General features: G+C 46.3%; 9 protein-coding genes across 12 annotated transcripts in view; 7 read left to right on the top strand and 2 right to left on the bottom strand.

The window, feature by feature from the left end:
- Positions 1-16,559: 16,559 nt before the first annotated feature.
- On the bottom strand, positions 16,560-28,588 carry map2k6 (mitogen-activated protein kinase kinase 6). Its single transcript, XM_053414002.1, has 12 exons — positions 28,277-28,588; positions 20,466-20,529; positions 20,232-20,280; positions 19,710-19,823; positions 19,319-19,438; positions 19,006-19,122; positions 18,823-18,874; positions 18,498-18,625; positions 18,074-18,151; positions 17,688-17,827; positions 17,248-17,293; positions 16,560-16,752 (listed from the first exon to the last, which is right to left on the bottom strand). The coding sequence occupies exons 1-12, from the start codon at positions 28,365-28,367 to the stop codon at positions 16,675-16,677; spliced, it is 1,077 nt and encodes a 358-aa protein (XP_053269977.1). The 5' UTR covers positions 28,368-28,588; the 3' UTR covers positions 16,560-16,674.
- Positions 28,589-29,961: 1,373 nt separating this feature from the next.
- btbd17a (BTB (POZ) domain containing 17a) lies at positions 29,962-35,711 on the bottom strand. Its single transcript, XM_053414312.1, has 5 exons — positions 35,609-35,711; positions 33,531-33,601; positions 33,236-33,344; positions 31,868-32,162; positions 29,962-31,036 (listed from the first exon to the last, which is right to left on the bottom strand). The coding sequence occupies exons 1-5, from the start codon at positions 35,709-35,711 to the stop codon at positions 29,962-29,964; spliced, it is 1,653 nt and encodes a 550-aa protein (XP_053270287.1).
- A 2,275-nt stretch (positions 35,712-37,986) lies between these two features.
- Positions 37,987-43,830, top strand: gpr142 (G protein-coupled receptor 142). The gene is made up of 3 exons (XM_053414117.1): positions 37,987-38,270; positions 41,855-42,009; positions 42,872-43,830. The coding sequence occupies exons 2-3, from the start codon at positions 41,871-41,873 to the stop codon at positions 43,828-43,830; spliced, it is 1,098 nt and encodes a 365-aa protein (XP_053270092.1). The 5' UTR covers positions 37,987-38,270; positions 41,855-41,870.
- A 3,505-nt stretch (positions 43,831-47,335) lies between these two features.
- gprc5c (G protein-coupled receptor, class C, group 5, member C) lies at positions 47,336-51,902 on the top strand. 2 transcript variants are annotated; one of them, XR_008333306.1, is made up of 3 exons: positions 47,336-47,606; positions 48,977-51,562; positions 51,855-51,902. XR_008333306.1 is itself a non-coding variant. In XM_053414116.1 (3 exons), exons 2-3 carry the CDS (start codon positions 49,003-49,005, stop codon positions 51,710-51,712), a joined length of 1,239 nt encoding a protein of 412 aa, XP_053270091.1. In that variant the 5' UTR covers positions 47,336-47,606; positions 48,977-49,002; the 3' UTR covers positions 51,713-51,813. The 2 variants fall into 2 exon arrangements, 1 of the variants encoding a protein (XP_053270091.1); XM_053414116.1 differs by lacking the exon at positions 51,855-51,902 and having other exon boundaries at positions 48,977-49,990; positions 51,462-51,813.
- An 8,506-nt stretch (positions 51,903-60,408) lies between these two features.
- oxld1 (oxidoreductase-like domain containing 1) lies at positions 60,409-62,866 on the top strand. 2 transcript variants are annotated; one of them, XM_053413788.1, is made up of 2 exons: positions 60,409-61,077; positions 61,858-62,866. In XM_053413788.1, the coding sequence occupies exons 1-2, from the start codon at positions 61,066-61,068 to the stop codon at positions 62,239-62,241; spliced, it is 396 nt and encodes a 131-aa protein (XP_053269763.1). In that variant the 5' UTR covers positions 60,409-61,065; the 3' UTR covers positions 62,242-62,866. The 2 variants fall into 2 exon arrangements, with proteins under 2 accessions (XP_053269763.1, XP_053269762.1); XM_053413787.1 differs by having other exon boundaries at positions 60,414-61,101.
- Positions 62,867-65,800: 2,934 nt separating this feature from the next.
- On the top strand, positions 65,801-67,083 carry pde6gb (phosphodiesterase 6G, cGMP-specific, rod, gamma, paralog b). The gene is made up of 3 exons (XM_053414009.1): positions 65,801-65,946; positions 66,024-66,064; positions 66,150-67,083. Exons 1-3 carry the CDS (start codon positions 65,801-65,803, stop codon positions 66,224-66,226), a joined length of 264 nt encoding a protein of 87 aa, XP_053269984.1. The 3' UTR covers positions 66,227-67,083.
- Positions 67,084-68,166: 1,083 nt separating this feature from the next.
- Positions 68,167-76,901, top strand: nploc4 (NPL4 homolog, ubiquitin recognition factor). The gene is made up of 17 exons (XM_053414103.1): positions 68,167-68,333; positions 68,965-69,045; positions 71,891-72,000; positions 72,289-72,519; positions 72,601-72,649; positions 72,738-72,832; positions 72,913-73,036; positions 73,237-73,416; positions 73,542-73,628; positions 74,203-74,274; positions 74,353-74,479; positions 75,288-75,448; positions 75,598-75,669; positions 75,761-75,853; positions 76,161-76,277; positions 76,481-76,583; positions 76,726-76,901. Exons 1-17 carry the CDS (start codon positions 68,319-68,321, stop codon positions 76,884-76,886), a joined length of 1,878 nt encoding a protein of 625 aa, XP_053270078.1. The 5' UTR covers positions 68,167-68,318; the 3' UTR covers positions 76,887-76,901.
- A 4,807-nt stretch (positions 76,902-81,708) lies between these two features.
- On the top strand, positions 81,709-112,627 carry rnf213b (ring finger protein 213b). 2 transcript variants are annotated; one of them, XM_053413209.1, is made up of 65 exons: positions 81,709-81,806; positions 83,181-83,320; positions 83,426-84,153; positions 84,228-84,383; positions 85,023-85,192; positions 85,281-85,564; positions 85,651-85,889; positions 86,358-86,564; positions 86,641-86,854; positions 86,944-86,999; positions 87,077-87,242; positions 87,316-87,465; positions 87,707-87,805; positions 87,903-88,031; positions 88,165-88,330; positions 88,416-88,583; positions 88,669-88,818; positions 88,910-89,541; positions 89,636-89,795; positions 89,883-90,100; positions 90,177-90,320; positions 90,406-90,558; positions 90,659-91,952; positions 92,480-92,664; positions 92,744-92,890; positions 93,123-96,902; positions 96,990-97,126; positions 97,204-97,302; positions 97,392-97,504; positions 97,613-97,726; positions 97,852-97,895; positions 97,982-98,138; positions 98,233-98,368; positions 98,982-99,170; positions 99,257-99,390; positions 99,777-99,952; positions 100,033-100,236; positions 100,321-100,508; positions 100,586-100,706; positions 101,021-101,121; positions 101,239-101,415; positions 101,645-101,790; positions 101,879-101,978; positions 102,228-102,342; positions 104,363-104,567; positions 104,661-104,851; positions 105,381-105,497; positions 105,625-105,726; positions 105,917-106,159; positions 106,586-106,667; positions 106,741-106,775; positions 106,873-106,976; positions 107,063-107,207; positions 107,381-107,546; positions 107,624-107,718; positions 107,792-108,040; positions 108,141-108,267; positions 108,406-108,489; positions 109,047-109,227; positions 109,313-109,514; positions 109,611-109,688; positions 109,862-110,059; positions 110,811-110,900; positions 111,258-111,436; positions 111,917-112,627. In XM_053413209.1, exons 2-65 carry the CDS (start codon positions 83,228-83,230, stop codon positions 112,053-112,055), a joined length of 15,351 nt encoding a protein of 5,116 aa, XP_053269184.1. In that variant the 5' UTR covers positions 81,709-81,806; positions 83,181-83,227; the 3' UTR covers positions 112,056-112,627. The 2 variants fall into 2 exon arrangements, with proteins under 2 accessions (XP_053269184.1, XP_053269183.1); XM_053413208.1 differs by having other exon boundaries at positions 109,044-109,227.
- Positions 112,628-112,857: 230 nt separating this feature from the next.
- The window catches only part of cep131 (centrosomal protein 131), a 14,908-nt gene continuing 9,591 nt past the window's right edge, over positions 112,858-118,174 (top strand). The window contains exons 1-7 of the mRNA XM_053414250.1: positions 112,858-113,039; positions 114,906-115,102; positions 115,285-115,379; positions 116,872-116,983; positions 117,223-117,350; positions 117,752-117,856; positions 118,026-118,174. The exon at positions 118,026-118,174 is cut by the window's right edge and continues 31 nt beyond it. Of these exons, the coding sequence (XP_053270225.1) occupies positions 114,917-115,102; positions 115,285-115,379; positions 116,872-116,983; positions 117,223-117,350; positions 117,752-117,856; positions 118,026-118,174 (775 nt within the window). The 5' untranslated portion in view covers positions 112,858-113,039; positions 114,906-114,916. The remainder of the gene's footprint in view (positions 113,040-114,905; positions 115,103-115,284; positions 115,380-116,871; positions 116,984-117,222; positions 117,351-117,751; positions 117,857-118,025) is intronic.

The following is a 118,174-nucleotide window of genomic DNA, read 5'->3' as shown; positions in this document are numbered from 1 at the left end:
AAGTTTTAAAGAGGAAATCCACTCGTTAATGTTTACTGCTCGACCGATTTAACAATTAAGGTAATCAAAATAAATAATTAAATAAAATCAGCCGATAACTTTTTACGATATCATTATCAGCGGTTATGTTTGGCAATGTAAAAATTTGATTTGACAAAATAAATAACAAAGCAATGATGAGCAAGAGTTATTTTATGTAAAAGTTTATGGTTGAAAATCAAATATCAAGCCAATTATATTTCTTTGACATCTTAAGATTCATTGACTTGATTTGAATCAGTTAATATTTCAGCATCAGGCTTTAGTATTAATGAGAGCTTTACCATCTTCTTATGTTTGGACTGAATTTATCACCTCTTCAGATCTAAACTTCTTTGATTTCTCCACGATGCACTTGGGGCCCATTTTCCTGACGGATTGAGATGAATTGTGTGAGCGAGGTGCTCTGGGTCGCTCTGGGTCGCTCTGGGGACACCCTTGAGAGGTGTCGCTGTGTGGCTTGTGACGCTTGCTCCCGGAGCGAGGAACAATGGGCGGAACCAGCTGCTGCGGGAGTCGGTGTGACAACAGTGAGGAGCTGTTTACAGGCAGCCGGGCGCTCGGCTCAGGCCGGACGCAGGCCTACGTCAGCTCTCCCACAGTTTATCACAGCTCGGCCCTGCAGCGCTGCAGACCTGTGGTGTGAACACCAGCTCGCAGGGAAAAGGTCAGCCTTCATCACAAGGTCTCCACCGCTGCAAGGTTTTCTTATGACGCTCTCATATCGATACTAGAGCTGCACAAATTCTGCAGATCCAGGCCTGAAACTCCAAGATGAAATCATAGAGTTTGTTTGAACTGCAGCATGAGGTCAATTTTTCATCTTTACCATACAACGATCAAGACAAAGACATTTAATAACTATTAAAAGCTAGAATTTTTCTCCTCTGATACCAAGAAAAATCATCAACTGCCACCTCTAGTCTCAGCTGTTTTCTCATGAGGTACACGGTTTAAAATGATGTTCCTTACTGAGAGGAGGGTATCAGAAGAATCTCTCCCGGGGGGTTGACGGGGTTGTTGAGTTCATAGAGACTTAATCTGCCTGAAGCTGTGACTGAAAGACAGTAACTGATACTAGAATCCTAAAATTCATCCGGTTATTAAGAAAGAAACATGGATCAAATGTTTTGATTTCCTCAAGGATGTTGATTATGGTTGATGTCAGTGTGTTCGGACATTACTTGAACATCTTTATTGCATAATATTTATTTAGTTAGTTCTATTCAAACTCGATAGATTGATTCTCATTGTGATGACAGTTAGAGCTGGTTATTATTAGAAGATATTTTTGTAATTGCAGATTTAAGGTTATTGGTAAATTTTTCAGATAAGTAACAAGAACTTGCAGAAGCAAGCAAGCATACAACAGCATTCTATGGTTATTTACAAACTTATCTCAATTATTATCAACAATCTAAGAAAAAGGATAAATTTCCATATAAAGTTTATATGTATGTTTATTGTTTAAATGGATAAAACTGACTCTCTGTTGTGATCTCTTCAGGACTCATGAATAAACTTCCTCTGTAGTAATATTTCATTTAAACCAAATAAAAAAAAGATTTTGACAGCAGAATAACAAACAGCATATCTCTGCAGCACTGCAGGATAACTCCCATGATTCCGTGCTGTCCTCCTGACCTCAGCTTGTGAGCGTTTGTGGACAGTTTGTAGACAGACAGCTGTCCACGTTTCATGACAAGTAAATATTGCCTTTCACCTTCCTTCCAAAGCGTCCACTCAAAAATAGTTTCTTATATACGGGCCTACAAGTAAACAGCGGGAGCTGGAGATGACCCAGATTGGATTTCCCCATTTTGTGTTCACCGCTGATCCCCATTAAGAGTCTCTGATGGGAATAATGAAATGTTTTCCATGTCTGTAGTAATGAGCACGTGGACGGAGAATCAGAGAGGGCGGCATCATATTTTTCCGACATCTCAATCTGTCACTGGTAAATATTTAGGGAAAGGTCAGGCTTGTCTCCGGGTAGTAAACGACAGTGAGAATGTCATGTCAATCGCTCAGACGTGATTACGAGCAGGAGCTTAAACTGTGTTTCTGTTTCCAGGCTCAAAACAAAGGACGCTGAGTCACTGCTGTGTCAGTGAAACCAGGAGGATTAAAAAGGAGTCACACTGAGGCTGAGGAGGAATCATATCGGACTATCAACTAATCTGTCCTGTATTTTCTTTTATCAATTTTGAGTCAAAGCTATAGTTAAAACGTTCAGCACCGGCTCTGAAGGACAAGCTGACATGATGCTTTTGGTCCAAAACCCAAAGACATTCAATCTAAACTTGAATTAAAGAAAGACAATCAGATTATTTGATGTCTTTGCCTCCTTACTAACTTATTGATATCAATATATCAATACATAATAGACTATTCAAATTTCTATTGATTGAGGTGGATACCAGCCATCAAATTGTGCTGAATGACATCTGCCCCTTGTATCTTCTATTAATGCTTCCAGTTATTTGGAAGATTTTAATGAAACACCGATACCATGGTTGTAACAACTGGTTTTAATGGTGGTTTAAAACCATCAATCCAGATCACGCCGTCGCTCCTCGCTGTTATTTGTAGGGACTCAAATAAAGACAGCAAGACAGATGCACTGACCCCAGCAGATGCAAGAGACCACGGTTTCAAAGTAGATGTTCAGTAAATCTAAATTTAACCCCTGTGCTGCCATTTTCCCTTTTAACAAGGGGAAACAAAGTGCAATCAAGGAACTCGATCGGATGGAAAAAACGTGACGAGTCAAAGTAGCATAAGGAAAAAAAGAATTCCTGATCTCCAGTCTGTTTTCATCCATTCAGCAACTTCCCTCTGATCTTTCAATTCTACCCAGAGCTACAGCCAATTGTGTTGTGTGGTCTTGAATTACACAGGGGAAGAGCGAGTGGAAAGAAAGAAGGGCAGGAGACGTACGATACAATGGAGCCACGAGGGGAGAAACTGTGAGAGGCTGCCAGCGTCTCTGCTGCTTCCCCCTCCTCACTCATTCACTCACAGCGCTCCTCTCTGCACCGGCTGCATCGATGCTTTTTAAATAAGAGCAGAAAGCGCTTTCCATTATAGCTCACGGGGGAATACTGACTTAAGAGAAAACAATAAATAGACCAAGACATTTCAACAATATACACATCTTGTATATTTTTTTAAATGAATGAATAAATCTATCTTTCACATCATTTACTGCACAGACGTGTCAAAGTATGTTGGCAGTGTAGTGGCAGCGTTGCAATTACAAATACGTTGTTCTCCTGCAAGGCAGTGACACTTGGGACTAGTGCAATTGTCATGAAAACAACAACAAAGACAGTTTCCCTGCCTGGACCCACAACATAGTCCATCTTTTGTGCGAACATGAACACTAGCTCTCAATGTAATGCTGAAAGAAAAACGATGGAGAATGAACTCAACAACTAGATGAACACAATCCATATTCACCAGCTGCCGGCATGATTGTGTATTTTTCCCCATTTGGTTTTGAACACTATATGAACTGAAACACTTGGATGCACACACACAGATTTTTGGCAAAGTTTTCTGAATTGACAGAAACACTAAGTTGAGTAAAAGTACCAACAGAAAGAAGTGAACACTGCAGCTTAGTAATAGTGATTATCTAAAAATGCATGATTTGGCAAAAACCTTTCAACCACACCTATGAGGTTAAGATATTTGGCGTCAGAATATTAAAAATCATAGCTAATTTTGTAGTCTAGTTTTTTAAGTAATCGCAAAGTATATTGTTTGTTGTTCGGCCGTTTGACGCGTGCAAAACAAAACTCCAAACGCAAACATAAGCAGTGAGTCCCTCTTGATTTGGGTCAGGCGTCCCATGGCGTCACGCTTCTATATCGAGGAGCTGCCTATATAGGACAACCCCCTTTAGGGCATTTGGGCAGGCGACGACTCTTTAAGTTTGTTTATACTTTAAAGCCTGAGGAGCTTTATGGAGGCTGTTGACCCACTTCATGCAGCGTTGTTGTGCACGGAGACACCAGCAGGTCACGTGGTGTCACCTCCACACCGTCTTGTCGAGCACGGAGATGCCTTGTCGTTAACGGCTCGAGTTTCCTGTTCGGGACAAAGCGCTGCAGCATTGTGATGAATAGTTTAACAGGGGGGTTGATCCTCACGTCCAACACCGGAGGCCCTGAACTTTTAAAACCTCGGGGACAACGGTTCCAAGAGCTAATGAATCTGAGCGGCTTCTTCCCCTGTCAGCCGGGCTTAGTGGCCGGTATCGGGTTGGTCACACTCTGCGCTCGGTGAGTTGTCTGTGTGAAGGTCAAACTGATGGAGGCTGTTCACCAACTGAACTCTATTATAAGAGGATGAGCATCAAATAGAAGCAGAGCTGATATCTCGCAAACAGGCTCTGGCTAAACTCCCTGTAAAGGACGTGCTGGAGATAAATTATCAGGTCCAATTATCGTGCTACAGTTATTGTGGAAAAAATATCATAACTAATGAATTGTCACAATATCAATGAATCTGTGTAATCGTGGATGATTATACAAAAATAAAACCAGCTTCACTGTGACACTAGCCATTAACATACAATACTGTTATTTAACACAACGAATAACTCACAGGAGGAGGTTAGCTTAGGGACTGAAGTTAGCTTAGAGACTCAAGTTAGCTTAGAGACTCAAGTTAGCTTAGAAACTGAAGTTAGCTTAGAGGCTAAAGTTAGCTTAGAGACTCAAGTTAGCTTAGGGACTGAAGTTAGCATAGAGACTGAAGTTAGCTTAGGGACTGAAGTAAGCTTAGGGACTGAAGTTAGCTTAGAAACTGAAGTTAGCTTAGGGACTGAAGTTAGCATAGAGACTCAAGTTAGCTTAGAGACTCAAGTTAGCTTAGAAACTGAAGTTAGCTTAGAGGCTAAAGTTAGCTTAGAGACTCAAGTTAGCTTAGAGGCTAAAGTTAAATTAGAGACTCAAGTTAGCTTAGAGACTCAAGTTAGCTTTGAGACTCAAGTTAGCTTAGGGACTGAAGCTAGCTTAGAGACTGAAGTTAGCGTAGAGGCTAAAGTTAGCTTAGAGACTCAAGTTAGCTTAGGGACTGAAGTTAGCTTAGAGACTGAAGTTAGCTTAGTGGCTGGTTAGCTTAGGGACTGAAGTTAGCTTAGAGGCTAAAGTTAGCTTAGAAACTGAAGTTAGCTTAGGGACTGAAGTTAGCATAGAGATTGAAGTAAGTTAGAGGCTAAAGTTAGCATAGAGACTGAAGTTAACTTAGAGGCTAAAGTTAGCTTAGGGACTGAAGTTAATATAGAGATTTAAGTAAGCTTAGAGGCTAAAGTTAGCTTAGGGACTGAAGTTAGCATAGAGACTGAAGTTAGCTTAGAGGCTAAAGTTAGCTTAGGGATTGAAGTTAATATAGAGATTTAAGTAAGCTTAGAGGCTAAAGTTAGCTTAGGGACTGAAGTTAGCATAGAGATTGAAGTAAGCTTAGAGGCTAAAGTTAGCATAGAGACTGAAGTTAGCCTAGAGGCTAAAGTTAGCATAGAGACTGAAGTTAGCTTAGAGGCTAAAGTTAGCTTAAGGACTGAAGTTAGCATAGAGACTGAAGGTAGCTTAGAGGCTAAAGTTAGCTTACCTTGTTGGATCTTTACGTTAGGATGGAGGTGTAGTAGCTTAGCTTCTATTCATCCTCTTCACCGACAGGTACACTCCTTAACTTCCGCCAGAAGAAGTGCTCTGATGCTGGCAGGTGAAACGACCACGAGCCGTAAATCTCCACCCATCAGCGTGTTTACTGTTTACTGTATGCTACTGTTTTAGCTAATAGACATTAGCTAGCAGCCATTAGCTTGTTCTTAGCTGCTCCACAGGACAAACAAATGAACCCAACGAGTGGGCGGGGACACAAGCGTTTAAAAAGCTTTTGCACTGGATTTACTCTGCGATAAAAACAGATGACGTCATGAACCAGGTAGAGAGAAATATATCTGAGATTTACTGAATTAGGACATAATTCTAGAATAAAGTTTGAATGGCACAAGAATGAAGTTTTAATATTAAAAGTATAAAGTCGTAATGTTACGAGAATAAAGTCGTAATATAGAATAAAGTTATAATTTGTGTCTCCTGTGTTAAATGAGTAAATTTGCAGCATCTTGTTAAGTTAAACTTTAATATTAGTTTAACTTATAAAATCCTTGATAAAATTCTCATAATATTATGACTCTTCTAACATCAGACTTTATTCACGTAATATTCCAGCTTTTTAACGTATAGTATTTTCTGAATCTCACGTGGTCCAACCCACTGGGATGTGTGTGTTATAATGTGTCAGGATCATCGACTGCTCATATGTTCAGGTGATTGTGGAAAGTTTGAATCTATAAGAGCTCCTGTCTGCAGAGCGATCTCTATTCTCAGCCCGACAACATACTATATATAAATCACATGCATGTTTAAAATTATCCTGCATAAAGCACAGCACTGTATGTTCTTAGTAGAGTATCAATACCTTAAATAACATTTAAACACCTGGGCCCGGCCATCTATAGTTGACTTTTTATTAAAAAAAAATATTTATACTATTATGGTCCCTTGTATGGATTCTGTTGTAGTTGGTAACCAGTGAGAGGAAAGTGAACTGCCCTCATGGACCCAGTGGTCCTGTTGCCCCCTGTGCGATGTGAGACAGCTGCAGCCTCCAGCTCCACACCTCCTGCTGCTCCCCATGCGTGAACACATGATGGATGGAAGAGGGAGAGGTGTGAGTCCTCCACCCTCCTCAGGGCCGGAGAGGTGGGTGGTGGTGCCAGAGGTGAGGCTGCCACACGATGGGCACCGACAGCTGAACCTGTCTCTGCCCGTCGACCCAATGAGAGCTGGAGAGGTGATTCAGACGTGGCAGAGAATGGACACACGTTTGGCAGCGGGCGACATCACGTAGACACAACAGCACCTCTGTCCACTGAGGCTCAGGACAGACGAGCCGGCTCACTCAGGAATAGACCAGGCTGAAGGAAACTAATCACTGAGGCATCAGAGCCGAGCCAGGACTTTATTTGACTTCCACCTGGAGAATTAGGGATTAGAGCTGCAGTCGAGGGCGACTCGTGATTGGTCGAGTGTCTGTTAATGAGACGTCCAACCAGCACTAAGATGGCAGCGCCCAAATCTGGGATATTTAGATTTTAATTTTTGTTAAGTAAAAGAAAGTGAAGACACTTCATGCATCTTGTATTTGCAGTTGGGAGGTAAAGGTTTTAAAAGTGTAGATAATCTAACCACTTTAATTTCTCCATTCATATAATGAAACTTATTCGATTCCCTTTCATCCACTTTATTTGCTGATGTATTGATTTGAGGAATAAAGCTGGAAAGTTCTTCAAAATGAATGAACCAATGCAGCGGCTGCACATATATGCTTATGAATATATCCATGCTTTTATATATATATATGCAAATAAACCAACCAAGAAGGCTCTCAAACATTGAGCCTATACTTTCCAATGAACAGGGACTGCTTCAAAGCCAAAACCTGCATACCTACTCCCTTAAAGTAATAGATTACATATTTTGTCTCTACATGTAACTGGTAGCTCACCCACAGTTGCATGTTCAATAATTCATGTCACAGTGTGGAGCAGCGTCGCGTCAGTTATGAGCTGTTTTTTGCGGAGGGGCCCGTCGTGTGCAGGAATGTGCTCAAATGAAAAACATCGATTTTCCATAGTGGAGCGTGAGGACCTCTATAGGAGCTCACAGTATGGACACAGAGGGACAGGCTGCAGGGGGGGGGGGGGGACTGTGCTTTCCTGAGGGCACCGTATAGTTTCCACCTGTGTTTGGTTGAGGGCAGGTCCCCCCCCCCCCCCCGTGCCACCCCCCCTTTGTGGTTGTTTTGTGGTGTTGGGACGAAGGAGCAGGAAACATTTGTTGTGCACAGGATGCCCCCTCAACGCACCGCTCCCACTCGGCTAATAACTTTAACACTTCTTCTTCCCCTTGGCTGCGGACATGTCCACTTCCTCTCTGGCAGTCACTTCCTGTGTGGTCAGCAGACGCTCGCTCTGTGTGTGTGTGTGTGTGTGTGTGTGTGTGGTCAGAGCTCAGTATAGCAGCTCTATCTTATGCAAGCTGCGTCTCCCCAGGGACACGCAAAGTTGTGTGTTGACAAACTTGGAGTTGTGTTTCTATTGCCAGTTAAAAATCAAAGCTTAAGGCGTCTCTATCACCACGTGGTGCTTACATTGACTTTATAATTGATCCAAGACAAACCAATGATCTCAGGACTGTATGACTGGGGCATGGGAGGGTTTTGTATTTTCTCTGATTCACATTTTATTTCCTCCTTTCTTTGCAGGATTTACTGTAAACGTATTGAATGGATGTATAAATAGCAAGCTCAGGGACAAGCTTGAGTCATTTATTTGTGTCCCTAATGACAGAGATATGGAATTTCCATCAAGATTAGACTCAGTATTTAATATAATTTGAAGAATAAATGTAAAATATTATTCCTTTTGTCATTTTCTGTGATTTTTGTTGTATTTACAGTATTTTGTATTTCTTTGTGTTTATTCCCTCATGTCACAAACCGACTTCTTGCAGCTCTGTGATTTGTCTGGATCCTTGTTATAAAATGAGCTTATTTAACATGTTTCTTTGTGTGTCCACTCATAGTTTTTGCCTTTTCTTCTCTCACTCACATGCACAGAAATAACTCATAAAGGACGAGCGTTGGTCAGACATCAGGAAGCGTGTGAGCTGCTGTACGTGATTCCCAAAACGACAATATTCAGTTTATTTTTAGCAGCGTGGATTTCCCTCTCCTTCAAACTTCCCATCAGGCCTCAGCTTCACTCCACGAGAGGATGACACCGACCTCAGTCACGTTCAGAGGAGCGGCCATTTGAATAAAAAAGATGAATGAGTGGGGAAATCTGGAGGAGATGACTTGTGTTGTGATGAGCTGAGGCCGGAGAGAAGGAAGTGCCCCCCTCCCCCGCCTCACCCTCTTCCTCCCCCGTCCAGAAGTCCCAGTCTCACTGATTCATCTCTTTCCCACTTTCTACACAGACGAGCAGGAAAAACAGTCTAAACACTCGTGTGACGGGAGGAGGGGGGGGGGGGGGGGGGGGGGGTGACAGGATGTTGTTTGAGTTCCAGATCCTGTTTTCTCCCCTTTTCCCAAGGAGCTGTGATCATGCAGGTGTACGAGCCCCCGTCCCACCACCACCACCACCACCACCTCCTCCTCACCCAAACAAGAGCCGCTCTTCCTCCCCTGTCGCTCTCTGGTGGCTGCTCCGATCCTCACAAAGCCTCCCTCTGTTGTTTGGATGTTTTGGCCCCTCTGATCTATTATCTGCCCGAGGAGACTAAAGAGACAGAGGGATTTTTCGGTCTTATGTAAGACTTATTTTCCTCTTAACAGGAGCAACAATCTCCAGTTGGAGCTCACGTCACAGCCGGAGTGGCTCTTAGGCTGCAGAGGCCTTTTGTCTGCTGCTCTCTGAGGAGAAGGAACAGGATGGAGGTTCTGTTGAGTGACAGTCGGAGGCTGTTGGGCTCCGGAGGTGAAATGTGCATTAAGGCCCCTCGTGTCTTCTATGAAAGAAGTCCTGACCCACGACAGGACAGGACCGAATGGCAGCTTCTGGTAAACATGATGCTTACATGTTAAAGGTTTAATGAACATGAAAACTCCCCGGTTGTGCCCAGAGTCCAGCGCCCAACCTCCCCCCACTCCCCCCCCACCACTCTTAAAAACTCAGGGGCTGCGTTTCATTATAAATCATTCTCCAGTTTTTAAGTGCGCGGCTCAGAAGAGTTTCCATGACATCATCAGCTGTCAGTATGGGAAGCCAGTCACTTATATTCAGAAATTCAAACCAGGGCAGCAGCAGAAGCTGGATGGCGGGGGAGGAGCCTCCCACTGGGACCAGTGCACGTGAGCGGTGGCACAAAACCAGCAACGTGAACTCAGCTTCTCTTCTACCCTGAAGGTCAGAGGTCGTGATCAAGCAGCCGAACGTGAAGTTATTTTTTATTTAATGAAAATGTAAGAATAAGAAATGAAACTCACAATAAATTCACCTGTAAAGTTTAACACGATTCACGAGCACCTTTCAAGGTTTGTCGTATCGCACTGAATTGTATTGTATCGTATTGTATCTTATTGTATCATATCTCGTTGTATTGTATCTCGTTGTATTGTATCTTATTGTATTGGATAGTATCGTATAATTTAATATTTGTATTATTTTATTTTGTAGCTTAAACACGCCCAGCTCCTGCTGACAGTAATGTGAAGCTTCTGCTGCATGAAGTGACGAGTGAGGATCCAGGAGAGAAAACACGTTGTCTGAGCATTAAAATAAAAAGCTGCTGCAGTGATGTCATTAATAACCAGCAGATATTGTCGGCCATCTTCCAGACGGTGACTTCAGGCCTGGGAGCTGCTCTCGTTCACACACTCGTTTTCATTTCTCCTTCTATGAAAGCAGGATGGACGGTTTCCAAACTGTGAAGTGAACTCTGCTCCCTGATGTCTGAGGCACGGTGGCCAAAGGAAGGAAGAGTTAAAAATATCAACGACTTTAAAGTCTGAGTCTATGAACCTACTTCGGGGGGGGGGGGGGGTGATGTGCGTCAAAACACGAGCAGGTGGTGTGTGAGGAACGAGGAGACGCAGGTAGTCCAATCAGCTCGCTGCAAACTGTTTATGCTTTTCTCGGCCGCTCTCTCTCTCATCTTGCGTTTGATTGTCGGGTGGGGTGGGGGGGTGGGGGAGGGCAGGAGATTGTGTGTTTTTATTCTTCTTTCTTGTTTTACTGCACAACACATCCTCACACCCCCCCACACCCCCGTAATGAATGTGAGGTGGAAGTTCAATGAGTCCAGTTCCCAGGCTCTGAAGCCTCCAGGAGAGAGTTCACAACAGACACATCACAAGACAACACACAACAAGTCACAACAACACACATCATAACAACATACGACAACACACAACAAGTCACAACAACACACATCATAACAACATACGACAACACACAACACACAACACGAGGCAGCGGGGGCGAGGGAAAATGAACCTGAGCAAATGTTTCGGTAAAAACATATCAGATAAAGAAGTTGAGTGTAGTGTGGGTTTGGTCTCATAAATCAGTTTTTCAATCATCTCCTGGTCACATGTCACATATGAACTTTCATGATATGATGTATTTGTATCCGTCAGCTGATCACTTCAGTCTCTTTGGTTCAGGCTGAATCGTCTTCGACCTGTTGGATGTGTTGTTGTGACTTTCACGACTCTCTGATTAATGTTTTCTCTTATTTGGCCGCTGTTTGATGGATCTGCACATTTTCGCTTATCTCTATTTTTATTCTACTGTTAAATTTCAGTTTGTCTAATTCTTAACACTGACGACATCCCCACTGGTCTCCTGCAAGATGATGAACACCTCTTTGTCATACGTGTGTTCAGACATGAATACAAATCTTCTTCTTCTAAACTTCATCTTCAATGCGTCTGTTGATGTTTGGTTTTAAATTCAACTTGCAGCTGCAATGTTAACAAAGTTTTCAGATATTTAATTCTCAGATTATTTCATGTTTTTTAATATGAACACCTCAGGAAAAGAAACTTGGTTCTGGACCTGTCGTTGAAACTGTGGATTTAAGTTAAACTACATCACGTGTTCACGGTTTCACGTCTGCTCTCAAGTCCTGGAAACAATTTTCCGCCAATTATTCTGTCACTTTTCACGTGTGAAGCTCGGAGAGAGTTCAGTCTGTGGAGCTGAAGTGAAAACAAGCGACACCACAGATCAGACCAGGAGCTTATTGTGTAAAAATACCTCTTTTTTATTGAATTTCCAATCAATACAATTGCACACAATCAGTTTGAGCAATCTCAAATATTCATAGAAATTCTAAATGAACAGTCATCAGTCTTTATAGCAGAGGCTTTAGAGACGTGTAAATATACTGAGAACTTCACTTCCCCTGGGGCGAGGAGCTGGAGCCGGGACAACCCCCCCCCACCCCCCCACCCCCCCCGACCCTCCCGCCCCCCCCCCCCCGACAGCACAGAAAGAGCCTCATCCACGTACAGCAGCTTCTCTAGAAACGTCTCGCTCTGAAGAACCGGCCCGGACACTTCCCCCGCCCCCCCGAATTCAAAAGAACACAACACCACAGAAGGTCAGAGGTCACATACAGCTGAGTGGACCAGAAACACAGAGCTCCATGAATCACATGTGCAATAAAAAAAACAAAGGAAACCTCAGAACGGTTCACACACACTAACAGATTTACACTCCAGAGCTTCATCTGTAAACGGTCGGGACGCTTTCCTCTCGCTCCGACTTCGATTCATCTACTTCCCCAAATCTGAGGATGAGGAAGGTGAGCAAAGTTTCCTCTGATTCTCTCCGAGCCGCACGTCACCTCTAGAAAGAGGCGGCTGGTTCCAGGCAGAGCCGCTCGCCTGCCGCGGGCGTCCTGCACAGATACGTGCCGGCGGCTGGACGCTCGGACTGAGATGTGACCACGAGCGTTTCCCCTCGGACGTCCTGCCCCCCCACCGACCCAGGTTTACTCAGCAGGTGAGAGAGCAAGCCACAAGAAGAGCGCTGGACGGGAATGCCCACATGCAAGCACACACACAAACAAACACACAAACACAAACACACACAGGACCATACCATGTGACGCGTGATGGGACTCAACTCCTCTCTCAGTACCTCCGGTTGAAGATGGACCAAACCAGGCGAGTTATTGAGAGACGAGGTTCTGAGAGCAGCCGGGACATTTACATCTGAAACGGTGATTCATCAACTTGAATCATGTTTTCTGTGGGTTCACATGATATCTGTCAAACTGCTGCAAATAAACTGAAAAGAAATGATTTTAACTGATATATGAATAAAAACAGAAAATAAAGCAAACGGCTTCCTCCAGTTTATCTTTTATTTCTTTGTTGCCTCATCATCACACGTTAGTTCTTCTCACAGTCACAGAAGCTCCAACATCTCGTTTGTCCCGTGAAACAAAACGTTTGATGGAGTAATTTAAAAAATGAAAGAAGACAAAAAGGTTTGAATACAATTTATATAATAAAATTATTACTATTGTTGTAAATAACCATTTACAACTGACAGATATTGATCAAAAATGTAACTTTAAACTTTGGAAACAGAAAAATAAAATTAGATTTTGTTAAATCTGAAGATGTGATAAACATGAGGATATTTTCTCTGAGTGGCTCCTGCGTCACTGTTGGTGTCCTTGACCTTTCGACCACTAGGGGTGCTACTGAGCAGCATTCATGCAAGCAGGTGTATGCACGTGACAGAGCTGCACGTAAACAACACATGATTTGAAATATTTAAATAAAACTTTATGTTCATGGGATGTTAACAGAGACTGACCTTCTTGCAGAGTTAAGAGCGTTTAGCAGGAGCAGCAGCAACAAACCGACTCAGCGAAGAGCAGACGTAGAAAAATAAATAGAGTTTTAAAGAAAAGTCTGTGAGAGAAGAAACCACCGCTGCTGTTTGAGGATTTACAGAATCACAGCTTCATTTCTAAAAGGGTCAGAACTTTACAACTCTCAGAAAAAAGCCACAAAACGTCTCGAAGTGAAACAACATCCACGCAGGCTGCAAACCTTCAGAGGGAAATGAACCTGCCGCTGTGCGAGACGGGGACAGTGCAAAACATCACAGGGACATGCAGTGAGGCCCGGAGAGGAGCCTCGGGACAAACACAGTGTTCAAGCATCAGTCACCACGAAGAAGAAGAGTTTAAAGGTTCACATGAGAAGCATCATCAGGCACTTTGACACCTGCAGAGACTACACACGCCCGAATCCCTGTGAACCATGCACACGGGGGAAAGAGAGGGAGCAGCTTGTTGTCTTCTACAGGTGGGACGTCAGAGTCTCTCATCTGCACACACTGTCCCCCCCCCCCCCGTCCCCTCAGCCCGGGGCCGTGTGGCCCTCGACCCTCTGCTGCTGCTCTATGGTCACATTGACCGTGTGATGAATGAGGAGGACTCACCAGGGCCCCGAGGGTTAGAGAGCAAGACGACAGGACAGGCCACGCTGAATCTACCAATAAGACTTGAATTGGGCTAATTTCATCATGACATGACACTAAAGGCGTTGGGAGCTTCTCAGAGGGTAGGCTGACATCTTTGGCACAGTAACACTCTAATGACGGAGCCCTGGGGTTCTGAGAGGCGGGGATCGAACCTGTGACACAGCCTCGCCACCAGACAGGACGGTGTGAAACAAGAACTGTGTCACACGTCATTCAGCCGGATCTGAGGCCACAGGTCCAGACTGAGGGAAGCTGGAGGGTCCTCAGATGTTTACATGACTGAACTGTCAGAAATAAATAAATGTATTGTTACATTCTGGAACTGCAGGTCTTTAAAAATCTTGTAATATATTTGATTTTGCAGAAAAGTGTGACGTGTGGGATGATGCTGTGTTTACGATTGGCTCTGCTGCCCCCATGTGGCCAAACAAATGCAACAACACACCTTTACATTTTGCCTAAAGTTAGTAAAGTCATTTAATCTGTGTGATGGTTTTGAAAATGACGTTTTCTACAATATTAGACTTCCACCTTGTATTTAAAGTAAATGAGGTTTCAGCTGTAACTGGTTCTCACAGCCTGTCAGAGTTCACACCTCAGCAGGATCCGTCTCTGGTCTTCTACACAACAGATTGAACATCTAAGCTACAATCGCACAACAGCTAAAGGGACGACAACTCAGCGAGGACGCACACAGAAACAGAAACATCTCAATCCCAGCAACAGAATATGAACAGGCGAGAAGATAAAGTAGATTCTCTAACGGTGACAACCACCACGCCCTGACCGTCGTCCAGCCACGAGCTGCAAGTTTCCACTTCTGTCCTTCGAGTCGTTCGTGCATCACAACCAGGAGCTGGTCTGTGAGCGGCTGACATGAAGCAACAGAGATGAGAACAAACAGGTAGAAGAGAAACACGCAGGATCTCGAGAAACACGTCGCAATCAGCACAAACAGGAAGTGGAACCATGCAGCGTGCGAGGGGGGGGGGGGGGGGGTATGACAGGCGGACGTCCCTGCATCATCCTGGTACAACATCGTTTTCTATAGAGAGGCACATAGAAGGTTTACAAGTTACAGTTTCAAAGCTTTACGTGTTTGAGCCGAGAAGAAAAACGACAAACTCAAACCAACACAAGAGAAACGTCTCTAATGGATCCGTCAAGTCTTCAGAGGGAAACAGCCGTCGTAATAAATAAGAGAAACTGCAGTGGATATGTGAGGGGGGGGGGGACCTGGACCTAAATAAGGACATCGACAATAATTAATATAATATTAATAATAATAATAATAGTAATAATATCCAGTTCTTTTCATGTTGAACAAGGAGTGGAGATGGTTGTGATTGGCTCAGTACAGACGACGAGGAGACAATTCTTCTCCCACAACTGACCACAATGTCAACACACACCCACACACACACACACACACAGACACAGACACACACAAAGCTCAATCGAACGTGTGTGTTTCACATAGAGCTGCACGACAAACTGGGTTTTAAATCAAGTTGTTTCCCGTTTGTCTGAAGAATCTCATCATCCGGTGAGAATCAGTCTGGGTTTGAATCAGCAGCAGGTAAACATATAAGAGCCTCTGATCCGTCCTCCGGTCGCCCCCCCCCCTCCGGTCGCCCCCCCCCCACCGAGCAGCAGCCGCTCCGGGGTCGTCCGGTGCTCGTTGAAGAAACGTGTGGATTTCACCAAAGTTGTTAAAAGTGATGCACAAAGTTTATTTGTTCAAAAAATCCTCCGGTTTTAGTCTGAAATTTTGCTGCTAGAAATTATACAGAGGAATAAAAATAAACCTGCTCCCCAAATAATCTGACTTTACTTTTATCCAGAATGATGCAGCTCTACACACACACAAACACACACTTACAGACACACACACACTCGCAGACACACACACACACAGGCAGCCAGAGCCCCAGGACGTTTTGTCGACCTCTGCTGTAATCAAGAGAAAGCAGTGGACGTGCAGTACCTATGTGTGGCCACCAGGAGGGCCCTGATACAGCTGTTCCTCTCTGGAACATCTGGAGATAAATTCTGTACATGCAGTCAATTAATAAACCAATGCAACACTTGCTTTGAGTATACAAACATTTAGATTATACATAGATAGATTATATCATTCAATCTTTTTTTTTATATAATCTGCTCCTCCCTTCACCAACTCGTTAGTTTGACGAATCACAGCCGACCTGCTGACGGGTGACAGGCGGCGCCCAGAGGCGGAGCTAATCCAACCACAGAGGGAGCGTTTGCATACAGACATTTTAAATGATTCCAGATTATATGTGAGACCCCGCACCCCCCCCCCTCCCATGTCAGGACGTGGAGGGTCGGAGACAAACTCCTCGTTCTGCTTCGTCAGCATCTGTCCGTGTGTTAGTGGAGGGAGGGGGGGTGGGGGGGAGAGAGTTGGCGAGGTGTAAGGTGTGAGGTGTGAGGTGGGCGGGTCCTGCAGGTAACAGGGGCTGCGATTGGTGCTTCTTCTAAGAACAGATCCTCCCTCCGCTCCGGAGCACGAGGCCGACTCAGTCCCCGAGGATGACTTTCACGAAGGAGGCCACGTCGGTCTCTTTGGCCTCGTGGGAGGTGAAGAAGGGATGTTGCTGAGGAGGAGAACCACATCACGTTAGTCTGATTCAGATCAGTCTGAAGGAGGAGGAGGAGAAGGAGGAGGAGGAGGAGAACCACATCACGTTAGTCTGATTCAGATCAGTCTCCTCAGCCACGTACAGACACTTGTCTGAGAGCGCCCCCCAGTGTCTGAGTAACGAGATGCATGCAGGGAAAGCAGGAGGAGGAGGAGGAGGAAGAGGATGAGCAGGAGGAGGAGGAGCAGGAGGAGGATGAGCAGGAGGAGGAGGAGAACCACATCAGGTTAGTCTGATTCAGATCAGTCTCCTCAGCCACGTACAGACACTTGTCTTAGAGCGCCCCCCAGTGTCTGAGTAACGAGATGCATGCAGGGAAAGCAGGAGGAGGAGGAGGAGGAGGAGGAGGAGGAGGAGGAGGAGGAGGAGGAGGAGGAGGAGGAGCAGGAGGAGGAGGATGAGCAGGAGGAGGAGGAGGAGGAGGAGGAGGAGGAGGAGGAGGACACTCACCATGAGTTCTGTGTACGTCGGCCTCTCTTTGGAAACTTTCTTCAAGCTGCAAGAAGAAAAACATTTGATGTCACAGAAACTGAGCTTCAATCCTAAAAGCTCAGTTTTTATTTCTATGAAAACCAGACACTGTGTTTTAAAGGAAGGTTTGTTCATCTTGTATCTTGTGGAAATCCTCTTCAAGCCCTGAAACCCATCGATCAATAAACGAGAAGGAAGCAAAGCCTCGCACATCTGTAATAAACACGACTGGACTTCCTGTCGGTCTCAAACCCTGAATCACAGACGACAGTAGCAGTCAGTGAGTGAGTCATGAAGTCATCAGTGCACGCTGGAGGAAGTGGGACGTGTCTGTGTTATTTTTCTCACTGAAGCCTCCTGAGCTGGAATCTGATTCACTGCAGATCAGTGGAAGGAGGCGGGGACGGACAGAGACTCACCACTGAGAGGTGAAGTCCACAAACTCTGGAGAGAACTGGTCCACAGGAAGCTGGGGCGAAGGTTCCTCCACCACCTGCTTCAGCTGCTGGAAGGGCGTGCCCCACGAGTCATACGGGAAGCGCAGGATGGCCAGCTCGATCTGAACCAGAGAGGGAGAGAGGGGGGGGGGGGGGAAGAGGGGAGAGAGAGAGAGAGAGGGAGAGAGAGAGGGGAGAGGGAGAGAGAGGGGGGAGAGGGAGAGAGAGGGAGAGAGAGAGAGAGAGAGAGAGAGGGGAGAGAGAGAGAGAGAGAGAAAGAGAGAGACTTAATATTCAGCAGCTCAGGATCAAACGTCTCGACAGCACGTTACAGATTGTGTAGTTGTGTAGTTGTGTAGTTTATTCACCATTGTGATTCCTAGACTCCAGATGTCCGACTTCACGTTGTAACCCTTCTGGTTGGTCTCGGGGTTGATCCTCTCCGGCTGCAGGACAGAGCACATCAGAAGATGTCAGGGACGATCACACTCTCTCTCTCCTACACTCACACACACACACACACACACACATACACACTAACGAGGCACTAAAACCCAGTCAGCCAATCAGCAGCCGAGCTGACGGAGTTAAAATGTAACTGAGCTCGTTAAACGTTTGGAAACTGACGAGAGACCAGAAGAGAATCTGTTCAATCTACTGACGAGTCTGTGAGTTCATCTTCGACTCACTACAGGATTGATCATTTTAAAAGGTTAAAGGTCAACTGCTGCCTCCTCTCATAAATGTGGTTTATCTGAACAGTTGAAAATAAGTGTTGGTTGAAGCTCTTACCGCCATGTAGGGTTTGCAGCCGGCGTCCATGGTCTTGGCCACGGAGTCCACCAGGTAGCCGCTGATACCGAAGTCGCACATCTTCACTTGACCCTGAGTGTTGATCAGCACGTTGGACGGCTTCACGTCTAGAGAGAGAGAGAGAGGGAGAGAGAGAGAGAGAGACCTTCAGCTTCACAACTGACACTGTTCACATTGTGGCTGCGGTCGCTGGTTAAAACCGAGTGTGTGACTTGATCTGAGCCACGTGTCATTCCTCTAAATGGCCACACGGAGATTTGATGCCACGAGAAAACAAAAGACAGAAACAGAGGCAGGCTCTCACCTCTGTGTATGACCTGCAGGTTACTGTGCAGATGCTCCAGAGCTTTCACTATCTGCAACAACAAATCACATTAATAAGTAAAACACTGAATCTCCGTCACTTATCAACCAGGAGACAAAGAGCGTGTGTTTTGATATTGTGTGTTTGGACATTGTGTGTTTTTGTGTTTGAGCGTGAACCCACAGAGACGGCGATCTTTCCCAGGATGTCCTCGGGGATGTTCCTCCCCTTCTCGATCACCTGCTTGTAGAACTTGTCGAGGGACGTGTCCATCAGCTCCATGCAGATCCACACGTCTCCCTGGACACAGGATTTTTATATATTTAATATACAGTAAATTAACATTATGACATCATGTACAATTAAATATGATCAAATCAAGAGAAACCTGAAGTTGTCACATTTCTTTCAGTTGAACCCAGGATCAATGATTTGACCCGTGGCAGTAAACACGCATGTGACATGTGACATGTGAACGTTGTTGGCGTGTTGCTACCTCTCTGAACAAGGCTCCGTAGAAGGTGACGGTGTAGAAGCAGTCCACCGTCCTCATGGAGATGTCCAGGTCCATCAGCAGCCTCTTCTGCTCCTGAGTGTTCACTGTGGCTCGAATCCTCTGAGGGACGCAGACAGGAAACAGACGTTCAGGTGAAACTGTCAAACTCTTTAATTCACTCGTGAGACACAAGGAATCAGAAAAGGAAGCGAGTCGATGGAGAAGCAGGAGAAGCTGTAGAAAGTGATTCATGCAGCTCCAGCTTCATCACAACTGTGGAACATCTGGAGGAGCCAGAGTCACGTTCTTTGCTTGAGCAGAAGAGGAATCGTCTCCTCCCACACAGTTGGTTGATTTCACACCAGCCTCAACAGACGACTCCTCCTCTCACCTTCACCGCCATGATGAGGCCGCTGGGCACGTGCCTCATCTTGTAGACCACGCCGTACGCCCCCCGGCCCAGCTCGCAGATCTGCTCCAGGTCATCGGCCTTCACCTCGAAGTTCTGCTCCAGACACAACAACACACAGAGGACGTCAGGACTCGCTCTGATCGGTGGTTTCCTGTGATCAGAATCAAACCTAATATCTAATGTTCCGACATGAGTCCAGCAAAGAGAGAGAGAAGCTTTGACTTCAGTCCAGCTGGCGCAGGGAGAACTGCAGCAGCTCTGCCAATGGAAAATTCCACTTATTTGATGAGTTTAAAGTCAATATTTTTACTGCCAGTCGGCCAATAAAAGACGTTCCAGCCCCCCCCACGATCACAAGTCCTCACTTCAGACTGTAATGTTCACTGAGGCGGTTTTTACAGCCGGAGGATCCGTCACGAAGCCGAGACGTTACCCAGCGAGGAGAGAAACACTGAGCAGCTGTGAGCGGGTCAGAGAAGAGAAGGTGAGAGGAACATGTACCTTTTCTCCGATGGTCACACAAGCTTTGGAATCCAAATCCCTGGGAGGTCTGAAAACACACAATTAAATCATTAACAGTCATTTAAATCACATCAGAGACGAGTTTGTTAATGAAAATGACAGATTTGAGATCATTATTATTATCAGGATCAGCACTTATTTTATTTGACAGAATAAAAGATAAAAGAGGAATACGAGGAGTGATCTGTGATGAAGAGTGAACGTGGGACTCACGCTGCAGCAGGAGTAGTTTGCTCAAACGCCTCCTTAGAGAGCTTGAGCACCGGCTTCCTCTTTCCTGAAAGACACAAAACAAACACACAACGTGACAACATGAACACTCAGAACATAAACCTTTGTTTTTATATGTGTCCGTTATGACTCTTTAATGTGCCTCTGGTTATTTGACATATTTTCATAATCACTGATACCAGAGTTATATCTTCATATTGCTTACAACTTGAATACAGAATATTTTTCTCCAATAAAAGCACATTTCAAATCAATCAACTCATTAACACTTCACTGCAGCTCCGGTTTAATCTGAACTGGAGTCAGTGAATCTGAATCTGTGCCGACGGGAGGAAAGTGAAAGTCGACAGATCAGCTGATCGTCCTGGTCGACCTGCTTCTCCTCCAGCAGCAGCTTCTGTGAACCTGATCCCCTGAATCCATCTGAACACAGCAGCTACACACAGAGACTCTACACTCAGAGAGACACACAACCAGAGGATGAGAAACTCCCACTGAAGCAGAACCAGTCAAACGTCCTGCAGCCGAGTTCCATCCAGTCCTCACGCCTCCTGTTGATAGAGCGACCAGAGCTTCCTCTCATCAGCAACACTCACGGTGGGATGCAGCAAGAGACTCCAGATCCTGACTGAGAGAAGCAGCCGCAGGGAGTCGGGAGAAGAAGAAGAGGAGGAGGAAGGAGAAGGAGAGGACGAAGAGGAGGAAGAGGAGGAAGAGGAGGAGGAGGAGGAGGAGGAGGAGGAGGAAGAGGAGGAGGAGGTCTGGCAGCCCAGGTGTGCTCGCTCCATGTGTAGGTGCAGCACTGTGGGTTCGACGTCTTGTTGGAGGGGCGTCACAGTGTTCCTGAGGGGTGTGTGTGTGTTTGTGTGTGTGTCTGTGTGTGTGTGTGTGTCTGTGTTTTGCCGTGCCAGCTGACAGCATCTGGCTCAAACCCCCCCGACCGGCTGAACCCTGCAGCAGCTGGACCGAAACATGTGGCGCTCTGATCAGCTGATAGACTTTAAGGTAATATGTAAAGTCACCAGTGTGTGTGTGTGTGTGCGTGTGTGTGTGTGTGTGCACCGCCCGCTGATGTCATAACACGCCATTTAAAGTAAAAGCGAAGGTGCGGCTGCAAAACTGGAATTTCTCACAGGTCACGAGAGAAAATACAAACACATGCGGATCTGTCAATCAAAAAGCTGTCCTGAAGGCGCATACTCACTCACACACACACACACTAACACACACACACTCTCTCTTTCTCTCTCTCTCTCTCTCTCTCTCTCCAGTGTGTCCTGGTTTGTTCAAACAGTGCAGGGTGTGACTCGGCCTGTTATCGGTCCCTCCGCTGGCGGCCTCCTGGCTCCTGGTCGACTCTTTTCTAAAAAGCTTTGTTGCAGTTAAATGTCATTTTGAGCGCCTCCTACACACAGACACACACACACACACTTACACTCAGACAGACACACACACAAACACACACAAACAATAGTAACCTTAAACCGGCGCCTGGTGAACAGCTTCACGACCGACTCACTGAGACTTGGGAGAGAAAACACCTGCAGCCGGAGTCTGGACTGAAACCTGGTTCCTCAGAGACCTGGTTCCTCAGAGACCTGGTTCCTCAGAGACCTGGTTCCTCAGAGACCTGGTTCCTCAGAGACCTGGTTCTTCTCCAACATGAGAACAGGCAGATTTCAGTGTTTGGGTTCAGCTCCGAGCCTGAAGCTACGTTCTGCTTGTTCCTGCTTCACTGACCTGAGAACAGCAGAGGAACTCGAGGACCAGACACAACTTCATTAAACTAATCAAACCACTGGTAACAGGGAGGAACTGAGAGGGAAGACGTGATATGATGAGGAATCGTTTCCTGATCTCTCTTTTATGCTTCACTTGGTTCTTTGTAAACACTTCCATGATAATAACAGTATCATGATAAATATGGTCAGCATTATCGTTGGCCGGGACCAGATCCCTCCAGCAGGTTAGAAGGAGATCGGTTTAGTCGTTTTTGTGTAATTCTGCTAACAAACAAGCAAACAAGCCAAAAAGAGGTGAAACACAAACCTCTGTGGTGGAGGTAACGACACGAGAGAAGCTGCAGGGATCTGAACCTGCAGCTTCTCACCGAGCAGAACAGAAGAAGAGCAAACAGAGGAGGAGGAAGGAGGAGGAGGTGGAGGTGATGGTGTCAGAGGAGACGGTGGTTATGTAACTTCTGTGGCTGGAGGATGAAGAGTGTTCTCTGCTTTTATCATGAGACTGAATCATTCAGATCATTAAATTAAAAGTAGAAATGAGTTCTCAGTCGCTGGTTTCAGATTCTCAGATGTGAAGTTCTCCTTCGTTGTAGAACATTCTACATCTTTGTGCATGTTCCTTTATTCATCAGAGAACAACTTATGGATCTCGATGATAAAAATGTTCAGGCGACATATATTTATGAGTTTGTGTAATTTGTTGCAGATCAAATGAATGTGGCTCCATATTTAAAGTCATGGAAGCTGCAGGACAGCGCCCCCTGCAGACAGGATATTCAGGTCTTGTTTTTGTGCGATGGGAGGAAGTGGAGACGTGTCGTCCATCTTTGTTTCCAGCCTGTGGTCAGAACACGACTGGAAGTGAAGCAGCAACTCATCGTGTTGTCTCACATCGGGAGTGATACAAAAATATCCCATCTCAGACTTGTGTCCAGATTTTGTTTCATAACTCAAACACACAATCGACTTCTTTCTTCTTGCTGAGCTCAGCAAGGCGCTCGCTGGCTGCGGCTTCATTACCAGCAGCAGCACATCTCATTCCCAGTGTCTCAGCACGTGAGCAGAGGAATGCAGTGAAACTCCAGAGGAGCCGGGCGTCTGAGCCGGGACACGCCTTGTTCTCACTGAGACCTGCCACAACAAGGAACCTGATTGGCTCGGCTGCAATAATCATTTTCTGAAGAAGTGACTGAGAGGAGAACAGCTGATGCTCCCGGTTTCCACCACGCCCGATGTGCGCCTGTCGGCAGCGAGCAGGCGTTCTGCTGACAGGACGGGGGGGGGGGGGGCAGGAACATGCACAGAGCACATGCACAGAGTGATCATGAGCCCGGAGGACGGGGACACACACACACACTCCCACTGGAATTCAAACAATCCCAAATGTTCCTCAATGGAATTCTAGAGCGTCAGGGGAAGACAGATCAATCACAGAGCGAGGGAGGCGGTGAGCAGCGGCGAGGAGGAACAGGAAGAGACATAGAGCCGCACACAGGAGGGGGGGGGGGGGGGGGGGGGGTTGGCTGGCTGGTGGCATTTGAAAATAACCCTGGGCTCTCTGCCGCCCTCCGACCGCTCTGGCAGTCTGTGTGACGCTCTACACTTCCAAAGATGGCAGCTCCTTCAGGTTACAGCTGTTGGACTCTTCTGGAAATGGTGTCGTCAGCAGCTCGCACTTCACTTCCTGTGAACTCGCTCAACTTCAGTGGTCCTCGCAGAAAGAGGAGAGAGCGCCGGGCTGTCGACTTCAGGAGCGACAACGCTGCTTCCACCGAGTTCAGCACAAACACCAGAGGCCTCGACTGCACAGACACACACCACACGTGCACCACACGTGCACACAGGCCCAAATACACTGAGCCATAACAGAGATTCTCTGCAGGATGAAATATTCCTCATGCTCTGCAAAGATTGTGTCATAGCTGCAGGTCAGATTCCATTAAACGACTTTCTAAGTTTTAAATCTTCAACATCCTGTTTGTTTATAGAACTCGTTATAGAACTTTCACATGTTCATACAGTTCCTACATCATCTAAACACTGCCTGCACAGCCACCAGGGGCCATGTGGGGTCCAGCGTCTTGCTCAATGGCACGTTGGTAGGGGAGGGGGGGGGGGACCCTTCAGGTAATACATGGACAGGTCACCAGATATCACACGGCTCCATGTGGTTCCCACAGCTTTAAAAGTGTCGTCATTTTACTGAAACACAATCCAAGCATCAGACACAGATCGTCTCATTAGACAGAACACGCTCACCTCTGCTGTGACTGGGAACTCATTCTCTCATTCTCTATCAATCCATCCATCAATCCATCCATCCATCTGTCTCTGTGTGTATCTATCTCTGCATGAAAATCAATATCGTGTCCATGAGACAAGTTAATTTCCCTCCAGGATGAACAAGTTAATTTGAGCTCATCTTCATGTCAACTGAAGCAGGTTAAAGTCTGAATCCACTGCAGTAAGTTGATTTGAGGCCGTGCACCCCCCCACCCTGATTCTCAGCAGTGGAATCTGGAAACTGAGAGGTCGCTCCAGGTCGACACGAGGCCTGGATTTATGTGCGTCTCATTTTATAGCTTCAGTGCCAAAAATCTGCATTAACAACGTGTGCAACTCAGCTGTGATAAACAGTTATTTCATGGTTCTTACCAACAGAGAAGTACCCCCCCCCCCCCCCCAGCCCCCTGAAAAGAGAAGTACAGTTGGTGGATCCTCTGAACAAAGCTCTGAACAATTCTACTGTTATTGCAGCAGAAAACTGCCACCGTGTTCTGGAAGCGGACCAACAACCACCTCGTCCCAAACAGCAGATCCAGGATCAGTGCAGCTGGAAACGCAGCCGGCCATTTGCATGACAAACGGGACATTTGTGCAGGGGAGCGCGGGCCGGACGAGGCTGCAGGGGGACACGAGCCGGGAGGGCCGCTGTCACGCTGCCCTCGGCCCGGCCCGGTGAACAATGGTGAGGGCAGAAGAGTCCGGGTCACAGGCGGCGCCGGAGGAGAGACGCAGGACTTCACGTCTGTGCCAAGCGATATGAAAATAGAAGGAAGCCGGCTGCAGGATGAAGCGACTGAGCGCAGCCTGGCACGGTTTTCATAAAGCACAAGGACGTGATGCTTTCTTTAGCTTTTCAGATTTGTACTCATTTCCTTCAGCACTTAGAAGTTATACAACAACCCGGCGCTGCAGGATCTGGGCCGAGCTGAGAGTCAAACCTCGGTAGCTTGATCACAAGTGAGTCTGTTACACAACGTCGCACAAACTGTCAGGGAGCACGACTCCATCCAACGTCCAAATCTTGTTTCATCAAATTCTTCCTCATTTCCTCTTTTGTAGGTTTCAGACAAAAAACAACATTGAACATTTAATAAATGTATTTTTCTCCAGGGCCTCAGAAAGTCTTTAATATTTGAATAGAGCGACATGTTTCAGTCCACTCTGTGAATATGAGCTCTCCTTCTCCTTTTTGCTCTGTTTTGGTCTCCACCGACACCTCAGAGGAAACATCTGGAACATCTGATCGTCAGCTGGTCAAACTTTCACAAAGATGTGTCATCAAATGATCAATGCTACAAAAATCAATATTGAATTTACACATAAGACAAAAACAAATCTATAAACTCTCACAAATCACAATCTGTTTGATCGATTAATCAACTAATTGTGGTTTTTCTCTCATTAAGGATTCACACTTTTATTTATTCATCGAATGTTTTCTGCAGCTTCGATGAATCAAACAGATTCAATCATTTACAAGAGGAAATAAAAACTGTGTGAGTGTGAATCACAACAACGTGAGCAGGTTGAAGTGACCCAGCTTCTCTGTGGAGGACGACTGCTCCACATAAACAGGATCTGACCATCTCTCTCTCTCTCTCTCCCTCCCTCTCTCTCTACCTGCTCATGTCCTGTACACAGTGTGCATGTACACGTGTGTGTGTTTTGCATGTTGTGCAATGAACCACTCTCACTTTGGACTTCTTGGAAAACACAGAGGAGGGAGGAATAACGCCCGAGCTGCTCTCACTCGGCTGCAGCTGTTTTTTTTTCCTCCTGCTTTCACAGATGATTTGAGCCTCGGAGGCTGAGGAGACGTTTCCTCCTCGATCCGGTTGTTGAAGTTCAGGTCAAAGTGTGACACACGACCTTCCACGTGCACGAGCTTCCACGTGCACGAGCTTCCACGTGCACGAGCTTCCACGTGCACGAGCTGCTTCTCAATCTCAAGCTTTAATCTCGATTATAGCCGTCGCTGCTGATCGATCTTCTGTTGACTGACCGATCGTAGCTCTGGTTAGTTTGGCTTCATTTAAATAAATAAATCTTTGTCGTGCTCTGCAAACAGAGACACGTGATGGTTGTGTGGGGAAGTGTCGAGCTCATGGGTCGGAGCAGAACTTCATGTTTCTCTCCACATCGACACCTTTGGTCCAAACCCACTGGAGAACCAGCTGACCCTGACCTCCTGACCTCAGGGTCCCAGCTCCACGCTCCAGCTGGTTTCATCAACCAGAAAATCATTTTAAAAAAGTGCTGCCGATCATTTCCTCAAATCCGTGATGATGAATTCAAGTTGCTCGTGTTATTTGGGCAAAATTCCAAATCCAAAAATATTACATTTTGATCCAGCGCCAGATACGACCAAGAGAATCATGACATCATCACGTTTGAAGCTTTAAGCAGCAAACGTTGAAATCTTTGCCTGAATCGATTAATTGAATTGATTTTACAGCAGTTTCTTCTCCGTCCTGTTCGCTGAGGATCTGAGGCTGCAGGGACGTTTCCTCTCGGCTCCTGTTGTGGTGCACGGAGATGAAGTACACACGAGCTTCCCTGCTGCTGCACATCAGTGGGTTTGACACACACGTTCACCAGAGAGGCCGGCAGAGGATGAACCTCCTGCAGCAGCCTCAGAAGTTCAACCTGCCACAGCCTATGATGGTCAACACCTCCTCCATGGAGTCCCTCCCCACCTCCTCCACTGCATCAGACTCTGAGACTCCTCACACCTGCACGTGAACTCTCAGAATCACTTCCCTCTGGCAGGAGGCTTCGAGCCGCCAGGACCGAAAACATCACACCACAAGTCACAACACATGCACACAACTGAAACGTTTCCCGGGGACACAAACCAGTGATGCACCTGCTGTGGTTCTGGTTCTTCACGGAGCTTTGAGCTGCAGCAGGTCCGTCACTTCTTCGTGTCCCCTGGAAACATCTCCGTTGTCGTCTTCACTGTTTGCATTGTGTTTCTGTATTTGCATGTGTTGTGACTTTTGTGTGTTGACAGATTGATGAAGTTGTTTCTATTTGCATTTGTTTTCTTCTTCTTTACTTTCTCTCGGCCTCGGTACATATTGCACTTTATATCAATGCACAAACACACCAGAGCAAACACCTTGTGTGTGTCCACCGGATTCTGATGCAGGTCCCTGCACAGAGTGGAGACGTGTGGTGTAAAATCCCAGAGAAGCCCCTGCCCCTGAACTCACCACCTTAAAGCTCTCAGCTCAGTCTATAATTAGATTTTCAGTTTGAGTCCCATGAAGCAAACAGACCTGAGCGCTGACAGCTGCAGGTCAACACGTCACAACACAACACAACCCATCACAACACAACACAACACAACCCATCACAACACAACACAACACAACCCATCACAACACAACACAACCCATGACAACTCAACTCAACACTCATCACGTCGACCCCTTGCACCAGAACCACGCATATCTGCAGCTGTGCACGCGCCGTGCATCAACTCGTGCAGAGTTGGTCGTAAAGAGCGTGCACGTCAACCTTGTGACTGGTGGAGGCACCATGCGTGTGTGCAGCGGCGGTGCGAGTGCACGCACACGCAGCATCGCCTCACCAGGAACTGTGCAAAGGGGAAGATCTGAAACAGGAAATGCAGCTGACCCTTGAAAACCGTGTAACTTCAACATGCACCGGCCGCGCACGAGCTGCAGCCGTGCACGTTGCAGCCCGTGCAGCCGTGATTGTGTGTGTGTGCGTGTGCACGGGTCCGTGTCATATTCTTACCTCCCTTCGGCTGAGACATTTCCCCTCTGCTCTGATGAGGGGGAGGGGAGGCACAAAAGACTTTGCCTTCCTTCTCGCTCCCTCCCTCCATCGCTCCGGAGCTTCAGCGGCTCGTTGTGCAACAAAGATGCAGAAATCGAGCCTCGATCTTCATGCACCTGGAGCCTTCGTGCGTCCGGAGCGTGCGTGTCCGTGCACGGGGCGAGGGGACGAGTGCACGCGCTCCGCAGGCGTCGCGAAAAGGCGTAAATGTGCAAATGTTCCGCAGCGGTTACATGATGGGCCCGGACCTGCGGCTCTCAGCTCCTAACTTGGATCAGTGCGAGTCCCTGCGAGACCCAGCGCTTCCTGCTCCCGGCGCAAAGCATGCTGGGTAACGCAGTCCTGTTCCTCTCTGTTGTTTTCGACCTGACTGTTGTGACACCGTCGAATAAATAACGATACAAACGTGTTTGTGTTTGATTTTAGGTTTATAGGTGTATGAGTTTGTAAACATATGTATATATTTATATTTGGTACATTATAAACAGGCTAACGATATATTTATAGATATGTAGGAAGCTGGTAAAGTATAAGATAATGACTGATAATGATTAAATAAGTTTGTACTTCTTCTTCTCTCGCTTTCGAATATGTAGATTAAATCCTTAAACTGATCAATTATCCTGTTGTACACAGATTATAATAATGTAATAATACAATAATACTTTAACATGTGGGGGGAATCATTCTGTATAATTCTACATTTTATAATAATCAGATTTTATTATTGTGTCATCTGTTTCTCCGTCTGAGGTTTTTCTCTTTTTCCTGAATTGTTGGTTTGAAGATCAAAGTTTCTCACAGACTCAGAATTCATGAAATCACACAGAAGTTCACTTTAGTTTCAAAACTTTAGTAAAAATCTTTATTATCAGTTTCCATTGATTAATGCAACAGTGACTCTAAATATCAAACACAATAATGAACTCATGACAAAGGCTCCTAACATCTACTGTGGTTATATGAATGAATTATGATTAAACAAAAAGTAGAAACATGCTCAGAAAGAAATGATGTTGTGATTTACAGATGGAATTTTAAACCTTCAGGTTCCCACTGAGATGAGTTTGGTTCAAAGTAAAATATTTTCAGATGTTTTATTAAAACGGATATTTCATTGATGCAGCAGTAAAAATGAGTTGATGTTGATAAACTGCAGTTGAAATAAAGATTACATGAAACAAACTCCACTGAAACCGCTGAGTCACTGTTTCCTGGGCTGTGGCTGACTGGGACCCCTTCACTGTAAATGGGGCGTTTTAGCACCAATACATATAAAAAAAAACTACAAATCAAACTAGATGCAAAGAACAAGTGACAGGAACCGAAACTCAAGTATCAAGGCTGAGGTCAACGAATCACAGGAAGAGACCAAAACCAACGGTTCTTCTAAAAACAGCTCAGAAGTTTCCTCAAGCTGCAGCTTCTGAGGAAGTGACTCAAACTGGAGCAAATCAGATGTTTGTGAGGGACTATTTTCAGCGGTGGATGAATCCACAATGCACCGGCCTCATCCTGACAGAGACACGTTAGGATTTTACACACATCAGCTGAGCTGGGGTTTCCGAGGGGTGAGGTCAGGAGGTCACAGGGGAGGAAGAGGAGGGAGGAAGAGGAGGGAGGAAGAGGAGGGAGGAAGAGGCTCAGTTCTTGATGGTGATGAGGGTTTGGTAAAGCGGCTTCACCACGATGTGGAGGGAGAGCGAGCTGTCGATGAGGTATTCAGACGTCCGGCGGTGAAGGTCGGCCTCCGCCAGGAAGTCTCCGTTCTCCTCGGTGCTCTGGTGGAAGTTGAAGACGTGTCTCACCATCAGCTTCCCCTGCTGCCGGGCCATCACCAGCACCGTCTTCTGGAAGTTCACCCCGGCGAAGTCAGCGCTGGACGTGGCAGGCGTGATGATGATGCGAGGGCGCCCCCCCTCCACACGTGTCGGCTGCATGGCGCCCGAGTCCGTGTACATGGGCCTCATGCTGAGGGGTAACCAGCGGGGGGAGAACAGGGCGTTCCAGGTCACCCGCTTGCTGGTGTCATGGCCGCTGGGCCCGAGCTGCGTCTGGAAGCTGGTGCTGCGGTCGTCTCTCGTGGGGTTGTTGATGATCCAGGGCGCCCCCCACAGGGAGGACAGGTAGTTCCTGGGCACGAAGAGGCTGCAGTTCACGTCAAAGTACTTGGCCATGTGCAGCGGCGAGGCCGAGTGGAACTGGTAGGACATGTAGAGGAGGTCCCGCACCGACTCCTGGTAGCGGGCCAGCACCGGGGACTGGGTCTGCAGGCGGAACAGCTCCTTGGGAGGCATCATGGCGTAACGCACGGCCCTCAGGGCGTTCTCCGCCGTCAGCCCGTCCGGCTGGTTCTGGATGATCCAGGCCTCCAGAGCGGCGAACAGCTCCATCTCGCTCTGCAGGATGAGGTCGGAGCGCTGCAGCAGGGCCATGAGCAGCCGGCTGCTGATGGTCACCCACTCGCCGCTCTGCAGCACCGAGGACAGGTTCCAGGCCAGGTACTGGAGGCAGCTGTCCCGCAGGGTCGCGTCCCCGGCCAGCACGGCGTACTCGTACCAGCCCGCCACGTGGCCCGAGGGCGAGTCCCGGGCCAGGTTCTGGGTCATGTACTGGGTGACGCCCTGTTGGAGACTCAGCACCTGGTACTTGGAGGCCAGCTTGTGCAGAGGCGTGGCCTGGTCCAGACGCAGAGACAGCTCTCCACAGTACAGATACCTGCAGGGAGAGAGAAGCAGCACATGTAGCCACCAATCAGACTCACTTCCTGTCACATGGAAACATGCAGTAAATACAGGAGGTTATGTTTTCACCTCGATCTGATACCTGGGATGAGACAGAGGCCGAGAAAGAACTCATTGGATGATTTGGTGGATCTGGACAAAGTATCTTTGATTTCTCAGGTCAGGACAGATTTCAATCTGGTTTCATAACTTTTGGGCCTTGGCGGTTTGTTGGCCATATTTAAAGCTGTTGCAGTTCGTTGTTTGCCCACTTGGGGGCAGTATAACTCACCGACAAGCCGGAAAACAATACCCTAATAATAATTATCACATCAAAATGATTGTAGCCGACACAGGACAACATGAAAACCCAACTGGAGTGAATATGAATCAGATATTTTTCTCTGAAGATCATCATCTGGCTCGTTAGCAGCTAAACACTCAGCTAGCTTATCGTCCGTTAAACAATAACAATGATCTGAAAGAGGCCAGAGCTCCTCCTCTGTCACCTGATGGAGCTTTAACAAGTCGTTTCTCTGCAGCTCTTCACAGCTGCTCTTTTATTTTGAATTCAGATTCAGATCAGCCTCATCAGCTCCAGGATCAAATGGATTTCACCATCGATCTGAGCTCCGGCTCCTGGACGTCTCGGTGCTGCTCCACAGGAGCTCCATCGACTGCTCTGCTCGCTGCACGTGATCCTCATCGATCGTTTGCAGCTCTGCAGTTCGAGCTGATCCCACCGGAGGGCGTGACACCTCAGAGGGTGGACGTGACCTCCAGGGACGGAGACGTGACCTCCAGGGACGGAGACGTGACCTCTCACCTGATGAACTTGTCGAACACCGCGGCACAGTCGGCGTTCTCCTTCAGGACCAGCGTGCTGCTGTTGCGGCTCAGCAGCAGCTCCTCGAACATGGGGCTCTGCAGGGAGAGCACCAGGGAGTGAGCCTGGATCTTCTTCACCTCGTCCCCGCTCGGCGTCTCCACCCGCAGGGACACGTCGCTGCCGTTCCCCTGGAGCAGCAGGGCCTCCAGGCGCTGCACCAGGGCCAGGGAGTGGCTGATGGTGTCCCCCCCGCCCGCAGCTCCGTCCTGGGCCCCGTCCACCTTCAGCATCCCTGGTGGGAGGCAGAGGACGGAGGAGCATGTGTGTTACTCTACATAAGACGCTCTACAAATCAGAGCTTGAATCAGACAGTTTCAAATCAAAGGTTGAACAGAAGTGACAGATGTTTTTTTTTAGGGCAGATTCTGGGTCAGTGTCGTTCAGATCTATACGAGTCATTGATCCGTCAGATGCTCTGGAGCGTCTGGTTAATGAGGGATTGTGGGTCACGTTTAATTAAAGAGGTTGTGGCACACACACACACACACACACACACACACACACACACACACACACACACACACACACACAGTAGAGTAGTTCTTTCTTGATTCACCTAAGTTTTGTTCCTCTTTCTGATTCTTGATTAATATTTGAAACTTCCTGTTTCCTGAAAATGATTTAACTTTCCTGTCGCTGTGGAGACGTGTTGGTTTCACCTCCTGTGATTTGATTGAATTCTAATAAAATACAAAAATCTGAAAATTTGAGAATAAAGTTGAGAATCTTTTTTTTAAAACTTGTAAAATTGAGAAGAAAGAAAAAGTAATTTAATCATTTTAACCAAACTATTTTACTGCAGCCTAAATATCCTGATCCCACAAATGTGAAATGTGAATGTTTTGACAGATGAAGTCAATATTTCACAAACTCTTTTTAAAACCTGATTTGATTTCATCAACCTGCAGCTACTGTGTTTTGAGATAAGAAGTTAAAAGTACAATGTAAATAGATCACAAAGTATTAGGGCTGCACATAAATTAAATAAAAATTGCACAGATAGAAAATGATTATCAGTTTAATTAGTTTAAAACTTGAGTGAGATATAAGTAAAACATTTTAAAATATGAACTTTAAACCTACAAACAGGTTCATTGTTACATATGTTCTTTGTAATTTGTCTGAAGCAAACTTTTAGAAACACAAACACTTTTAGTTCTATGAGGAGAAATCCATCAGTTTGAAATCAAAGGCTCTTCTACTGTTTAGCATCATCCAAACTAAAAGATTCACAGTGCTTCTCCCCTCAGATTAGACTTCTACAGATGATCTGACCCCTGATCAGTGGAGTCGTCTCTATCTCACCTGCAGCAGCGGCCTCCTGCAGACTCAGAGTCAGTAGCAGCTGAACCAGAAGTTTCACCATCTTCTCCTCGTGTCCGTCCTCGTCTGGTTCCTGCTCCTGTCCGCTCGGCTGTGGAGGACCAGGAGGGAGGAGGTGTGTGTGTGTGTGTGGGACGGGGGGGGGGGGGGGGGGGTTGTGGTGTGTGTCTGAATGTGGGACGGGGGGGGGGGGGGGGGGGTCACACACAGAACTGGATCGATCGGTGGGTGGAAACAGGCCTGGCTGGTTTCCAAAGACTACCTCTTTGATTCTGACTTTCCTGTCCCTGGGTATCAACGGGGCCGGGGACAGATGTGAGGGACAAACATCTGGAGCTGTCCTCACGTCTGCAGGTGAGACAGATGTCAGGACAGGTTTCACCTCCAGAGATTCTCCCAGTGTTCAGTTCAGCAGCAGTTTGCTCCCTGCACCTCGGTATGTGTGTCAGTGTGTTGCTCACCCAGCTCAACACATGTGCGTGACACAGCAACACAAGCAATTTAATCACGGCCTCGGGCCAAAGCACGATTCATCGGGGGGGGGGGACTCAGTTACACAATCAATATTTCTATTGTTCACGATTCTGAACAAAAGTCCTGATTGTTTCTTTGAAAAGACGAAAACTCAGAAACCGAAGTGTGTTCAGGAGAAAAGAAGACGTTCAGATGTGCGTCGGTGAAACGTGTGAATGAACGATGAGTTTCCTGGAGTCTGGTCCGTGTTGTTGGCGTGTGCACGGATCACGTGCACCACAATCGATGTTGACACAGGATGAGTTCCTCTGTCCCAGTATGACTCTGACTGGACAAACCAGTGACCTGAAGTGGGAAAAAAACATGTTTTGTTCATTTATGTTTTTCTGTGAACGTGACTTTAAGGTTTTCTTGATAAAACTCAAAATATTTAGTTCATGTTCATTTTATTTTTGCAGCAAATGTCCTGAGAATGTTTCTGGTTTTTAAGAGTTGGTTTATTGAAAGTCCAGAAATCATCTGTTTGCTCCTTTACATCTGGAAGCTTCTTTAGATTTGTGCTTCTCACAGCAGGAAAACTTAATTTACAGAAATGAAATCTAAATTCAGAGTCAATATTTGTGCAACCTATGGAAATCAACAACATTTGACAGAGGAAAACAATATCCCAGTTTACACACAATCACATAATGGGGACTTCAAATTAGGGTAAGGATTGTGTTTAGGTTATGTACTGTGTGTGTGTGTGTGTGTGTGTGTGTGTGTATGTGTGTGTGTGCACTCGAAGCCAAGAGGAAACTACTTGTAATTACAGCTCATGTCCACTAGAGGACAGAACAGCTGCATCTGATCATCAGCTTCAATTCAGATACAAACATAAAACTACTGAATTTTTCAATCTGTAAAAACGTAATAATTCAACTGATGAAACATTAAATTATGATTTTTACAAAAACTGTACGACACAAAACAGAAGAATCTCAGAATGTGAACAAAATGTAAAAGAATGAAAGGAAGAGTGAAAGTGAAATGATCCAACAGTTTATTCTCTTCAGAGGTTTTTCTTCTTCTGCTCTTCACTGGTTGTTTGACTCTGGTTCATGTGACTGATGACCTCTCATCACTGAATCCCTGTTTTGTGCAGCTGCAGCAGATCGAGCTTGTTTGTGCGAGCGTCACAGCTCCGGGATGTTTTGGTTTAATAATGAAACTTCAGTTAGAGACGTGCAGTGATTGAGCTGCAGCTACACCAGTGGAGCTGGAGCTGATTCACCAGTCAGCTACTGATCCATCAACGTTTATTGTCTCGTTGTGTCGACAGTCAATTCTGTGCAATGAAGCAGAGAAATAAATCTGTGTTTACACCACAAATGACAAAAATCCCTGTTTCACGAGTGTGCAGCATTCAAACTTGAAAAATAAACATGAATAAAAACAGTTTTAAATCAAGCAGCAGCTTTTCATCATGACCCATGAATTATTCCCCAGGGAATCAACAAGAACATATAAATAATCCCTGGATCCAGATCTGCACCAAACTTGAATGTCTCCTTCTCTGACACCTCCCACGTCCCCCCACTAAGTCCCATGTTAATCTGCTCAGTAGTTTTGGTGTGAATCCAGTTAACAGACGATCAGACGCAGAGAACACCATCAGCTCCCGGGTGGAGGTGAACATCTTCCTGCTGCAGCGTCTCAGTGAGTCAGAGATCAGGTGACAGTGTTTCTCTGGAGCTCGTGTTTCAGTCTTTTTGCCTGAAAGCTGCACAGACCCACAGTTTGACGAGCTGAGGTCGTGGCCGGCGTCCAGAGGGAGGTGACCCGTGAGGAGAGGAGCTCGGCCTCAGCATCACTTTATCTCTCTGCAGCGGCTCCATTAACCTCCACCCGCCTCCTTCAGGCAGCCACCGGGCCCAGAGGAGGAGGAGGAGGAGGAGGAGGAGGCGCTGGTTTGCGGGAGCGTAGGCAGGTTGAGCTCCGACATAAATCTCTGCTGCCGTTAGACTCTGCAGAGATTTAAACGTTCTGTCCTGAAATGATCATAAAACAGTTTATTTAAATATGACCTCCTTCTCTCAAGCCACACTTGTGTAATCAGAGACAGGAAGTTCCTTGACTCCCGTCCAGAACATTCTGGAGTCAGAGCTTTTTCCATTTCGGGAGAGTTTGTCTTCTTTTATCATTTGATGATGAAGATTCAAAATTCTGAATTTAACAAACTTCTCAGGTAAAAGAATTATGAAGAAATTTAAATAGCAACCCTCGTAAAATATAAATAATACAGATCATTTAAAGGATGTGCTTCTATATTTCTTTGTAGCCTCAATTTTGGCACAGTGTCCAGCGCCATCTTTGATTTTTGAAACCAGAAGTAACCAAGTTAGGAGGAGCAGTGGGTGGAGCCTGACTGACAGCTCAAGGACACGCCCACCTACACCTGCGGCCGTATCCACTCCTTAAAGCAGACGATGCTTTAAAGACTCAAACTGAGACGTAAACTCCTCGAGGAATGTTTACTGACGTCATAGATCAAGTGAGAAGTCATTTTCTCATTGACTTCTATAGAAACAACCACTGGAGTCGCCCCCTGCTGGTCATTTGAGAGAACACAGGTTTCAGGCACGTCCACGTTGGCTTCACTTTCAGGACCTGGATTCTACGAACATGTTAACAGATGTTATATCGTGTTGTTCTGCCTCAGTGATTTGTTTTGGGTTTTCTAAAGTGACTTCATTGGATTCCTGTCGACTGTGGAGACACATATCAACCTCAGCATCGAGCAGAAGACATTAAGTTTAACCTCTCACTTCCTCCCTGGTCCTCGCTCTGCATCTTCACCCTCAGGTCTAACAGCTCTGATCAATGAGGACTCACGTCTGCGTCTGATCGCCGCCTGCCAAGCTTCATTATCTGCTCTACTGCCCCCTGTGGCAGCCGGAGGTCAGAGGTTCCTCACCGTGAGTCCAATAAACACCTCAGATGATTCTCAGCTGCAGGACGAAGCTCTCGTCGGCCTCAGGTTCCTAAACGATCCGTCAACAGACTCAGCTGATGGATGAATTCGTGCTTCACTCGTTTCATGCACTGTTTTCTTTGGAGCTTTGCTGTTACCAACAATTTGCAGCCGTGAGTCGAGAGTTCTCCGAGGATTTAGCTGAATTAAGGATTCGTCCGTCTCATACTAAACAACAAATCGGCTCCAGCTCCACTGATCTCACTGATTTCCTCCCTCGTGAGTGTGTTGGATCCAGATACTGCTACGAATTCATACATGTGATTAACAAGCGTCTCCTGCTGAGCGTCATGTGTGTGGACGTGTGCTAATGAAGTCAAAGGCTCATAACTGTCACAAATAAAAAGATGCTCATTGGGACAAAAGGTTGGTTTTCACTGCGTGAGGTTAAAGACAACGCTGTGCTGGTAAGTGTGTGTGTGTGTGTGTGTGTGTGTGTGTGTGTGTGTGTGTTTGTGTGTGTGTGTGTGTGTGTGTCTGAACCTCCTGCAGACTCTGTTTCCTCATTTCCTGCTAAATACTTAGTTATGTATTTATGTAAAATAAAACACATCACGTATCATCATTAACTATAATAACTATATAAAGGTAGTTAACATAAAACCTCATATATTATAAATATATTTGACTAATCACAATATAATCACTTTACACGGAGAGGTTGAGACTCACAATCACGCACAACTAGCAACACACTGAACCAAGATCCCTGAAGGAGCTGATGTTAGCATTAAGCTACGAGGCCGTTAGCATTAAGCTACGAGGCCGTTAGCACGACTCAGACTCAGGTTTGTTTTCTCTTTTGAGTCTTTCAATAAAAAACTGCTTTACTGTTCCGAGCTGAATGAATCAGTTTGAGTCGAATTGTCATTTAAACACTTTTTGCACGAACAACTTTGTGATGTTTTCACACTGGACGTTATTCAAAGTGAGACTCTGAGGGTTTCACTGTGTTTCTGCAGAAGCTCGCTCACAGTTTGTTCTCTGGAGTTTGGATTCAGCCTCGTTCTGCTCACTCACTGGTTTCCAGCGTGAACACACTTCAGATCTAAATCCTCATGAAGCCTCTGCAGCGTGCAGCTGGAGCCCGGCCCAGCAGACACCAGCACACTTCATTCCCTGTGGTTTTCCACTGGTTTCCCCTCTATTCCTCTCTGCTGTGCTCTGCTCTTCATCTCTCTCTCTGTGTCATCTACCTCTTTCCATCCTCACATCAGTCCCTCCCTCTCTCTCCCTCTCTCTCCCCTCTCTCTCCCTCTCTCTCCCCTCTCTCTCCCTCCTGTCTTACCCTTCCCACATTTTCACTCCCCCTCTGCCTCATTTCTCCCTCTGGTCACTCGTCGCAGTGATGTACCAGCTGCCTGGACTCCACTTCTCCTCCTCCTCCTCCTCCTCCTCCTCCTCCTCCTCCTCCTCCTCACCTCCTCAGCCTGTGTCCGTCAGCGATGGGACTCTGTAGGAGCCTCGGGGGGACGACAGAGCAGAGGAGCAGCTCAGGTGGAGAGTCGCTGTGAGAACTGGATGAAGAAGGTAAGACTGAGATTAAACAAGAGTAAAACTGTTCCTTCTCCAATCGGAGCAGCAGCAGAGTTTGATTCAAGTTGAAGTCTTATTGTGAAAGTTATTTAAAGAAGCAGGGAGAGTCTCTGCATCGTCTCATAACTGACATGGTTCTGAACTCTGAGCTTTTGCGTTAATTGAAGTTACTCGAACAGTTTTCTTGTTATTTCTCCCCTGAGATCTTCTGAGAAAGACTCATTCATCTTTATATTCACTGTAATTTCTGCCAAGCGGCTGTTCTGGATCGTGTCTTCCTAACAGCGCTGACCACAGGTCAGCGTGGTTTCCTCATGCAGGAACTCTGCAGCAGCACAGTTCACGTTCTGCACGATGAGGACAGCAGCCATTGATTTCCCATAGAAGTTGCTTCACATTTCTAGATGCATGGTCCTGGCTCTCATGGAAAGCGATATGTTTGCTGTACAGTGAGGCCGGCGGCTCCCTTTATCTGGCAGCGCTGTTGTTTCAGGTGCTGTGTCTCTTGATGAATAATTAAAAGGACCCAGCGGAGCACGGGCAGAGTTCAGATCAGCTTCCTGGGCACGGAGGCCTCCTGCAGAGCCGCAGCCGGGAGCCTCCAGCTGCATCTGGACCCTGGGAAGACGAGTCTGAATCAGAACCAGCCCTCGGCCTCTGATCCTCAGTCGCTCAGCTGTGAGCTGGATTCCTCAGAGGAAACGATCAGCTGACACTCGACTGAGGCAGAATATGATGGACGTCTTCTGCTTACATGTCGATTTGTTTCATTTCCCCTGAGGAGAAAGCCTGTAACTGTCTGAGAGTGAGTTTAATGAAACACCACTGAGGTGCTAACGCCTCCATTTACAGATCCAGGGTCTGCAGCCCCCGAGGGACTGAACACAACGATTAGTCAGCTCAGGAAACGAGAGCAGACACAGAACTCCTCACGCTTTCATTAGCTGCCTTCATCAGTAAAGAGGAGCTCAGCCGGTGGAGAAGAAGAGGAGCTGGGATATTGACTGACCGGTGTTATCACTGCTCCCTCGTGGCGTTGAGCCGGCAACCTCACAACCTTCTCCATCGTCCAGTGACCCTCGTGGTCCTGAGACGAGGCTCAGAGCAAACACATCAGGTGCTTGAGCAGAAAGGAGAAGTGCTCAGTCAGGAGGAATGTTGCTTCCTGTGCAGGTTCCTGCAGAGCGGGAGCTTCATCCGTCTCATCCGGAGACAGAGCTCAGGAAATGTTTCCGATGATGCAACAGGTTCCAGAAAATCTAATCAAACAGGAACAGATTTAAGAATCAATAAAAATATTCATATTCCTTATCTAAACCGTTTAACCTTTGAGGCTGTGGAAAGTGGTGATTTAAAAACACATCAAACTGTTGTTGTGCGTTTTTCTCTATCTGATGTGAAATCAAACAGATAAGAGATAAACTCACTGGAGCACGTTTCTGTTTCCTGCTGGAGTCTTTAATTCACTGATCTGTTTCTCTCCAGAGTGAAACTTATGTTTTCTTATGCTGTAAAAACACATTTCATATATAAGGTCAGTAGAAAACAGAGAGGAGGTCCCACACTGCTTCTCCTGTGGGAGCTGAGCTCTTATTAATACTGAATAAGACGACTCAGCACATGGAGCCGGTGACGTGACACAGAGTGAAATCTGAGAATGTTTTCATCGATACACAAAGACGACAATCTCCTGATTCATGGTCTGGATTTAAGACTTAGTGTCAAAACGCTGGAGCGTGAAGACGTCGTCTCACAACATCAGGACGGAGGAGAAGTTCAGAGGAAACAGAGGATGAGACAGGAACCTTATATCTAGAGTAAATTAATGAGAACATATAGTATTGAGGCCATAACAAACTTAACATCCTTCATTTCACCCAGATGCCTATTCTCTCTCTTCTTTTTGTTTACATTGGAAACAACAGAGGATAACAAATCTTTAAAGATATTATTGACTCATGTTGTTATGGCCTGAATTCAACGCTTGGTTTTACTTTAATTATTCATTAAATTGTTTTAGGTATTCTTAGGTGTAGAGAAAGGTGTCATAAAATAAAATGTATTATTAATATTATTATTTTTATTATTATTACCTCAGGAAAACTCTGCTATTATTACACAACATCATTGGATGCTCCATTTTCTAAATTAAAACTTTTTTTTTAGATCAAATAAAAAGGGCTATGTTTAACACAACGTAAATATGAAATAGAATAATTTAAATGTATGATTCAGTTTTTAATGAGTGGACCTCGGAGACGTTTCACATCTTCTACCAGGTAACAAGGACAAGACGTTTTTAGAGGTCGTGACTCGAGTCCCTCACGACTCCGTCCCAGACGACCACAGTTCTCCAGCTCTGAGCCTCAGACTGAGTTACACCATCGATCTCCGTGAGTCTATTTCAGACTCTTCTTCACGTGCAGAGGTGAATCTGAGCAGCCGAGCGCTCTTCTTCACCTGCAGGGTTCTGGCACATAAACAGCTTTTTTTTACGATGGCAGAAACCAGAGAGTTGGTGATTCACCCTCAGTCGTGAGGCCGGTTTCAGCCGTGATGGTGTTGACGTTGGTCGAGCTTCTACAAATGGTTTGTGAGTGAAGGCTGCAGAGATAACACAGTTCAAATATGGCCTCATGCATGAGTGGAGTAAATTAGGAGGAGAGAGACGGAGGAAAACAGGACGGCCGGCACCAGGTGAAAGGTCAGGCAGGGAGACGGTAATGACAGTGGGTAGGGGGGGGGGGGGGGGGGGGGGTCGTGGCGTTCGGCCCATCTGGTGTTGACGAGCTGACGTTTAATCGACTGAGTCCAAACGCTGCGTTTTCACTGACTTCTCGTTTTCACTGTTTGAATCTGTTTGACTCAGCGAACATCATTTAGCTGATGAAGCCTGTTCACGTGATGTCATCATGTTAGACTCGTTATATTAATATATATAATATCAACCCCTGTCACTCACAGGCTCCTCCCTGACCTCATTAAACCAAAGGATTTAATTTAAATAATTATTGATTTACTAAATAAGAATTTTTGCAAATGAAACCTAGTTTAAATATATATTATTTAAACTAGGTTTAAATATGTATTTTACCTTCTGTTGAATAAGTTCATCCCTTGATTATGAAACTAGATCTTTATTCAATAAATAGTCCATTGAGAAACTAAATCAACAACTTTTGATATTCAGTCATTCCTTAATTTAAAACTGAATTTTGCCCTTTTAATTTTCCACTGCAATTTGGATAAAAAACTGATAAAACATTCAAAACATTATTTATATTTAGATGTTTATATCTAATTAACGTGCAGCATAAAAAGCACAAAAACATTTAATAATTCTTGATCTCCGACCCGTTTCAGTATTACACAGCAGTTTAAATCCTTTAGATCCTTTAAATCCAACTCTCTGTTCTTTCCCACAACACGACTCTGTCTCTGGGGATTTGTTTACAGTAAGAAAAGGATGGAAACATCAGACTCATCCTTTAAATCCACAGTCGGACCAAGTGATTCGTTTTCTGGGTTTTCTCTGTTCAGACTTTGACCCGTTGCTCTGTCTCTGCCTCGTTCTCCAGGGGAAGCACCAGGGTCATGATCGACTGGCCCAATGTGACGGCCCCCGGCCCCCGGGAGCCGGGCCTGAAGCCCGAGGAGCTGCAGAAGTCCCAGTGTGTGTTGGGCTTCATCCCGGTCATCTACTACAGCGTCCTGCTGTGTGTGGGAGTCCCAGGTACCAGACGTTTCTCTGAGCTCAGCCTCTCTTTCCACAGAACCGACCCGTTCAGGCCAGTAGACGTCTTTTAATCGGCTGCTTCTCACTGAGCCTCAGTTCGATGTGTAAACCGAGAACCCGCTGAAAAGTGGGACCTGCCCCCGACAGGAGAAATCAATGCTCAGGTTCTTTGCTGCAGCTCTAATGGTCCATTCAGATAATACAGTGTCGCAGCATCTCAGCCTCTGACGGCTCTTTTCACAGGCGGCAATAATCCAATGATCTGACCGTCAATACGTTTGTGTTTATGAGCTCATGTCCAACCGTCCCTGGAATCCAACCACAGCTAAACGTATCGCCTCAATAATCCAGGAAGTGGAAATAACTGCCAGTTTGATGGAAGGTGTTTACACCAGCGTTGTTCTCATTACTGAGCTTCGTCCACAAGTCGATGAATATTGATCGAGCAGGAATCAGGAGGAGAGCGGGGATCACAACAAGAGGACGAGGAGACGAGCGTCCACACGACCTCTGGGTCTCCTCATTGTCCTCACAGGGACATAGAGGTGAAAGGTCAGAGGTCAGAGTGAATATAAATATTCTGCTGTCGACAAGAGAACAGATCCTGTAAAATCCACAGAGACAGTTTTACATAAAAGACAGATTCATTCATTGTTCAGATTGAAGAACACGTCTGATCCCCTGATTATAACTTTCATCAGTTAGTTCAGAAGAACCAGGAAAGTTGGAAGTAGTCGTTTCTTTGGAGGAACAGTTTCCTCTCACGTGACCCAGAGATGACCTGAGGTCAGAGGTCACCACAGATTGACCTGGTTCTCTTCCTCCTGCTCAGACCTGACCTGATGTTTGTCTCTTTCAGTGAACGTCCTCACGGCGGTGGCCTTGTCCCGCCTGGCGTCCCGCACCAAGAAGGCTCTGTACTATTACCTCCTGGCAGTGACGGGCTCAGACATCCTCTCCCAACTCTTCATCATCTTCGTCGGCTTCCTGCTGGAGACGGCGGTCTTTCACCGGGACGTCCCTTCACTCCTGCTGCACTCCGTCAGCGCCGCTGAGTTCGCTGCCAACCACGCGTCCATCTGGTCCACCGTGCCGCTCACCGTGGACCGCTACGTGGCGCTGTGCCACCCCCTGCTCCACCGCCAGATCAGCTACCCGGCCCGGGCCAGGAGGATCATCGCCGTGGTCCTGGCGCTGTCGCTCGTGTCCGGCGTGCCCTTCTTCTGGTGGTCAGACATGTGGAGGAACAGCCACCCCCCCACGGGGAGGGACACCGTCCTCATATGGACACACGTGACCATCATCTACTTCCTGCCCTGCAGCATCTTCCTGGTGCTGAACTCGTTGATCATCCGGACGCTGAGGGTGAGGCAGCGGCAGCAGCGCAGCCACGAGGAGTCGGGCCCGAAGTCGGCCCCTCCAGGGCGACTGGGGAAAACCACGGCCATGCTGCTGGCCATCACCTCGGTGTTCTCTGTGCTGTGGGCCCCCAGGACGGTGGTGGTCATCTACCACCTGTACGTGTCCTCGGTCCACAGGGACTGGCGCGTCCACCTGGCCTACGACCTGTCCAACATGCTGGCCATGCTCAACACGGCCGTCAACTTCTTCCTCTACTGCTTCGTCAGTAAGCCGTTCCGCGGCGCCGTGCGGGACGTGATGCTGCTCCGGGGGGGGCCGCTGTATCCCCGCCGCGCTCTGCGGCAGCACCAGGCCCCCAACCACGCCTCCATCTCCTCCCTGTACAGTGGGAACCACAAGCGCTGGCAGGGGGAGCCCACCCCCCTGTCCACTCGCAGGGCCACGGAACCCTCGTGACCCTTTGCTCCGCCCTCTTAATCCGAAACACCCGGCGTCCCACGGCCCCCGAGCCCGTCGGGCCCCGGGGACGCTCCAGCTACGGCCCTGGGCCCCGACTCGACCTCGGATCAGAAGAAGAATGTGATTCGTATCATGATGAAGTGTCAGCAGCTGATCTTCGTCCAGATAAACCAGATGAGACGACAACTTACTTATTTTTCTTCTGAAGAATTTGTTTTGTTTTCTCGTTTCCATCGACGGTAGAAATGTGACAGAATGTGTTTTATAGTCACGAGGAAAAAAAGGAAACCGGTTTGGTTTCTCTGTGAGTGAATCAGTGGTTAGTGTGATTCAGTCGGTGTTAAATACTCTGAGTCTCTGTGAGGAGGAACGAGGGTTTCATCTGAGCTGCTGCAGTCGTGAGAGGATCCTGAACTCGGCTCCAGATACTAAATCCTCCTGAGATGAATCTGGACGGAGCGAGAAGTGAAGCAGGAGAGAGGAGGCTGCTCTTCAAACAGACCGACCAGTAGAGCTCCACTACACAGACCACAGATCAGTGGTCTGCACACACACACACACACACACACACACACACACAGACACACACACACACACACACACACACACACACACACACACACACACACACACAAACTCTAAAGTCACCAGGTACATTTCCATTCTCTACAACAGGACTTGAGCTGAATTGAAGTTGTTGTGTAGATCTGCTCGTAAAACCTGTAACTGTTCATTTGCAGATATGATTGTTAGTATTGATGAACAACATGTGTGTGTTTTTTTAATGAATGCACGTGAGTAAAGTGTGTGATGATGTCGTCTGGTTGTCTCTGCAGCTCTGATCTGGTTCTGTCCGGATTTCAGACACATTGAAAACATGTAAACACCAGAGAAGTGAAAGTGAGTTTGTATTAACTTTGTCCTGTTTGTCTCAAAGTGGAACTGGAGGAAACTTTAAATCAGTGTTGAACTCGTCTGTCTCTCAGTCTGATGTTTTCTGTCTCAACATGTGAGTCAGTTCAATCTGCTCTGTATGTGACCAGGGTCAACGTGTCCACAGCGAGACACCTGCCTGCTCGTCCGTCCTCTCTGGGTTTCCTGTAACAGTGTGAGACATCGGGGTCGGTCGCCCCGCGTGGCCCCCGCTTGGCCCCCGCTTGGCCCCCGCTTGGCCCCCGCGTCGCTCTGCTCTTGTGGCCCTCGCTCGTCCCTCGCTGAGTTCTGAGAGTCTGGAGGCAGATGTAGATATGAAGCGTTTCTTTGAAGACGTCTCCCGCTGCCTGACAACAACAGAGAGGACAGAGAGGACAGAGAGGACAGAGAGGTGAGAGAGGACAGAGAGGTGAGAGAGGACAGAGAGGACAGAGAGGACAAAGAGGACAGAGAGGTGAGAGAGGACAGAGAGGTGAGAGAGGACAGAGAGGACAGAGAGGACAGAGAGGACAGAGAGGACAGAGAGGACAAAGAGGACAGAGAGGTGAGAGAGGACAGAGAGGACAGAGAGGACAAAGAGGACAGAGAGCGAGCAGAGGACAGAGAGGTGAGAGAGGACAGAGAGGACAGAGAGGTGAGAGAGGACAGAGAGGTGAGAGAGGACAGAGAGGACAGAGAGGACAGAGAGGTGAGAGAGGACAGAGAGGTGAGAGAGGACAGAGAGGACAGAGAGGACAGAGAGGACAGAGAGGTGAGAGAGGACAAAGAGGACAGAGAGCGAGCAGAGGACAGAGAGGACAGAGAGGACAGAGAGGACAGAGAGGTGAGAGAGGACAGAGAGGTGAGAGAGGACAGAGAGGACAGAGAGGACAGAGAGGACAGAGAGGTGAGAGAGGACAGAGAGGACAGAGAGGTGAGAGAGGACAGAGAGGACAGAGAGGACAGAGAGGTGAGAGAGGACAGAGAGGTGAGAGAGGTGAGAGAGGACAGAGAGGTGAGAGAGGACAGAGAGGACAGAGAGGTGAGAGAGAACAGAGAGGACAGAGAGGACAGAGAGGACAGAGAGGTGAGAGAGGACAGAGAGGTGAGAGAGGACAGAGAGCGAGCAGAGGACAGAGAGGACAGAGAGGACAGAGAGCGAGCAGAGGACAGCCACTGGACAAACAGCTGGACGATGATGATATGATGTTAAGAAGCCGGAGCAGCTTTTGATTAAAGTGTAATGGAGTCTCGCACGTCCACAGAGGACACGGCTGAGGACATTAAAGAGCAGGTAAACTCTGCTGGACACTCGTCCTCCCGTCTGCTCGCCATCTGTCCTCTGTTCAAACACTGGCTTCCCATTCAGCCTGAGCTGCTGCTGAGCAGGTGTCCCAGGGAATCAAACACCGGGGCGAGTGACAAGTGAGTCCTATCAGATGGGACTTGTCCAAACACAGGAAGCTCATTGTGTCCAGCTATAAATAAAGGTAGCGATGGACTTTATATAAAGATGCAGGACACGTGTCCACTTCCTCCCTTCGTACAGGATGAAGCTAAAACATCTCGGGCGCCGCCATCTTCCCTGGTGACATCATCTGGAGTCCGACCAATCCCGTTAGAGCAGCTGTGGCTGGCCGCAGGTAAATCGTGTGAATCATCTTTTTAATTTATCTACTTTTATATAAAAGCCACACGACAGAAAACAGAGTGACAGTCACATGCAGATGAAACCTCATTGGACGAGCTCATAACAACAGAAATGATATGATATTAATTCCAACTGGAGCAAAAGATTCTCTTCTTTGTGAACAGGTGAAATTATAAAAGTGTTTTTAGGTCAGGTGACTGAGACATAAGAAGGGGAGGGGGGCCTCTAGTGGCTGGAGGGAGAATGACAGAGCCAAACTGGAGCATAACAACTAAACTGCTGCTTAAAAATATCATTTCTGAATATTATGCTCACTCGGATTTAAAAAAGGCCAAACCTGACATTCACAAGAGTGTAACGTGAGTCCTAGGAAAGTAGACTCAAAATAAAATATCTAAAAAGACGATAAATTTAATATAAAATCAACTGTAAGATAGAATACAACAGAAAATACAGAAGTTTATTTGTCACATGTCACAACACAGCTGGTAAATCAGCTTTACATGTGAAGCTGTAGTCTTGAGATAAAATATCAATGTTGAAATGAAAATAGTATCACAATTAGTTTATGTCCAGTATTTAATTTTAAAATGGTGTTATTTGTGATAGAACATTTTTTTGTTTGAGACACAATTTATGAGGTAAACATTTTCTAAAATGAAAATATTGTGTCAATGTTCAGAATTTAGTAAATTCAGACTTCTTGGATTTTGCTCTTCACCACCAGGTGGCGCCACACACCCACAGACTGCACGTGATCCTGAGTTTGTTTTTGTTTTAAGTTTTTATCAATAATAATAATAATAATAATAGTTAGAAGAACAAGAAGAAGAACAACAAAAACAAGAAGAACAACAAGAAGAAGAACAAGAAGACGAGGAAGAAGAAAATCAAACTGAGCAAACAGCGTCAGAAAGAAAGAGGTGTGTGTGTGTGTGAGAGAGAGAGAGAGAGAGAGAGAGAGAGAGAGAGAGAGAGAGAGAGAGCATCACAGTCAGATTCACATCGCGAGGAAACGTTCGTCCAATGATTCTTTAATCTCTTGAAACATTTCATTTTTCTTTCCAGATGATTTGACTTCTTCAGACTTTTCATATTTTCTGTCGAGAGAAGAAACTTTCGCTTGTTTCCTGTTTTCCTGCCTCGATGCTTCGTCCTCGTGTTTTTCAGCAGGTGAAGAACAGAAGTCAGAGGTGAAGCAGAGAATCAGGTTCGTGAGCACATCACACTCATATTCTATTTATCAATAAGATTAAAGATTAATGTTAATGACATCATGCATGAGTTCATGTGATAAAACGTGTTTCTGTGTATTTAGAGACTCAGAGTAATTAATATGTTCTTACATGATGTCACAGAAGCGAGAACATATCAGCAACGTCACTGTTAAATAAACAAAGAATAAATAAAGTTTATTGAGTTTATTGAGCTGAACGTGGAGTTTTGTGCTTACATTTTAATTATCCTGACACTCAAACTTCTAGTCCCAGTAGCTCCTGCACCTGTGTGTGTTTCAGTTAATGCAATAAAAACCTTTATAGACTATTTTTTATTATGTGATAATTAAACTGGTGATGAGATGTGTTGCTATGGAGCCTCCATCCTCTCACTGGGCTTCGTGTTACATGTAAATTCTGATCAGGAAGAGAAACATGGATTTACAACATGTTTTATTCTGATGTATCCTCTGGAGCTGTCAGTCGACTTCCATGCTGCACGTCAAGGTTATATTTATAAACCTGTGGATGATTTACTTAGTTAACTGTCAAGTCGTGTGAGGAGAAGCTCCGACACTCACTGGATGTTTTCAATCACAGTTTTTCTTCGTGTAGATGATTTATCTCAGTTTCACGTGTTGAGTCTCGAGCTCCTCGGCCTCACCTCCATCTTCAGGTCGTCTTCACCAATCTGCTGCCGCGGCTCATTCGTGACTTTTTGCTTTGTGCATATTTAATTCTCTTCGTTTCCTCTGTTTCGTGATGAGACTGTGAATCTGCGTTAACCACAGGCCTGAGTCTCACACATGAAACTGAAGCTGCTCCTTCTCCTGAAACAAGAACATCAGTGAGGATCAGTTCACTGAAGGTCAAACAAGCCTCCAGTTAACGATCCTGACTGATTCCTGCTCTTCAGACAGATCCTGGTTGTGAGTGAGGACTTTGAAGAACTAAACGTCTGAACTCGATTTGATGCATGTGAATGAAACCAGATGTAACAAAGAGACACAAGGGAAAGTCTGACTTGAAAAAGCTGGCAGACGTTCTCCACCCCGGGAACGTCCTGTCCCTCGGGTTCGATGCCCTCTCACCTCCGTGATTCATGTGAAATGTCCAGGATCAATATTTGTCGTCAGATCATGTTAATGATTCACGTCAGAGTCCAGAGTTTCACATTCTTTTGATTTCCCACTGTTTCTCAGGGACTTATTTTTATCTCATATTTGCTGTGTGAGTTGTTCTGACTCATTAGATTCTGATATTTGCTCGATTGGGTGGAGACGACGTCTTGATCCTCCGTCACTGACGCACTTAAGCTTGAGATTAGTCTCACACATTCGTCTCTGTGTGTCCGTCTCCTCAGGTTCTGTTCCAGAGACACGTCCCCTGATGGAGGCCAACAACACGCCTCGGGGCTGCGGCCCTGACGTGGACTCGCTCTACTACAACCTGTGTGACCTCGGTGCCGTGTGGGGGGTGGTGCTGGAGGCCCTGGCGGCGGCCGGCGTGGTCTTCTCCTTCGTGCTCTTCATCTCGCTGCTGGCCAGCTTGCCCTTCATGAAGGACAAGGGCCGCAAGAGCTCGGTGGCTCTGCACGCCGGCTTCCTGGTCTTCACCGGCGGGCTCTTCTGCCTCACCTTCGCCTTCATCGTGGGGAAGGACTTCTCCACCTGCGCCTCCCGGAGGTTCCTGTTCGGCGTGCTGTTCGGCGGCTGCTTCTCCTGCCTCCTGATGCAGAGCGTGAGGCTGAACCTCCTCGCCCGGCGGGACAGAGGGCCCCCGGCCTGGGCTTTGTGTCTGGGGGCGATGGGGCTGTGGCTGGTGGAGGTGGTCATCAACACGGAGTGGCTGATCATCACGGTGGTGCGCCACCCGCTGCTGCTGCTCAACCTCACGGCTGAGAGCAGCAGAGCCACAGCCACGCCCTGCAACATCGCCAACCAGGACTTTGTCATGGCGCTGATCTACGTGCTGACCCTGATCCTGGCGCTGGTGGTGGCCAGTCTGACCGTCATGGCGGGCAAACACAACCAGTGGAAGAGGGAAGGCGCCTGCGTCCTCCTGAGCGGCCTGTTCTCTGTGGGCATCTGGGTGGCGTGGATCGTTATGTACGTCTACGGCAACGAGCGGCACGGGGGGCCCACGTGGGACGACCCCACCTTGGCCATCGCCTTGGTGGCCAACGCCTGGGTGTTCCTCATCATCTACACCATCCCAGAGATCTGCTGTTCCACCAGCGAGGACGAGCCTCAGCCGAGCCCCGGGGACGAGCTGTACCCGAGCCAAGGAGTCGGCTACGAGAACATCCTGAAGGAGCAGAGCGCCAAGAGCATGTTCATGGAGAACAAGGCGTTCTCCATGGACGAGCCCAACCAAGGTCTGTACAGGCTTCACGTGTCACTGGTTGTTTACTGCAGCTCCACAGTTAAAAGTAAAACACAACATTTAAGTGTTTCAACGCTTGAGGCCGACTCTGATAGTTCAAAGTGAATCTGCAGGAACATCCTTAACTTCTACTTTAGTTTGTCAGAACAAGACGTCCTGTTCTTCACGTCCTCGTGTTCCTGCTGCTCTCCTCAAATCAGATGTTTCCCTGTTCGTGAGCATTGGTTTGTTTTCTATAACGAAGCTAAACTCTCATTTCACTCAGCGACACGTGAACCTTCGTGACGACGTGTCTCAGTGAAGCTGGAAGTTGGTTCAGGTGAAGTTTAGTGGGACCTGCATCGTGTCCTTTGTGTCACACTGAGTCATACACTGAGTCTCCACTGACCTCGTTCTCCTCAGTGACCTCGTTCAAGTTTGAATCAACCTGAACAAACCAAATACAGGAAAGTTACGTCCTCACGATGTAGTTGTGTAGTTGTGTAGTTGTGTAGTTGATGTGATGACTGGACCGATGCTGCTGAACAGGATCTGAATTCTGTTCTTCAGTCACAGACGAGTGTTGATCACATCCTGCAGAGTGACGTTCTCCTTTCAGACTCACACATGTTGCTGCAGATCCAGTTTGTGTCTCTGTCTTTAAGAAGTTAAATCTTCTTCTAGGTCCTCAGATGAGCTGCAGCCGTGGTCGACCTCTGGGTCAAACCCTCAGGTCCACGTTGCTAAAAGATCACTTTCATATTTTCTATTATATTTCACCATATGGGAAACACACAGTCGTGGGTGTAGCAGGTGTGTCAGGGCAACAACAACATAGAGTCACTTCCTGTAGACGTGTGTCAACGGTAATAAGACAAATTCTGTTTGATGAAAAACATTGATGGTAAAATCTTCAGTGCAGATGAACCAGGAAGGATGAACACAAAGTTTTTCTAACTTCACTCTGAACACAAACAATTAAAGTGGCAGCAGATTGAAGAAGAGATGGAGGACGACTCACAAATGAGGAGGAAGAATCAACACTAGACAACATTACAAACACACACGTTCACTATATAATATAATATAATATAAGAAGAGAACACAACATTACAAACACACACGTTCACTTTCTGTGTGTTCACTTTTCTCTTGTGTGCCCTCCCGTTAATCAGTGTCTAGAATCCAAATGCCTCGTTAGTCGCTGCACCGTGGGCGAGCCGCTCCCTCTCCTCCGCCTCCCGACGGACACACATCAAACATTGTGTTTGCTCTGTGTCCGTGGCGACACAGAGGTGTGTGTCGAACGCTTTCATCCAGAGGAAAGTGTGCGATGTTGTGAGGCTCAAATTGCGACAGCGTCATCTCCTCCCACTGGTCAGACACCAGCAGGTCCCTTGGTCCTGATGTGGTGATTTACTGGTGTGTGTGAGTTTGTAGTTGACACAATAACAACATCTATGATGTCTCTCTGTCCGTCTCAGGCATCAAACCTGTGTCGCCGTACAGCGGGTACAGCGGGCAGCTGCGTAGCTCCGTGTACCAGCCCACTGAGCTGGCTCTCATGTCCAAAGGGATAGGAAACGTGAGTACACAACATCAAGTTTGTGTGTTTGAATATAACATGATGCACACACACTGTATGGGTCATAAGCCCCGCCTCCTCCATGTCAGCAGATGGGACATGGACCGAACCAAACAGGTAAACACACAACAGAGGTTTCTGAGGTTCTGATTGGCTCTGCATGATAAACACGGCTCCTCACTGCTCTGCATCCGTTTATCACCTGGAAGTGTTTTGATTCCCCCCACATGCCCCCCCCCCCCCTCCCTCTGTGTCTGACCTGTCCCGTGTTGTGACCTCTGACCTCACGCAGCCTCGTCCAATCCCGTCCCAGGACCTCATCATCCCCCGAGCCTCCACCGCCCCCCCAGCCGACAGCGGGAGCAGCTCCGCCTCCTCGCTCGCCAGGAGCGGGAACGCTGCGTCAGCTCCGACCAATGGAAATAGTGTATGTCACACCCTCCCCCCCCCACCCCCCCACCCCACACACACACACACACACCCCACACACACACACACCCCCCACCCCCCCACATTCCTGCTGATCACTTCACCTGCAGATGCTTCTCTGTTTCCATAGCAACTTCTTCTGCAGGTTGATGATGAATCGACTCTTTGTCTGATTGTGTTTGTGTTACTGTGTGTCTCTCACTCTGCTGTGTGTGTGTTACTGTGTGTCTCTCACTCTGCTGTGTGTGTGTTACTGTGTGTCTCTCACTCTGCTGTGTGTGTGTTACTGTGTGTCTTTCACTCTGCTGTGTGTGTGCGACGTGCAGTGAGTGAGTGAGGGAGTGAGGGAGTGAGGGAGCGAGTGAGGGAGCGAGGGAGTGAGTGAATGAGCAAGTGAGAAAGTGAGCGAGTGAGAGAGCGAGTTAGAGAGCGAGTGAGAGAGCGAGTGAGCGAGTGAAAGAGTGAGCGAGTGACAGTGTGAGTGAGTGAGAGAGTGAGCGAGTGACAGAGTGAGAGTGAGCGAGTGAGTGAGTGAGCGAGTGAGTGAGTGAGCGAGTGAGTGAGTGAGAGAGTGAAAGAGTGAGTGAGTGAGTGAGAGAGTGAGAGAGCGAGCGAGTGAGCAAGCGAGTGAGAGCGAGCGAGTGAGCGAAGTGAGCGAGCGAGTGAAAGAGTGAGTGAGTGAGAGAGTGAGAGAGTGAGCGAGTGAGTGAGCGAGTGAGAGAGTGAGCGAGCGAGTGAGCAAGCGAGTGAGAGAGCGAGCGAGTGAGCAAGCGAGTGAGAGAGCGAGTGAGTGAGTGAGTGAGTGAGAGAGTGAGAGAGTGAGCGAGTGAGTGAGCGAGTGAGAGAGTGAGCAAGCGAGTGAGAGAGCGAGTGAGTGAGCAAGTGAGAGAGTGAGCGAGCGAGTGAGTGAGTGAGTGACAAACACTCTGAACTGTTTGTGTCGTGCTCCATCGTTAAGGATCCTCATGTGTCTCTCTCTTCTTCTTCAGGGGAACGGTCTGAACAGGACGTCCCAGTGGTGAACACGTCTGGACTCCAGACACCCCCCCCCCCCCCCCCACCACCTGCTGACTGTGCGCTTGCTGTTGTCTGTGGTTCCCTGAGCTGGTTCTAAGAGGAACCCTCAGCCCCGACATGTGGAGGTGGACCCAGGATGAGCGGCTGATGGAAAACAGATAAACCTTCTATTGACTGGTTCCCTCACGTGTTCAACACACAACAAAGACTTTTCACAAAGGTCGTCATTCAGCGTGAGCCGCTCACACAGACCAGAGCCACGCTGCTGACCACGCAGAACACCGGGGAGGATAGTTTAGCTTCGTGTTGGGGGGGTGGTCAGCTTAGCAAGTACACACAAGTGCAAAACCTCTTTCCTGTACACACACACACACACACACACACACACACACACACACACACACACACACACACACACACACACACACACACACACAAACTATTATTGATAACCAAAAGGTTCACGTGTAAAATTTCGCCGCTGCTTTGGAATTCATGTAAATAAGTTGTGATTGTGCATGTGAGAATTGTATGAATATTTATATTTAATGATATTTATAGCACTACGGGTGCTATTTAATTATTTTATATAATTTTAATGATAACCCAGAGAACAGAAATCTGATTTACCAACAATCTATCGATACTTGGTTGTAAAAGTCTCAAGAGATTAAAACTCAAACACAAATTAATTCTAAGTGGGAGTCGAGCCGTCTGTCATAACTTAATGTACTGAGATGATTTGTTTTTAAATGATACAGCAAATAAAAATGAAGTTGTGATGTTATGAATTGTGTGTTTTTCTGATGAAGATGCTCTAATGTTCATGTGAGAACTGGAGGAGGAGAGAAAGAACGAGCTGCTGCAGATGAGCACGAGTCCAGAGACTCACACTCTGAGTAGAACTTTAATATTCACCAACGTGAAGTTATTAGTATTTTAGATTCAAGATTCAAAGATTAGTTTGTAAAAATACAGACAAATATAATCATGTCAATAGAAACAGTGACCACAGTTACATAAATCAACATTTCACTAACATTAACTGAAGCATATTAACAAATGGTCAAGAGTGTTTTTGCAGTTAGTCGCTGGAGATGAAGTGTCAATCATCTCTTTGAATTATCATCTATAATTTAACACATTAATTAATTTACTCCAGGATCTGCTGGCGTTTGGTTCAGAGCTGAAACGTCTGTGTAATGTGAGAGAAACAAACTCAATCCTGCAAACTGTCGATGCAGCTGCAGTGAATTCATCGAGGTCGTCAGAGGAAACGATCGATCGTGGTTTCAGTTTTCAGATCTTCAATATCTCTGCTGAGGGAAACTGCTGCAGCTGCATGTGTTTGAATCTCTTCTCTCCTGCAGCACTGATTTCACTTGTGTTTATGGTTAAACTGTAAAATATCAAAACTTAATTACATTTCTCTCCCACAAGAGTTTGATTTGTTCAGCTTTAGATTTTAATCTCTAAAAGTTTATCAGACAAAATCTCAAGCTCTTACTTTGATAAGGGAAACACTGATATTATTGGTCATTACCGTTTCAACATGATTAACAGCTCTGTTGTAATCCTCTCACCACACACACACACACACAAACACACACACACACGCACGCATTCACACACACACACACACACACACACACACACACACAGATCTGCTGCTCACATCTCTCTTGTCTTCACTGCAGCTTCCTGCTGTTTCACAGATTGAGAGCTGATCTGAGTGCTGTGGCCTGATAACCTGCAGGTTTCCTGAGGAGGTCACATCTGTTTCTGCCTCATGAGTGTTTGTCACTGATGCTCAGAGGAAGCAGTGACTCTGTGATTCTGCTGAGGACCAGATAAGACACTTGTGAAGATGAATGGATCAATAAGCTTTGTACTGTCGAAAGCCTCGGACTGATTCTGTGACCTGGATTCATTGCAGCAGTAACGGACCCGACGTGCCGCTGACCCTGTGACCACACATGTTGTGTTTGGATTTCTATCACACAACCAGGTCCTCAGGATGAGACTCTCACAGATAACTCACAGAGTCTCCCCCTGACTCATGATTAGTCTTGTGTTGTAGTGCCGGTGATAATCAGCCCTGTTCCTCTTTGTGTGTCTGAGCCTCCGGGTGTGTGTTTGTGCAGGATGCTGCTGTGTGTTCAGGGGAATACGGAGGAACCACAGCTTCCTGGAGCGGCAGCGCCGGAGTGTGAGAGACGTGTGACTGAGAGCTAATTGGTGCCCGGACCTGTTTCCTGCTGACGGCACCGGTAACTGAGACGCTGAGCGATTTGTCCAATCAGAAGCACACAAACACACAAACACACAAACACACCAACACAAACACTGGGTTCAATCCAGCTTCACAATGAACTGCAGTGAACTAAACACAACCACGTGAGGCTGCCGCAGAGAGTTTGATATGTCAATGACCGCAGAGGACATGTCCAGAAACAGAGGACATGTCCAGAAACAGAGGACATGTCCAGAAGCAGGGGACATGTCCGGAAGCAGAGGACATGTCCAGAAACTGAGGACATGTCCAGAAGCAGAGGACATGTCCAGAAACTGAGGACATGTCCAGAAACAGGGGACATGTCCAGAAACTGAGGACATGTACAGAAACAGAGGACATGTCCAGAAGCAGAGGACATGTCCAGAAGCAGAGGACATGTCCAGAAGCAGAGGACATGTCCAGAAGCAGGGGACATGTCCAGAAGCAGAGGACATGTCCAGAAACAGAGGACATGTCCAGAAACAGGGGACATGTCCAGAAGCAGAGGACATGTCCAGAAGCAGAGGACATGTCCAGAAGCAGAGGACATGTCCAGAAACTGAGGACATGTCCAGAAGCAGAGGACATGTCCAGAAGCAGAGGACATGTCCAGAAGCAGGGGACATGTCCATAAGCAGAGGACATGTCCAGAAACAGAGGACATGTCCAGAAACAGGGGACATGTCCAGAAGCAGAGGACATGTCCAGAAGCAGAGGACATGTCCAGAAGCAGGGGACATGTCCAGAAGCAGGGGACATGTCCAGAAGCAGAGGACATGTCCAGAAACTGAGGACATGTCCAGAAGCAGAGGACATGTCCAGAAGCAGAGGACATGTCCAGAAACTGAGGACATGTCCAGAAGCAGAGGACATGTCCAGAAACTGAGGACATGTCCAGAAACAGGGGACATGTCCAGAAACTGAGGACATGTCCAGAAACTGAGGACATGTACAGAAACAGAGGACATGTCCAGAAGCAGAGGACATGTCCAGAAACTGAGGACATGTCCAGAAGCAGAGGACATGTCCAGAAGCAGGGGACATGTCCAGAAGCAGGGGACATGTCCAGAAGCAGGGGACATGTCCAGAAGCAGAGGACATGTCCAGAAACAGAGGACATGTCCAGAAACAGGGGACATGTCCAGAAGCAGAGGACATGTCCAGAAGCAGAGGACATGTCCAGAAGCAGGGGACATGTCCAGAAGCAGGGGACATGTCCAGAAACTGAGGACATGTCCAGAAGCAGAGGACATGTCCAGAAGCAGAGGACATGTCCAGAAACTGAGGACATGTCCAGAAGCAGAGGACATGTCCAGAAACTGAGGACATGTCCAGAAACAGGGGACATGTCCAGAAACTGAGGACATGTCCAGAAACTGAGGACATGTACAGAAACAGAGGACATGTCCAGAAGCAGAGGACATGTCCAGAAACTGAGGACATGTCCAGAAGCAGAGGACATGTCCAGAAGCAGGGGACATGTCCAGAAGCAGGGGACATGTCCAGAAGCAGAGGACATGTCCAGAAACAGAGGACATGTCCAGAAACAGGGGACATGTCCAGAAGCAGAGGACATGTCCAGAAGCAGAGGACATGTCCAGAAGCAGAGGACATGTCCAGAAGCAGAGGACATGTCCAGAAGCAGAGGACATGTCCAGAAACAGGGGACATGTCCAGAAACAGAGGACATGTAGAGCACGTACAGCACATGATAATGAAAGAGGGATATAAATAACTTTATTGATAAAGCGCTTATTAAAACAAAGTACAAAGGGCTGCACAACAACAACAACAGAAGTAATACTATGGAATGAAAAGTGACAGAAATATTTTTTACTTTCTGTTGCTGAGAATTGACAGAATAACTTTATACATGTTCTCGGTTGTTTTTCACTCCAGTGAAACTCTGACAGATTCAGTCTGAGCCTGGAGCTCTGGGACTTCACCCCCTGAGTGAAGGCTCCTCTGCCCCCCCCCCCCCCCCCCCCCCCTCCACAGCCTGCCGGCCTCGCTGCCCCCCCCACCAGCCATCGAGTTCTGCCTCTCATGTTAAAATGCACATTTGAGTTCAAACCACTCTGTGATTGCAGTTGTTCATTGACGGCTCCTCGTGCTGCTGCTGGTGGTGATGGTGGTGGGGGGGCGGGGGGGGGGGCAGCCGAGGTGTGACCAGCCGCTGATCAGAGGAACACACGGTGCATTCAGGTCCTTCAGTGACCGAGCTCAGACCTTCAGGTGAGGAATGATTAACCAGCAGCTGGACCGGAGCTGTGTTCAGGGTCCACTCACTGAGCGGGGGGGTTCATATCAACCCAGAATGATGACATCACCACACAGCTCAGATATGTAGCACGTCGTCGTTAATGTTCTTCTCCTCAAAAACATTACGTCTCCACAGTGTCAACAAACATCAGCGGTGCAATGAACCAAAGTACATTTAATACTAGTTACTGTACTTGAGTACTACCTAACCTCAGTAGATTTGTTTTCAGGTACTTTTCACAACATATACCAACAAATATCTGGACTTTCTTCTCATTTTACAGTACATTGTGTGATATGTTAAAAATGTGTTTTATATTCTTAATGTAATTCATAAGGAGAGAATTGGTCCAATCAGAGCAGAGGGGTAATATTAGACTCCGCCTCCTGCAGCAGCAGAACCTCAAGTGATGATGTAGTAGACCGGTACTCTACAAGTACTTTTACTTTTAATACTAGTATATTCAGTGGAAAAGTTGATGCAGTACTCATACTTTTACCTGAGTTCTTCCTCCACCACCGACAAAGATGCAAATTAATCGTTAATTTCTCTTTAGATGTTGTTTCATTTGAAAATATCAGGAAAATCTGTCTGAAATGTAAAACAATACGAGTAATGTCAATAGGGAAGCCAAATCTATTAGTTCACTTTGCTGAGCGAGTCAAAGAAGGGGGGGGGGGGGGGTCATCTGCATGTTGAACGTTGACATGCAAATATGCTCAACTGCAAAACCTTCCTGACGTTGACCTGTGAGAGAAGTCTGAGGTTTATTTTTAGACATTTGTATGATTCCATTGTCCGGTGAGCGACTGCCTCCAGCTTCATTAGTCTCACGATGATAAACAAATATTTTTCTCTGTAAAGATCAGATTCTTCTCATCAGTCGTCAAAACCTACACAAGCATACAAGTCATTTTTCTCTTAACCCTCTGAGCGTCCTCCAGGAACCGGATCTTTACCGTCACAGTTGAAAAGTACTCAACAGTTTGTGTACTTTTCCTGTGTACTTATTTAAACTGATGACTCCTTTGTTTGTCTTGTTCTAAAGGAAACAAGTCAGTCCTGATTCATAATGGGTGAAACTTCGATGACGCATTTTCTGCACCCCCGTCGTGTTTTAGGAGTTGTGACGTTTGTACACACGTCAATCAAACACATGTAAATTGATTCTAAGCAAAATTTCAATTTGACTTTTATGTGGTGACTCCGTCCTCTCTCCTGCTTCAGCCTCCTGACATGTACACAAACATGTCTCTGCCAATTCTGACAGGTCGCCATCGGAGCTGTTGTCCTGTCGTCTCAGGGCAGTGGCACACTCTGCAGTGAGGGAACAGTGAGGGAACAGTGAGGGAACAGTGAGGGAACAGTGCGCTCTTTGTGCGCTCGGGACAAAGCCGGCGCTGTGAGTCAGGCTGCAGAACCTGGAGGGAGGACACCTGAGCCCCAGAACACCTCCCTGCTACCTTCTTACCCCAGACCGTCACAATGAAAAGAAGATGTTTAGTTATGAGAGAAGTTTATTGTCTGATTTGAGGTCATAGACTAGAGATTTGACCATCAGCACATTCCTCAGTTATCTTATGTCCATGCATTTCTAAGATTCTTCTGCTCTATGATCTTTGTTTGGGTTGAATTCCTGTTAAAAGTTCCTCCGCTCTCAGTGGGACAATGCAGTGTTGACGAATGTGCAGCAGGTTGTTGGAAAAGCTGCCAGGCCTTTTGTGCACGCTGGGTTTCAACAGGATTACCAGTGAGGAGGCTAATCTCCTCAGCTCCTGCAGGTCGCCTGCAGCCACATGAAGCTGGAGCTTGTTGAGTCCGGAGAAAGTTTCCAGATCAAGAGAATTCATCTGAAAAGTCAAAGTTTCTGAAGATTCACTCTCTCTGAAGCTTCAGACGTCACACACAGAGCTGTTCAGCATGGTAGGAATATGTCCATCCTTATCCATGAAGCATTACTTTCCTGCTCTTGGAATTAGGAACAGTGATGGGACATTGGACTCATCGTCATGAGGCCTGCAGAAGTTCCCCGAGGGACCTCAGCCAGTTCCCTGAGGGACCCCAGCGAGTCCCCAGACCTCACTTTGAGAACCACCGGGTCATGTGAAATGTTTCCAACTCCATCAGAAATAGTCTTGCTCCCCTGAGCTTCTTTATTTGTAAGTATTTATCACGCGCTTGCTTTAATCTGACTCCCCCCCCCCCCCCCCCCCCCCCCAAATCTGCAAGTAAAGGGCCCCTCAGGAAATGCCTGCCGGAGGTAAAGCAGGGGCCCCCAGGATTTTCAAGGGAAAGGGTGTTGAAAGAAACGTAATCCAGCAGCAGGGGTGTGGGTGGAGGGAAGGGGGGAGTGTGTGTGTTTGTGTGTGTGTGTGTGTGGGGGGGGGGGGGGCAGAGATCTCTGCCTCCTCCAAGTTCACATACTCTGAGCTGAAACCCAACATCCATCCATCCATCATAAATCTTCCACCTCAGCCTCTGATCACACAAACTTCCTCTCTTATGATGAATTTAATAATAAGACCAGGATCATAAAACTAACACTGAATCACTGAGGTAATTCAGTCTCGTGAGTTAATTCTACTTCCTGTGTAAACAGCCACAGTCTTTTCTTCTCAGATTATTTACTCTGCGTCTTTCACAATAATATCAGCAGCCTGTAAAGTGCTCTGGGTCTCTGAGGCCTCCGGTGAGATAACACTCGCCACCACACGCCTGGTGGCGGCTGCCAGGCCGAGCAGCTGCTGTGTTTCCACACCACGTTTCCATGGAGGAGGAGGGTAAACACCGAGGTCTGTGGGGACGTCAGCGTCACGCTCACTGTCTCCCACATATTCATATTCATATTCCACTGAACACAAACACGAGGATCAGGGACGAGGTCACATCGTGAAGAAGGAGGAGCAGCACGGTGACATCACCTCATTCAAAGACAGGAAGGTGCTTGGTCAGTTTGAGATTCTGTGAAGTCGACTTCAAATTCAAAGTCTTAGTTCATCTCATGCTCAGGTAACAAACAATAACAAAAATATATTTTATATTATATTTATATGTAGCAAATTATAAAAAATAGACCTGAGTTCCTGTCACTTTCTCTGACTACAACACATTATTTATTAAAAGATTTATATTGACATATTATTTTTCATATAAACACATATAACATACAAATTATAACTAATGTAATATGATAGACCGTATACATCTATTCAGATGAAACATTGACCCCTGCTGGACAAACATCGTAAATACAACCAGTCTCTCGTGAAATGCCCACAAACCGTTCTACGCTTTCTATTGGTTTAAACGTTGGAAGGGCGACATGTGATTGGTCGTTTTACTTTCCTACCGGCCAATCAGATTGTTTGTTGACGACTCACACAGAGGTCATAGTTCAGGAGAATGTGGAGATGACGTTTTGTTCGCTTACAGCTGTGGTGCTAACATCTGGAGATGTTTAATATCATATAACATGTGAATGACACAGATATAGAACCTGACTTCCTGTTTCCTGTGGCGATGCTGAACACGGTGAGGACGCTCTCTGTTCACAAGGTGAGCTTGCACGAGCTAACCCGAGCTAACCAAGCTAACACGAGCTAACTGAGCTAACTAAGCTAAATAAGCTAACTAGCTTACATGCTCCCCAGCCAGGTTGTCATGTGACACTTTGACTTTGAGCTGTAACTTTGTGTTGTTGTTTCATTCCGTCGGTAAAAGCACCGGAAACACGTCACGTTGTTTCTTCTACTTTAACAGAAGAAGAAGTTTAATCGCGACGATCAGACAGAAACGATCTTGTGGTGGTTGATGTGCTGACTCCATTAAAACACACAGCTCTGCACAGGGTGTCTGGTCTGTCTGTAGTTTATTATGTTATTATGTATTATTAATAAACATTTGTTATGATTATAACTTGACCTTCACATTTCTGAAAGACAGACAGACAGACATAATAATATTTGGCCAAACTTCAGTGTCATAGAGACAAGATCTTCCTCTAATGTACCGAAGCTGAACAGACAGTCCTGTTGTGTTATTAAGGTTTTTTACAGATCTGTAATCTCACTGAGCTCTGAGAGATTCCTTCCCACTGATGAAGGTCAGACCTCAGCCAATCAGAACTGTCCCCTCCATTAACCTGCTCTTCCTCATGTCTCTGTGGCTCCTCCTGTCAGATCCCACATGTAGAAGCTTCATGATGAAGATGAAGTTCTTAGCTGTCTGTCCTCTCTAGTTTCCATAATTAAAAGAAGCATACAAACAGGAGGCAGAACCAAATACTAACCATCCTGTCCTCGTGTCTCTCAGCTGGGCCTCCTCTCTCTGAGGCCTCCCTGCTCTCAGTGGCCTCAACAGACCTGGAGCAGGACGGTTCGCTGCCTCTCTGCTGGACCTCCTCCTCCTTCTCCTCCTCCTCCTCCCTCACTTCCTGACCCCCCCGAGTGCTCCTCCGAACCAGGACCCAGCCACAGTCCCTCTGCTTGGACTCCTGACCAGGGTCCGCCCCCCCCTCCCACACACTGCTGCATGAGCGGCTGTCATAACTGCGTGTGGATCGAGCACGCCGAGCAGCTGCTGGCGTTCTACCACGACGGAGGAGACCAGGCGCTCGCCGCCATCGAGGAGAACGTCCTGGACGAGAACCTGAAAACCTACTTGAAGATGGAGATTAGACTCCTGAAGAAGACGTGACTGATGTTTTTACTGCCGGTGTTGACAGACACTTTATACTTTACACCCCAGTCTCTTATTTTACCTGCACATGTTACAGTTTGGATCATAACATATCATCTTATCACGTATGTTACACTGACGGCTGCTGTTTGTTGTGTGAAACATCTGAAGTTCCTACAAAATCTAATGAGGTTTTGTTTCCTGCACAAATCAACTGAAAGCTTCATTTTAACTTTATTTATTATTGCTGATTTGAATAATGGCGATAAAACTTAAAACTTTAAGATGGAATTTGACCTGATTCCTTAAATTTCAGTTTGAGAACAAACAACCTGTCGTACTCGTTAGTGAAAGTGAGTGATTAGTAGAGTAATGTTCTCAATAAGATAATGTCTTTAGGCCTCATTAGAAAATCCTGTTCATTTCCATTAGTGTCTCTGATTCATGAATCTGAATAATTCACTGTCATGTTCCTTTGGTCGTGAAACACATGATTTATTTATCAGTTTTTTTATGTTTGAACTGAAGTGGTTAAAGTATTTTAAATGCATCTTATTTATATAGTTCATTAGCTTTATTTAATTTAAATGATGTGTTTGATGTTTATTTTAGGATTGTTTTAATTAAAAGTTATTTATAAGAAGTGTTTTCCTGGTTGTCACTTCTACACAAGAACAGTCCACTAGAGGGAGCTAGATACACATACAACTACCTGTTGTCGTTAGGTGAAAATATTTTGACATTATTTTAATCTTATTTCATCATCATGTGGATTTAACCAGCTGCTTCTGAATGGTTCTCCGGCAGCTGAATCTCTAAATGTTCATTTCTCCTTTTGAAACGTATAAAACAATGAATTCTATTTGATGTAAATGGGTTTAAAGAACTCTTCATGTCAGAAGTTCAGTGGAGTGAGAATGACGTCTGTCAGTCAGCTGAGTGTCGGCAGGTGAACGCAGCCTCTCTGCTTGTGACCCTGATCTCTCCCTGACTCAGCACTGGTACCACTGGGTCTGTGTTGGTCCTGATACACAGGAGACGATGGGCAGCCACAGTTATTCTTTTGATCTGGGTTACTCAGAGGATTACACACGGATCATGTACAGAAGCGTGTGCCCAGCCACTCTGACGTGATGGAAAACACCAGATTAGTGCCAACGTGTCGTCTCTCGATATTAACGTGTCTTAATAACCTCCCAGCATCTGATCACACCCCCCCCCCAGTAAAGATAATCAGTACTGTGCTGTCTCATTGAGCGGATTCAGTGAAGTTTATAATAAAACAACTATTCAACTGATAGTTGATCTAATGTTATTGTTTATGAAGAAGAAGCAGCAGATGAATGTGAAGCTTCGCTCAGCACCGAGAAACTCAAAAAGTGAAGCATCGAAGAGAAACACTTTTTAATCAGTTTGATTTTAACGTTCAGAAACATCTCTTGAACGCAGCAGTAGAAACTGTCGAGGTGGATTTGCCCTTTAAAGGATATCAATATAAACATTTAAATCTCTTAATATGTTGTTTCTTACAAGTTAAAGTTGATGTTGACGTTTTGACATCAGCTGATATTTACCAGTTAAGAAGATGGAAGGACATATTGTGGAGGATGTCGAGATTCTGGAGCTTTTTAAAGGATTTCGACCCAAACAAAGAATATCTCAGTTTTTCCTCGAACTTTAGGAATTGCTAAATTAAATCATGTCCCTTCAATGCACTTGCAGATCAAGTGTAATGATCCATTATTTAGATTTAAAAATGCCTTGTTTTATTAAAAATGATTTATCTAATGCTTTCTGATGAAGATCCCTTGATCTGTGTTGATGAGGAGATGATTTATTGAGACGTTTGCAGCTGGAGGACTTGAGGGTTTGGCCTGAAGCAGATGATGAGATGGTTGCATAACGAAGAGGGAGCGAGTCGTCCTCTCAGGAAGCTTCCAGCTGCATCTATCATCTATATCCACAGATCCCAGGTCGTTGTATCTCCTGTTGTTCTCACTTCAGAGATCTGATGAGCATCGCTCAGGATTTTATCCTAAACACAGTGAACAGAATGAAAAGTTTAAATCATTAGTTTCATCACGAATACTGTTTCAAGTCATTTCATGTAAATGATTTGTGTTGATACATTTTTAAAATCACTTTGCTTAGAATCCACAGCAAACAATCCACCTGGAGATTGACTCCACACGTCTGGAACCTTCCTGTTAATGAATGTGTGACGATCACATCATTGTACAATAGTGACGTTTGTTTATTTGGAACGTGTGAGCACGTAATCCTCTGCAGGGCTCAGAATATAAGAGGGGCCCGGAGCCCCGACCGGCCCTCACAGCGAGCCTAGTGTAGAACTCCACTCATCTGCTCACACCCACCCGAGTGGCTGTCCTCCACCCAACAGCCGGTGAGTAACCTTGAAGACTGAGAGGATGTTACCGACATGTTTGGATTGATGTGGTAGTGGTGGAAGAGGTGGTAGCCATCGTTAACACTCCGGAGCCATACGAGGAAAATGAGAAATTTAAAAATCTCTAGAGATTATTTTGATCGAATGAAGGTTCAAGAAAAATGTATTTAAAAAGTACGATAAAGACTTAGAACCAGTTTGAATGTTTGATTCATCATCAGTGGAGGATTGTTGGAACTCTTTTATATTAGTTTAGCTTCAAGTTTCTGATCTGACATTAAAATAAAACCTCTCACTTTGAGAAATGATGTGAAACAAACAGTTTGAAACCAGGAGCAATCAGAGGAAAGAATAAGAACAGATTTTGGTTTATTGCATCTCCTGGTAAAGAGTTTGTTTGTGCTGACTGATCACGGACTCAAACTCTTATTGAGCTTTTAATATTTTTCAAATTGCAGCATCATGTTTGCTAATAGGTCAAATGAAGATGTGAAATGTTCTCCTGTTAAAAGAGTTTGTTCTACTTCCAAAGTAACCAAAATATTAATATCTAGCTATGTTTGCCCTTACATTCATATTTTAGACAATGTACAGTATCTTAAATAACTTGTGATGGTGGTTATATGAAAGATATGTATTCTGTTATCAGAGTGATGGTTTAGACGTGTTCAGGTCTCTCATTGTCTCCGGGACACGATGAGAGGATTGATCATTTAGTCCCTCAGTGCAGGTTCAGCACAAACACACTGTCGTCCTTGCTCTAATGAGATTACATGTGGACGGCCGGCTTGAAACGGAGAGGGGGACTTCTTATTAACTTGAGCCAGGGATTATGGGAAATTGGGTCATCCTCCCAGTACACACTGAAAGGTACGGTGCATGGCAGACATTCAATTAGCGGGAAATATGAGTGTAAATCCCAGCAGGTGTTTATCAGATCAGTGAGAGGATTGAAGCCTAATGTCAGGCAGAGGTCAGATAAAATGTTGTTGAACACTAACAGGATTCACAGAGAATAAATAGCTGGAAATGGTCCTTTACTTCCATTTCCTGACACATTGTTCTTTTCTTTCTTGTTCTCTAAATGAAGAGATCCTCATCGGGACGTCTACACTTCAGAGAGACGCAGTGAAGCCGACCTCCTGCACACAGGAACCCTAACAGCTCAGAATGAACCTCGAGGCGCCCAAAGCTGAAATCAAGTCGGCCACCCGAGTCAGCGGAGGCCCCGCCACTCCACGCAAGGGCCCCCCCAAGTTCAAGCAGAGGCAGACTCGTCAGTTCAAGAGCAAGCCTCCAAAGAAGGGCATCCAGGGGTATGCATGGAATGTCTTTTCTTTTGAGGTCCATGAATAACAGCATATTAGGGTTTGTAATACTTTTTTCTTTCCAGCTTTGGTGACGACATCCCTGGAATGGAGGGCTTAGGCACAGGTGAGTTCTCTTTGGATAATAAAAAGCATCTCATATTGTTTTCTGATTCACCTCAACGAGCTCACATCTCCGTGTTCTGCTGCAGACATCACCGTCATCTGCCCCTGGGAGGCCTTCAATCACCTGGAGCTGCATGAGCTGGCCCAGTACGGCATCATCTGAGCCTCCGAGCACCGTCCTGCATCCTCCACGGATTACAGGCCTCAGACCATTTGCCTCAGGCTCCGTCTCCCGGCTTCAAATGGAACTGTTCAACACAAACGTCCACGACGAACTGTAACAGACACAAAAAATGGAAAAAGAAAAAAACCTTCTACAAAAACACCTTCACTCTCTGTCCTGGATACTTTTTCTGATTCTGATTCTGCAGGTCACACTTTATCTGCTCGTGTTTAGGATCTTTCCTTCTGATTCTCGTGACTTCTCTAGTTCTGCACAGTTACCTCCTTCTCTCTCTCTCTCTCTCTCTCTCTCTGTTTCTCTCTTTCTATCTCTCTCTCTGTCTCTCTCTCTCTCTCTCTCTGTCTCTGTCTCTCTCTCTCCTGTTGCCGTCCTTCTTTTTCCTCCTCTCTTCTTCTTCTCATGGACAAAACATGAAACTTACACAAGCAAGGCAGCCTCAGTTTGAGTTTAAGTGACAAACCCGTGAACGTGGGGGGGGGTTCCCACGTCATGTGCTTCTCTTTTTCCAGCTCAGAGGTTCTTTCTCCATCGACATATTAAACATAAAGCCTGTAGATTCTGTAGAGAGCGGACGGCAGCTCAGCGTGAGACCTTTCATTGGATAACGTTAATTACTCATCGTCAGATTTCCCTCTTTCACTCAAGTTTCTATTATTATACTAAATAAATATCTACTAGTGTTGGACACATGTGACTTAGTATGAAAAAGGCTTTAAAAACATGACCTTTGACCTTATTTTTCATGAAAAATTCGAGAGAGAAACCGCTTTAACCAACGAAAAAGTAGAATGTGTGATTTAAACGGGCAGAATTATTATATTCGTAAAATTTTCTACAATAAGTCTCATATCTCTTCTATTTCCTTTGTATAATATTACTGTTTTAAAATAAGTATTTTATGTTTATTACATGTTCATTGCTCATAATTCCAACCTGTGTGTTTATGTTTTTAAGCTCATTGTTGTCGCTCTCATTTGTCGTTATCTCGTACAGTGGAAGATTATACTTTTTATTTCCATTCGTCTTTCATCCTTTATTCATTGTCACATATTATTGGCTTTTATTTCATTGTTTAGTCTCCACAGTCGTCTCGCTCACCTGCGAGGAGACGTCCTCTCTACAGGATGAGGGAAAAAATAAAACATAAAAAGAGGAAAATAGAATCTGTGATTTATTCATTTATCAAACCGAGAATGAGTCTGTGTGAAAGTCGATTGATACTTTATTTTTACTTCAGTCGTGATATGAAAACAAATTTACAAGCAGCCTATACAGTCCACATATAAATGTTCACATATACACACATATTGATAAAGTGACCATGTTTTGAGTTTGATATTTTCATGCAGAATATGATAAAAATGCAGGGTTAGTACAAAAAGATCAAATTTAGGTCTCTCTCTCTCTCTCTCTCTCTCTCTCTCTCTCTCTCTCTCTCTCTCTCTCTCGCTCTCTCTCTATCTATCTATCTGTGCTGTATTGAAACCACCATAGTAATATTATTTCAATTTTTTTCATATTTTGTTATAATGAATATATATAATGTTCTAATTTTAATTTGTTAAGATGTCATATACAATATTGAATACTGTTGAACAATGTTATAGATTCATTATATTTTGTATTATAACATTTACTATAAAGCTCCTAATATCCACTTCCAACACAAATGGTCGCCCATTGGTCTTATTCAGACTATGACAAAATATATTAAAAAATAAAAATGGAAGCAAGCTATACAAATTCAAATATAAAACTGAAACTACACATCTTTCTATAAACTTCTCCCTTTGTTGAAATGATCATTTTTCACAGTTTCACATCATTTAAATTTCACTGCAGAGCAGGAGGAAACAAGCGGAACGTGTGTGTTCAGGTAAAGTCACACTTGTTTCTGCCGGGGTCGTTTCAGTGTGGGACCGGTGGCAGGCAGTCGGCCACCAATGTCTGCTGCACCCGGTGTGTGATGGAGTTTCGTTGACTGTCAGCCTCTGACGCTTCGTGACTCTTGTGTTCGCTGCGTGTGTCCGTTCACATCGTGAGATCCGTCGGGAGCAGAGACCGGAGCGACATGGCGGAGAACATGGTGAGTGCAGCGGCCGCTTCTCCTCCCGCTGACCCGCGAGCTGAGCCCGGAGCCCGGAGTGATGAGGCAGCAGAATTAGCTCGGCTGCTAACGCTAGCAGGCTAGCGTCACTAGCACAGAGTGACTGGGGCCTGTTTAGCTAGCCGGTTAGCATTAGCTCTGTGGTTAGCTGACGACATCCGAGTAAAAAGAGGCTTTGTTTTCTAAAGTTGAGGCCGAATAACCGCCTCCGTGTCCGGGGTAGACCCGCCCGAGAGGCTCGAGGGCTCGTTCAGCTCGTTAGTCCACGAAGAGCTGGAATGTGCTGGAAGGTTTAATGGGAGTCGTGTTGGTGTGAACTCAGAGAAAGTGTTTTAATGGCGCCGCTGGGACAGTTCCAGTTAACGGTGTTAAGTTGAATCAGCTTCGTGTCACCGGGCTGGAGCTGCTCGCTGTGGGGGGGCGATCAGTGTCAACAGGACTTTTCTGCTCTGTCATCGTTGTCATGATGTCCTGACTGTACAGAGAAGGGGGGGGGGGGGCTCCCTTGTTTTGACTGGGAGGTTTTTGTGGTGGAGGGGGAGGGGGGGGGGGCAGACCACAGAGAACCAGCTGGAGCTTCATGTTGTCTTTTCTGTCTTTGTCCCATCAGATCATCAGGGTCCAGTCCCCCAGCGGGATGAAGAAGATCCCTGCGACCAAGACGGAGACCGCTGATGCGTTTTTTGAAAAGGTACAGTGACAGATCCCAGTAGCTGTGATAGATCCCAGTAACAGTGACAGATCCCAGTAACTGTGATAGATCCTAGTAACAGTGATAGATCCCAGTAACAGTGATAGATCCCAGTAACAGTGACAGATCCCAGTAACAGTGACAGATCCCAGTAACAGTGATAGATCCCAGTAACAGTGATAGATCCCAGTAACAGTGATAGATCCCAGTAACAGTGACAGATCCCAGTAACAGTGATAAATCCCAGTAACAGTGATACATCCCAGTAACTGTGATGGATCCCAGTAACTGTGATGGATCCCAGTAACAGTGATAGATTCCAGTAACTGTGATAGATCCCAGTAACAGTGATAGATCCCAGTAACTGTGATAGATCCCAGTAACTGTGATAGATCCCAGTAACAGCGATAGATCCCAGTAACAGTGATGGATCCCAGTAACAGTGATAGATCCCAGTAACTGTGATGGATCCCAGTAACTGTGATGGATCCCAGTAACTGTGATGGATCCCAGTAAAGGCCAATGTATGCTTCTGCGTTTTGACGGACACGGACAGATAGGACCGCCCTCTCCAACGTGGAACGCCCTCTCCGTGCCTCTCCAAGGCTCCTCGGAGAGCTTTTCGTGCCGCGCTCATTTTTCTAACTATACGTCGAAATGACGGACAGCCCACGGATAGCACTTGGCTGTGATTGGTCCGCTAACGCCAGCATTTCGGAATGGAAACTTCCTGTTCCATTCCCTACATCACAATAAACCAAAATCACAACTACGACTCTATGATTAATGTGACAAGTGTGTCCGACTGACGGTGGCTGGTTAGAGCACTTACAGCATGTGTGTACGGTCACATACGGTTATAACGAACTTTGATAACGGGGGTAGCGGGCTAGCCACCATGCTAACTGCGGTGGGAACAGCGCAAAAACCCGCTGACTTTAATCCCACGGCTCATGACACTGTTTCTCAAACACCGTCAGGTTAGAAGCAAACACTTGGTAGTAGTTAGTATCGGCTGTCCGTGCTGACTGTGTGTGGAAGCTGGGGGAAGCTAGCTGCCTCCGTGTAGCTTCAAGCTGTTGCAGCTGTTGAATTAGCAACGCGTTTGGAAACAAGACCGGGGAACCGCTGCGCTAAGACACGATAACAAAAGCATTTTGACCCGCTGGGTGTCACTTTATTCAGCAAAAACTGTCGCGTCATCAACATCCTGTTTCTGTTACCATCGTTCCCTGTGTGTGAGGAGCCGGGAGGACGTAAATAAACCAGCGTGGACTTCTTCTATATACCTCATGAGGTAGGCTTCTCTATGCTCGAATTCAGTGGCGCCATCTACTGATCTGGCGGTGAATTGTTTTCACAACAAAAAGGCTCGTAGAACTATAAATCAAAAAGGGTCCGTCCGATCCGTCCGTCCGTCATTCCGAAACGGACTCGGAGAAGCATACTGAGGCCTTAACAGTGATAGATCCCAGTAACAGTGATAGATCCCAGTAACTGTGATAGATCCCAGTAACTGTGATAGATCCCAGTAACAGTGATAGATCCCAGTAACAGTGATGGATCCCAGTAACAGTGATGGATCCCAGTAACAGTGATGGATCCCAGTAACAGTGATAGATCCCAGTAACAGTGATGGATCCCAGTAACAGTGATAGATCCCAGTAACAGTGATAGATCCCAGTAACAGTGATAGATCCCAGTAACAGTGATAGATCCCAGTAACAGGGATAAATCCCAGTGACAGTGATAGATCTCAGTAGCTCTGATAAATCCCCAAAACATACTGGATTCACTCTTATCATCACAGCTTCACGACAGTTTGTGGTTTACAGCCACGAGATTACTCCTCCACACGAGTATTAAACATGATAATAAACAGGATTTATAAATATGTAGTTAGTTAATGTGGATTTGTTTTTAAGAACAATCACATCTTGGGTTTTTAAAAACCTAGAATAGAAGCAGAATTCATCAGAACGGTCTCAGAATCATCTCATGAAAAATGCATGTGTCTGAGTGGAGGCAGGCCGGCTCAGCAGATCAGTGGAAGGAGCAGTTTCAGTCTGAAGTGCAGCCAGCGACGGGTGGAATGGGAAACCACGGGTCTGAAGCAGGGAGGTCGGAGGCGGCCGGAGCCCGGAAGGTTATATTTCTGCTGCTGAGACGGAATGAAAGGAGCTCGACGCTCTGTGAAACACAGGATTCAGTTTCACCAGCGCACAGCAGCTCACACTGCTCTTTGTGTGGCTTCAGGAAAAATAATGATTCATGCTCAAAGACTGTTCCCGGTTTTTACCAACCACGTTAAAAATACACATTTACAATGAAGAACAGGATTTACTTTGAAAGTTCCCACACAGTCATTGGTGGATGGTCCATGATGGATTAGTTTTAATGCCAAGATAATTGTCCTGTTCCGATGTAAACAGTCCCCCCCTCTGAGTTCACTAATGGCTGATTTAACTCAGTAAATCTAAAGTGATGAAGAGCAGGTAGAGCATCAGGCTGTCTGATAATATGACCTGATGTTTGGATGCAGTGATAAACACCTCCTGCTCCTTATAGCTTAGTTTGGCTCAAGGTGTCGTGACTGTTAGAGGTGTTCTTACAAGCTGAGGTTCTCTCGTGCCAAGAGGCTCTTTGCTAATCTGCTTTGAGACTTTACACAATGTGCTGGTGTGGAGTGTTTCCTGTGAGGAATCTGAAGAAGAGCAGGAGACATACTGCTCATCATAAGCCAGGACTTGTTTAACACTGACGGTGGTTTACAGAGTCAGTGCAGTGGGATGAGATATCAGTGTGTTGTTGCTCATTCTAATCAGGGAACTCCACTTCTCCTCAGGTGGCCACAGAGTTTGGGTTCATCTCCAATGGGTTTTCTATTTACCTGAACCGCAACAAGACCGACGAGCTTCTGTCCCAGAAGGTCTCCCTCGGCAGGCTGAAGATCAAGTGAGTAACAGCAGATGAGTTTATAGAATTATGACAGAGTAGATTTTCACGACTCTTCTCCAACAATCAGTCAGATTGAGGATGTTTTAAAAGTCTTATTCTAGAATTAAGTTCTGTGGTTCCTTGATAAAATGTGCTATTAGCCAAAAAGTTATTCAAATACTTAATGGTTATTTCATGTTGATTAATGTATGTGAACTTATTAATCAATTGGATTTCTTTGCCATTATTATTTATGATTTTCCATATTCTTTGGTGAATCATGGTATTTCTCTTTATTTTCTTCAGGCATGGCGACATGTTGTATCTGTACCCTTCAGGCTCCTCCACCTCCTCCGGGGAGGTGATGGACACGGCCACCCCGCACACATCTTCATCGCTACCGTCCATCTTGTCATCTTCCTCATCGTCCAACATGATCCCTCGGTCCTTCTCATCAACCATGGTCCAGGAGGATGAAATCGATCAGTATCTAACCAAGCAAGACGGCAAGATCTACAGGAACAAAGATCCCCAGTTGTAAGGAGGAGACGTCCTGGTGTTGTGTGTGTGTAGTGAGGAGTTTCTCTCAGATCTCTAACACTCCTCATCTTGTTACAGATGTCGTCATGGTGCCCTTGGAAAGTGTGTGCACTGTGTACCGTTAGAGGTAAGAACAGTCAGAGAGATGTAAAGCTAACACTGAAGCTGTGGGACAGTTTCAACCTGCTGAGTTTCTGCCTCTTTTCCTTTTTCAGCCTTTTGACGAAGACTACCTGAATCACCTCGACCCACCAGTGAAGCACATGTCATTCCACGCATACCTTCGCAAGCTGACCGGAGGATCTGATAAGTGAGAAGCTGTTTTTACTCTTCCAATAGAAAAGCTTCCACCTTGTTTCCAGGTTCTAAGTCTGTTTTCACATCCTGCAGAGGGAAGTTTGCGGCTCTGGAGAACATCAGCTGTAAGATCAAGTCGGGCTGTGAGGGCCACCTCCCCTGGCCAGAGGGTATCTGCACTAAGTGTCAGCCCAGTGCGCTCACACTCAACAGACAAGTATGTAACTGGACCTGTGTGTCTGTGACAATGAAGCTACTGTTCACCATTTTGAGCAAGCCATTAAAAAGTAGTGTTTGCATTTACTCATTTATCAGATGTTTTATTTAAAGCTACTCAACACCACATGACAATTGTACGTAGATGGTCATGTGATGTGTTCAGGTGTGGGAGATCATTGAATTGTGTTCTTCTTCCAGAAATACCGACACGTGGACAACATCATGTTTGAGAACCACACCATCGCCAACCGCTTCCTGGACTTCTGGAGGAAGACGGGCAGCCAGAGGATGGGATACTTGTACGGAAAGTACACTGAGCACAAAGACATCCCGCTGGGCATCAGAGCTGAGGTGGCGGCCATCTACGAACCTCCACAGGTGAGAGATTCTCATTAAATATATATTATGAACTGTTCATTATCCTATTTGTTCATGTAAGCAGCCTTTGTTGAGCTTTTACCTTACAGGTGAATGTAAGACTCTCTTCTTCTTCCCTGTTACAGAATGCCACTCAGAACAACCTGGAAATGTTGGAGGATCCCAAAGCTGCAGCTGTGGATGAAATTGCTGCCAAACTAGGCCTGTGCAAGGTCGGCTCTGTTTCCGTCTCTCATCGGCTTTAGACAAGCTGGGCTTTTCATATTGTGTTTCCACTCGGTGCTGGCAGGAGTTATAAAGCAGATTTATGATTTTCACGGCCCAGTATCGCAGCCTCTGACTAGAAATTGATTTATTGTTCAGAAACGGCTTGAACACGTTCAACCAGAGGACTTAAAGGGAATCGAACTGTTTTTTATGGATCTGTAGAGCTGGAATATGTGAAACGTTAAGGTCGGATGGGCAAATCTAAACCTTACTCTTCTGTCCTCCACTTTGCATTTTACTGGCAGGATTTTCTTTTCTCTGGTTGAGACATTGAACACTTCACTCACACATGTAGATTTCATCAGACAATGTTATCGATTGATTAATTAACTTAGTTCCCCTTTAAAATATTAGGTTAAATCTGAACGACTGACAACAAGGGACTTCTGCTCTGTCATGATATCAGACTCATTACTCTGTGATGTGACCGTGGATCACACACTTGTGTTCTCGGATGCCTCTTAGTTTTATGACTCGAGCAGATGGATTGACTCTGATTGAATCTCCTCTGGTTTCCAGGTGGGCTGGATCTTCACAGACCTGCTCTCTGAGGATACGAGGATAGGAACTGTCCGCTACACACGGAACAAGGTGAGGATGAATCCTGCTCCTCAGACTGACGTCCTGACCTCCTCCTCCATGACTCATCATTGCTCTCTCTCCTGTTAGGACTCGCACTTCCTGAGTGCGGAGGAGTGCATCACAGCAGGGTACTTCCAGAATCTACACTCAAACCCCTGCAAGCTCTCGCGAGACGGACATTTCGGATCCAAATTTGTGACGGCGCTGGCGACAGGTTCGTCTTCGTTCCCTCTGAGGCTGAATGAAACTGAGAAAATGACTTTCATCACTTAGTGCTGATGTTAGAATTTTTCAAGATCCCAACATGTGTTACTTGGATCGTTATTCTGTTTTATTTCACAAAGAATCTCCAGCTGCGACATCAGGGGCTGAGCTGTGTAATTCATTCATTAAGACCTTAAAAAGTCTTAGAATGAACTCATTGAAACCTGCAGAAAGTCTGTGTTATTGCAAAACACTTGTTATTGAGCATCTTCACCTATTTGTTCTCTACAGATGTTTTAACTCAGTCCAGGTGCCTGTGGTTTTTTAATTTCATTCCTCTTGAGCATCTCCTCTGTGTGGGCTGTAATTTAGAGGCCAGATTAACGCTGTAATTCAAGCCACATGCTCTCTGAGAACAAATCTCTGTGGAATCAACGCCAAGTGTTAACTCTTCAGTTCTAAACGCACAAAATCTCTTCTATTTGCTCCACAAGGGCACAAAAGCACACAGCGTTGTGGTGACCTCATCACTGTTCATTGCATTAATGAGGCTCTGCAGCCAAAGCTGATGTCATGATACACATGTGATTCCAGCCGGGGCCGAGGTCCATGTGTTTGACTCTCCCTTGTGTAAAGACGTAGTGTGTTTGCAAATGAGCTGCATGTGTGAGGCATGAGATTTAAATACTCTGCACACCACAGGGACACGGACAACTCAACTGTTTGATGAGGTCATGTGTTAAACTTCTGAGTCTTGTCATTGATCTTTTCCGAGTTATTCCCCCGAGTGCATCAGCCTGTGTCTCTGCTGTCTGCAGGAAGTCCAGACAACCAGGTGCACTTTGAAGGATACCAGGTGTCCAACCAGTGCATGGCCCTGGTGAGAGACGAGTGTCTGCTGCCCTGCAAAGACGCCCCCGAGCTGGGCTACGCTAAAGAGTCCAGCTCGGAGCAGTACGTCCCCGACGTCTTCTTCAAGGTACCAGCTCATACACGTGAAGGATGTTTTACTGATCATTATAAACATGAGCTGGATAATATCTTCCAGGTTCTTGGGACCAGGTGTCATGACTCAGTTTATCCAGATGTTTGTTTTCAGATGTTGAGGTTTTGGTTTGATTCCAACAGGACACAGACAAGTTTGGAAATGACGTCACGTTTCTGGCTCGGCCTCTTCCTGTGGAGTATCTCATTATAGATGTGAGTCACATTGGGTGTTTAACATACTAAGCACACATATGTATTCAGGCAGCATTTAGTCTAATTCCTCTTTTTTTAACCCTTTTTAAAGATCACCACCACGTTTCCAAAGGATCCTCAGTTCACCTTCTGCGCCAAACAACCCTTCCCCATCGAGAACCGTGATATACTCAGAGAGACTCAAGTAAGAGGGCACACACACACACACACACACACACACACACACACACACACACACACACACACACACACACACACACACACACACACGACTTGAAGGCTGTAACCATTTCTAATAATCATCACATGTTTTCTATAACTGAGGGTAATTATTGAGCAGCCTCATAGTTGCTGCAGCCACGATACAAAGTTCTTTCTTCTGTCCACTTTTGCCTTCATCTGTGTATTTCAACCTGAGGCACCAGCTCCAGCTTCATGTTTACAGCTCAGAGGAAGTTACATGTGTTGTGTTGTGTTGTGTGTCTGTGCAGGACTTCCACAGTTTAGCCACGTACCTGTCCCAAAGCACCTCCACGTCTTTCTTGGACATCGTGTCCGACTTCCATCTGCTCCTCTTCCTCGTCACCAATGAAGTCATGCCTCTGAGAGTAAGTCCACACTTCAAAGTCTCCTCTGCTTCCAGTCGTGACTCGTAGACGAGCACATCTGGAAGTGCTCAGTGGTGTGAGGACGTTTTCACTCTTTGTTCACTCGGTTTTCAGACTGGACGCTTGTTACGATCAAAGAAACCAGAACCCTTCAACTGGTTTTGTTTCCAGTTTGATGATTTAGTGTTTTCTGTTTGTTGCAGGACAGCATCGGGTTGCTACTCGAGGCAGTGAAGACTTCTAACGAGGATCTGGCACAGACCTGGAAGAAGTCTGAGCAGTGGGCCACCATCGAGCAGCTGTGCAGTGAGTCACTGCAGAACCACACAGACACACACAATACACACACACCATTCTGCCTCTGATTCATTTGCAATATATATATTTATACATTAAAATGCTTAATCTCTCTTGATGATCAATAAGTAATCCGTCTCCTGTGTTTCAGGTACGGTGGGGGGGCAGCCCTCCAGCTCTGTGGGGTTCGGGGCCATGGGGGGCCCCTCAGCCCCGGCCTCCTCCTCAGCCATGTGGTCCTGCCTCCACTGCACCTTCATGAACCAGCCCGGCACAGAGCACTGTGAGATGTGCAGCCTGCCCCACAGTTAAACACCCGCCACCCTTCACCCCCCCCCCACCCACCTGCGTCCCTGATCTCACACAGCCCCCCCCCCCCCCCCCCAGCTGCCCTCTTAACTCGCCGCTGCACCCGGAGCCGGCTGCTGTGACGCTGGAGGGATGCTCCCGTTTACATCCAGTTGGTTCAATGAATAAAGTTCAATCACACTTTCCTTTGTGTCCCTCCTCACAGCGGCTCTGGTGAGTGGCCGATTCTTTACCCCCCCCCTCTCCCCCCCCCCCCCCGGCTCAGATAAATCCTGCTGTGACTCAGGACGACAGCAAAGACTCGAGTGTCTGGACGTTCGCTCACATCAGTGCCCCCCCGCTCACTTCGTCTTCTGGAGAATTTTGCTGTGTATAAATACATTTGAGGAATGAAACTGTTATTTAATTAAGCGTCTTCTTTTTCTTTTTTTATCTGATGGTAGCGAAACCGTAACATTTTGATTCTTCAGCGTGGACTCTGCTCCGTCAGGTTTCTACAGGTCTCGATGACGAGCCCCTTAACCTACAATAAGTAGAGAGTTTATTTTCAGTATTGAATATCTTTAAAAATGTTTGGAAAGAAAAGTCCTGGATTGAGACGGTGGGTGAGATCCTCCCTGAGTGAGAATGAGATACCTTCGATATCGCCTGTCTCTTCTGATGTCTCTTCTGTGAGCAGGAGGACAACGAGCAGCTTTTCCAATGGCGTCTCCCTCGACTTTCCCCCAGAGAGCCTGAGCTTCCTCCAGCAGCTTGAATGATGAACAGATTTACAGTTGTCGGCCCAAAACAGATAAGACCAGACGATCTTCATATTCCATTAAAATCCTTTAGAGAAACTTTCCCTTTAACTAGTTCCAGTCAGTGGAGAGCGTATCCGGATCTTCAGTTAAAACTTCTTCTTTAACTTCTTAGTTTCCTCTGGGTTTTGAATATTGGGACCAAAACTTAAACGTTTGAGTCATTCAGGTTCAGTTCTGGTTTAACATCATTAACATGTGGCAGCAAAATGTTTTCATACACTGAGCCTGTGTCTGCAGGGGGCGCTGCTGCTCAGTCAAAGTTACATAGTGTTGCTTTAAACTGGATAGTTTTAAAGATGAATAGCATTTGAGGACCAAAATGACTCAAATGCCTTTATTGCTCATATAATATGAGGGAATCACAAATAAGACAATTTGGTGTTTTTTTTATTTTTAAATGGCAAATGACACAGATTCTAAAAGTAAACAACAAATAGCAGTTTCCCATATGTACATCATCTGACTGATCTGGAATCATTTGAATCCTCGACCTCGATACGTTCGCCGCTGACTGTCGACTGAATTGGACTCAAACATATCAACACATCACGTCTGCACTGAGACCAGCTTCTCAAATAAACCTCCAGAAAGAGAAGTGAGCGAGTCACTAGAGGCTGTGGAGTTGACCCCGGGGTCACAGGCCTCTTCAGTAAAGTGGGCGGGGTCCACGGGCTCTTCAGTAAAGTGGGCGGGGTCACGGGCTGCACATTGAGATATTTATGAGACGTGTGCTTGACAGTAATTCCATCGATGAAGTGAGAATATATTTTAATTGTAGATTGAAAATGCTTGGATTGTTTTTGCCCCCCCCCCCGTGTGAATAATGTGGGAGCGTCCTCTCTGATGTCACGGTAGCGGACGACCTTCTCTTTTTGAACTGGTCCTGGACCTGTTAGCTGAGCTCGCTCCTCGCGTCCCGCTGAGTTAGAGGACGCAGGGAGTCGTGTGCTGTTCATCCGGATTTCAAACAAAATAGAATAAATTAAAAAAAATGAAATAAACAACAAAAAATCCTTTTGCACAAATTGTCTCTGTTGTTTTTTGATGCATGTGAAACTGACTTCAGCCTTTCTGGGTTCTCATCACATAACATCAGCATGTGTGTGTTTGATGATACAAAAACCTATTTGACTGAAAAACTATATATTTTCTAATTTAAATTCTATTTATTTGGCTGCTATTCTATTTATGGTCATCGATAATAAAATGAATGGTTAAACTGTTGAACATCAAACCTCAGTTAAGATTGTCGTAAAGGTTCTAAATCATTGACATTGTCTTTCATATATATATCAGACACTATCAAATATTTTACCCAAAAATATCAGTATCGACTTCCACCTCAATGATCCACATCAGCTGAGCTCTGGTGATTTATCTTCAGATTCTGCTGATCTCCACCTCTCAGTGTTGTGCCTCCATACGACAGATGTTTGAACATGAGTGACGAGAGCAGGTGGAGTCCAGTGGGTCTGAGCTCCATCTCCTCCCGGGTCGGGCTCCTCTGGATGGGAAACAGATGAGGAGCAGGAATGTGAAACATCAGACACGTCGGCTGGAGCTCCTTCAGAACTGATCCCTGGTCTGTGAACACGTCCTCGACCTGTTCCTCTGTTACTGCTGCTTCATGTGGTTTAAAGAGAAGGACTCAGTCTGAGTGAAATCTGTGAGTTCAGATCAACATGAACGTCTTTGTCTTTTGTCAAAGTTTCAACTTGAAGTAAAATCCTGATAACTGACCTCATGTGGGAGGGGCTTCTGGAGACCCCCCCCCCCTCCTCCTCAGATGATCTGATACCAGGACTCTGCTCCGTCCACACAGGATTATCTGACTCCACTGCAGGTACTGGTTATACTCACTGCACCTGAAGGTTTAACTCTTCATGGTGTCGCTCAGCAGTTCACAGTAAAGTGTGTGTTTGTGTGTAGACGCAGATTGAAGGATGAAGACTTCTGGACTCCTCTTTATCCTGGTGCTCACTCTGTCTGCAGCTCAGAGACAGAAAACAACTCACAGAGCAGACGTGGTTCTCAGGAACGAAGGTGAGTGGAGAAAAAGATCTTCTTCAACTTTCCTCACATCATCTTCATCCAGCATTTCAATGTCAAATTAAAATAAAGATGTTATTTATAATATGATATATTATGTAATAGTGTATTAATGTCGACACATAAACTAGAGCTTCAAACACAAACTGTATTTTAACATTATCTTCACCTTTTTTATTTAAACTTTTAAAAAGCCTCCTGAGAACAGGTTGTAAATAAACATTTGATATATGTTCTAATTCAAATGCTATTTAACAAGTCTTTATTAATATTTCAGTAGATTTTTATTGATCATATTTTACTTGTAGGTCTGATTTCTTTGCGGTCATTTCTCATTGTTCTGTTTCTGCTTCAAATCAGTTTCTTCCCTGATGAATCATCTGTGTGTGGTTTGAATCCTGGTTTAATGGTTGGATCCTGGTGTTGATGGTGTTGCTGGTGTTGATGGTTTTGATGGGGACGCTCTGCAGTGATTCTGTGTTTCCCTCTGGTTCCTTCTCACCTGCAGCAGAGAGGACGAACACCAGAGGCTGTTCCAACCTCACGCTGGTCTTAGACAACTGGAAATACGCCATCATGACGCAGGTCAAAGATCTGCTGCTGCACGACCACAACACCGTGCTGCCGGACTACGGCAGGTGATTCTCCTCTGGGACTTTCTGTGCCTGTGTCCGTGAGGAGGACTCGTTCATGTATTCACTCATTTGAGTTTCAGGATCCAGCCCCTGTCGGACGCCCTCGGGGATCTCTACAAGGAGTTCAACGCCCTGAAGGAGCGTCTGGCCGACCTCACAGTCCGGTTCGACGGGGTGGAGGACTTCGTGGACGGCGTGCGGTCGGGAAGGAGCCCTGCACCCCCCCGAGTTGAGCCCAGACCCCCGGGGGCCCTGCTGGGAGACGTGGTGGCTGCTGGGAGCCGGCCCCTGGGGAGGAGGACCAGGGTGGTGGTTCGGAGGATCCAGAATCCTGCAGCTTCTCAGGATTGAGGAGGAATCTGAGGATGAAGCATCAGAATCCTGTTTGCTCTAATGTTTTATATAGAGATTTTATTTTTCTGTTTTATCACCAGCTCCATGGTTTCAGTGTGAGGAGGTCATGTACATATCTTATCTTGTATTAACACTATCTTTATTATTATTAAAGATTATTGTAACGCGTGCATTTGTTTGTAGATCACTTTTTACTGTTGTAGCTGGTTTAACAAATGTATAGTTAAATCTCTTTAGATGCATGTTTCATAAGCGCCTACACAAACAGGAAAAGTACAATATGTGTAGATTTGAAATAAAAATAATCAAATAGGCCTAATTGTATAAGTTCCTCATATTTGCACTTGAGTTAATGTATCACAGGTCAGAACTTCAGGAATGATTTCATATCAAGAAAATATACTTAATGTGTAATATACAAAACTAAAAAGCAAAGAGCTGCTGAGTCATGAAAACAATGAGCTCTGAGTTTTCATTCTCCATAGTAATGAGGTAGAAGTGAATTTTCACCAGAACACAATCGATTTTGAATAAAGAGCTGTATGTGTTGTTAATATTATTTATTATTTAGTTCACACAAAAAGTCGGACAGATGCTTCAAGCCACAGACAATTTAAATTTGCCTGATTTTTATTTAAATTCATTGAACGAACGTTTCTGTATCTGAGAGAAACATGAAAATATATAATATAATATAAATGTGCGTTCAACACAAACGTCCTCAGTTTACGTAATTTGCGAGATTTCAGAAACTTACGCCTCTTGCGTAAGTTTCATGTTTGTTGCGATTCCAGGAGAAATGAAACTGAAACTCAGTTCAGGGACCGTCAATAAATTACTCACTAAAACAAAGTGAAGAAATCTATTACTTAGGGAATTTAACTGAAGATCTAAAGACCTGAACTGATTATTATTTACTTAAGATCAAATGTTGTAATTTAATTTTAACATTCTAAACAAAACAGAGTTTATTCAGAAAGTTTCACTTGAGTGGATTAATTTGTGGACGTTCTCTTACAGTTTAATGTCTCAGGTCTTATAAACATTTCCTGATCATTTCATCTGCAGCTGAGAACCAGAAGGTGAGTGAATATCTGTTTATACTGTAAAAGTACTACTACACTGTACAGATGTACTACCACACTGTGAAGATGTACTACTACTCTGTGCAGAGTACACAGTGAAACTCTGTATGTGACGTTCTGATCCTTGTTCAAACATTAACAGATCAAAACTCAGTAAATCATCTTTGTGTCTTCGTCTGAAACCAGCTCTGATGTTCATAGAAGCAAATACGAGTCGTTATTAGTTTCTCTGTTGTTATGTCTCATATCTAATCAGTCACTTTAACTTTTTATTCAGTTTTTAGTCGTCTTATTTTCTAGGGTCAGAACAGAGGATGTTATGTGCTGAGACAACTTGTGAAAATGGGCCATACAAATAAAATGTGATGGATTATTGATAAATTATTGTTCAAGTCATTTATTAACCTTTAGTGGCTTCACTTGTTAAAATATGATCATTTGCTGCTTCCTCTTTTTTGTTTTACTCCAAATTGAATTTCTTTGGGTTCTGGTCTGTCATGTATTTATCATCACAAATATATTAGTTTACATAGTGAGATAGTGATTAAAGATGGATGACATGATGATTCTCTCAAGTCAAATCAAAGAATCTCCATCGCCCCCTGGTGGCTGGCTGCAGTACTCGTCATAAACCCCTCAATCTCCACGTTTGCAGATTTGACCAAAATAAATCAAATCAAAGTAGATGTGAGATACATGTTTGTCAATGTTTGTTCAAGTTCCTGATAAATTTGATTTAAATTGGTGATTTGATCGTATAAAGATGAGCTGAGACGTCATGATTGACAGCTGAGACTCACTCCTCACGTTTAACTCCCTAAAATCTGTGTCTAAATTATAAAGTTGTCTAAATTAATAAAAAACAAATGAGTAATTGATGATGACATAACAGGTATCTACAGCCATAGTGGTTTTTATGGTTATTTACGACTCGTCAAAGTCCCTGAGGAAGAGGAGCTTATCTGAAGATTAAGATTAAGATGCATTTATTAGTCCCAAACACATGCACAGAAACACTCATGCAGGTAAGGAAATGTAACCTCTGCTTTTGACCCATCTGGTGCAGGACACACAGAGCAGTAAGCAGCCATGTACAGCACACAGGGAGCAGATGTTGGGGGAGTAAGGTGCCTTGCTCAGGGGCACTAGACAGGGTAGGGAGACTCCTGGATTTTTGGACAGATCAATCCAGGTTCGTCTTTTTGTTGTTTCTCCGTGGAGTCGAACCAGAGACGAACCAGAGACCTTCTCTGCCCATAGTCCAAGTTTCTGCCACTAGGCCTCTCCAAAGAATAAGTGTTTCCGCCCGGTTGTGCACAGTGTCACAGAGGTTTTGCAGGCATGGTGGATGTGACTGACTTTTACATCCAGACACAGGAAGCATGGAGCAGAGACGCTCCTAAAGACCGAGTGGACAGATGGAGGAGGCAGCAGGAAGGGGCCCCGGATCCCAGCGGGGAACCAAGGGGAGGGAGGATGATGCCACCAAAAGGTCCCAGAGAGGAACTAAGGTACAAGAGTTTCAAACAACAAACGTGTTTAAAAACCCTGAAAGAAATGAAAACCAGTCTTGTGGTCGTGGGTTCGAGTTTACTGTACGTTACTGTGTGTCCCAGGAACAAGGACCAAGCCGGAGAGGTCAGGACAAAGAGAAGAAGAAAAAGAGAAATCCAAGAAAGAGAAAGCACAACTCAAACGCAGGAGCAGCTGCCAGGAGTGAAAACACAGAAGAAGAAGAGAAGATGGAGGCTGTGATGACGACAAGCAGCCAAACTCCAGAGGAGGTTCCTGTAGAGACGCTTCATGTGGATCCTCCGGCTGAAGAGACCGAGCAGAAACCAGAGAATCAACCGAGGAGCAAGGAAGTGAGGACGGTGCAAGTGGAGACTCAAACAGTGACACCGGACGGTTCAGACAAGGTGACGCAAACTGAGGTTGTTGCTCAGATGGACAAGGAAACACAGACAGACTCAGCTGCTCCCGAACAGGACGACACAACCAATGAAAAGACTGGACCTGGGTCTGACGCTGCAGAGACAGGACGAGACAAAAACTCACCTGAACCGATGGAGCCGGACAACGACGCTGCTCAGGCTCCGATACCGAAACCTGAAAATCCAGACAACAAAGCCTCAGAAGCTTCCGATTCAGAAAAGGAACAAAACCCTGTGAAGGAGGAGAGTCCTCCTGCAGGAGGCTCCAGCCAAGAAACACAATCCAAACCTCCAACAGGACCGAAATCGTACGCTGGAGCTGTGTCTGGAGACGGGAGGAGAGAGAGAGCATCCAATATGGCTGCTGACAAAACCACAGATAAAACCTCCAGAAGGTCCCAGAGCTCACGGTGCGTGTGACACGGATGTTTGTGACTCAAGCGGTTGAACCTGATTGTAAATGTGTATTTCTCTCTCTGCACAGTGATTCCAGCCCAGTGAGAGCGCCCCCTGGAGTCCCCATGTTCACCTTCCATGTCTATGCTGTGCTGGACAAGAAGTTTAGATTCAACCAACAGCACGACACGCTGGCTCTGTTTCACTCTTCAGGATATTTACCTCTCAAAGTGACGCACTTTGTGTAAGTTTGTTTCCTCTCGTGTGTTTTTACAAATATAAAAATTCTGCGATCTGCACCAACGGATACTTCCCCATCATAAGCCAGATACAGGTTTATTACACGTTCAGTAGTTTCAATCGTCCACGTTTGTATTGTGGCGGTGAAACATCTAATGAATGGTTTGGTCCTTTAACCCCTTTTTACAAAATCTCCCATTAATATCCCAGTAACCCAGTATCTGCTTTGGGCCACGCTAACCAAACTTAAAGATTAGCCTCCTGTGCGGGTAACCGACCTCCGGACAGGGTCCACTATTCATCCACTAGAGGGCAGTGCAGAGTCGTAGGTAGATAAGGTTTTGATAATGTTCCTCTTGTTGTTTAATGACCAGCCGACCAATCAGAGCAGACTGGGCTCTATCAGGAGGGGGGGTCTTACAAAGACAGGAGCTAACAAGTGTTTGAGCCGGAGGCTGAAAAGAGGAGCTGCAGCGATGGACATTTTGAGGAAATTTTTTCTGAACTTTAGAGAATGAAACCTGAAGATGATCAGAATGTGTCTCCTTTAATATTTATACCTGTTCTTTCCCTGAAGTTCACAAACAAAGCCACACATTCCACCCCTCTGTTCTGATTAACATGTTTATCTTGTTATGTTTAGTGGAGTAGGACAGCAAGGCTATCTGGTCGAAGCGACTCTTTCGCTTGAGGAGAGTGATCTGCAGAGAGACCACTACCTCTGGTATTCATATGGTGTCCTGCAAAGACAAAAAGAGATAAAGGAAGACGCCGTGAGATACATTTTGATTCCTCGAGACTCCAACCTTAAAGGTAAGACAAGAAGCATTAATCCTCAGCATTTCCCTAGTGGTTTCAGTCTCATTTGACCTGATGGTGTACTGGTCTGCGTTTCATCCAGAGCTGCACCTTTACGAAGGCCTCATCAGTGTTGGTGGGGGGCAAAGCTTTTGGAAAACTGGCTTTAACTTTGTCGGCTGGAGGGGTTCGAAAGGTGAGGAGGTGTCAGACGCCTGGCTGGCCTCCGCCAAACTGCTGCTGAACAGGATCTTCCAGAGCTGGTCTCCGTCAGACAGACTGAGCACCACCAGCCTCTGTGACCACTTGAAGCATTTTACAGCGAGTCTCGGTCCTGCACATTCGAGGGTGAAATTCAGCGACAGTTCACAACCCACCAGGATCCAGGTCGGTGCAGCAAGAAGAGTTAAGACATCTCTCTAAGTCTGACCTCCATTGCTCCACCTATAACAAAACTCTTTGTTTGTTTGCAGACCTCAGAGCTGATTTCAGAGATGTTGGTTCAGATCTTGAAAGGAGAGGAGCTGCCAGGAGGCCGCGGTGACACCAGTCCTCTGGTTCTGGGCCTGTCGGTTTTCACTGTGACCAGAAGCTGTAGTATCGATCTCGGAGTGAAATGTTGGGAGGAGTTGTGTGTCCTGGTGTCTTCAGAGCCGGCGATGGAGAAGACAAACCTGGACGGGCTGCTCACATCTTTCCCAAACTCACAGTAGTAAGTTGCATTAAGAAGGTTGTTCACCACAGCTGATAAATGATAGATTCTGTGGATTTTATTTTCCTAAATGTTTTTAAAGTTGTGAAAAGCATCAACCACAAACTGAGGAGAATGTGTTCTGGGTTCAAAATGAAGACTATATTTAAAGGGATAGGGTTAAATATAGTCTAAGTCTCCATTTTAAGACTAACCCTAACAGCTCCAAGAACTGAAGCCAAAGCGCTCGATTGCCCTCAGGTGGCTGACTGCATTTTAGGTCATAAACCCCAGCCTCCTCCATGTTAGCAAATGGGACATGGACCAAACAGAAATAGGGGGCCCTGTGATGGACGGGTGACCTCTCCGGGGAGGAACCTGCCTGACGCTCTGGAACGTTAACAACTTATAAAGTGTTACAGTTTGTGTTGATCTGGGTCACTGATGATTCGACCTTGTCTTCTCTCTGCCCCCCCCCCCCCCCCTCAGTACCGTGTTGGGTCTGATGAACCTCTGCTCTCAGCTCCTGGTGTCGGAGCTCGTCCTGCTCATTCCTCTGCTCTTCAGGCTCAGACAGTCGGGAGCCGACGCGTCCAAAGTGGGTCCAGCCGTCGAGGAGGAGCACTGGTCGGGACTGGAGGGCGTCGGCTTCACACAGTTCAGAGAGAAGATCCAGTCCAACCCCGAGAAAAGAAGGTGACTCTATCTTCCCCTCAGCTTTCCTTCTTCATGAGTGAATGAAGTGAGTCTTCATAACACTTGTTTTCCTCAGGAGGATGATGGATTTGACACAGTCACGCTTATCATTGGCTGAAGAGACGCCTCAGCTCCTGATTGGCTGGCTGTCACTGTTCGCCCTGGGGGACCTTCCGGAATTCTCGGACCTGACAGGGATACATGCAGAGCACCTGATCCAGAGTCTGCTGTACAGACTCCGAAGATGTGAAGAAACGAGGGATAACAACAGACCACAGGAGACCGTGAAGGTGAAGAAACATACGAATAACATTTAAAATAACGTTGTCTTCTCTTTAAAATGACCCTTTGTGATGATCTTTGTCTTTTCTACGTGCAGAACACTCAGAAAACTTTGAACCATATTCTGCTAATGGTGGACAAAGAGAAGAACAGGTAGGATCAGGTGAAACCTTCTTTCAGACCGATGCTCCCTGGCTTCGTTCCCTGCAGCTTTTTCTCTTCGTCTGCAGGTTGATTGAATCTGGAAATGTGGGCGGGGCCTTCTTGAGTAGCATCAGCGTGGCGAAGAGCACATGCATGATGGTGAAACTGGTCCCGTGGTTCCAGGCGGTGGTCCTGTCCCACCAGCTCGTCCTGAGACTGGCCGAGGTTTTGGACACTGCACAGAGAAATAAGGTGATGATCTCTTTTTTTATAATCCGTAACTTCCTCAATACTTCAGTGTCACTCAACGTTTTGTGTCTCTCAGTCAGAAGATGAGATGTTGGAGAACTTCAAGCTGAAGCTCTCGAAGACGCTTGGTGCTGCGCAGCAGCGAATCCATGAGTGGCGAGAGGAGCTGCTGAAAAAAGACCTAGTGACACAGAGTAAAGCTCTCAGCTACCCGAAGGAAATTGAGGTACACAGGGAATCAGAATTACTGTCAATAGTATATGGAAGCTCATCATCATTCAACTTACCAGAGTTTACTAAAGAAATATAAGAGTTTAAACTCTCGTCTCCTGGATTTAATTACGTTTTGTTTCTTGCTGCAAGAAAATGATGATGGATTCAGTTTACAGTGAACTGATGAACCATGCAGGTGAAGCAGTCTTAATATAAACTGAGTGAATGTACCAGTGACTGTGTTGTATCACCAGCTGTGGGACAAACTCTTCAGAGTGGAATGCTTCATTGAAGAGGTTTCCTCCCGATGGACTCAGACCCTGAGAAAAGAGCTGAGGAAAAGGATCTCCGTGGTGAGTGGGTCTGTGCTGTTCAGTGTGAAGTCGTTATCTGAGGTCAGAGTCAAACGTGGTTTATTGAACAACACATCTGAGCTGAGCATCTTCACAGGCAAATGATGAGGCTAAAGTTCTGCTGTGCTGCGTTGATCCCATGGCGTCGGCTGTGAGGAGCAGCCACACTGAGGTGCAGACGTGTTTCCATGAGATGTGTCAGTCAGCGATCAAGACAATCTGCCAGGTGCCGTTCAGACCTCCTCCTCAGAGGGTTGCTTTTCCTCTCTTCTTCCAAGAACATTTTAATTTGAGAGCTTATTCATTTTACGTACCCTTGCTTTGACTAATTAAGACCCTGCCCACATTTTTGTTTTTAGGGAGGCCGCGCCGGAGACCTGATGCGCAGTCTCAGCTCCAAGGTGAAGGAGGTTCCGATGGTCATCCTGTCTGCTGTCGTGGTCGAGTCCGCAGCTCGGTTCACAGACAACCCTGTGCTCCAGCTGCTGGATTTTCAGTCGGCCATGAGCCACCTGCTTTTAAACGGTACCTCAGTCCATATTTCATTGTTCTCAATTGTTTCCTATCTTCTCAAGCTTGTGTAAAGACCAGTGTTGTTGTCTTGGCCCAGGGGATTGGAGGTCGATCCAGGTGGATGACTCCGCAGGGCAGGTGGTCCACAGCTGTGTGGTTGCAGTTGGATCTCTGGTGGAGTCTGTGCTTCAAGGACACGTGGCGCTGGGACACCTGCAGACCTGCCTGAAACATAAAGAGCAGTTTAAGAAACTCTACCTGCAGTGTATGAACCTTCATCAGCTTCAAACAGCCTTCCTGGATTACTTTGTTAACTATATTTAATATCTAACATTAATATCTTCCCACAGACAAGAAACATTCCACAGCTGGAAGCGTTCCTGTCGATGCAGGTGATGTTCTGGCTGAGAGAGAGAAGGATTTGAACTCTTTCATGCAGAGGAAACAGCAGATGGACACACTGATAAAGATGATAGCAAAGGTTAAAGAAAGCATCACAGGTGAGATTGAGCAGAATTACTCTAGATAAGACATAAAGGACTTTTGGGTTTGGTTTGGTTTTGCTGAGTAACGTGTTTCTTATTCCACCAGTTCCTGAGATGTCGACTCTTGAGGAGCAGCACAGCGCAGATCTTCAGAACATCAGCCTGAACAAACTGGTGCTGGTTCAGTCTCTTGATGCTGAATGGACTGTGAAGAAGACGGGTCCTCCCCAGGTCCTCTGGTACCACATCAGTCTGAATGTGTTGAAAATGAGCCACGAGATGCACAAACTGCATCAGAGCAACCTGGTCCTCGCCTCCTGGGTGAAGGGGGCTGCGTCCTCAGCTTCGGCGAGGCGACCCTCCTCAGCTCCAGTTGCAGTTTCCCTAACACAGGTCTGTGAACACATCTGGAATCCGCTGCTCACCGAGTTCCTGCAGCTTGGCGTCAGCATAGCGGGTGCAGACGTCACGCTCGAGCAGATTGATCAGGTTCTGTTGGAGTCTGGCGATCAGGGAGACGGGAGGCTAATGAAGAAGGAGCTGAGTCTGATGTCAGAGATGTTTTGTGAACCCAGACAGTTCCGACCTGTGGAGAACTGGGTGGAGATAAGGCTGGCTCAGATCCGGGAGTATTCCCAGCTCCACGAGGCAGCGGTCGCAGCCGGTGCGATGCTGAAAATAGCTGAAAAAATGAAGCTTTCTGGAAACTTTGCACAAATTCAGAACCTCAGCCAACTGGTAACTGTCTTATTATCTTCTGCTACATTGGATTTCAAGTATTTACGATTTTCACTCGGTCTCTGAAGGTCTGTTATGCTTAATTATTTAAAAGGGAGAAGACGCCTTTAAGCTGAGGCCTCTGTCATCTCTCACTGAAGACCTGTTTAGTGCCAAAGAGCAGCTCTCCACAGTCACCAAGCAGAACACTCTGTGTCTGGAGGAGTTTCTAGCGAGCCAGACGCTGGTCACCTGGGTCAAAACAAACCTCAAAGGTAAAAGAAGAGTCTCCACATTGATGCAGAAACAGAAACTGTCCTGGGATCTTGCAGGAGATGTCCATATTTCTGTCCTCTCGATAGATATGAGCGATGTGAAGGTTTACGTGGAGTTGGCTTCCATATCTGCTGGAGAGAACGACACCGAGATCGACCAGGTGGCCTGTTTCCACGATGCAGTGATGGGCTACTCACCCCTGCTCTACCACCTCCCCCCTCAGGCCGGCTTTGATGAGTTCATGAAGTGTGCTCAGCTGGTGTGGGACACCCAGAGTCGAGATGAGAAGCTACCGGACAAATTGGTATTTGTTTCTCCATTATTGGGGGTAGGACATAAATTCCTTTTGCTGTGGCGAAGTTACAGTTTTGGTTTTTCAGAGAGAATCTACTCGATTGCTGAGCTGGTTAAAAGACTTGAAGGAGACCCACGGCTCGGTGGAGCAGTCCTCTCTCTCCCTGGCTTCTTCTGTTAATGCACATGGGGTCTATCACATCGGCTGGTCTGATGGAAACACAGAGAGGGTGAGTGAGAAATCCACCATCAAAAGATGAGTCAAAGAGACCGAGATACAGAACTTTACTTTCTCCGCCTTCTACTGGTTTGCAGAGATGTCTTCAAAACATGGTGCAGGTCAAAGTGACCAGCGACAGAGAGGAGAAGAGCTACAAGCTGGAGGAGCTGCTGGAGCTGCAGAACAAACTGATGCTCATGTCGTCTAAAGGAGAGCACGGCAGAGAACAGGTCAACAGGTTCACTGAGGTCGGTGGCGTTTTCATCCATCATCTATACCTCTTACCCTTTGAAGGTCATGTTAACATGTAGATATGAACTCCTGCACTTCTGTCCACGTGTCCTGCAGGTTTTCGAAGGCGTTCAGAGACTCGGCACCATCCTTCTCCAGATGCAAACATCTGGCAACATGCTCTTCAGAGAGTGGCATGCCAAAGTCCAGTGCTGTCCACAACAGCAGCCGTGCATCACTGTCACCTTCTGGTCCCTGGGGAGCAAAGAGATAGTTTACTCTGGGGAGCTGACGGAGCAGCTACAGACACTGGCTCACTCTATGGACAGCTGTCAAAAGGAATGGCGTTCCTTCATCTGCGACAGGCGCTCAAAGTTCAGCTTGCTGAACCACTACACATCCGAGCAGATTGTGTACCTGTGCTACTGGATACACAAAGTGTGTCAGCAGCGGGCGGCAGCTCCTCAACAACTGTGGAATTTACTTTTCCCTATAAAGCCCCAGTGCACTCTAACTGATGTGAGAGTCGCTCACAGAGAGGCAGTAGGTCTGATGTCAGCATATGATGAATCAGAAGAGTCTGAGTCTGATGATGAAGATCAACGCCACACACCTTCAGACTTAACACCGGATTCACCAGGACACACTGAAGAGGAAGAAGACGAGACTCGTGATTTGATGGAGTTTTCCTCAGAGGATGAAGATGACTGTGCGATGAAATGTGATGATGACCACGACGAGGACAGTCTGGAAAACCTCTGGAGACTATTTAAGAAAGACCAGTCTCGGTATCTCAGTGAGTACTTGGACATCTCCACTCTGGCCCACTTCCTCTCGTGCCTCTCTGAGATGAACCAGCAACACATGATCAGGAACCTACCACCGGTTCTCCAGGAGGGAAAGCCCAATCTCTTGCTCTGTCCCAGCGCAGAGGTTCTTACCACTGTCCTGTCGTTCTACATGGAGAGTCCAGAGCAGCCTCTGCCGTCGGCTGACGAGGTTCTGGTCTGCAGAGAGGAGACCACAGAGGAGGAGGTGGAGATCTTCCTCCGCCGGGCGCTCGGCCAAGGCTCCAAACCAAGCTGTCAGAAGATATATAGTCTTGTGGATCCAGGGCTGCTGGGATATGATGTGAGTGTGGCGTTGGGGGAGCTCTTTGACGCCCTGGAGAGAAGTGCCAGCCCACATTACCGCTTGGTCATCGTCAGTCCTGTTGTGCACCAACACAGATACGTGCCGTCTTTCTTCAGCAATGAAAAAGTACAAGCTGCCGTGAGTCCAACGTCACATAATGCCAGGAAATATCTGCATCACCACTTCACACAAAGCGCACCCCCACAAAACCCTGTGGCACAGGTTTCTCCAGATCAGCTGTCGGTCTGGATGGTGTCCTCTCTGCGCCCTGCAGTTGGTAAGGATAACCCTGATCGGTAAACCATCATGAAAACGTTTAGAGAATAGAGTTTGCAACACTTGAGGTATTGTCACACCAAGTCCAATTTTTTCGTAAACTATTTTTAATCCATCATCCAATAAAAACCTTGAAATAGTCCAAAGTGTTTTATGATTCTAAGAAGGAGAATTTCATCTTTTTATCAAGTTTTGGAATCATTCCCGTTGCTTCCACGTCTTTTTCAGGACGTCATTGGTTCCGTTTGATTCGCTTCCAGCTCTGAGACCAAACGTTAAAAAAGAGGAAAACAACTTTCTGTGATCTAGTGGATCCCGAACAGCTCAAACATCTCTTTGAAAGGAATTTCACAGATGAGAATCAAAAGTGGTCATTTAAATAAATAAACATGACTTGGTGGGCAAAGACCTTAAAACTGTATCCGATCCACAGTGGCAAAAATGTAATGTTTACTGAGGCGGTTAATTTTTCTATTTATTAATGTTGTTTAATTTCTTGACAGAATGCATCTCTGTGTCTGTCATTAGGTAAATCCCTGTATGTGAATCGCTTGTTTGAGAAGTTCCAGCAGAGATCATCTCATACCAAACACATCAGGATCCGACTGATTGAGCCGTGTGTGGATATCGACCTGTTGATTAAGAGTCTATCAGAGGAGCTGGCCTCGTTGAGAGAGCAGGACCCCGTCCTTCTGCACATCGACACTGCTGGAGTAAGTATTCACTCCTTCATCTCTGCCGAGAACTGGTGGTGGCGGTTGTGCTAAAGAGTCTGTGTTCGATACCTGTCAGGTTCGCTCGGGCTTGGAGGAGCTGCTTTTCCATCTGCTGGTTCTGGGCTGTTTGAGTGGAAGTCATGGGATGCTGTGGAGAAGGAATGTGACTCACCTCGTGATGGTTGAGGTCCTGAAGACGTCAACACAAAGCCAGACCAAAGAGGTAGAATGTCGTTTTCAGATCCTAACTCCTTTTCAGTATGTGTGTCAGTGTTTTCAAATGTGATTTGTTTCTTATGGGTCTTTAGACGTTAAACGTCAAAAAGATATTTTTGACTTTTTAACTTTGTGAAAAACCCTATGCCTATAAATGTGAAGCTATTTTTTTGAAACAACTCAGAATCCAAATGATTTCATATTTGATATATTTTAATAATATGACTTTGTTCCTACAGAAGAGCCTTGGACTTCTGGACGTTCTGCCTACGATCCACTGTCGGCCTCCAAGAGAGGTGACGCAGCTGCTGGCAAAACCAAGTGTTTTCACCCTCGATCCACTCATGGATGAGCAGGAGTTTCTCAGTGAGGGGATTCAAAGACCTTATCTATACTTAAAACTTTACAACAGCCGTCAGAACCTGGATCGTGTTACCTACCAGAAAGGATCCAGTCGGGGGGATCCGCTTGATTGTCTCAAACACTTCCTGCTCCACTGTGGAATGAAAGATCCTTCTTGGGCTGAGCTGAAGAACTTCTCCTGGTTCCTCAACGTGCAGCTAAAAGACTGTGAGAACTCCATTTTCTGTGATCCAGACTTCCTTGGTGACCATCTGCCTGGTTTCAAGGGCTTCATTGTGAAGTTCATGATTCTAATGGCCAGAGATTTTGCCTCCCCTTCTCTGAACACATCTGATCAAAGCCCTACGCTGCACGTTGAAAGCAACGACCTTCTTGTCATTCGTAAGCGATGGGAAAATGAGTCACATCCATACATTTTCTTTAATGCAGACAGATTCTCGATGTCTTTCCTTGGCTTTAATGTGAAGAAGTTGCAAAACACACTCTGTGCAGTTGATCCTCACAGCAACAAGGTCCTGATAGAGGATGTGATGTCACAACACCTTTTTGAGGGTTTGGAGCGGCAACAGATCTCTCTCACCGAGGACTTTGATCAGCTGCCCCGACAAGACAAAATCAAGAGGCTCTCATTTGTTGTTGGTGCAAAGAAAGGAATGACGGACCCCGGATTTGATCCAGATCCAACATACGAGCTCACTACTGACAACGTGATGAAGATGTTGGCCATAAACATGAGATTCCGATGTGGAATTCCAGTTGTCATCATGGGAGAAACTGGCTGTGGAAAAACCAGATTAGTCCGATTCCTCTGTGCTCTGCAGAGAGAGGGAAGACCGATGGAGAACATGGTACTTGTCAAGGTGCACGGTGGCACCACAGCAGAGATGATCTACCGAAAGGTGAGGGAGGCAGAGAAACTCGCTGAGCAGAACCGCAAAATGCACCACCTGGACACCATTTTGTTCTTTGATGAAGCGAACACCACAGAGGCCATTTTTGCCATCAAGGAAATCCTGTGTGACCAATCGGTGAAAGGGAACCCTCTGAAAGCCGGCAGTGGCTTAAAGATTATAGCTGCTTGCAATCCCTACAGGAAGCACTCGCCTGAAATGGTGGAGCGCTTGGAACAGGCAGGGTTAGGCTACAGGGTGAAGGCGGATCAAACAGAAGACCGCCTTGGCAAAGTCCCTCTGAGGCAGCTGGTGTACAGGGTTCATCCTCTGCCACCAAGCATGGTGTCTTTGGTGTGGGACTTTGGTCAGCTGAGTGACTCAACTGAACTTTCCTACATCAGACAGATTGTCCAGAAGAAAGTTGCCGACCATTCTTTGCCAGCGACCTGCGAGAATGTAATTTCAAATGTGCTGGCCGCCTCCCAGAAATACATGAGAAGCACGAAGAACGAGTGCAGTTTTGTGAGCCTCAGGGATGTGGAGAGGTCCATGAAAGTGCTGGTTTGGTTTTACCAGCATAGTGAGCTCCTGTTCAACAACTGCTCTCATCACAGTGACATTGAGATAACCCTGAAATGCCTGATTCTTGCAGTTGGTGTTTGCTATTACCCGTCTCTGGTGGCCAAAGGGACATACCTGGATGTCATATGTCAGTACTTTCCAGAACCTCTCTGCTCCTCAACAACGTTGCAGGAGGAGATTTCCTCCTGTCAGAACTTCTTTCTAGAAAACATCAAGACAAGGGAGACCATCGCAAAGAACATTGCACTCAAAGAGAATGTGTTTCTCATGGTGGTTTGCATTGAACTCAGGATCCCACTCTTTCTGGTTGGTAAGCCAGGCAGCTCGAAGTCGCTTGCAAAGACAGTGGTTGCTGATGCCATGCAGGGCCAGAACTCCCACAGTGACCTATTCAAGAAGCTCAAGCAGGTTCACATGGTCTCCTTCCAATGCAGTCCTCACTCCAGTCCAGAGGGCATCATCGGGACATTCAGGAACTGTGCCCGTTTTCAGAAGGACAAAAACATGGAGGAGTATGTATCAGTGGTGGTGCTGGATGAGATTGGACTTGCAGAAGATTCCCCTCAGATGCCCCTGAAGACCCTTCATCCTCTTTTGGAGGATGGATGCATTGACAACGACAAACCAGATCCACACATGAAGGTTGGCTTTGTTGGCATCTCCAACTGGGCTCTCGACCCAGCAAAGATGAACAGAGGAATATTTGTGTCCAGATGGGATCCAAGTGAGGATGAACTTGTGGAAACTGCCAAAGGAATCTGTTCATCCTCCAAACAAATTCTTCGGAAAATCACGCACCTCTTCGAACCTCTGGCGAAGGCTTTCCTGAGCATCTGCAACAAGACCTCAAAGAATCAGTTCTTTGGTCTCAGGGACTATTACAGCCTCGTCAAGATGCTCTTTGCCACAGTCAAATCCACACAGCAGGAGCCGGATGGTGCACAGTTGGTGGAGGCCATCTTGTGTAACTTCAGTGGACAGCCAGAGGGGTTTGACCCTGTGGTATTTTTCCAAGAGGTTCTCCAAAACCTCACAGAAATCCCCAGACCGAGCACCTTGCAAATGGTGAAGAAGAATCTTGATCATGACACGGACCTGGAGAGCCGTTACCTTCTTCTGCTGACCACCAACAACGCAGCTCTCCACATCCTCCAGCAACAAGTCTTTGCCAAAGGAAACTCAATACAGCCTGAAATCATCTTTGGCTCAGGATTTCCAAAGGACCAGGAATATGCCCAAATCTGCCGTAATGTGAACCAAGTGAAAATATGCATGGAGACTGGTCGCACTGTCATCCTGCTCAACATGCAGAACCTCTATGAGAGTCTGTACGATGCTCTGAATCAGTACTATGTTTACCTCAGTAAACAGAGATACGTCGATCTGGGTCTTGGTTCCCACAGAGTTAAATGTCGTGTCCACACAAACTTCCGACTGGTGGTTGTGGAGGACCAGAAGAAGGTCTACGAGCTCTTTCCTGTGCCGCTCATCAACAGACTGGAAAAACACAGACTGGACCGCAGTACTGACCTGGAACCATGGCAGCACAGGGCTCTTCACAAGCTGAAGGAATGGGTGAAGGCGTTCTCCGGTGAGGCCACAGACGATTTCATGCTGTCTGACATTTTTGTAGGCTTCCACGGCGACGCCTGTGCCAGCGCTCTCTTGCAGGCCCTTGAACGGAGAGAACGTAAAGTAGGAGACAGTCCAGGAAGACAGGATGAAAACAGAGACGCATTGGAAGAAGACAAGCTAAATGAAACCATTGAGTCAAGTCCTAATGGACTGATAGAGGCAGCCGAGGATACAACTGATGCAAGGGACACTGAAGTTACTGAGAAGGAGCAAGAAGCTGAGTTGGTGGAACAGAATGATGAATCCACTGAGATGTGCCAAGATGAGACCAAAGAGATGTCTGAGGAGGTGGAGATGATGGAGTCAGAAAACATTGTTGGGTCTGCTGCTGCTGATGATGAGGAAGAAGTCTTCGATTTAGCCAAACGCCTCTTGTTGAACTGCGCCACCCCCGATGCTGTGGTGAGGCTCAAGTATTCTGATTTAGCAAAGCACGAGAGGGAGAAACTCCAGAGGATGTACTTCCAGAAGCAACATCACCACTCACTCCGAGACTTCCTGGAAGGCTGCCTGAGCCGGACCCAGCGATCCACCAGGTTTCTAGAGGTAGGCCACAGGTCACTGGTTTTCATCACTTTCTCTACAATCTTTATAAACCGTTGACATCACTAACAACTGTGTTGCTTGGTGTAGGTAACTACGTTCTCCAGCTTATTCACCAGATCAGATGTCAAGGTGGTAGCCAGGGCCCTCGGACTGCAAATGGAGAAGATCCTCCTGCTCTCGCTCCACCAGTTTGATACTGAAGTCTCCTTCTGCAACACCATACGGTACCGACCGCTCATGACAGCAGCACAGCTTTCTATCTCTGTCATTTCTGTTATTTATCTTTCTCCGTCTGTCCCAGGGGCTTCCTGCAAAATGTCGGCCACTCTCCTTACCTCCTGTTGATTCAGATGGACCTGGAGGAATCCCACTGCAGTGACGAGCTCATAGCATCAGCAAAGTAGGGATCGATACCCTGAGCAGATCTGATTATATATATGTTCAAATTCCAGAGATGACCAACATGTTTATGACTCACTCCACCTACAGATACTGCGTCATGAATTACTTGATGTCACTGGGAGATCAGACTGGTTTGGTGATCTTCATTGTGAAGGTTTCGAGGATCACAAGTCAGTCTCAGTACATCGGTTTCCAAGGTGGTGAGTGCGAAGAGGATTCTGATCATTTCTGTGACACGATTATTTACCGACTGAATCCTCCATAAGGTTTGATAAGACTACAGCCATGTTCCGTCCTTTGTCTCTAAGGCGTCTGGCAGTCGGTGCATATCGATGACCTGAGGGATTCCAAGGACATGAGCCTGAACCTGATGGTTTTCTGTGGAACTCTCATCAGCAACCTGCTCAAACCTGCACTGTCAGGTAGTAACTGTCCCTCCTCCTGTAAAGTAAAGTACTTTTTACATCACAACAAGGAAACAACTTAGTTTATTGTCATTCCAACAATTTTCCAATTAAAAACAAACTGTGTTATTGATCGTTATCAGACCATGAAGACGAAGACACTGGGAGGAACACAGAAGACTCCCAGGTAAATGTAACTGAAATTCACTTTGAATTAAACACATCTTCATTCATATTGTCGCCTGATTGAAATGTGATTGTGTTTGTGTGCAGGCGGACAGAGCCCAGCTCCACAGCCTGGCCTTAGTGACATCATGTATTCAGAAAGCTGTGGGTTTGCTGAGGGACCCTGTTGGTGTGGAATCACGAAGTATGAAGCGGGTGCACCTGCTGCTGTCTCTACTGGGAAGTGCTCAAGGGCACGTAGGAGGTAAATATCTACTATTCATTTGAATTTAGATTTAGCACTCACACCGTCCGTCAGCATCGGTCTCTGGTGTTTAAACCTCCATCTTTACTTGAAGCTCACTTCCAGAGGGTGCTGTTGAGGCGACTGGCTGAGGCCTTGGCCAGAACAGAGGAGTGGATGGATGGTCCTCAGGAGTGGGTGAGCAGAGAAGCCAAGAAACGACAGGCTCTGCAGGAAGGAGGAACTCTGAGGTAAAACTCTTCACGTGGCACAAACTCTTTATTCGTGGTCATAGGTTGTTGTCTTTGAAAAATATCTTTTATGGTTTATAATGACGACGTGTGGAAAGAATCATCAATATAGGAACAACTGATTTTGCTGAGGATCCTAGAATTTATAAAGAATTTCTAACACGATGGGGAAAGAGCCATTTGGAACATGTTCACTGTGTTGGGCTTTGTTTTAATCCAAACTAGCACCAAGGGAAAAACGTTATTTTAGAATAATAGAACAATGAGTTGGAGGGTTGTACAGCATTTGTAGAGTTATGTTGTGGCTCTAAGGGAGTCAATCAAAATGTCCTATCTTGTGTTATCACGTGGAGATTCATAAATAACGATAATAAATGCAGTAGTATAGAAATATATGAGCTTTTCTATCGAATCACTGACCTTCTGGTAAGAGGACGACCCGCTCTACACCCTGAGCCACAAAGAGAGGGAGGTGTCGACAGAGATTTCCCTGAACAACAGTGAAACCTCAGTGATTTATCTGATAATTAATCAGTGACTGATTTATATCCAATATCCTGAAGCAGTCGACCTTCATCAGAACTCACTAACTCTCCCTGTCTCCACCTGGCAGACACACCCTGTGGCGCTGTCTTCAGGCCACTGTGATTCCCATCCTGGCCAGTATGTTAGAGGCCATGGACAGATACTCAAATCTGGACCTGCTCTCTGACCCGACACTCGGCCCCGGCCTGACCACACTGTGGCTGGACATCCTGGACGATTCACAGATCCTAGACCTAACACCTCCTCAAAGAACAAGGTATGGTGGGTTCACATTTCTGTGTAATTCCGTTAATTAAAATGTTAAACTAATCAGCTCTGTGTGTTGATTGTTATGTTCCACAGTGAGTCGGACCAGGAGGTACTGGTGCAGCACTTCTTCATGCTGGATGGTGAAGAACAGCCCTGCTCTGCTCCGTTCAGCTGGATCATCACCATGCATCTGGAGAGTCTGTGGGCAGAATCTGAATTCCTTCCAGGTTTGGACCCAAAACTCATGAATAGATCAGTTAGAGCCACTTGACTCCACTTGAAGGAGTATGAGGAGATGAGTCTCCTGTGGCCTCATGAGGAATGTGGAGCATCTTGTTAAGTCATACTTCAGTACAGGTTCCACATAATGAAAGATGCAAGTGAATGGCTCATAAGCTCCACATTATCATATCTATCAAGAAGTCTATTCTGAAGAAAGAAGCACACAGACTTATTCTCATAAGACCATGACTCTTGTCCTGTTAAATTAAGACTTTATTCCCTCAATATTATAATATTTTATCTCCTGGGATTATGGCCCAATACTCCATGAATTAAGTATTCAATTTAAGTTGAAGTATATATTCCTCTGTCTCTTAAATCTGTTCTTTAGTAACTAAAGAGGGCGGCACAGAGAGGGTTCTCCAGTTTGTGAGCTCGTTCAACAGCAGCCGGCTCGGCGCTCACTTACACAAGCTCTCTGACGAGGAGCGGCTGACGTGTCACCATCGATACCTGAGAGACTTCCTGCTGCTGTCTCTGAAGATCAAGACCGAGGAGGAGCGGAGGGTACGAACATCACCTGTCACATGTTTCCGTTACACATTTTGAGAGAAGGTCACAGTCTGAACCTTCCTGTTGTCACGCAGGTGTTGACCACAGCCATGTTGGGTTGCGTGTCCGAGCTTCAGACGTCCACAGGCTCCGTCCCTGACCTCTCTCCTGCCTGGATAATGGCGGCTGCCAAACATTTTGCCTCCAGACTGGACACGCTCTGCCACATATTCCTGCTGCAGCCACATGTAGCTGCCGCTGTCTCTCCGCGGGGGTCAGAGAAGGAGCCCCAAGAAATGGTGAGAGAAACGTTTTGGCTTCATGTTCAACCTCTTCCTCCTCCTCGTCATCACCAACAGGTCCCATGTCGTTGCCTCTGACAGGTGGAGGACATTCTGGCTCTCGGCGTCTGTGTTGAGCAGATGAAACTTCTGACTGTGACTTCGCTGCAGGCGTGCGAGTCCTTTGTGAGCAGAGTGGAGTTCCTGCAGCCGTGTCTGGACCGAGCGTTTGGTCCGACCTACAGCGCCCTCTGCAGCCCTGGCTGTCGGCAGCATCTGGACTCCATCAGGTGAGTCTGGACACGTGCAGTGAGAGATTGAGACCGATGTCCTGTGTTACTGAGGCTTATTGAGAATCTGTCCTCAGGTTGCTCTGGCATGGGATGCTGGTTGTTACGTCTTTCATCCAACACGTGGTTTTTGAAGTTGAGCTGGACGACTCTCGACTGAAGGAACTGTCTCTCAAACACTGCAACCTTCACCTGAACGTACGTCCAATGCTCCTACTCTTTAGTTTTTGTTTAGTTTCAACCAGAGCGAGTCTCCTGATCCATTTATGTAGCATTTTTGATTTATTTACAATCGCTGCATGAAGAAGCTTCTCTGCAGTTTTTCCCTGAAGGTATTTTATTTCTGACATGTTCTTGAATTGATATGTACATTTCATAAATTGTTATTTTATATTGTTTTAGATGAGGGACTCTTTATTTCAAGGGAGCTTTAGTGGAGTTTTCTTGTTTAGGGCAGGAAACCCAGTCGTCCAGACGTGTTTTCAGATGTTGTTCTTCTGGCTCTGTCACAGCTGATGCAGGAGTCACCTGACATGAGGAGCGAGGACACGCTGAAGCAGCTGATCCGGATCCTCAACTCCTTCCACAACGAGTGCATCATCAGAGATCTGAGGTCAGACAGAGGAGCATCTCATTCCAAAAGCTCTGCAGCAAAAAATCTAACTTTTTTTCTCTTTTAAGCAATTTTTACAATATAAGATTTGCCCAATGTCTAACTTGTGATGTACAGGTTTGGTATTTCCTGCCCAGTTTGCCTACTGGAGCTCAGCGAGCCGTCAGCTCTGCCCTGCCTGCACGTCCTCTGCCTGCCGTGTCTCCAGCGCTGCATCCAGGACAGACGCTCGTGTCCTAAATGCAGAGCAGACGTCCCCCCCGACTTCAAGCCCACGGTTTCTGACGCCATCAAGTGAGTTAGACATAAACAGTGTTTTTAGAAATGTGGTGATTCACAATGCATCATTGGAAACTGCGTCCTAAAGATTACATGTATTTATTTATGTAGAAATTCACAAACAGCATCGACGATACATTTTTTATATTAAAGCAGAATTTTCAGAGCATTATTTACTGAGACTGTAAACTGAGAGTCTTCATAATGAAAATAACAAGTAGATGAATATGTCTCTGTCTCTCAGAGTCGCTCTCCAGCAGCACAGAGCGATCAGGAGCTGCTGTAACTCCTTCTTCCTGGAGGTGGTGTCCAGGTTCTGTCTGTCCGAGGGGCAGGAGCCTGGAGCGGGGGTGGTGGAGCTCCTCTTCTCCTTACTGGTCTCTGCTAATGGTCGGTGGAAAGGAAGCAGCGCAGGGTTTGAACTATATGATGCTTTGATTTGGTTCATCCAGACTTTTCATTATTGTGTGTGATGCAGGAGACGTGTACAGGACCAGAGAGCTCACTCCCTTCCTGGAGTGTGTGGACAACTCTCCGGTGGTTCGATCCGTTCTCCCCAAGCTGCTGCTGCAGTACAGGTGGGGCCATGAATCCAACGAGCCCGGGTGGAGCTAGAGCTTCAACGAGCCCGGGTGGAGCTAGAGCTCCAACCTCATTTAGAAACAAAACCACCATCATTAGAAAGTTCAGAATTTGCCTTTAAGTACTGAAACATGCACCTGGTACTTAGAAATGTACAAAATATGAATTAATAAATGGAAATTAAAATGTACACGGTCAGATTAAAGTAAGCAGCTGATGTTGGTTCTCTGTTCTGCTTCTGTCAGCTTTGATCAGGCAAAGACTCACATTGAAATCTACCTGAAGAACCTGGAGGAGAAACTTCTACTCGACAGAGAAGACCACACAGAACTCTACCTGCTGTTTGTCAACTGTTTCCAGGTAGAACGCCCTGGTGCTCATATCCATCCTTCCATCATCCATCCATCCTTCCATCCATCCTTCCATCCTTCCATCCATCCTGCCATCCTGCCATCCTTCCATCCTTACATCTTTCTATCCTTCCATCCTTCTATCCTTCTATCCTTTCATCCTTCTATCCTTCCATCCTTCCATCCTTCCATCCTTCCATCCTTCTATCCTTCCATCCTTCTAGCCTTTCATCCTTCTATCCTTTCATCCTTCTATCCTTCCATCCTTCCATCTTTCTATCCTTCAATCCTTCCATCCTTCCATCCTTCCATCCTTCTATCCTCCCATCCTTCCATCCTTCCATCCTTCCATCCTTCTATCCTTCCATCCTTCTAGCCTTTCATTCTTCTATCCTTTCATCCTTCTATCCTTCCATCCTTCCACCTTTCTATTCTTCAATCCTTCCATCCTTCCATCCTTCCATCCTTCCATCCTCCCATCCTTCCATCCTTCCATCCATCCATCCTTCTATCCTTTCATCCTTCTATCCTTCCATCCTTCAGTCTTTCTATCCTTGCATCCTTCTATCCTTCCATCCTTCTATCCTTCCATCCTTCCATCCATCCATCCTTCTATCCTTTCATCCTTCTATCCTTCCATCCTTCTATCCTTCCATCCTTCCATCCTTCCATCATTATATCCTTCCATCCTTCTAGCCTTTCATCCTTCAATCCTTTCATCCTTCTATCCTTCCATCCTTCCATCTTTCTATCCTTCAATCCTTGCATCCATCCATCCTTCTATCCTTTCATCCTTCTATCCTTCTATCCTTCCATCCTTCCATCCTTCCATCCTTCCATCCTTCCATCCTTCTATCCTTACATCCTTCTAGCCTTTCATCCTTCAGTCTTTCTATCCTTGCATCCTTCTATCCTTCCATCCTTCTATCCTTCCATCCTTCCATCCATCCATCCTTCTATCCTTTCATCCTTCTATCCTTCCATCCTTCAGTCTTTCTATCCTTGCATCCTTCTATCCTTCCATCCTTCTATCCTTCCATCCTTCCATCCATCCATCCTTCTATCCTTTCATCCTTCTATCCTTCCATCCTTCTATCCTTCCATCCTTCCATCCTTCCATCCTTCCATCCTTCTAGCCTTTCATCCTTCTATCCTTTCATCCTTGACTCCTTCCATCCTTCCATCTTTCTATCCTTCAATCCTTCCATCCATCCATCCTTCTATCCTTTCATCCTTCTATCCTTCCATCCTTCCATCCTTCCATCCTTCCATCCTTCTAGCCTTCCATCCTTCCATCTTTCTATCCTTCCATCCTTCCATCCTTCCATCCTTCCATCCTTCCATCCTTCTATCCTTCCATCCTTCTAGCCTTTCATCCTTCTATCCTTTCATCCTTCTATCCTTCCATCCTTCCACTTTTCTATTCTTCAATCCTTCCATCCTTCCATCCTTCCATCCTCCCATCCTTCCATCCTTCCATCCATCCATCCTTCTATCCTTTCATCCTTCTATCCTTCCATCCTTCAGTCTTTCTATCCTTGCATCCTTCTATCCTTCCATCCTTCTATCCTTCCATCCATCCATCCTTCTATCCTTTCATCCTTCTATCCTTCCATCCTTCTATCCTTCCATCCTTCCATCCTTCTATCCTTCCATCCTTCTAGCCTTTCATCCTTCAATCCTTTCATCCTTCTATCCTTCCATCCTTCCATCTTTCTATCCTTCAATCCTTCCATCCATCCATCCTTCTATCCTTTCATCCTTCTATCCTTCCATCCTTCCATCCTTCTATCCTTACATCCTTCTAGCCTTTCATCCTTCTATCCTTCCATCCTTCCATCTTTCTATCCTTCAATCCTTCCATCCTTCCATCCTTCCATCCTTCTATCCTCCCATCCTTCCATCCTTCCATCCTTCCATCCTTCCATCCATCCTTCCTTTCAACCATCCTTAGAAAAGCCTGTAATAAAAACATCACCTCCTGATATTCAAGCAGAATTGAAGTGTCATGTTCTTTCATTCTTTCTCAGGACTCTCTGTTGTGCTCGGACGCGAGAGAAGAAGACGAGAGCGGAGAACGACGGATGAGAGCAGAAATCCGGTTCCTGAGCCGGTTGGCCAGGAAGCAGGCGGCAGCCCGAGCAGCCGAGCCGGCAGAGTTCCTGCAGGACATGGCCCGACTGAGAATCTGTCTGAGCTTGGCTGCACGGCTCCTGGAGAAAGTCACAGTTCAGGGTGAGTGGAGATGACTGAACCTCACCATGAAGGTCTGATTGATTGGATCTGTTCCGTGGAAACAAAAGAAGGCTGTGGTGTGTGTTTCTTTAGGTGCAGTTGAGAAGGTGGAGGATCAGTACCTGCAGCAGGTGCGAGCGGTGTGTGAGTACTGTGCTAATGACTGGTTCAGGGTTTACCTGCTGCGAGCGCTGCACCGCCTCTCTGGGATCGACTGCATCCTGTCGCTGATGAACAGACCGGCCTACGCATGGCTGTTCCCCAAAGAGCTCCCCCGGCTGCAGGTACCGGGCCCAAACATTCACATTTACATGGTGTAAACTTATAAACTTATTAACTTAAAACTCACTGTTTAAACACGTTTCTTTTAACAATGGTCTTGTCTTTTTTATAAAAATATACTACATCTGAAATATTTTTCAGATCCTCAGCAGGTATTTGCTGTTCGACTGTGCAAACATTTTGAATGTGTTTGTTTCACTTATTTTCATAATCAATTAATCTTTGGTCATTTTGTCGATTGATCGATCAGTGAAATTACTGAAAAGAGTTTTCCAGAGCCAGAGGATTTGTTTTCAAATCACTTGTTCCGAAGATATTTGTTTCAAATAAAACTACAAAAAACAGGCAAATCTTCGATATAGAATCAAATTAATAGTAATCAAAAATATATATAAACACATGAATATATATAAAACCACAACATGGCGCTGTACTGCTCTATTATCTACCATGAACTACTTACCTGTCACATCGTAAGAACGCTTTTTATGAATGAAACCAAACTCAACAGTAGAATGTTTGGTCCCTCAGGTGGTGACCACCGTGGACCCGTTCATGTGCTGTGGGACGTCCTACCGAGAAGTGAGAGACGCTGTGACTCAGGTTCGGCTGCAAAACAAAGCCGGCAACTTCCTGACACAACTAAAGGTCAGAGGTCATCGATCTCATTTTTTGGACACCTGCTTCTAAATTCTGAGTTTTCACTTCTCTTGTCGTTTTTCTCTCATGAGTTGAACTGTTCCTGGTTCTCTGTCGTTCTCCTCCTCCTGTGTAGAAGCTGAGAGGTCCTCAGATCCGACTCGTGGCTCTGGCCTTGTTCAGGAACGTCCCCTCCCGCTACAGATCACCTGACGTCAGCTCACAGCCCTCAGCACAGGTCGCTGCACACGTCTCAAGGCCTTTGTGTCATATAAACCAGATACTGGAACTTTCTGTGCTGGTTCTGGGTTTCACTGGTTAAATAATGTCTCACTGGGAAACTGGGAGATGTCTGTGGAACCACTGTGAAGTGTTTGCATTCAGTCTCTTCTTGACTCACTGTGTTTTGGCCCCATGTGAACGTACAGGACAAGGAGAGACTACAGCCGCTCCTCATCAACATCCAGTCGGTGAAGTTCAGGGAGTTCTGCTCGTCACTGCTGCAGAATCAGATCGGTGGACCGGGCTCACGTCTCCGTGTCTCCCACGATCTCTGTCCTCAGAGACAGACCGTCCTGGAGCTGCTGGTGCATCTGGGCTCTGTGCTGCTCAGTGGAAACAAGTTACTGGCTCCTCTCTCCCAGATCGCCTCCGAGCCGCAGAACGCCAGAGTAAGACGCCACCTGTCCTCTTACACTGCGTTACGTGCAGTACAGTGTAAAATATGTTGTCACCAGGTGGTGGCGCCACAGGATTTCCCTTAACTGCCCAGGGGGGATGGTCTTTAGAATAAACCATAATAGTTTGCAGCAGGAATTTAAGAACTCTGTCTTTCAGCTCTTAATTACGTCAACTAAATGCACTCATATAGTTTAAATAACTAATAGACATGTTATTATTTTAATTCATAGCACAATTTCACCCATTTTATCATTTATTCTGGTTTATTGATTTACATACATTTAGCTGAGGTTGTACAGATTTTAGAGACATGAAGCATTTTAAGATTCTAAAGGAAACTTTATCAAATAATATAACAGACAACCGGCAGCAAATTTCCCATCTCATTTCTGTATAATTCAACTTTTTCCTTCTAGAACTATTTCCTGCCGACGATGCCGGACGATCACTCGGCTGAAGCCCGACAGTGGCTGAAAGACACGAGGCTGCAGTCGTACAGTAAGTGTTTCACAGCCTGAAGCTGCTCGGTGCTTCTCTCGTCATCTTCTCATGTCTCTCTGCTTCTTCTCAGCCTGTGACAACGGACACGTCTGCTTCGTGGGAGAGGTGAGAGCTTCTTTCTGTCCTGTCCTTGCATCAAGCTTGGAGAATGAGATCATCTTTACAAAGTGAATACATTCTGTGTTTCTGTGTTTTCACCCAGTGCGGCAAGCCGATGGTTATATCCAAATGCCCTGACTGTGGAATTTCCATCGGTGGACAAGGACATGTCCCAGTCCACGGCTTCAAACAACAGTTAACTGGGAGGTAATGACACTTTAAACTAACCAGTGTGGTGCCAAATGTTTGTGTTGCGGTTGATTTCATTTGAGCTTCTCCTCGGTGGTGTGAAGAGATCAGACTCGGACGGGACACGTGTTAGGAGACGCTGCTCGCAGGTCTGAAGCTCCTGAGAGACAGATGACCTCCGCTCAGTCCTGCGTCCTGCGGCTGCTCACGCACCTGGCCATGCTTCAAGGAGCCACCAGGAACCAGAGAGTGAGACCTCACTTCCATCTGCTCCACACTTCAGTTTTCACATTCAGATTTTGTAAAGCTTTGACTCAAAATCCTGTAATCAATAACACTGCTCTCAAACCGATGAGAGGATTACAGATCCAGATTGTAATGATCGGCGTCACGTGAACCTCCTGCTGCTCTCTGTGCTGCAGGGAGTGGAGGACTTGATCCAGCCCAGGCCCACGGATGTCTTCAGCTTCCTGTGGAACCACCTTCTGAAGGACATGAGGGTGCTGGGTCGCAGTTTGAATCTGAACCTGGACAACACGGCGGTGACGGTTCATCTGGTGCTCAGCGTCTGCACAGAGTTCAATTCAGGTGATTCTGACTCTCTGACCACGTCCAGTTCTTCTGTTCATGTAAAGAAACGCTGACTCTGCTGAATGTTACCACAGGTTCCAGAGGTCCGATTCCTAATCTGTCCTCTAAAGGAGACCGGCAGCGCTGGGAGGAGCTCGTCCGTGACGCTGCCATCAACCCAGTGCTTCAAGTAAGAAATGATCTGATTAAAATGCTGTGACTGCATTTTGTTTTGCGTGGTGATCAAATCTTTTCTCCTCCAGGATTTGCAGAAGAGTCTTTCTGAAGCTCAGGAGAGAATCAGTGCTGACGATGGACTTGCTGGAAGCTCCCTGATGAACCTGGTCTTCGGGGATCCGGGGAACATGTTGTCGCTCCCCTCCGACTGCCCGACACACCGCTCGTCCTTCTGGACTCTTCCTGAGATCATGACAGTGGAGAGGTTCTCTCAGCTGGTGGGGGAGGCGAGGGGACGCAGCTCTTTACTTCTGCTGCTCGAGTTCCTCAACAAGGTGCCGATGATCCCATCCCACAGGTTCTGTTTGTCTCCAACTCAACTTTTGTGTTGTTTTTCTCATTGAATATGTTGTGGTGTGTGTGTGTGTGTTTCAGATAAACTGTGTGAGACAGTTGCAACACCTCCCTGAGCTGGTTGTGTTACAGTCAGACCTGCTGCGGGTGTTTCCTCAGACGTCTGCAGCTCAGACTATTGCTGAGATGTTGCAGCAGATGCCAGCAGGTAAATCAGCATCTCATTTATTACTGAACGTTTATCATTATATGTGTGTCTTTTTGTTAAATGTGATCCCAGCACTTATATCACACATGCACAGACACACACTCACACAACCTGAGCCTCTGTGGTTGTCGTCCTCAGGATACCAGAAGAGGAAGCTGCAGGAGAGAGTGACCACGTTCATCAGAGTGTGGAACTGCCTCCGAGCCGAGGTGGCAAACAGCTGTAAGCACCTGACCTGTGAACTCTCCTGGGTTCATGTTGTAGAGCTGGATCTGTGAAGGGGAAAAATCTAACCTCTGTTACTGCTGCTGATCTAAATACTGCTGTTATTACTGAAGTGATAATATTAATATGACGGCTACTGTCCCTCTTAAAGTAAAATACACATATCCATATAGTATATATCTATAGTTATTATATATGGCATGATTTAAATTGAGTGAAAGGGAAGTTAGTGAATTGTTCGACAACAATGTTTAATGTAGAAACTCTGAACTCTTCAGTAATTTGTGAAATAATGGGAACTTCACATTTTAAGTATTTGATCAAAATTAAAAACTTCTATACGTATTTAATATACAATATATAATAAAATTCAATATATTTTTGATGAATTATTTGACAGCTAAGAAGTAAATAGAAAATAACTTTATGTAATTTGTTGTTATTCTTAATGTGAGACACATATTCTTTTACTTTCTCCTGTGTGTGTGTGTGTGCGTGTGTGTGTGTGTGTGTGTGTGTGTGTGTGTGTGTGTGCATGTGTGTGTATAAAGCAGCAGACCTGGGTGTGGACGTGAAGTTGTGTGAGAGAGAGGTGTCCACCAAGAGCTCCGGGGAGTTTCTGACGCCGTCCCGACACGGACCGGGCTCGTGTCTCCGGACGCTGGTGACCTTCCTGTCGGAGACTCACAACAGCCTGGTGAGAGAGGCCAGGAGGGCGAGTCGCCAGGAGGACAGGTCCGTGCAGCCGTCACCTGATGAGACCAGGACCAACACAGGGTTCAGCAACTAAAACTGTTTTAACTCTGTTTCATCTCCTCAGTGAGTACATTGTTACGTTGGAGAGGATTTCCGAGACCCAGCTGACTCTGTGCAACCCAGAGAGAGAGCTGCTGCCCCTGGTGTTAGCTCACTGTCACTACACCCTGGAGAAAGGCCGGGAGACGGACAGCAGCTACGATCTGATGGGGATCCAGACGCAGCTCGCCCGCCGCTTCCTGGCTGGAAAACCTCTGATCAAAGCGGTAAAATCTAAATATAACCACGTGTCTCTGAGTCGGTCTCAGGTAAAACCAAACCTTCCTCTCACCAGCACTGTTTTCCACTCTGATTAAAACCAGGACACGTCGCGGTACCTGAACAGACACCTGCAGGATTTCTCTGTGGTTCTATCCGAGGTCCGAGGGAAGGTTTGTCAGGTAAAAGCATTTCTCTCACCTCAGAACATTAGTTACAGAACCAGGCTGGAACTGAGTGGTGCCAGCTGAAGAATGTTCCCAGGAGTCTCCCCTGTACGAGTGTGTGAGGCCACTTTGTTAGAGGTCACATTCCTTCCCTTGCTCCTGCTGACTGTTCCGTGTCCGTCCTGCAGGAGGCGCTGAAGGGTTCTGTGTGCAGCACCATGAGGACGGTGCTGCGCTCGTTCACTGATGTTTGTGACGCCGTGTACGTGGTGGAGATCGGCCTTCGCTTCCTTGGCAAGACGGGCGGTGATCCTCAGGGTCAACTTTCATCCTACCTCACTGACTCTTTGCAGATGCGCCCACAGATTTCCAGCACTGTAGCCAAGGTAGAAGCCTCCTGACCCACAGCTATCTCCACTGCAGCAACACTATGCAAAGAAAGGGATTCGATCTCATCTCGTAAAAAATGCACAGTTAAAACAACCCTCTCTTATTGTCTTTCTCTCAATGGAAGTCCCATTTATAGAATATGTCACTTATACGTAAGATATTTCATAATCAAATTTAACAGTTTATACCTGACTCTGATCTTCTCTGTTGCTATATCACAGAAAAAGATTTACAAGACTAGAAAGATAGAAAAACCCAAACAATGGGGTCCGGACTTTCTCTGGAGTTTGTCTTTCACTCTGGAGAAAGTCCTGAGACTCTCTCCAACGTTTGCTTCCTCACCTGCAGCCCCTCCGGATAATGTCAGGAGTCAATCCAGAGTTCAGTGCACGACTGAAAGCAGAGGAACATTGGTTTTCATGTTTTATAAAACGTCTATTTTGTCTTCTTCTTCTATTGATTTCTATTAAATGTGAAAATCAGCAGCTGCTTGAAATTTGCACGGATTTACTAGTATAGTTGTGGCAATGTGTAAACTCTACATTCTGCATCATCTTGCCACGATAACGTATTTCTGAAAGTGCAGATTGTTCAGGTCACAGAGTCACAGAGAAATGACTGGAAGCTGGTTCCTGCTGTAGAGATATGTTGCTTTCAAAAAAAAGATCAGTTCAGGAGATAAAACCTGCACAAAAAGCCGCTGTGGTTTGTTGTGACCTTTTAAAAACATGAATCTTTTTATTTTAGGGTCTTGGAGAATGCAAACTGGAACACAGCATCTTCACCTGGCAGCTCCTGACTTGTTGGAAATCCGAGCTCATGCTGAACAGAAAACAAGTGAGTATCAATAAAAAGAGAGTTATTGACTGTGGATGGAAGAAATATTTGAACCAAACCCCTTTCACAGACTGAAACTGTTAAATCCGTGAGAGAAACTCTACCCGCGAGGAACCACATAATCACTCATGACCCCTGCTGGCTGCCAGAGACTGACCCCAACACCACGGAGAGTTCACTTTTCTGGGCTGTAATCCGTTGGGCGTGTGCCATCTGACACGGCAGGCGCCCACAGATTGACCCCGATGAAAACCGACTTCGAGGAATTCTGTGTTCGTGGCGGTTTCTGCATTGATGCAAATAGTCGTGGAAGTGAATTAAACATCGATTAAACGTAAATCCTTGATTCTCTTTCAGGACCCGTTTCAGAAACTGGCCCCGAGGTTCCAGCTGAAGCTGTCCGAGGACCAGAGGAGAGGGCTGAAGGTTTTCCTCGCTGTCACAGACGTCGACACGTTTTCTTTGGAGCTTCATGAAATTCTGCTGCTGAAGACGAGCGATGCCGTAACGGACCAGGGTTACCAACCGAGCTGGGAGTAAGCACAAGCCTTTTGTATTCACCCATCTGTAGGGAAACTCATTCACCTTCTGTCAGTGTAGTGTCTGTTGGAGGAAATGCACCAAATGGTAAAACATTCCTAAAACATTTGCAGTATTGACACAAATTTCTCCAAAGGGTGTTTGTGAAAACACAAAGATCACGAGTGAAAGACGTGTGCCTGTTGTCACGTCAGAGATTACCACCCTGGTCCAAAGGAATCCACAGATCCCAGTTTAATCAGAGTAAAGTGTGGAGGTCTCACCCGGGCGCTCCCCTGGGATGTGGAGCCTTTTGACTTCCAGGATGAGAGCGTGACCCTCCAGCCATCTGTCAGGGGAAAGGAGCTTAAGTTGTATCCCCTCTGCCGCAGGTCACTCCTATGGGGGCGGCAGCTGGACAGAGGAGTGAATAGGAATGCTTGGGGTGAAAACAATGGTTCTCGGTGCTAACGCTTCTCCCTCCCTGCTGTTTCCAGCATCAGGTCCACCATGGAGAGCCATTTGGAGGAGAAGAACCTTCCACCTCTGCTGGAGCTGGAGTCTCTACCGGAGGAGATCACTCTGGCACAGGGGGCCGACGTGTGGAGGGCGGCTGTGGACTTTAAAAGAAGATAGATGCTGATTTTTTTTACAGAGATCTGAGTTATTTCTGATTGTTTGTTGTCACTGTAAGATAAGAGAATATCTAAATTCAAATAAGATCCTAAATTCATACATTGGAAGAACGACCAAATCAGGCCTTCAAGGCAAGGAGCAGCTCCAAAGTGACTGTAACTAGAAACAATCACAAGGAGACACACAATGACGACAAAGGGACACAAAACAACCACTGAGAGACACAAAAAGCACCACAAAGAAAAGCTACATGACCACAGAGACAAATTGACCATAAAGAGACAGATAAAGACACAAATATAATAACAATAAACATGCTGAGAGACACAATAGTCTTATATTAAGTTGTAGTGGTACATACCTCAGGGGCCGTTAACCAGTCTGTGTTTTTATAATGCATTAATCATTCTATCCATGGGGACACATTCTGAATAATTGTTCTTTCTCTGATGTGAATATTGTGTCTGAGATGTGAGGCCTTGTTTCTTTCTGTTAAAGTCTTCCTGGTGTTTGATCATGTTAATTTTTTATCTGAGGTTTGAGGGAACATTTAATAAATCATCTGTAAACGAGCTGGAACTTTTTTACTGTTTCTGATTCAGTGAGAAGTGATAATAAATCAAAGCGTCTTTTTGTAAAGTCAACCAAACGGCTGAATGAGCCACGCCCCCTGTGAGGCAGATCCTCTCGACCAATCGGAAGCACGGACGAAGGGACAAACTTCTTCCTCCGCCAATTGCAGGCGACGGGAGGCGGGGCCGAGTGGGTTTTCGCCACATGATGTTCCGCGTTATCAGGGATCGTCAGTTAGAGTCCAGCGACAGAACCGAGCGGAGTCAAAGAACTAACCCGATCTAGTTCAACTAAACTGGTTGAACTGGTTGAACTGGTTAACCTGACCCAGCTGATCTGGAGTCTGGAGCTACAGCCTCCCGGAGGAGACGAGCTGCCGCGGACCCGCGATGCTGCCGCTCCGCCTCTGAAGTGAGTTCTTCACGTCCCATCAGCTGTTGTGTTGTTTATCGAACAAACGTGGACTTGTGTCATCTGAAGAACTGAGTGTGTCTCTAACAGCAGCTCGTGTTAGCCCCCCCCCCCTCCCTCCCTCCCAGCGGGGCTCAGGGGCTGAGCCGAGGCAGGGATTCGAACCCTCATCGGGACAGATCGCGGTCCAGTCTCGTGTCACGTCAGGAGTCCTGTTAGAGACTCGTGTGTCTGAATTCACTGATGTTTACATTCAGCTCCTGGGTCGGAACCGGGTGACGTGCTGGTCACCTCATACACAGCTAGCTAGCTAGCAGGTGCTGCATGCTAACGTAGCTCAACACAGCTCTGTGTGTTTCCACTGCTTCTCCTGCAAGTAACGGTCTTTAATTCACCTGTCGTCATCCACAGGCTCGTTCCCTGTAGTGGGCAGTGAGCTAGCAGAGCTAACAGAGCTAACAGGGCTAGCAGGGCTAACAGTTGTGTTAGATTGTTGTTTCCAGGAGCTGTGAACCTTGTGTTTGTGTTTTCACTCCTTAGCAACAGCGACAGAGCTGTGGTTAGTTATCTCACAGCCTCAGCAACACTAACCAGCTAAACCAGTGACTCACATGGTTACCAGTGAGCTGGTAAAGCACAGGAAAGTGATGTCATAAGATATTAGCTCCTTCATTAGTCCTCCTCTGTGCAAATACACTGTGTTACAGCTTTAAAGAGGAAATATTCAAATACAAACCCAGTAAAGGTTATAAATCAGTTGAAAAATACAATGTAAACACAAGTAACTACACAAAGAATAGAGATGTGTACAATATACACATTACTCAGTGTTGTTATCGTCACCCTCTTAAACTAATGGCCCAGGTGATGGCCTGATTCTTGCAGTCTGGTGGATGATGACATCGTCTCTCAGGCTGAAGTTATCCCTAACTGTTTTGTGTTCAGTAGTACTGTGCATGTTGTCACACTCCATTTGTGTGTGTGCCCTGCCACAAGGTATTTCTGTGTTGGTAGTACCCCTTGTTTCCCTGCAAGCTGCACACACATGCATTGTGGTTCTGATAAACACAACAGTCACTCCCCACTTTGATCTCCTTGAGTTCTGGATGGTCTTTGATCTCCCCTTCGAAGCACTCCTCACAGGATGAGGTCTAGTCTGGATCGCTTATGACATCATGATTATCAGATATATCCTCTGCATGGTGTGGATATGTCTGTTTGGCATCTTCAACAACATCAACGGGAGTGTTTAAGGTCTTGTCTGCTCCCTCTGAAGCAGAGTCTGGTCATTTTCAGTGGATGAGGCCGGATCACTGTCAAGTTCATCTCCTACAAATTTGTAGAGTCACAAATGTCTGATCATTCTGAAAAACCTTCCTTACCTTGTGGTCACTTGTATTAAAGGGGATATATTATGAAAATTCCACTTTTGTAGGGCTTCTACACGTTAATTTGGGTATCTGGCATGTCTACTGTTCCAAAAAGTCTGGATAAAAACAACTCCCGTGATTTGTTGTGGTTCCTCTATGTAAGAAACGATACTCTAGAGTGCGTCCAATGGGATTACGACCCGAATCGACGTCATAGTCTGTCTACATGGTATAGCCCACTAGGGGTGCACAACAAGCTGCCTCTAGACATTTTCATTAAATCAAAACACAAAAGGAAAAGAGGATCCTTTGTAATTTTTTTGTCATACACATCATTTCTAGCTGTTAGATAACAATATGGTATTCCAATCTTTCTTAAATTAGATCTTGTATTGTGGAAAAAAATTGACAAAAGCTGTAGATGAAAGTGGCCGTTATTCCCTGTGTTGCTGTGGTTGAACCTTCTGAATCTCCATCCTATTGTCCTCCACTCCAGGTTTTCAAAGGATGCATAAAACACGCAGCCCCTCCTCCATCCCGACAGGTGTCTCCAGAGATGCTTTGGACCTCAGCTTGTCGGGCTCCCAGCTCTCAGTGTCCAGGAGGCCCAGCAGCGCGTCGCCTGGGAAGTGCTTCTCCCGCTCCGTGTCGGTCTCCGTGGCTGGTGACAGCCGAGGGAAACGCAACACCCTGGTGAGCCGGGGCCACGTGTGTGCTCCTGTGCCGGCAGCAGAGCAGAGCTGCAGATCATCTATGAGTGTTTAGATAATCCCTTCAAGATGCAGGAATGAGAGGAATCATTACTGTCTTCTCAGTCTTAGTTTCCCCCTGATATGAAGAGTAAAATTCTTTTAACAACCTTTTTAAATCCACAGAGTGATGTCAGCTTCGGAAGCTCCCGCTCCATCAAGAACCTGCGGCGCTCCAACAGCACCACGCAGGTCAACCAGCAGGCCAGCACCAGTCTCAGGTCTGAACACATCACACAGTAACCAGCTCACCACAAGTGTTGTATTGACAATCAATATGTCCTCTTATTTCTTGGGGTCAAACCTTTTTCCTCATTCATTATCACTGACATGGACACATGCTCTGCAGAGGCCCAGCTGAGCCGTGCTCCTAAGCTTCAGTTAAATCACCAGATGACCTTTAGAGCAGCAGCGTGTCTCTGAAATATGAAGGTCATGTTTTTGGAAATGACAGAAAAGAATGTGTGAATCTTAGATGATCTGAGCCAGAGCGTCCGAAGCAGTGCTCGTGTTACCAGGACAAATCTTTGTTGTAAAGGGAGCTCTCTGAACCAGGCTGTTGCTCTTCAGTGAGCAGCAGCTGGCCGCCCCGGAGCTGCAGCCGGTCAGACAATGAGAGCTGTGGACGCCAGCTTCTGCTTGATAAAGAGCGAGGGAAGCTGGGCGCCTGTTGCTAGGGTCGGGGGGGGGGGGGCAGGCACTTGCTTTGTCCCAGGTTAGAGGGGGGAGGGCCCAGGACCTCTGGGTCAGGTTACCCCCTCCACTAGGAGCCAGAGAAAGGAGAAGTGTGCACGCTCTGGTTCTATTGTCCGGCAGCTGCCGCCATTACCCCCCCGCCCTCTCTGCCTCTCAGGATGCAGCGCAGAGGGGCTTTAAATTTAAAGACATTCTGAATACCCCCAATGCCCCCCCGTCCGTCCACAGTCTCAGACTTTAGGGGGGCGTTGGGGGGGTCACTCACCACCCTGCTCCTCACCACTGCCTCCCCCTCTCCCTGTGCATCTCTCTCTTGCAAAGCATAAGTAGAGGAATGTGCTGCCTGAATAGTGTTGTCAGATTGCTTTACATTGGGCCAGCTGGCTTGATCCCCCCCGAATACTCACACACACACACACAATAATTTATATACTCACCCACAATACCCAGACAGACTCACCCTGCACAGCGCAGGAGGCTGCAGCACAGATAGCACCAGAGGCCAGACAGGAGGTCACCCTACATCTGTGCCTCATGATGGAGGCGCGGGAGTGTCAGGCTATTTGAAAGATGATCAGAGGCCATGGAGATCAACATATGGGTGCACGCTTTCACATGGAATCCACAGCAGAGTTCTCCCTGACACACCAGTCAGCTGCTGGGGTGAATTCCAGTGCCGGGGGGGAGATGAGACTGGTTTCTGCAGCTGTCAATACAACATTTAATCACAAAAGCTGCAACTAACCACGTCGACTCGAGCTCCCTGCTTTGTGTTGAGATGTTTAATTGTGTGTCGGGCTCTGCTAAGCCCTTGTTGTGGGAAACTGAGCCCTGAACATGCTGCTCCCCCACTTATAAGGATGCATTGGGTTATTTTCTTAGCCCACATATACCACATTTTTTCAGATTTCACCCTCCTCCTGTATAAATGGTTCTCAGATTTCAGTTTCCACCAGTGATTATTTGATTTACTAGTAAACCGGGTCCTGACCTGTGCTCTGCTGGTTTGCTCCTCAGTCAGGAGCCGAGCGAGGACTACTTGGCTCTGTTCGACAGCAGCTTGGAGGGACGCAAGAAACGCTCCAGCCTCAGCCGGGCCTCACCAGACGGAACCACATGGAACATCCTGGTATTGGTCATTTATATATATATATATATATATATATATGCTGGCTATCATATTAAACTGTGTGGATAAGATATGAGGAAGATAACAAGACAATTTTATATCTTTAATTCAATTATTAAGAGATATAAAATTATCAATTATTGTCCGACCAGCTTAAATGAGGTATTTAAGCTTTAATAATCGAGCCGCCGACCTCCTGAGGCCTCATGTGCATTAACTCTATGTTTCATATCTTGAAGGACGACCAGCCCAGAGCTCTTCCTGTGCACTTGAGTCCTCGCAGCACCGGCAGCGTGGACTCTCCCATCAGCCTGAAGAAGAGAGCGCCGGGCATTGCTCTGGCCGCCAACTTCACCGCCAACAACAGGTGGGCAGCGTCTTTGACACGTCCCCCAGGTGGAAGAGGGACAAGTCCAGAACCAGCACAGGAACTACCTGCACTGCTGCATTCTGGACCTCTGCCTGCTTCTCGTGTTTCATACCTGTGGATCACTGCAGCTGATAATGCCTTCAGGAATTCCACCCACACACTCTGACATTTTTTCACGTAAATGTCAGAAAACCGTGTGGGCTGACTTTGTAATATGATGAGAATCTGTGTCACAGCACGTACAGTGTCGGTTACTGTAATGCCTGGAGGGGGGTGAGGTGAGAAAAGATGGCAGTGGCATTCTCAATGCTTAAAACTGATACCCACACATGAGGGACTTCCATGGGTTTGTGAATCATGTCCTGCAGGGTGTCATTGTGCCTTTCTGTTTTCCCCAGGAGCAACAAGGGAGCTGTGGGGAACTCTGTCACCACCATCTTACACAACAACTATTCTGAGAAGCCGCTCACGCCAAAGAGCTCCAACCAGAAGCCGTCCTTTAAGTATGTTGTGCACTCAGCATAATCGGATGCCTGTCGTGGTTTTAGAGATTTTTTTATTAATATGGCCAAATGTACCATAACGGAAAAAAAGCCTTCTGCTGCATTCATGAGAAAGTTCTTCTGTTCTGTTGGTTTTTTATCTCATCTGATTGTGTATGTCTTCTCTCAGTAACATCCTGAAAGCCACAGCAAACGATGAAGTGTCCCTGGAGAACGGCTCCCTCACCAAGTCCCAGAAGAATTTCTCCTCAACATCTTTAAGTTCCAACAACAGATCTCCGGTGTCGGTGCTCCACGGCAGCCCCGTCCTGCTCCGGA

This window comes from Pleuronectes platessa, chromosome 21 (genome assembly GCF_947347685.1).
Source record: "Pleuronectes platessa chromosome 21, fPlePla1.1, whole genome shotgun sequence".
NCBI lineage: Eukaryota > Metazoa > Chordata > Actinopteri > Pleuronectiformes > Pleuronectidae > Pleuronectes > Pleuronectes platessa.
Note: the sequence above shows the minus strand (reverse complement) of the source record. Positions and strands in the feature narration are given on the sequence as shown.

Excerpts from the sequence above, each read along its gene's own strand:
- map2k6 (XM_053414002.1), bottom strand. The coding sequence starts at position 28,367 with ATGGAGGGAGGGAGCGAGAAGGAAGGCAAAGTCTTTTGTGCCTCCCCT. Across the intron at positions 18,875-19,005 it reads TGGGAAAGATCGCCGTCTCT|ATAGTGAAAGCTCTGGAGCA; the intron begins GTGGGTTCACGC and ends TTGTTGTTGCAG. Across the intron at positions 18,152-18,497 it reads GCTGCAAACCCTACATGGCG|CCGGAGAGGATCAACCCCGA; the intron begins GTAAGAGCTTCA and ends TCTGTCCTGCAG.
- gprc5c (XM_053414116.1), top strand. The coding sequence starts at position 49,003 with ATGGAGGCCAACAACACGCCTCGGGGCTGCGGCCCTGACGTGGACTCG. Across the intron at positions 49,991-51,461 it reads CATGGACGAGCCCAACCAAG|GCATCAAACCTGTGTCGCCG; the intron begins GTCTGTACAGGC and ends TGTCCGTCTCAG.
- gpr142 (XM_053414117.1), top strand. The coding sequence starts at position 41,871 with ATGATCGACTGGCCCAATGTGACGGCCCCCGGCCCCCGGGAGCCGGGC. Across the intron at positions 42,010-42,871 it reads GCTGTGTGTGGGAGTCCCAG|TGAACGTCCTCACGGCGGTG; the intron begins GTACCAGACGTT and ends TGTCTCTTTCAG.
- pde6gb (XM_053414009.1), top strand. The coding sequence starts at position 65,801 with ATGAACCTCGAGGCGCCCAAAGCTGAAATCAAGTCGGCCACCCGAGTC. Across the intron at positions 65,947-66,023 it reads CCAAAGAAGGGCATCCAGGG|CTTTGGTGACGACATCCCTG; the intron begins GTATGCATGGAA and ends TTTTCTTTCCAG. Across the intron at positions 66,065-66,149 it reads AATGGAGGGCTTAGGCACAG|ACATCACCGTCATCTGCCCC; the intron begins GTGAGTTCTCTT and ends GTTCTGCTGCAG.
- nploc4 (XM_053414103.1), top strand. Across the intron at positions 73,037-73,236 it reads CGCTCACACTCAACAGACAA|AAATACCGACACGTGGACAA; the intron begins GTATGTAACTGG and ends TTCTTCTTCCAG. Across the intron at positions 75,854-76,160 it reads ATATACTCAGAGAGACTCAA|GACTTCCACAGTTTAGCCAC; the intron begins GTAAGAGGGCAC and ends GTGTCTGTGCAG.
- btbd17a (XM_053414312.1), bottom strand. The coding sequence starts at position 35,711 with ATGTCGGAGCTCAACCTGCCTACGCTCCCGCAAACCAGCGCCTCCTCC. Across the intron at positions 32,163-33,235 it reads GCAGGAGGCCGCTGCTGCAG|GGATGCTGAAGGTGGACGGG; the intron begins GTGAGATAGAGA and ends GCCTCCCACCAG. Across the intron at positions 31,037-31,867 it reads GTGTTCGACAAGTTCATCAG|GTATCTGTACTGTGGAGAGC; the intron begins GTGAGAGGTCAC and ends CTCTCCCTGCAG.
- oxld1 (XM_053413787.1), top strand. The coding sequence starts at position 61,066 with ATGCTGAACACGGTGAGGACGCTCTCTGTTCACAAG. Across the intron at positions 61,102-61,857 it reads GGACGCTCTCTGTTCACAAG|CTGGGCCTCCTCTCTCTGAG; the intron begins GTGAGCTTGCAC and ends CGTGTCTCTCAG.
- rnf213b (XM_053413208.1), top strand. The coding sequence starts at position 83,228 with ATGGAGGAGGCAGCAGGAAGGGGCCCCGGATCCCAGCGGGGAACCAAG. Across the intron at positions 96,903-96,989 it reads GATCCACCAGGTTTCTAGAG|GTAACTACGTTCTCCAGCTT; the intron begins GTAGGCCACAGG and ends TGCTTGGTGTAG. Across the intron at positions 100,237-100,320 it reads AGAAGGAGCCCCAAGAAATG|GTGGAGGACATTCTGGCTCT; the intron begins GTGAGAGAAACG and ends TGCCTCTGACAG.